The 132,307-nt window shown below is 41.6% G+C and overlaps 5 protein-coding genes across 5 annotated transcripts; 1 reads left to right on the top strand and 4 right to left on the bottom strand.

The window, feature by feature from the left end:
- Positions 1-9,373: 9,373 nt before the first annotated feature.
- IRF2 (interferon regulatory factor 2) lies at positions 9,374-32,124 on the bottom strand (the record flags this gene model as incomplete). The annotated part of the gene is made up of 8 exons (XM_079534507.1): positions 32,020-32,124; positions 26,221-26,320; positions 25,429-25,605; positions 22,912-22,958; positions 19,248-19,359; positions 15,238-15,402; positions 10,926-10,972; positions 9,374-9,685 (listed from the first exon to the last, which is right to left on the bottom strand). The coding sequence occupies exons 1-8, from the start codon at positions 32,104-32,106 to the stop codon at positions 9,374-9,376; spliced, it is 1,047 nt and encodes a 348-aa protein (XP_079390633.1). The 5' UTR covers positions 32,107-32,124.
- Positions 32,125-61,236: 29,112 nt separating this feature from the next.
- Positions 61,237-67,036, bottom strand: CASP3 (caspase 3; the record flags this gene model as incomplete). Its single annotated transcript, XM_079534743.1, has 6 exons — positions 61,237-61,463; positions 62,639-62,756; positions 63,197-63,372; positions 65,214-65,342; positions 65,809-65,933; positions 66,963-67,036. The coding sequence occupies 6 exons, from the start codon at positions 67,034-67,036 to the stop codon at positions 61,237-61,239; spliced, it is 849 nt and encodes a 282-aa protein (XP_079390869.1).
- A 7,547-nt stretch (positions 67,037-74,583) lies between these two features.
- On the top strand, positions 74,584-85,386 carry PRIMPOL (primase and DNA directed polymerase; the record flags this gene model as incomplete). The annotated part of the gene is made up of 12 exons (XM_079534341.1): positions 74,584-74,763; positions 75,763-75,854; positions 76,775-76,916; positions 78,147-78,294; positions 80,243-80,533; positions 82,153-82,315; positions 83,381-83,475; positions 84,049-84,135; positions 84,209-84,317; positions 84,628-84,710; positions 84,794-84,840; positions 85,096-85,386. 12 exons carry the CDS (start codon positions 74,584-74,586, stop codon positions 85,384-85,386), a joined length of 1,728 nt encoding a protein of 575 aa, XP_079390467.1.
- A 705-nt stretch (positions 85,387-86,091) lies between these two features.
- On the bottom strand, positions 86,092-96,055 carry CENPU (centromere protein U; the record flags this gene model as incomplete). Its single annotated transcript, XM_079534552.1, has 11 exons — positions 86,092-86,229; positions 86,955-87,111; positions 88,040-88,101; positions 89,351-89,398; positions 90,338-90,416; positions 90,792-90,909; positions 91,940-92,012; positions 93,109-93,196; positions 94,036-94,141; positions 94,996-95,113; positions 96,005-96,055. 11 exons carry the CDS (start codon positions 96,053-96,055, stop codon positions 86,092-86,094), a joined length of 1,038 nt encoding a protein of 345 aa, XP_079390678.1.
- A 2,941-nt stretch (positions 96,056-98,996) lies between these two features.
- On the bottom strand, positions 98,997-123,244 carry ACSL1 (acyl-CoA synthetase long chain family member 1; the record flags this gene model as incomplete). The annotated part of the gene is made up of 20 exons (XM_079534322.1): positions 98,997-99,137; positions 99,325-99,396; positions 99,472-99,573; positions 100,196-100,339; positions 100,862-100,978; positions 102,639-102,727; positions 103,433-103,505; positions 104,594-104,689; positions 105,560-105,694; positions 107,266-107,400; positions 109,088-109,165; positions 110,432-110,505; positions 111,248-111,299; positions 111,474-111,506; positions 113,015-113,193; positions 113,349-113,448; positions 116,364-116,465; positions 117,754-117,818; positions 118,237-118,351; positions 123,047-123,244. The coding sequence occupies 20 exons, from the start codon at positions 123,242-123,244 to the stop codon at positions 98,997-98,999; spliced, it is 2,100 nt and encodes a 699-aa protein (XP_079390448.1).
- Between the last annotated feature and the right edge of the window lie 9,063 nt (positions 123,245-132,307).

Below are 132,307 nucleotides of genomic sequence, written 5' to 3'. Positions count from 1 at the left end.
GCACACTGAGGGGAAAAAGAAGCCTTTAATTCTTTCTTTTTCTTTTTCCTTTTTTTCCCTTTCTTTCTTTATTCCTCCATTTCTTTCTCTCTTTCTTTCATCCTTTCTTTCCTTTTATCTTTCTTCTTAATTCCATTCTTCCTTTCTTTCCTTTTTTCTTCCTTTTCATCTTTCTTTCCCTTTCCTCCTTCATGTTGGGTTGCTTTCTTCCTCATTTCCCTCTTATTTCCCTCTTCTTCTTCCTGTTGTTTTTTTTTATATAACTTCTATTTCTGACCTTTAATGCAGACACAGAAAAACAGTCAAAGTGCTACACCTCCTTCTACCAGAAGATACGTGTGACTCGTCATGCTGATCATGGCAGGCATACAAAGGTGTACCTTTTTGCATGTAACACTTCATTAACATCCCAAAAACTGATGCAAAAGCATTGCTGTTGGGCTAAATTTCAGTCCAGAAAGAGGCTGAGATTTCCCCATGCATGGAAAGACACCAACAAAATGCTCATAGACTGTTGGCGGGTTAGCAGCTGGAAATAAGGAGCCGAAACATTCCCCTCCAGACCACAGGATGGGAACAGCTCCCTGTAAGATTAGCATGCTCACTCTACTTCACTAAAGCCATCTTTTTCAGTCACAATTTCACTTCTCCTCCCAGTTTTGTGATGATACGGTCCCAAAAAGCAGTTCCCGTTTCCTTTCTCCTTTGCCCCCCACTAGATGGGGCCTGTGTCAGGTCTCAGCCTGGTTTCTGGACAAGCAGACGAGCCAAGGGCTTACATTGCCTAAGCCCATGGCCACTTCCATCCAAGCTGCAAAGAAGGGACAGAAGTGCTTCTATGGAGAGAGAAGGAAAGAGAAACAGCCAATGTTACCTTCAGTTTGCTGTGCAGGAGCTCAGGGCCAACTTAGCAACTACAGGGACAGCCTGTGTGCATGCCCATGTGTGCATAGGCACACCTGTGTGTCACAGGCAGGCAGTGCTGCAGCAGCCCACAAGTCTGCACGCCGAGCTTCAGCTCAGCACCAGCTGCTTTCTGAGCAGGGAAAAGCAGGTGCTGAGCAAAGCCAACTCCTCCTGTCACCTCCCCCGCCCAGCGGCACGCCTGCAAAACCAAATCCTTTCTGTGCACCTGCTTCCTCTTTGAAAGAAGGTAGTGCTCTTCAACAAAAACCAGCCAGAAGGGTGAAGAGCTTTATAAAACATATGAGCTCTAACACATATTTCCTCCCTGCACACGATGGGCTTTTTTGTCAGTGTGGTCAGAAATACAGATGCAGCAGGCTTTTGCATGTGCTGCCTGTTTGATGGTGCCTGGTGGGTTCCCCTGAATTGTGCTCCCCCAGGAAAGCAGCTGTCTCCATCTAGCACTCTCATAACCTACAGAACCAATGTTTGTAGGCATCAGCTGGCCTCCTACAGGTTCTGGCCTGTTCTGTGTGCTAAGTGAGTGCAGCTGAGGACTTTCACTTGGTAAGGGTTTGCAGAGCGTGGCTGAGGTTTAAGGTGTGCACAAACCACACACGTGGCTCTGGGGAATGTGAGCACAATGGCACGTTATCACTTTCACAGCCTTCATATCTGAAGATCTCTGAGCACTTGCTTGATCATTCAATGATCAGGGAGTTGCTCTGGGGAAGGTGAAGAGAAGCATTTTTCCACACAATGTGCGCCTGGATGGCAAAACTCATTGCCGTGGGATATCCTGGTGACTAAAAGCATGAACTGGGCCAAGAGAGAATTAAGAGAAACACACAAGCTTCATCCATAACGACACTTGAAACCAGTCGAGATACAACCTCCAGCTCACAAATTCTCAAAACTGTTGGTCACTAATTGCTCAGAATATTTCCCAAGGAAACAGTTTCCCCTAATCTTGCTCTGTTTCTGACAATCTTTTCCCAAATGCCTGTTCAGGCCATTGCAGGATACAGGATACTGGTCCGGCCAGGCCACTGGTCTGACGCACATCCCTGTTGTGAAAACCACCGGTCCCTGCATGGCTCTAATAATTAATCAGCTGGAAACAGCCCAAAACCAAAGAACAATACCACGGCACTGAGCACATATTTAGTCAGGGGAAACAGGGAGAGAACAGGTTCTGCTCCTGGAGAAGGCCCTGGAGAGACCTCATCGCAACCTTTCAGTGCTTGAAGGGAGCTTACAAGCAGGAGGGAGACAGACATTTTAGGCAGTCTGATAGCGATAGAGCAAGAGGGAATGGTTTAAGGCTACCACAGGAGAGATTTAGGTTAGATGTTCGGAGGAAATTCTTTACTCAGAGGGCAGTGAGGCTCTTGCACTGCTGCGCAGAGCTGTGGGTGCCCCACCCCTGGAGGTGCCAAGGTTGGATGGGCCCTGGGCAGCCTGAGCTGGCGGGGGGCACCCAGCCCACAGCAGGGGTTGGGGCTGAGGGGGCTTTAAGATCCCTTCCAACCCAAGCCATTCTGTGACTCTGTGATACACCTGTACAGAAATAGCCAGCAGAGTTAAGTGACAAGGCTGGGAGCACAGTGCCCATGAAGGCCCAGCCAGGCTGACGGCCAGAGGCACTCCTAACAGGCAGCTCTTCACCCAGTCACCCAGAAGAGCTGGTCTCTCCCAAAGGATGCCAGATGCAAGCAGCAAGCTGGGCTCTCCATGGCTAGGCAGCCCATGCCCCCTCATTGCATGGCACCAGGACAAAGTCCCCTGTTGACACCACGCTGCTGTTGGACAGACGGACAGCACATCCAGCAGCAAGGCCAGTTTCCTGGTGAGGCGCTGAGGGTGTTTTTGCCACTGAGGGAAGTCGGTGCACATCCTGTTGGCTTTACCTGGAGTGACCCATTTGGAAGGTTGTTTTGGCACAGCACATGTTTACATGCGTGGATGGTGAGAGGGGCAGTGGCCCCGGACATGGGATGGGAAGGCATCGAGCATCAGAACCCTGCTGCAGCCTGCAACTGTGTATACAGGGAGATGCTATTCACTTAATTAAAGCCTTGACATACAGACACCAGCACTCTGGATGCTTCTTCAGCTAATTCTCCTCACAGCTTTTTTTTTCCCTTTCATCAAGGCTGTACTGCATTACCCCAAATTAGCATCTACTACAGACTGTCGGAGCAGGCCAACAAGATGGGGCAGTTGGTTCCAGCTTGACGTCAGTGATGCCTGCTTCTGACATCCTTATTCAGAGGGAAGCTTCACAGGTTTAAGCAATCTTGTATCAGCTTTACTTATGGCCATCCCTTACATTTTCCCTACTAATTTTGCTTCATCAACCCAAACAAACACTCATAAAATCTCTGTGTAGTACCAAGAAACTTGCATTTCCACACAGACGTCACTAGAGACATAGCAATGCTCTCCTCAAACTAACTGAATCATGGCATCACAAGGCCTTCCAGCAAAATAGGCATTATCTCATTTTCCTCCAGCAAACTTTGGCAAAAGCGAAAGGCAGCTGCAAGAAGTGAGTGCCCTTCCGCACAGAAGGATGGGCCATGCTGCAGGCAATGGGGCATAAAGCAGGCCAGCAAAGCAGCTCAGTGGTCAGTTTTGTTGATGTCCTTCCTGTGCTTGTGCTTTGGGACACCAAGATGCAAACACCACAGCTTCCTGCCAGCTCCAATGGTGCTGCTCTGTGGGTTTGAGGCTGGGCAGAGCAGCCAAGCAGGGAGAATGGCTCAATTTACTGCTAGAGTAAACAGATTTTAACTTCTCTGAGCTCTCCAGGGCTCGCACCAGAGAGTACTGCAGCAGTATTATTTGTATGTCAATATTTTCTTGCCCTCAAGAGAAAGGTACTCAGGAAAGCAGCCTGCCTGCTGCACCCAACAGGCTGCCAGCAGTGGGTTGGTTAGGCTGGGTTTTTTATTCCTCTGGGGGAAGAAAAATTTACAAATTTGCCTGAGAGTAAAAATACTAACGAAAACTGAAGCTTGACAGCACTGAATGCAAGACATAACATCTTTAAATGGGCACATGCAAAAGCCTGTGCCACAGCAAACGTGCTCAGCACCCAGTCAGCTTCCTGCTGCTGGTCTGAGAGCAGGAATGGTAAGGAGTCAATAACATAGCACCTTACAGTCTGAATCTGATGTGTTAAAGGTGATGATCTCCAAACAGCCTGAAAACATAATATACAGGAGCACAAAGTTTTCAGAACCTGGCTGTATTTTAAAGGGTGCAATCAGCCAGGAAACCATACATCAGAGAAAAACATGGAAAAGAACCCAAACCTAACAGCTATCTTCCAGAGAAGAGTTGTGGCACTGAGGTCTGAGAGATGTAGTCATGAGGAAATGCTATTCAAATAGACAGAACAGTTGCTACCTTATAAAAAGCAGAGCCCTCGACTCCTTCTGCAGCCCCAGCTGTAGCCAGGGACTCCCAAGGGACAGAGGGAGGGACGAGGACAGCCAGGTGAGATGCACAACCAGAAGCCACATTCACTGCCACACACTGAGCAGAAAACTAGGGCCTGGCCCTGGACAGACTGAGCTGACTCTGCTATCATTATTTTTGGGACTGGAATACTTTTGTGCACAAGAACCTTGTCATACTCCATAGGGAAGGCAGCAGTGGCAGCTCCAGACACCTGCAGGAATCTGGGTTAACACTGTATGATTCATAAACACACCTGGATAAATTTAGGCTTGGGCCTATCATTTCATTTTTTTCATTCCATTGTTTCAGTTGAGTTTCAGGAAGGATCATCCTGCCTTCACAAGAGTCTTCAAGCAGCTCCCTCTCTTCAAAACTGCAAAAAAACAAGCCCAGGTGAGGGATATTCACAGTAGCTGAGGCCAAAGGCTCCTATAAAAGGGGGATGAGTCTCCTTGTGCTGAATTCACAAATGCAGGAGCAGTCTCTGCTCTCTCTCTCCTTTTTCTTAAATGCCACCACTCCTCTTTCCCAGATTCAGAGCAGTCCTCTCTGTGATAGCAGTACCTCACACATACAGGACTTCAGCCTTCAGCAACAAGGACTTGGTTTCCTAAGGATCCAAGACTCGTGGTGTCACACTGTGAACGTGACCATGTCAGCCTATGCCTTTCAAATACGTGTTGCTTTGAAACCACGGGGCACTGCAGCAGAGCCTCTATCCATGGGGATGCTCAAAATTTGACCCAACAAAATTCCACGCCACCTGACCTGACTTTGCAGTTAGCTCTATTTAGACTGGGCAGTGGGCCAGGTGACCTCCAGAGGGCCCATCCAACCTGAATTACTCTGCAATTCTGCAATTACTGTCAATCAGCTCTGAGAGAAGGAGTGGTATCGTGTAGAGCTTCTAGCTCCTACAGGCCTGAGACAGAAGACTGCTTTCCTAGGTCCATGCTGAAGAGGTTGCTGTGTAATTAACCTTTCACTAGAGACTAGAAAGTTCATAAAGAGTCCAGACAGGGAGGAGAAGGGTGTACACCTGCCCTAACAAACTGCAATGTCTTCAGAGCGAGCAACAAGCACACTGCTGCCTCCCAGCCACAGTGGATGTGGATCACCATGCAGTGAGGGATCAGTGCTATAGCTACGTTCAGCAACTCCCATGTGTGGACATCTCTTGAAGGAGCTTCAAACACCTAAGCCCTGGGAAGAGGGAGAATTTAGCAAATATGCATGCCCTTCCCAGGCACACATCTATCTCCTTTTGCACAGCTGCTCAAGCAGGGTGGGGGCTGCTATTTTTGGTGCTTAGCTGTCTTTCTTGCTTCTGAGAAGAACTGGAATTGCCTGCCTTTCTCCTTCAACTAGTCCTACTTTTCAGATGGCTGAAGAGCAGCAAAGCTTTCTCCTTGCAAGTGAGAGTTTACGTTGGAAACAAACATTTGTCTATCTATAAAAACTCTGGCAGCCCTCCAGGCAACAGCTCTTGCTTACCCAAGCTCACAGTGGAGCTTGTTGAAGCCAGACTCTCAGCCATGCAGGACATGCTGAAAGGCAGAAATTCAGGGACTTTGCAAGCAGAAGCTATTGCTGAAAGACATAAAGCCTTTGAGACACTTTGTCTCAAGTGTGCCAAGTGTGAGGGGTAGGGAGCTTAAAACACAGCTAGAAATGATAGGCTACTGCAGCTTTCAGTACATAATGCATAGGGCACTGCCATCTCCTGGAAGCCTGCAGTGATGTGCCAGCATGTAACGTAGCCAATCTGACCCCAGAGAGAGCAGGCCATCACTGGTGTAAACAGAAGCCCTGTTTTTAGAAAAGCAAAAGCCCAGAGTCAGCTCTGTTTACTTTAGATGTTTTCCCGTCCTCACACCACTGCATCTCTGGGCTTTCAGCTGTAATTCTAGCACTAAGCCCAGGCTGAGCCAGAAGCAGGAGAACCTCTCCATCAACAGACTAAATACTCCTGAGAGGAGAATGAGAGCACCAGCACCGAGTTTACATTACAAGATGCTTTCCAGCCCTGCTCTGGGCTGTTTCTTTCCCTGTGCCCTTACGCAGACTCAATCTCAGTCCAGGCACCGTAGCCCTTCCTTTCCCACAGTACGCCTTCCCCAGAAGAGAACTCAAGCCATCAGTCCTCCATTGAGCCTGGCAGCTCCTTCCCAGCCACAGGAAAACTGCAGCTCTTGGCTTGTCATTGTATGCAGCCGTAACCCAAAGGTTAATTTTGAACGAAGCACCCAATTCTTCCTTCCCCACAATAAAAATTCATCAGATGAGGGTTCTTCCAGCCCTAAGTTATTCCTGACAGCCCCTTTCCAGCCACTCTACACCTGCAGCTCCCAGCCCCAACCACAGCCATGCCCTGGGGGTGGGCCACCGGTCTGGTCCAGAGAAGTTGAAGCAAAGAGTTTTGTGCAGCCTATAGAAGAGAAACTCAGAGGGAGTTGATCAGTCTCCTGGTGCCTAAAAATTAGTTCCAGAGAAGATGGAGGTACTCTCTGCAAAATGATTCATGGTGTCAGGACAAGAGGCAGTGGGCCCAAGCTGCTTCAGGGGCAACTCTGGTATAAAGAATGTTATGTTCTGTGAAAACTACAAAGCGCTGAAGATTGCTGGGTGAAGAAGAGTTTGGTCTCCCCTACTAGAAAGGCTTGGTTTGACATGGTTTTGGATAACCTAGTCCAAGATTCTGCTTTCAACAGGTCAGACCCAATGTGCCCTAGTTCATTTCCACCCTAGTTCTTCTGAGACCCTGTGAAGTCACTGCCTAACAGGATCTCACCATCTTAAAAGGGGCTGGGAGATGCTACAGAACAACCCCCAACCGAAGCTCTAGCCCTCTCTTCCCAGACCCCTGGTTTGGTAAGACAAAATTGCAAGTTTCATGCAGACTAGTGATGAAATTTAAAATTGTAGTATCAGGTTAAGAACATAGGAATATCCTACTAGCCAGAACCTGAGCCTTTTAAATAGCCAGTTCATACATCTTCCTTTGATACAGCCAATTTTGTGTCCATTACTGCTCATCAGACAAATATACACAATAATCTATATGTACTCAACAGTTGAGATAACCACACTTCAAGAACACTTTGTGTGAAGCTTACAGTGCTTCACAGGATCAATGGCATGGCTTGTCCACCACCACCATGCAAACCTGCAAGCTGCTACACACGCTCCATTAGATACAGATTGAGGAAAAATTTAGATTAGATGTCAGTGGGAAGTTTTTCACAGAGAGTGGTGACGTGCTGGCACAGACTGCCCAGAAAGGCTGTGTATGTCCCATCCCTGGAGGTGTTTAAGACCAGGTTGGATGGGCCCTGGGCAGCCGGATCTGAGATTCGATCTAGCAGTTGGCAACGCTGTCAGCAGCAGGGGGACTTGGAACTAAATGGTCTTTGAGCTTCCTTCCAACCCAAGCCATCCTATGATTCATCCAAACCAGAGAAATCAGAATTTGCCATCATGGAGCAGATACTGAAAACTTGGAGAATGTTTGCTTCGAGTATTTACTTGACTTCTTATTCATTCCACTAATAAGAAACTACTGTTGAAACAAGTAAACTGAGAGCAAACTAAATAGTTATCTATCAGGAATGGGGCAAGCTCAGCTGAGCCCACACTAGGCTGCAGATGAACATCCCCAAGTTCCCTTCCATGAGATGCCTTCCTCCAAGCTAAACCACGCAATAGCACCAGGAGAGGTTCTGCAGTTCCCAACCTGTGCACGTGAGGCCAAACTTGAGCTGGTCGCCATTAAGCACTAGTTCCTCTTTCCACCTCAAGATGTCTCGAGCAGAGAATTTCCCTCTCTGTCAGATGAGCACTGCAGAAATTGTAAAGGTGGCTCATGCTAATAGTTCACTCTGAGCCGTCATATCCACCTATCAAACACCCATGCCATCTGGGACTTCTGCAAGATTAAAAAAGAGAGACAAACAAGAGGATTATTAAAAATTTAACTATATACCATATTTATTATCAATCCACAGGATAATCTGATTGCTACATGAGCTCATAAAAGCTATTTCACCTTTACAAAATTAAAAAAAAATGTGCCACAAGGATGTAATAACTGCTGATAACCAAGGATTGAATCTTAAAATTATAAATTTGCTGTAGAAAAGATTAAAAAAAATTATATTCACTTTAGAATTTTATTTTGAATAAAATATTCCCCTGTATAAAAAATAAAAAAGCTTGCTCTGGTTAGAATTAGAGTATTCTTTTTTTTAAATCTGGGAATTTGCATAACATCTCTGTAATAGTTTTTTTTTTTTCCCTATTGTACCACGCGGCATTCAAGCATAGCAGATTAGAAAACAAACACGAGAAGAGAAAAGCAGTCTTAAAATGTATGAAATCCACAAGGAAAGTTTTATCTTTCTTTCCTTTCCACTATTCTTTCGAGACACTTTAGCAAGAATAGCCTTGGAAAAGAATACAGGTGGGGAGGGACCTTCAATGTGCCATTAAGTAGAGCAAGGTAATAAAAGGCCTTTTGTAAGTGCTTTCTTAATAAGGTGCAGAAGCAGACTGCAACGTTGCTAGTACTGCACTATGTACAATATTCACAATAGATTTTTTCTTATTTAAAAATATTCCAGCTAGTTCACATTTTCTCTTCCATTCTGAGGCTTTCAGTTCCATCACAGCCTTGACAGCAATAAGCGCAGCAGCACCACTTCCCCTGTGGTCAGTTGGTCCTCTTATGAAACACTGGAACCTGCAAGTGGGCCAAAGTTCTTGTTTTATTTTCCTACGTAGCAACCCTGCAAGTCCACCTTGGGTTCAGATGTACACACTGACGGCTGGAGTCCTGAGTTAAAAACACTCCGGCACTGGAGTCAGACACAGCAATGTTTTATATTGCCAAGGCTTTCTTTACCTTAGATTTGTCTAATGTGCGTCAAGGGATGAACCTCTCCTAGAGAAACGTAAAATACAAAACCAAACAAAACAAAGCTAAAAAACACACTGTCAAAGCTTAGCAGCTCTTGACTCTTGACTGGGTGATGTCTGACGTCTTCTTGATGACGCTAGCCCGTGTCTCGCGGTCTGGCCGGCTGCTGCTAGTGGAGGCTGTGGACATTACTTGTGGCAGAGGGATGTCTGGGAAAGGTGGCCAGGAGCTGTTGTAAGGCAGCGGGCAGCTTTCTTCTTTGATGGTGACCTGGAGGTCAGGCTTGTTGGCTACAAAAGTAGCCATGCTGGGAAGCATATGAGAAGTGTTCCGCATTCCCAGATTGCTGAGATATTGTTTGCCTTCGATGTTTTTCTTCTGCCAATGAAGTCGTCCCTATGAAGGGGAAGGAAGAAGAAGGAAAGACTGCATGAGTGAACGCACTTTGCAAACGGCTCCCAGCAGTAAGATAAAGACAGAAATATGCACAAATTGCACAGGAGTTACCCCATCTCTAAAAGCCTGAGTCACCAGCAACTGGCTTTGAATATCTTTGCTTTCTGTCAGTTCTCCCTTTTAAGTCCTGTGTCTTAATCCTGGTGGCTCTCCAGTGCTCAAGACACTCTGCCCATTCTTCTCATGGAAAACAAAGACCTTATACACAGTATGCCATCGGCAAAATTGGACACAGGTGACCTAAAACTCAAGAGCTTCAAATGGAAGTCTCCTCCATTACTGGGGTGGGCTGGCACAGAGACTCAAAAGCACTGTCATCAGAGGTAAGGCTGCAAGGAAAGCCCCTTGGCAGCACGTCCACCCATCACAGGGATGAAGTCTGATAAGGAAAACATGAGCATCCTGTCCTTTCATCATCACACATGCTGCAGTGGCACTGCAAAGGAAGGTCCCCACTGGGTTTGGGGAGATGGGGAACCCCCACCTCAGCCACCACTGGTGCAGCAGTTGGGGCATTTCCACACTTTTCTCTCTTCCTTGTAACACAAATTCTCACAGGTAGCTTGTTTTCCACCTGCTCATGGAAGTAGGAACAGTCCTCTGGTACACAGCAGAGGAATGACACTATTATAACCACACAGACAGAAGGTAGCTCTTGCTGTGTGCTAACTCAGTCTTGCCTGCTTTTGACCTCACACACCACAAACATTGAAGTTGTATTTCCATCACACGTGTAAGCGTTTCCTCCAATTGTATGAGTTCACATGCCATTTAAGGAAAACAAAGCAAGTGTGCATCAGCTGAGATAAAATACTCACTACCCAGCAATGTCAATGCAGCGTACACATGCACGCGTGCGCAAGACAAGGTTCAATAGTTTGCTCCATACTGACAAACCAGCTGACACTGCTGATGGCTCTGCAGAGTATTTCCTCATGAAAATCAATTTCCTTGTAGCTTCAACAGATGAGGAAGAATGAACTTGCAGAGATATCTGTTCTGCTTGAAAATCATCCCAATATTTGTCTCCCCTGGAGCTTCCTACTTTTTCTTTCTCCCCCAGCTATTAAGCATGAATGCTCCACTAGCACACAGTTGCAAACGAAGAAGTGGAAGGAATACCTCAGGTCGCTGTTTTGAAGTCTTGCTCCAAAGCATTAAAAATCCAGGAAACACTTACCTCTGCATTTTCTTCATCGCTTGGAACACTGTCGGTCGTTTCACTTTCTGTCAAATAAAACAGAAGCAAAAATGAAACCCAAGTAATTTTATCTGCAGTAACAAAATCCAGCTCAAGAGGCATGATCCACTTCATACAAGTACAAGCAAACAGAGCCAAGCCAAACAAGCAGAAAAGAATAGTAAACCACAAACCCCCTCTAAAGTAATCTAAAGGCCAGACAACACAGCATCATTGAACTATGGAGTAAATTCATATGGTTATCACAGTTAATATGGATACACTCTGGAATAGACTGCAACAGAGGTGGAAGAAGCAGGTCAATGTTATTGCTCACACTTCTGGGCAGAGAGAGACTCCTGCCGGTGGGGAATGCCTCCTCTTCCCCTTTTTGGCTCTTGGTAGCTTGAGCCCAGTTATGAGCAAAGTCCTGTGCAAATCCTTATTTTTATCTCCCTGCAAATCATCAACAACACCACCCAAGAGGAGATAAGTGCGGTTCTGTTTCATAAACTGTTATCTCAGTTTGCCACCTCAAGACTTCATTATCAGTTCTTGCACTTTATTACTGCTGTTACACTTTGCTCTTGTTTCAGTTTTGCCCTGCCTCCCACTTTATTCCTCATCCTTCTGCCCAACACTCCAGCACAGAGAAGTGGGCAGCCCCAGCACCTCCCACTTCCAAACAGAGCACAGAGACACACATACACCAGCTGCCACTCCTCTGCACGGGGGGGGGGGGGGGGGGGGGGGGGGGGGGAGCGCGGGGGGGGGACAGGACCGCAGCTCCAGCCAGATGACCACCCACCTGCAGCTCAGCCCTTGCTTGCAGAAGAGCCCCACTGTATTTTCAAGCCCTCTAGGTGGCCCTGCTAGAGCAGGGGTAGGATCACATGATCTCCCTGTATGTCTCCAGACAGACTGGCAACTCCCTGCTCTTCCCCAGAAGCTCAGCTAAGGACCAGGTTTAGGCTAAGGGCCATTACCTCATGGGCTCAGTTGTTCTTTCAGACGCAAGGATCTAAACTGCACTCAAAGTCCTTCTGAAATAAGTAAGCAGGCAGCTCAGCTGCTAAACTCCGTTAACTTCCACAGCTGGCATCTTGCCTACTCCAGAGTCCCAGCCACAACATGCAGCAAGGCAGAGGATCTAACTGTGAAGCCCTATGAAGTTAACACTCTGCAGGGCTCCTCATTCACTGGCACAGGTATAGAGAGATGTGACAACATGACAAAGTTGGCTAATTAAGCCAGACTAGGAGGGAGGGAAAGAGGAAGGAGAGGCAGAAAGTAATCTATACGAAAGGAGAAATGGTCCCAGAGACAGTCAATAGGAGGAATTCACACAGAGACAAGAAACACATATTCCTTGACACGAAGAAGCATGTGGCAACAGAAAATAGTGATGTAGATAAAAAGGAATCCATCCTTGATGTCTATACATAACAAGATGCTGAGCAAGAGAGAGCACTATAGTTAGGAAAAGCCATGGAAGCCATTCTGGTATGGAAAGTTAAAGAGGTCATTTGAATCAGGAAGGTTATTTGAATCAGTGTCAAGATGAGGTTGACAAGAACAGCCTTGGTACTAAAAAAAAATGGATTTCATAGACGTCAATGGAAATATGAGGAAACTCATAAGGGCCAGAAATATCATTTGCCTGTGTAACCTCAGAAAGGAACTGGAGGTGTTTTTGAAATAAAGCAGATTTATGTAGGACAGCTGATACCTACTACTTTTTTTGTTGTTATTTCAGAAGAGCTAAACTATGTGCTCCTGCGCAGCTGTTATGGCCATCCTCTTTCCTGCCACTCAGTGGTAGCATCTGACAGAATAGGCAACTGCACTCAGCGGAGCCACAAGGGCAGGTTTAGGGCTCCACATCTATATGGTTTTGTGTGTAACAAGATAAAGCTAGAAACATCACGAGAATGACCCATAAATGTCATTCTCGTGATGTCAAGCCCTGTGGTGAAAAAAGTTCAATTTTTTTCTCATACCCAGTTGGACCAAGTTCTGTTGCTTCAATTTCTGCCTTATACTTATGCACCACCATGAAAGAGCCTCACTCAACCTTCTCTATAGCACTCCAGATTGAACAAGTCCTGTCCCTCAGCATCTCCTCACAGAGAATGAGTGCTTCAACCCCTCATCACCTTGGCAGCCTTTTCCTACATTTGCTTCTGTTTGTGTCTTTCTTCGACCAGGGACTCAAAACTGGACCCAGTACACTAGAAGCAGTGTGACTTAGCATTGAGTAGAGGGAGATGATCACTTGCCTAGATCTGCTAGCCATAATCCTGCAGGCTGTGGCTTTCTCTGCAGCCAGGGCACTTTGCTGGCTCATGTCATAGAATCACAGAATCACAAGGTTGGAAAGGACCCACAGGATCATCTAGTCCAACTGTTCTCCCATCACCCTTACTACCACAAGCTACTAAATCATATCTTGTAGCTCCTCATCCAGACACCTCCTGAACACTGCCAGGGACGGTGACTCCACCACCTCCCTGGGCAACCCATTCCAGTGCCTGACCCCTCTCACCACCATCCTCTTTCTGCAGAGCTACTCCGGATCCCACTCGCCGAAGACTGAATCACTGCAAAGGGCTCTTTCTTCCCAGGCACGGGACTTTGCATCTGTCCTTGCTGAACTGGTTGAAATTGGTGATCCCAAAGGTCTTTTCCAACCTAGATGATTTTATGATTTTGCTGACATTGTAAGATTCCTGTTGGCCCATTCCTGCTGCTTCTCTAGGTCTCTCTGGATGGTGGCCCTGCCTTCAGGCTTATTGATGGTGTCCTCTATTTGGTGTCTACTTTAAATTTTGCAAGCATGCACTCTGCCACCTCTTCTGCTCACTGATGAAGGTATTAAAAAGGACTGGTGACTTCTGTCTGCATTCCAAGAGCTTAGATCCTTTAGCTGAGATTAAAAAAAAAGCATCATTTTTGCTTTTGCACAGCCAGGAACAGTTTTGCAAGAAACATTTGGAACAAGGACAAATGTTTCAAAGGACCTGTCTCCCACTACTAGTAAATTAAAGCACCCCTCCCTATGCTTCGCAAAGCCCTTTTAAATGCTCTGACCATTACAGACTAAACACATGGGGAAGCATGACCATATATCACCATTTGAGACTATTGTTGGAGGCTATTCAACAGAATATCATAATATTCACCCAGACCCAAAGATAAAAAAATCCTACATACATATTTTATAAAAATGCATCTGGAAGTAATTCAGCTTAATGAGTCAAAGGCAAAACCATGTATAAAATAATAAATTGCAGTGGGAACAATTAATTCTCAAGTTTGCCTAAAAAGATGACATTTCTGTTTTTGCCTCTGTCTCCTGAAGCTTGCAAGTTAGCAACACATTAAAAAAGGAAGGACAAGTTGGATATGAAACTTCTACTTTCAAACGTGGTTTTGCCCTGTTTCCTACAAAAATAAGGCTTGTATGACTGCAGGAACTCTATGATGTGCCCATGTGTACATTTGTTTGTTCTCCCCTAACAGCTTCTGAACATATTGTCAGCCTTGGATAAGGGATAAATAAGGGCCAAGACTCTTAACTTCCTACCAATTTCATGAAAATAAGGAGCCCGATAACAAGAAACCATTAGCACCCTGACTCAGGGGAAAGCTTGTTGTCTCTCCCTTTTTTAGGTATCAGAGAATCCAGATGAGAGACAGACGTTGGAAACCAGACTTCCACAGACCCCTTCTTATCAGTCACTACATGGCTGCTCTGGTCTGCAGACTATTTGTAACAAGACATATCCACGCCCTCCGCGGGCCTTCAGATTCACATTTGCACTACATATCATTAATGCAGCCTTTAGCACTCTGTATCCACTATGGTAAGCACCATGGAAACATACAGCAGAGATTACGACCTTTTATCTTTAAAAGATCAGGCTGCCAGGGGGGCATAATATATTTGCAGCGTATCACTTGTACCACTGAAAATGTCCCTCTAATAAAAGATGAAAAGGCCTCTCTACATTACATCCAAAAAGGTTCTTTTTCCATTAGTCACAGGCTAAAAACTGCAGCTTATATTTCCATCCTCAGCTCCGCTGAGCTGTTTCCCAACGTAAAATTAATATACAGGACCATGAGTTTTTGAGTTAAAAATACAGAAGCCAGCAGAACAGACATTACTGAATCTGTATCTGTGCCAGCTGCCCTTAAAGAGCCTGCTATTCTCCAGAAACCCCTGCCTCTGGGCCTGGCACTCCCTAGCAAGTTCAGTGTCTTCTGAGCATTTCTTAAAAAGATCATAAAGAAACATGAGGATGCTTACCTGCATAGGACGAGACAGGGGAGATCTGTAGGGGGTACAACTGGCTCATGCTGAGAGGCTGTTCATCACTTTCTGTTGTCACCTCTACCACCTGGCAAACATCTGGAGGATTGGCAACTATCACCTGCTCCTCGCTGCTGCCATCAAGGTGCGGCTGTCCTACAACTTGGAGTTAGAACAAAAAAATCCATTACTCATAATATGTCAACTCTGCTGAACCTCTAAGAGCATGCTCCAAGGACAAGCTTGGTATATGACTGAGCTGGAATCTTTAACACAGTCTCAGCACCTTCTTCCACATCCACCACCTGCTTTCAATGGGACTTCTACAGGAAAACTGTGTGATTTATTCAATTTCCCCCATCTTCAAAGAAATTTCTTTTCCACTTGTGACAACTGAGAATGCCTAACTCTTTCCTGGCTCTCACTCAAAATGCCCATGAGCCCACCCCAAAACACAAGCTAACCTGATGCTTTCCTAGGGAACACCAAAGCCACAATCTTTCCTCACCAGGACATACAGACCATGGCAATCTCTCTTAATCTGGGAAAGCATCCTCACCTAGCAAACTGGCAACATCCCATTGCATCTGGATGCTTTCACATTCATTATGCACCATGAGAGCAAATAAGCCAGAACTAGTACACAAAAAAACTGGCCTCACAGTCATGTAAAATTTGTGAAAAGCCAATTAATAAATGACATGTGCAAAAAAATATTTCTTCAATTAGAGGCTTATTCTCACTGATACTTGCAATGTCAGAGATGGCATGCAGAAAATCATAGCTGAACCTGTACTCTGTAATCCCTGTGGTCCATGACTGACAGCTACTGTCTAGTTAGTTATTGGCATGTTTTTCCTATCCCTCCCCCCCAGGAAAGTAATATTTAATTCTAAAGTAACATTTTTATTTCTACAAAGTAAAGGTACCATGGATGCTTTGCAAGCACCCCAAAGCACTCTGCAACACTAGCTGTGCTACAGAACACCCTTCTGAAATGGAGGAATAAACTTAGAAGTCACTCAGCAAAGAAGTACAGAGGTAAAAGCCAAAATCTCAGTTCTCTGGAGCTGCTAGAGACAATTCCCCATCTTGTACAACTCCCCTTTTGGTCCCAACAATAGGAACACATGACAAGTGCATTAATCTGGCACTGAGCAAAAAGCCACTAGCCAGATCAGAACAGCCAGCAGATGAGAAGCCACCTCAGGGAATGGCTAACCTGAATCCACAGCTGTCTGAGAGAAAGGGAAAGAATATCCATACCCTTTCACTGCACCATAACGCATCAAAAGGAACAATTTTTCATGCAGGCAAATTCCTACCAGTTTCAATAACAGTTTGGGAAGATTTTATGCCAGAGGAACTGGTCCAGATTTATTTGCATGCTGTGAACTGCTGTTAGTCTGAAACACACTATCCAGCAATAAATGCCTATTTTAAGTTTTAGGCAGCAGGATATGACCTTTCAGGCACCAGCACCCCATTCCACTTGGCAACATCATTCCAGAAGTGGCCAAAACTGAACGTTTCAAGGAACAGTCACAGTTAATTCACCAAGCTTATGGTACTGAATTATTAGAAATTCAGACAGCTTTTTTTTTTTTTCCCCGCTTTTTTTTTTTTTTTTTTTTTTTTTAACCAGAATCCACGATGAAGAAAAATGTAGTAAATGAAGCACAGCACATCTTGAAATTCTTCAGTTAAGTGACCTAAGCACTCTGATTATTAATTTATAAAGGACAGATGTGTCTTTTCTTGGATGAACTCAAATAAATATGCATGAATGCACAATCCACTCCTGTCTTCTATCTTTTGGGCACAACATTTTCAAAAAGAAAAATGACAGGGTTTTCTCCCAGGGAAAAGCTTAGTGAAGTGCCAGCCAACTACTACAAACTCCCTGAACCTGGTTATGCAGTCTGTGAGACAATTCCAACATACAAAAGATGATATACATATCAGATAGCCTTTTTTGGTTTTTTTTTTTTTCAGTTGGATTACTACAATTATTACCATTTGGTTCCTGATATTTTGTTTTGAAAACATCTGCTTTACATTGGGGTACTGGGGGTCAGGAGCACACACACACAGAGTTAATTTTTATCCACAAGAAGCCAGTATTGTGCAACCTTTTCAGGATAAGAGCAGGCCATCTGCAGTGCTTTATCTTTCTCCTCAATACCTGGAGAATTCTTACCCACCCCAAGAGATAAGTTTAGTGCAGCAAAACATACTGCTTATTTGGGCAATATGCCACTGCTCTCCTTTGAGCTGCACGTACATCAGAAACAGTGCAGGTGCTGTTTGTCTTTTCTCCCCTCCAGCTGACTTCTGTCCTTTCTGCAGAATATATCTATTTTACCCTTTCTCCCCTGTTTATATTAAATACTGGCTTGGAGTACTAAATAAGGACTTCTCTCTTCAGTTTGGATAAGCAGCACACTTGCCCAGCCTTTAATTAAACAATGTTGGATCACAGTTATCCACCCAAACCTTGCTGTCATACCCCTGGAAATGGATACAGGGCCTATCCACAAGAGCAAAGGGAAAAAACAAACGGCTAACTGGAGATCTCTCTTGTGAGCTCAAAGGAAAATGAAAGCCCTTCAGGGGCCATTCAGTTCTGCTCCTCTCTTGGTTTCTATGTTAGACCTTTCAGAAATTCTTATATCCCCCTATGGGTCCTGTTCTGTGTCCTGTTATGTAAATCACTGAGATCTTCCAAGATGCAACATGGATTCATCTCCTACTAAAATCGAACAGGAGTTCGGGATACACTGCACTATAGAAAAATGAGCTGTTCCAGTAAAATGACTCTCTTGTATGTTTGTGGATTTGGGGAACACCAGGTACATTGCAAAGGCTGCTGTTAATTGATCTCTGTTTAACTTGAAGGTTTTACAACAAAAAACTGAAGTGTAGGAAGCTTCCTCCTTGGGGCTGCATATCAGCCTTGCTGTATTTCAGATCTGGATTTGAGTCAGTCAGTATATATAGTTTGTTTTAGTGTAAGACCTTCAAGTTATAAAGCTCTCTGTAACAGTATGAACAAATTCATGTCCTAAAACTCTTACAAAGAAAGAACTGATTAAATATCCTGTCATGAAAAGAAAAAAAAAAAACAAACTCATGAACTGCTCAACCATGGAAGTGTTTGTGGGAATGACTTAACACACAGCCCTGTGATGTAAAAAAATGGCAGAATAGTCAGTGTGTGCAATTACTGCCATCTTCACAAAATGAAGATCAACATATTTTTCAAGCACTTTTTTCTTGTATGTAGAACTCCACAGAAAATAGTATATGGGTCACATTTCTAGGAGCCCTCACTGCAGTGACAACCTCAGCCCCAAAAGAGCTGTCAAAACCAGCCCAGTTATTCTATCAAGGGCCAATCATACACATTCTGAGATGACATCTAATTCCTAAGTACCTGTTTCTAAACACAGACTTCACTGATCTTTTTCTTAGCTCTCTAACGTTAAGAATTAACCCAATGTTAAAAACAAACAAACAAGTTCTTCTATTTCATCTTTTTGTTTAAACTCACAAACAAAATGCAATCCTGTATAAAACTGTTTTTTTAAGGAAAGGGAAATCATCTCCCAGCTTCAGTATAACCTGCCATGGACACTGAGTAGCATCTCCTTACAGCAGAGAGCTACACCGTGCAGAAAGCTGATGTCAAGGAAAGCCACCTGAAAAAGTTCCTCTGTGCTTTGCTCTCAGAGAAACAGGCATGCTGCAGTAGCACTGCTCAGCATCACTGCAGAGTGGTGGGGCAGACCTGCAGGCAGGACCTTGTGCAGCTTAGGTTAACAAAAAATACATAGACACAATTATACCTGGGTTCTTCTCTGACGTGCACAGTGCTGCAGAAAGGTGAGTTTGAAGCAGTCAAGAGTTTTCTTTTTTTTTTCTTTTTCTGGCATTACCTATTTCATGTATTTGTCTTTTAATTCACCTGTATGCTTAGCATATATGAAAAGCACAGGAGTACTTACCTACAATGTTCACTGTACTGTCAACTTCATTTTTTATACTGGAGGACAGGAAATAGTCAGAAGTAACATCATTTAGCCCATTAATCCCAAAAGATGATTCAACTGGCTCTTGCTAGAATGAAAACAGTACAGTTGGGTCAGGTTTGATTTATTTTAGGAGCCTGGACTAAGTTCATCTCATTGTTCAGAGATGGTAATGAATCAGATTGCTTCTGCTTGCTCCATTCCCACTGTTCTCTGTTAGACAAAGTATCGGAACAAATAATTTGGTTCTGTGAGAAGCAGCCAGAGTTTACTTCCAAATTGTCAGCTTGGAAACTCCAGCTATTTTTCAATTTCAGATTTAGAGTGAGTCTTCTGGGAGCAAGAAATTAGTGTGCTATTTATTACAGGAGATCGACACTTAGAACAAACAAGGAAGAAACATTGCTTTCAAATGTATTCTATTTCATTTTCATCTTCATTCTCTTCCAAACATGCTCTATCTCTCAGCACTCTCTGAAAGGAAGCTCTAGCTTCAGTTTAACAATTACTAAATTCTAGCCTTAATTTTTCTCTGCAGCTGATCAAAGTGTGTACATCAAAAAGTGTTTACAGCCATTTAGATCACATCATAAACATTACTATAGGGCAACAGCACTGGGAAAACACCACCTGCTCTATATATACTGAGCTGCCCACAAGATGCATACTCTGTAGGTCTGGTACATTCAAAAGGGAATCAAAAAATCTCCCTTCAGACTAGACAACAAAAAAATGTTAATTCCACAAACTCAGGATTTCTTACAAAAGCTATCAACACTTCCAAAGAACTAACTACATGCCCAGCCTTCTTCCTGGTATTGGCACCATACAAGGTTATCAGATAGAAAGTCTAAAGCCTTCAGTTCTCATTCTGGGTGGGCAGTGCTGCCACTGAAACCTAAGTTCTGCATCAATGCTGCACTGATGGCACCTGCAGAGAGGTGCTGGTTTGATCTGTTGCCTTGGAATGCTCATATTCACTGCTCCAAAACAGTAAGTGCAGGGCAAAGGCGAACCTCAGGACTCCTGGTGCTAGCCATCCACAGCACTAACTTTATGAAAGTTTATCGTGGGGACTGGGCACAGGCTGACATGCAGTTTTTAGATGCCATGTGCAGTGACTGGGACCCACTCGTTAAGAGACGTCCTTTGGACACACATCTGTGCTTTCCCAGCCCTCCAGCAAGGCCAGAGTGCAGTCACACAGCCTGTTCCCAGGCCCCTTTTTGCACATCAGAGGAGCGTAAGACAGCTACAGTGCTAATGGCACAAGGTCTTTGATGAATCCCACTGGTGGTGTCAAAGATCCAGTAAGCAGGAAAAGATAAAATTAGCTGCTATTGATCCATCCAGGCTCACTGACTGCAGACAGATGAGGACTCTGCACTGCAGCCACAGTGCTGTGCAATGCCCCAGCAAACACAACAGCCCCCATGGGAATGATGCTTGCACCATAACTTGCTCAGCTTTGCAGCTTACAGCAGAGTTTATTTAGCTGTCCTTTTCAGTAGCAGAAACAAATGCATATCCTAAAACCTAGGTGATGGGGCCAGGTCCACAAAGGGATGAGAATATCAGCACAGTTGGTGTTACACCATTTTCAGTGTGTGAATGTCTGGAGGAAACTGAGCTGAAAGGATGGCAAAAGTGTCACTTAGACTTAAAAATGATCAAAAAAAAAAAAAAAAAAAAAAATCAGCGGACAGCTGCATACATAGTCAAAATTATGCATCTACCATAAGGTAGAGATTACGTCACACAGGCAGTTCAACCTTTACCTCTGTTTCAAAGGAAAGAGCCTATTCATGTCTCCTTGGACTACTCAGCTACTTCTGGCCTCTTTTCCATTTGCTCAAGAGCCGAGTGACCAGGTGATGCATCTGCAAGGTAGGAGATGTGCCCCCCCCTAACTAGGTGCAGGCTCTCAACATCCCCAGGAGGGTCAAGGAAGAGAAGAGTCCTGGCTGAGCATCCTGCTCAAGCTCACCAGTCAGGCACGGGCAGGAATCAAGGCTTCACCAGCGGTATCTGGCAGTGCTCTTCCCTCATGTCAGCAGTCACCTTAGGTGACTTGCTAGGAAGTAGGAACTTGGGCACCCCCAGAATCTGGCAGAAGTGACATGGAGGAGCTCCATGTGAGGCTCTCTTACACTGAAGTCCCTTTTCTCGGACCCTTAGCTTCTCCCTCTCTCGGTGTTATCCCACAGAGGTCAACAGGCCGGTCATGGAGCAGCTACCTACCCATTTTCACTAAGCAGAGGTTTTCAAGGTAAGTGCAAGGCTTTTAACAAAAACCATGCAGCTCAGAATTCACATCACCTAGCAAAGAAATGTAAGCAGTTTTTTGTGTTCAAAAATGCGCATTTGCATTAACTCACCTGCTGTACATAATAATATCCCAGACATCACTGTGATACCCTCAGCAACTAGTATTTGTGAGATTCATTTGAATGAAGAGGGAAAGATTGTGCAGGTAACTCTGCAGTTTTTCAGGTATTTAATATTTGGACTAAAATAAAAGTACTGAACAAAGGGCACAGCAAAGTGCTGCAGCCAGCTTTGGAAGGCATCACGTGCTGCCCAGCTCTGACCAAAGGAGTTTACTGGATCCCTGGGAATCAGTCACATGATAACAATCTCACATGGCTACATAGTCCATATATAATGGTTAAAAATTGGTAGCTCATAGACAATTTGAAATCACAGACAATTTATAAAGCAGTATTCTGTCATGCAGTTATACAAGTCACCATCACCAGAAGAAATTTTTGCCTTTCAAATCCAATTTTAATAAAGAAATTTTCCCAGCCCTCAGTATCCATCTCTCTGCTTCATCGAGACATGAAAGCCACAGTCCTTAACAAGCAAGTAGCAGAGCACTGAGCTGTTGTCCTGTTACAGACATTGCTGTATGCTACCATGGGCTATGCTTTCAATGCTCAAATCCCCAGTTTCAGTGAAAGAACAAAGACTTCTGTGAAGCCAGAAAGCCTGGAAACTTTGCAATTTGTTTTATGAAAGCACTGATGTTGGACCAAATCCTGCTAGTATATTACACTGACCACCTCAGAGGGGCATCAGCGTAACTGCAGATGATAGGAAATACCATGTTTTGCAGGGAAAGTAAATGTGAGTTTGGGTCCATGTTCTCAACAAGAAAAGTCCCATGCTGGCTGATGAGCTTCACAACTTTCTTCTGTCTTACAAAGCACGAGCAGAACACAAGGCTCTGACAGACTTCTCCCCCTTTCCTGAACAAAAATGAATTTCCAATGCCTTCTGCACAAAAAAAACCTAATTGCTTCAAAAGGTACTTCTATTGTTCTCAAGCATTGCTTCCATAATTACTGTATTTCTCCTTACACAGACAAATGGCAAACATATTGCCAAAGCTGCCAGTTTTCCATCCTCCAGGCATTGCAACACACAAGGGCTGTGTCAACTGATGACGTCAGCCGTGGCTCTTCACATTTTAAAAGAAAACAAAGCTACACCAAAGTAACTGCAGCTACTTAACCAAACCAAAACCATGGGAGATTTGCAAATATCCACCATAAGATGCCACTGGGACTACTTAAAAAAAACAATGGCAATAGACTATTTTCACAGGCTTTCAAACTACCAAACAGCTACTTCTTACCTTAATTTGTTTGAACTTGTCATCCTTCTCAGACTTCGTTTTTTTTCCTGCAAGAACAAAAGGAAGATTTCTTAAAGCCCTCCATAACATCAATCGTCCTCCACAGCTTCTACATTCACTAAGAAAGTGAAGGCAAATGTGATCAAAATAGCAGCACCTCCTAGCAAAAGAACTCCTTTAGCTTAGTTTCAAACCCATTTTAAACATTGGGCAGTCAAAATTCACCTCGAGCACAGGGTTTCGAGTTCCATTTTTGAAGGACCACAAAAAGCAATCTCAGTCAAAAAAAGCAAGGTGAAAAATATGAAAGAGTGACAAAGAACCAGGGACTGTTAGATGAGGAGGAAAATTCTCAAAGAAAAAGAATCCAAATACATATCTTGTCACACGTGAGACATCCTCACTGTACATAGTAACAAGAAAAGGGAGATTGTTCTTTTATTTAATGTGTGAAAAGAGATCACAGGAAATTTCAACACACATTTTTGTAAATAGTTGCAACATAGGGAGGGGAATATAGATTATAATTTATGTCAAAGTGATTTATGCACTCATGTTGGATTGGAGAATTCAGAAGAAAACCTAGAGTGTACGGCCCTCACCAAATCTCCTGTGCCTTGTAAGACCTCAGCATTGCTGCCCCTGCTCCGTCTTGAGGAGACCCTAACGTGGAAGCTCAGAGTTGCTGATGAAAGCTCTGCTCTACCCGCTCTTTGCACAGACGTGTCCCAGGAATTCCTCCCATCTCTACTACAAGATAGGGCTTAGAATTAAAAATGTTTGCAGACAAATTCTTTTGCCCTCACTCATACATAAATTTAGCTGCACGTCATGTAGAAAGGACAAATGAGAAGATATACAGGGGCCAAAAGATGTCAGTTATATAGTAGCTGGATTTGCTGTGGAATCTTCTTCTGCTATGACACAGAGCTCCAGAATCTCTGTTTTCATTCTGAACTGTTCTGGTTCTTAAAGCTGTGAGAGGAATCTGGCACAATGGGTCAGATTATGGTTCATGAATATATGCCTGCATGTACAAAACACAGCACAGATGAGAGATAGGAAACAGTTTCAAAGCAAATATTCTACTTTTTCCAGATTGATCTTCTTTTCATACTATGATTCTGCCCCCAAAATGCCCAAGTTATTCATTTCCATTCACATCTTAAAATTAAGATGAGCTTTATATACCACAATTTTAAAAAACAGCAAATTGAGCTATACCAAACTTGATTTTAGAGGAACATCATGCAGAGGTACAACATTTGGACGCTAGGTTATCTTTTCAACTAATACATCTAGGCACTAGAAGATATCAGAGGAATGAGGAAGCCCATTTTCTACTCCATAAGCCCATAACAAAGCTAAAAAAATGCTTGCATTTCTGTTCAACAAGAAACCAAATATTCCTTAGACTGACCTGGAGTTTAGGCCCTCTCCTGGCATGTAGGAGACCCACCACCTAAACTAAATCCAGGGAATTTAAACAGTTTCCTACTTCACCACTACCATGCTGTGCAGGAAAAGAGCACAGCCTTCCTCCTGCTTTTTTCATTGCCTAGGTTACCTACCGAAAAAAGTGCCTGTATGGTTTAATAAAGTGTTTCCCCAAGATGCCAAACTTGTGAGTTTGCTCCTTGTATAGAAAACCCAGATGCTGAGTTTGTACTCCCAGTTCCAAGTGGCAGCTGAGTTTAGTTCCTATGTCCCACAAAAACAGATTTTTAGTGCAGGCCACAGCTACACTTAAGAACATACTCTCCCTACTCAGATGAAAAGAGTGCGAGTTTATTTCTATCCTTGCTTGCAAAAAGATAGCAAAATGTCTGCTACCATATTCTGAATGAGCTTTACTGTATGAAATGTATCAATCTCTAATATGCCCCAGTCACTCTCCTGGAATGAAGCAGGCCCATTTATCTCATGAGAGATAGGAAACAAGCAGATATGGCTTTGTGCTGCTTTCATTCAGTAGGACACCTCACACAGACTGATTTTGAAACCAGTGCCACAGATATTAAATACATAGGGGTGCTCCTTTGTGGTATTCTCAGCTTCCTCAACCCATATTTTAGTTCAGCACTGATATTAACACCTCCTGCAGGAAAGATTATTCCTGATTCAAGCTAGGGGCATTCATAACTCTGCAAATCTTCAGCTGTTTATGCTGTATCACTGCCTCAAATGAAACTTCAGCCATTTGGCAGCAGTTACTTGGCAGCCCCAAAATTCAAACAAGCATGGTACCTGCAATTAGCATCTGAATACAGCTCTGTTGGCTTTAACAGAACTATCACCATTCTAGAAGCCCAGTACCCTATCTCGTTGATCTAGCAGCTTGTTCCCTTAATTGAATACAGCCCATTTTTCACAGAGACGTTCCTAAATTCCAGGGAACAGCTGGATGAAAAAGTCTGACTTTACAGCAGGAGAAGTAAAACTGGCACACTATGCAGGCCCCGTGGTAACAATGCAGCCAACACCACCAACTTCACACTCACAAGCTCTCTCCTCTACCTTTTTTGGAAGGTCTTTCAGATAACGGCAGCATCCGGTACACCCTGAAGGCATTGTTTCCTTTCTTTATACTTTTGTCCTTCACTTCTTCTATATCAGGCAGAGAGTTCATAGCACACCGGAAGTTTGCCTTCCATGTCTTTGGGTCGGGTTTATCTACTCCTGACTGGTATTTTCCTAAGCAAGAGAAGAGAGTTAAGCATACATGATGCGTAACTGAAAACCTAAGATAAACTAGTAACAGCATAGGTGAACTTCAAGGTATTGGCCTTTGGTTGTTAAGACAAGCATTCGAACAACAGGTGAGGTTGCAAGAGAAAGTGAATGTTGTGATCTGATTTTCATGCATGTTTCCAGAACACGATTAACAGCTTCTGCCCAAGAAAGACCTAGAGCACTGCAGATCAGATGTAACTTTACAACAACATGGAAAAGCTTGCGCAGCATTTACCTTTATTAAGTCTGGCTCAAATCCATAGAAGCATATAAAAAGCACAAGGGACCAAGTCTACAAAGTGCTGAGCATGCTCTACTCCAAATGATTTTGAACCCTATCTTGTTAACATTTAAATCAATTAAGTTTTACTGTGCTTCTCAATGCAAATGAGTTACAGCCAATCAATAAAGCTGGAGATTACTGCAGACCTTGAAAAAAGCATTTAACCTCCCACATATCTGGAAACTTCAATTCACTGTCTGTGTTAGTAAAAACAAAGACATGAAAGAAGGAAAATATAGATTTAAAAGGAAAACCAAGTGAAAATCTGTCCTGCAAAAAGAGAGTTCCAATACCTGTGTGAATTGCCCAGTTTCTAAATAAGGGAGCATCTTTTTCAACATCCCACCCATGTCTTGCAGCATGCATCCAGGGAATCTGAAAAATCTTCTTCTCCTGGAAGGGAAAACAAACAGGAAATGCCAATGTTGATCGACTTGATGGATTTTCTGATGATTTTAAGTCACTTATTTTAAAATGCAGTTCCAGCATCTGCGAGTGTTTTGCTTTCTTCTAACACAGTGCTGCTGTCACTGGGCTCAATAGGAAAACATCCTCTGGCGTCAGTGAAAGCAGAATACAGTCCATACAGTCCCAAGTACACAAGATACTCAGATGCCCCTTCACAGACTCTGAGGCTGGCAGCTTTCCAAGCTGACACATGGATAAAACATGCAATGCTAAACATTTCTAAACATTCAAACGAAGGCTAGTTTTGGCAGCACTGACACTCTCATGATTAGAAAAATCAGATATAAAAATAAACAACCATAAGAACCATAAGAGATAATTCAAGGGATTTAGAATTCAGTGAGAAAAACACTAACACGATGAAAGAAAAGGACATTTAAAATGTACCGGCCAGGCAAACAGGGCATATATCAAAACAAGACATCTCTGCAGTGGGGACAGAAAAAAAAAGAAAATTGGAACACCCATGTGCAGGGATGGGTTTAAAGGCAGTTCAACTTTTTAGTTTAGAAAATTTGATCAAAGAGAAGCAGATTTAAAGCAATCAAAAGAAGGCTTGTTTGTCCTTTGTTTACAAAGCACAGAGTTAAACCAGGGCATGCCTTATATAGTGGAAGTTTATACTGACTCACAAAGAGAACAGAAAAAACTCATGGAAGACAGTACTAAGTCACTACTAAGGATGACAGATCTGAAGAAAAACCTGTGGGAGAATGTACTCTGGTGGCTGTTAAGGATAGCGAATTTGGATGCAGCTCCAACTCTGGAAGCTCAACAGCTTTCAGCACTTGAACAGCACAGGAACAGAAACAATTAAATCCCTCCTGACATGTTTCAAATACTCTTTCCATTAGCATTTAGGCCCATGCCATCATCACAGATAGGACACTGGGCCAGATGGATGATTTCATGGGCCAGATGTGCTTTCGTGTCATATAACACAGCATAAGAACACTTCATGCTCATTTCTGCAAAGCCATGCAAAAAGTTTATGTTCCACAAACAAAATCCTCCTCTTGAAGAAGATGCACCTTAACCTGGCTTCAAACACCGACATATTGCACTTAAGTGCAACCTCTGCAGGTTTAAATTCCCTTCACAACCAGTGAAGAGAAAGGCATTTTCAGGGAACAATTTACCTCAACTCACCAACTCAATTACACCCCAAAAATGCCTATTTCCCTTCATTAACTGCAAACAACTGTAGACAGGCAGCCCTCGTTTAAGCAACTGCACTGTGTAAGGTCAGGGAGAAGAATCCTTTGCCCTTCCCCTAGCAATAGCACTTCCTCCTTGTCTGTCTAGTTAATATTTCACTAATGTCAAAGTTAAGTCTACTTGTCTTCCTTTTTCTATGATCTTTGCTTTCTTGAGCATGCATTTTTTTGACAACTTTCACCTCTTCTTTTTTTTTTTAATCCTTTCATTTATATTCACTTGTTCAGAATTGCATTTTTCTCTCTTGCTTCTCTTAAATCTTTTCCTTAATTTAGTAAATACAGATTTAACATGATCTCTGTTCTCCTTCAAATTCTCATAAACCCACTCATTGTTAGGAAATACTCCTTCTCTGAAAGAGTGGTCAGGCACTGGAATGGGCTGCCCAGGGAGGTGGTGGATTCACCAATCCTGAAGGTCTTCAAGGGACTTTTAGATATTGTGTTGAGAGATATGGTGTAGTGAGAACTATTGGTGATAGGTGGATGGTTGGACTGGATGATCTTGTAGGTCTTTTCCAACCTTGGTGATTCTATAATCCTTTTCATGCATTCTTGTTATTTACTTCATATGTCCTTTGCCATCTTACTCTTTCCCTTGTATATAGTTAAATCACCCTACAGAGGTGCTCCTCTCTCTCCCAAGTAGAAGAGGTATAATGGAAGCTTCAATCCCACTGTCCTGCAGTCCACACCACTACTGTATTCACTGGAGGTAGAATAAGTTCTATTGTCTTATCTGTCCTAAAGATGACAATCAGTATGGGGAAGGAAAAAAAAAAAAAAAAGAAGTCCATTAACAACAAAAAGAAAAATTACCAACAAGAATTGTAAGAAATGACCAGTCTAAAAAGTCATCTCACATTTGGTGATGGGAAGAAGTTTGAATGATGCTACACAGTGCTACAGAGGTTATACCAGTGACTTCATATGCTGCTTGAAAATTCCAAAACTTATTTAGGAACTTGCATACTGAACAAGACTATAGATGTAGCACCATGTCACTGTCAACAGTACTTGCTGCTTCAAAGGAAGGTGCAAAGACTTTCCCAATAGCAGTCTAAGTGCTCATTACAGAAAATCCTTCCTAATACCATGTCTTGAAGCACAAGGACTTACAAGAAATTGTAGTATCAATAGAAAATATATATATAATCTACCTGTATCATCACTTCAAAATATACTTAATTTTATGTCCAGAAACATTTTCTCATCAACTATGTAAATATCTAACCTTCTCTGAAATCCCTCAATACTGCTGATTGTAACAATCTCAAGTGGCTAAAAGTTCCACAGAATAAATGGTTGCTCTGTTCTAGTTTACCTAGATTCTCCCTATTTAAATACTATTTTTTCATTTCACTCATTATCAAACATTTTCTCATATCCTTCTTCATTCCTTCTTCATTAATAATGACTAATATGAAAGGGTCATCACTGCTTTTTCTTAGACTTGGAAAATAAAGTACTATTTTGCACAGCACTTCATCACCAGGCATTTCTATAGGAGGCCTGTGTTTGTGCATAAAATTAGGCTCATCAGAGTCAAAAGCACAACCCACAAAACTGCTGCTGCATAACTGCTACCACTATCCAATGGGGATATCAAAAGGGAAAGAGGTATCACGTTCTTAGAAATAAGCAGGAAGAGGAAAATAGTACTGAAAACTTGAAACTCTAACTGCAGAATGCTCCAAGCAGGTGAATGAGCATGAGATCAGACTAGTTAAGAAGTCATTAGGCAAATTTTAAATAGTGACCTCTGTTTGGATGGTAATACTCCAAGCAACCATCAAAGCAACGGGTTGCTTTCCAGCTCCTGTTACAGCTACTTTGCATGTTTCCACTCTAATTTCCTTTTCCAGACCCATGAGGGATGCTGACCTCACATTATCCTCCTCCTCACATCACCTCTGCCCTCTGCTGAACTATGTAACTTCTCTCATGCCTTCCAGTTTTGTCTCCCTGGGATGGTAAAGAAATTCCCTTCCTCCCTTCTGCTGTTTAGCAGGAAAATGTTTTCACTGAGGAGGAAGATAAGTATTTATTATTTAAGCCCTTTAGAGGAGGGAGTGTAATCTGGAGGGAAAAAAAAACAACATCAACAATGCAGTGCAGAGCAAAGCAGGAGGTGTAGTGTGACTGACTGAGAGTAGGGAAAGGAAAGTCGTACATCGGCTGTTACCTGACTTATCACTGTTAACTGAAAGGCTTAATTGCTCTTAATTCCCCAAGAAAAGACAGCCAATGACAAACTTAGATTGATACTCACTTCTTCAATATTTAAATCTTATTTCCTTAAAACTTGTGCACACATACACATGTCATTCTCTTGCTAATCTGCCCCATCTTCTTTTCTTTAATGAGAACCATACTTTCCCAACCTTTAATTAAAATACACAAATTCTGAAATCCTACAATTTCCAAAGTCAATTCTGTGCATACATAACATGCTTCAATAGATACGACATTTTATCAAAGATTCCATGAATAGCTTTGTTTATGGTCAGGATTTACAGTAAAAATCTAAGTATTTTTGGATTAATGATTCATTGTGGAATTAATTTCTAAGCATTTTTAAACAGAAACACTCAGAAGTGCTATTAGCTTGTTGATCTGGGTAAAGAACTGGCTGTGTGGCTGTGCCCAGAGAGTAGTGGTGAATGGAGATCAATCCAGCTGGCAACTAGCCAGGAGCAGTGTTCCCCAGGAGTCGCTACTGGGACCTGTCTTGTTCAGTATCCTCAGAAATGCTTCTCCAAAAGAGTGGACAGGTGCTGGAGCGGGCTGCCCAGGGAGGTGGTGGAATCACCGTCCCCAGAGGTGTTCAAGAAATGGTTACATGTTGTACTATGGGACGCAGATTGGAGGAGAAATATTGGTGGTAGGCGGACAGCTGGACTGGATCATCTTGGAGGTCTTTTCCAACCTCAGTGATTCCATGATTCAATGAAAAGCAGCTCAAGATGATGCCAGATGTGAATGTAGAAGTGGAGAATCACAATCTAATAAAGGTCAGTGCAGGCCATTTAGCCACTAATCCCTTAGTACAGGAGCAGTGTTTTCATACTGCAAAGCAAGTGCATGTTGGAGGCAATGCAACAAGTACATTCCCAGAGTACAGAGAAAGGTTACATGAACATAACCTACAGACAACAGCACTAAGATGCTAAAATCTGAAATACTTTTCCTGCAGCTAAGCACAGATAAATGATTATAAATGACAGAAACATTCAAGAAAGGACAGCAGAGATGGACTATCAGTAGGAAAGACCTGACAGAAGTAGAGACAGTAAAGGAGAAGAATTCTGAATGTGGTATTTAAATTATGAAGACAACAGTAAAATCTGTTCTCTTCCTCCTCTTCAACTATGACCCCATAATGCAAGAATAAGGACCTACTCAAATGCACAGGGCAGCTAACTTGGGAATGGATAAATAAATATTTATTTACCCAGCCACAGCATATGACAGTAACTAATGCAGGTGTTCCTGAGAAACAAAATTTGCAAACTGAAATTGACAGGACTGTTGTTAATTGTGTAGTTACAAGTATTTTTAACTTCGTAAACTGAAATAAAAAAATATCAGTCTTAGCTGTCATTCTCCAGTCTTAAAACTGAACATCTGAGTGCCACAACAACTACAATGGAGAGAATACTAGACTAACTGGACTAGAGCCTTAAACAGGATGGCAGCTCCCATATTTCTGCACCTACTTTACAGCATTTCCACTGTATTCATTTTGATAATAAAGTGGTTTTTGTTGCTAAAACTGCGCAATTCCTTTCAGCATGGTGAATAACTCTTCTGCATTGCATAATTCCGGGTTTATTACAGCTCAAAGTCTCAAATACACTGTTTTACTGAATCAATTAAAAAAATGCAACTGGATTCTAATGTGCTTACAAAATTTCTAGCGCTCTCACTATGAATTCTGGATAAGGAATAGTAAGTTGGGTCTGGTATAGGAAAAATTACCTGATTTTTTTTCTCAGATTCACTGCTTTAAGAAGTATCAGAGATTTCATACAAGTCTGAAAGAGATCATCACTTCAACTCAGAGGTTAATGCAGAACATAACATTACATCTCAGATGAGCATTTTGTTCAAAATCCCTCTGACACTATTTGGTAAGCAATTTGTTCCAGCTAAAAAACTTAACAGAATCTACATTTTTTTTTTCCACCAACAAAGGGTCAGAGGAGGAAAATGCTTATAAACAAGTCACAAATCTAACAGGCAAATGCAAAGAGCTTCAGATCTGGAACGTAAGGCCAGAAGAACAGGTTCAGCAGGAAGCATTCAGCGTTGCCCCTTTCAAGACTAAGAACACGAATTTACACTGCTATGAAGGACCTCATTCACACACACGTGCAGGCGTGCTTGCACAAACACACCCCTTACCTTATTTAGCCATTTCAGCCCTGGTATTGTGTTAGAATTTATTTGTTCTTCCAGCCACGGGCGCATCCGCATTCTTTCGACAGGCATTGTTACCTGCGCTGGAAGGAGCTGAAGGGAACAAGGGACAATGTTACTTGTTTTCCTGGCAGCACTCAGCACAAAATACACACAGACCTACTTATTAGCAATTTGCAGGCACTTAACAATCATAACACTGGCTTGGGATCTGCGTAGGAGACTCCCATAAGAGCAACTGAGATGATAAGACTTTCTCCACAGCAGAAAGTGATACATCTACATTAGTAAACCCGTCACCTAAAGACACATGCCAATGGCAACAGCTCTTCAAATGACACAGGCAGGATACCACAAAGAAAATCAGTTGTCCTCCTGCAGAGATCTCTTCCATTGGCCTATGCTGCATTTGCTGAATACACTTTTTGTCAGCAAGAGAAAACAACAAAACCAGCAAACAAAGCCACACAGGAAACATCTCTGCACTAGCCATAATTATATATCTACTAACTAGAGTGTTTTCAAATGGCTGCTTCTGTTGCACAGACTTGATTAAGACAGCAAAAGCTGTATTTTTCATCACAGTACTTCATTACACGGCTTGGCTCTGGTTGTGCACAACGACCCCTTCCCTCCAGATTTATCTGATTGACTCAGCCACTGATTTTTTCTTAAACTACGTTTCAATAGTGCTTAGCTAGGAAGGGAGCACTCTGCAGCCCCCTCCAGGGGGGGACATACCAGGACACGTTATGTTACTCAGCTAAGGCTCCAACCGTCTTCTTTGTCTCTCTCTCTCACACACACACAAGCACACGTGACCCTGATGCACTTCCCCATTTAGAATGGTGAATTATTGACAGAAGAGTCCAAAGTCTTGAAGCTAGGACAAATAATTTTAAAAACATGAACCTATCTCAAAGTGCCAAGCAGCACTAGATGCAGATTAAAGCACTGCATAAAACTTCTGCTAACCAGCCTGCAATCAATCATTTCCACATTCAAGTACTTGCATTTGGGCTGCTTCTTCTCTCCCCCACTACACCAGGCTCAGCTCCTTCCTCTCTCCTTTGTTCTTCACAACTGCATTCTCTGCATCATTCTTAACTTCTCTGCTCTGCTATTCTTGTCACCTTTGATCTTTAAAAAAAAAAAAAAAAAAAAAAAAGAGAAAAACAAAAAGACTAGGCAACACATCTGAAAGCACACAGCAATGACACAAATGTAAATGTGTTTGTTCTTTTTTCCTATGGGATTACGGGCAACAGACAGACTAACAATCAGGCAGCACCAAGCCCACACCCAGTACAAGAGGAAGAAAAATGTTCAAAGTTTCCTCTCATTGCTCTGAGGACATGTATTTCCTGAAACTAACAAGGAATTAAAACCTGAGCGCAACAATAAGGCGCTGATATGTTTCCAGGGACCAAAAAGGTCTAAAATAGCTTAGAAAATGCTTGCCATTGCTCAGCTCACTTTCAAGTTCACTTTACATATAAGAAAGCAGACAACCCTGGAGCCCAACAATGGTGGAATGCTCCTGCAAAGCCCCAGTCTGTGCAGGAGCAAAGTTCTTTTCTGAGTGACAGTGACACAGAAACACAGAATCATTAAGGTTGCAAAATACCACTAAGATCATCTAGCCCAACTGTCAGTGTAGCTAAAATGCACTATTCCCTCTTTAAATATGCAAGAAGTGCAAGCACTTTTTCACAAAGCAGATGCAACCAGGCCCCAGAAACCCTTCTAGTACCAACTATCCTGTGTGGAACACTCAGTGCCACTTCTCACCTATCAGGCTAGGGTCAGAGTTGAAAAATGCAAATGACCGCGCTGAAGTGCAAGTGCATTTCTATTTAGCTATCAAGGAAGAAGTATGCAGATGTGACCAGCATCTTATAAGCTTTTCTTCTTAGGACTTTTCAAATATATATACACTCCGAGACAAGTCAAGGAAACACTACATATCACTTCAGATTTCAATTTGTAAGTGCGTGCACAGGATACATCCTGTGTTGCAGCTAACAAGCCTCTAAGACAAATGTCAAGCCTATCTGAATGAAGTAGTTACACAAAAAGCAAGGAAGCAACCTCTAAGGTAGCAGCAGCAAATTCCATTTCGGGGTGAAAAAAATAAAAGCTGCCTTTGTGAAAAAGTGATGCTTTTCAGGAGGGAAGAAACTGCTGACACCACTGCTACAAGGAAGGAGGCCTTGCTCAGAGACAAGGTAGAGACATTTATCTCACCCCTCTCACGTCCCCAGGGACCCTACCAGCTGTTCCCTGCAGATGCTCATCTCCTTCCCAGTGCCTGGAGCCCTCTGGAACCAGCACATAATCCACAGCCAGTAGCACACACCTTCACATCCATCACCTGCACCTTTTCAAATTCCTCAGCGCTAAGCAGAAGAGCAGTTTGGCTTGTGAGAAGGGAGGAGAGGCTTCCAAGATCTGTTTATCTGAAAGTAAAACCAAAGCCAGCTAAAAATAACCAGTGGTGATGTCCAGCTGGAGGGAGTTGTTGGCATTTTCTGGGGAGCTGTATTTCACAGAAGGGCAAACGCAGCATGTGTGCATTCATCAAAACATACCCTGTGCTCTTCAATGACCACAAGCTGAAGAAAATAAAGCCTGACGTTTTCAGAACGCACTCCCAGACCCTTCTGCCTTGGGACAGCACGGACCATAATGATGTTAAAATGCAGTGGTTTTTTGGCAGCCGTACGTCAACAACATCTCTGCAATGAAAATAACCAGTCAGCTCTATCTAGCAATTGTCTGTATGAAATGAAGGTGCCTCATCTTCCCTCTAGGGCTGTCATACATGTGCTTTGCTTGTATAGTAAGACTACGATTCCACAACGCCTCAAAAAGTAACCTCTGTATTTCACCACTGCCTTCCAGGATGTGTGACACAGTTTAGAGGCAGGCTTAGCTGGTGCACCTGGGAGTCTCATGACAATGGCTCCTTTCTGCACTATTTTTGTTGTTGCCTTCACTGTCAGCTTGAAATCCAACCCTCCACGAGTGGTGGCACAATCACCTTCTGCCGTCAATTGTTGCTCGAGTTTTTAAAGATCTCTACAATTCCCTTAAACAGACAGCAAAAGCACGCTGAGTTTCACTAGCCATCACTAAACATAGTCATCTTCGCTCTACATTAGAGTATGTTAATTATGAAGCAAATACAAAGCCAGAAATGAGGGTGAGCCATACAAAACCACAGGGAACATCAAGGCCTCTCACTCCCACTTCTCTCTGGTGTTTACCCATAAGAAAGGAAAAAGTGAAACAATGAATCCTTTTAAGGAGAATGAAACATTAACATTTAGAGTGTGAAGCAGGCCTGCAACACCAGGAGTGCCTGTGCACCTACAGCTCACTGCCCATCAACCTTCACAGTGCACTTCCCCTTCAGACTTACACTCCTGAAGTCACAGCTACATGTAGGTGCACGTATTTTGTGCTCTGAGACTGCCTTCAGCTCCATCTCAATCTCATCATGAGCCAAGATTTTTCTCACCCAGATGGTTTTGTGAACACGATGAGGAAAATACTAGGGTTGCAAGAACACCTCTTTCTGTAAGGTTTGTTCAATCGGCTGAAGCTCAACCAATGCTCCCATCCAGCAGAGAGGGAAGTGCACTCCAGCATGAGAGCATCTGGAGAGGACAGGTGACATCCCCAGAATCCAAAACTGCTAATGAGGACACTGTGCTTTCAGACCACAGCTTCAAATTTGAGCTGTACTGACCTCTAGCACCTCTCTAGGGAGGGCTCGGGAAAATACTCAGCATTTCCAGAGAACCATGCTGAAGTCAAGCTTTCTGGCATGACACTGAGAATAATTTCTGTCTGTTTTTTCTTCTGGTTTATAATTGTCCTGTGGTGGGGGGAAGGGAGAAATAAAAGCCAAGAAACACAATCAACTGCTAATGCAGATGGGACCCTGGAAAACATTTTTCTATCCTACAAGAAAAGGAGAACTCATTTAGACAGGAAAGTAGGCCTGCCTACTGGGAATTCACTTTGTCAACATTTGACATTCTTAACAAGAAAGCACATCAACAAGAACCACAATTTGTAACTATACATCTTAGAAACATATTAAGCTTGATAGCTCTGTTAATATACTTTCCCTTTTCTTGCAGCATTTTCATCAACGACATCTTTCTTAAAGAGAGCCACAGTCAGGGGCTGTTGACTTAGCTGTGGGAGCTGGAACATACTGACTGACATTATTTCAGAACAGCCATTACCCTTCACTCAGTGACGTAAGCCTGTGGAGAATAATAATAGTACAGTAGCACTTTACAACAGCACTATAGCACTAATATTGCAGTAGTATAATAATAGTAGTTTGACCACTTTTGAAGGTTTGTGCTAGTTCTGCAGACAGGTCTGACTTCTTTTTGCAATTAGATACTATGAAAACACAATGGAACCTCCTCTCTGATAAGCTATAAATTGTCTGAATCCCACAGATCCAACAAGAGAGATCCAACACAGAGAGTGTTATGACAGAAAGAGTTATGGAAGAAAGACAGGGCAAGTTGCTGCAGTCTGGACAGCACAACCCACCTACAAACACAGAAACCTGGAGGAGGCCAGCCAGCAACACAGCTTCTACTACAACACATCGCACTGGAAAATTTCTACATGGGAATTGTAACCAGGGTCAAGCATACAAGCCAACCTCTCAAGAAAGACAGCTGAAGGAAAAGAGACACAACAGTGTACAAAACCGAAGCACAGGTGTAAGTGCTCTTATGAGCAGTGATACAAAGAGCATTGAGCAAGTAGCTGTCACTACAGCTTCCTCAAGACATAATGTTCTATTGAATTTCAGCTCCATACTTCTTCCTAAGATGTGTTTTCCCAACATTCTTTATGCAAGACTCTTTAGAAGGAAACCTATAGCACTTGTTTGTTTTTGAAAAGATATTTGTAAAGTATTTGTTATTCTCAAGAGATATTTCCCTTTTAAGAAATATTAGAAAAGCTATAAATGACAGTTGGGTTACATTCTATCTATCCTCACAGCTTGAAATATTTTCACTGGCAACGCTCTACAAACATCTCGTAGCCCTTCCTACTATATGCTAAGACACACAAGTAATTTCCTTGATACTAGATAACAAGGAAATGACACTACTGACATATAGAAAGCATAACCTTTGAGAATGAAGAGCTCCTCAGGAGAATTATGGTAGTTGTAGAAAGAAAGTGAAAGCAACAGCAGAGCATGTAGTAAGTCTGAACAGCACAAGATGTTTTATTCCCTTCCGTTTTGCTCTGTCTGACAGCATCTGGATAGCTGAGAAATCACAAAGGTTATCCCCAAACTACAGATTGCTCTGTGCCTACAACAAGTATAGTTTTTGAACTTATCTCTATGGAAGCAAAATAAATATATGAATGAATAAATAAATAAACAAAAACGGAGAAAGCAACCTTTCTTTTCCCATAACACAGTAAAAATCTGGATATGGAAGTACAGTTGTGAGAAGACAAGGTGAGGTAAGGCACTTGAGGTGTATTTGCGACATAGGTCACAGCCTTTCCCCAAAGGTATGAAAAAACACCTGTTCCCTAGAGAACTTGTGCATAGTATTGCATGGGATCTACTTCTCTTTCCTCCGTAAGCAGAGAATTGACAATATTTAAAATAATAATAATAATAATCTGGTATCAGTTTTGCTGATAATCTTTTAAAGCATTCCCTTTGCTTCCTAACTCTGGTGCACATCAGAAAAGCATCAATCACTCTGTGTGACCAAACACATGCTGAAATGAGACCATACACTAATTTTAGGATTCAGGGAACTGGGTTCTGTATTTGTCCACGTGCCAAGACTGTTCAGGGATACAAAGAAACATGATCTTATACTGACGACCAGCACTTAAAAGCAAAATTCTGTCCCTTGGTCACAACTTGGACTCTGCCTTCACACAGCATTTTGTGTGTATGGACTCTGAGCAAACCTAGCTTGGAAGTCACCCTATTCAGAGATATTTCCCTGGGTAAGAAAACCTGTTCATGTGACCTGGCCAGAAGTACTTCAGAAACATAAACAAGATTTAAGCTGAAATACACGTAACTGAATTCAGACATCTGAACTGCGTCGAAATGCATCCTACAAGAGACCTCCACTTGGGTGTATTTCACGTCTTCCAAAAGCACAAAGGAAACCTTACTGCTGATGCTGCCAATGCAGAATTAACATGCCTGCTTACTGACAACCCCAAATTATGCAAATACACGCTATCTTTATTGGAACCTACAGCAAAACACTTAATTAAAGTAACATTAGTAAGTGAGGAAAAGTGTGCATATTCGTTCTCACAGGAGCATGGGTTAAGAGTTCCAAACCCTGAAGCTCTTGGAGTTGTAAAATGGAGATACAAGGCAAGAAAGAACAGGAAACTCTAGAAAAGACTTCCTAGACTCATGAATAAATTCATGATAGACAGCAAAACAGGTACCCTCTCTGGTCTTTTCTTGTCATGCATTAATGGTGTCTCTTTCTTCTGCTCCCTACAAACGCTGACACTACTAAACAGGGACAATGCAAACATTCCAACTCTGCCTTGTGCTCTCTTCCATTTAAAGCCTACTCACTGCTCCACACCCGTTGGCCATAATTCTTGATCCACACTGCTGCAAAACCAGTACTTTTCCTGCTCTTTAGCAATGCTTTGGCGGCAGCAGCAGACAAGGTCTGTGTGAGCATGCTATGTCCTTCCTGAGCGTCACCAAGAAAAACATCTCACAAGAGCCAAGGAAGGTTGTATCTCACTTGCTCAGGTGCCTGCAGGAAGGAGGAGACTCCATCAAGACAGGCTGGAAAGCCAACAAAGAGCAGGCAGGCTGGTAAGGCACAGGTCAACACACTACTGGTACGCATGGCCTGGTCTAGCCTGGCCATTACTAAGGGCAACCAAAGGCAACCACAGAGAAAAATTCACCTGCTTACCACAGGTCCCAAACCACAGGCCACGACAGGATTTGGCTGGAAAGCTGTGGGATGGTGCAAGCAACAGCTACTCAACTTCCAAAGGCCCTGCTCAGCAGGGGCTGTTGGTGCTCACCTCGGGCTGTAGTGTGGTGTGAGTGGATGGAGAAGAGGGGGTTATCTAGCATTCCCCTCTTGTGCTACTGCTGCTGGCAAGGAAGATACAGACAGGTGGAAGGAAAAAAAAAGTCTTCTGTCCTCAAGGGCTGGAGGGTGGAAAAGCTCCCCACCATTCCTTACAGAAGAAAAAGAAATGGAATGAAAGAAATACCTCAAACACGTACTGAAATCAGCATTATACACTGCAAGACAAACAAGCCCAGGAAAATGTACAATGGGAACTCATACTGTATAGAGTGTATTTCATCAGCCCTATAGCATTTCTGTTCCACCCAAAGGGTGTTAACATGTCCTGGCTGGGATTCAGACATTACACATCAAAACAGACTCCTTCCTTTGGTTTCCATGCAAGGCTTATTTTCCCTCAGCAGCAAAGACATGAGTTGTTGAACTTTTGTAGTGATCTCAGGCATTGTTAAAGGTAGCCCTTGGATTTGCAGACTAGAACTGCACCAAAGAAAAGCAAAGATATCTTAACACAACAGAACCAGGCGTCTGACTTGTGCTTCTGCACTGAGCTGCTATGAAACAATGCTTCAGCTTCTCAGCACCTACAACAAGGTTTCCATTTTACTGGCTCTTATGCTGAATACAAACACAACTTAAGATATGAATATGTGCTGCTGAGCCCATCCACTTCTTTGGCAACACAGTGACTTCCATCAGCGGGGAACTTGGTCCAGGCTTCTAACAAATAGATTTTTAAAGATCATCCCTGCAGTATCTGTGCCACCAAGATCATCTATTATTCGTACACCCACAAATGTCCCCAAGTCTGGTGAGCATGCAAAGCCACTGCTTCACTTTAAAGGAATACTTTGTTTCCTTCTTTTCTTTCTTTTGTTTCCCAGGTCTCACCCTGACTCAGGATGGAGATGCCAACTTCAGACATGGTCAGGATGACAGCACGTCCACACAAACGGTAGCCAATGGCATGTGATTACATACAATTCTCCAGAAGTCTGAAATACAGCCACAAATTCTACCTGATTTATTTACTCCTTAAGCTTTGTTTTATGCCTGGTGATTGCTCAAGATTTGCTTGCAGCACCTGGGATATGTCAGGATTTTTTCCCCAAAAGCTGCCAGAAGACCAAGTGGTCATTTTTTCAGTAGTAGATCAGTCCTTCACTCAGACAAGTTTAGAAAGGGCTTGTTTACAACAGGAAAAATCACAGGCGTGGTTGTCAGGCAACAATTAATTCCTTGCATCGGGGAGCAGTTATCCCCAAATAAATCAATTCTAATCTGGAATTAACTGCTCACACACGAATTCACTCTCGAACACCCACATATAATAGCTGATGCGGCTCTGCTGCAGCCAAGCCCTGCACATTCTTCAATCTGTCAGGAAAACTCAGCATTTGACAGCTGATTCATAAGGAATTTTCCAGGCTGATGAAAATATAAGGCTGTTAAGGCTCAAACAATTATCAAGAATCGCTTCTTTTATCATACTAATGCAGCTCAGCAGCATTTTTTGAAGTCCCTCCCTGTCTCTGTTAGACTCAGTGCCCTGTGAGTAGGCTTACAGGAAACATCCCTAAAACATCTGCGGGGCGCACATTTCCTACACTGGTCTTTATGAAAGCAACACCAAATCATACATGCAAGTACCTAAAAGATGGGGATTATACACTGTAAACATCTTTTTCAAGGCCTGCAGTCTTCCTCCCCTGTCCTGTCGCTCCTCTGACTAAATAACACAGTCAGGGCTTTATAGGACACCACAAGTAAGAAAAGCAGCCGTTGTAAACCAGAAGTCCTTAATCTCAGTGTTCCCACACTGGTAGCTTGTGAGGATCGGGCAAGTCTCCAGAAAAGATGGTTATGTTTTAAAGGCGCTCAGAGAGGCAGAAAAATTATTTCAGACAGGCTAACGCCAAGAAATGCGATCAAGGAAGAGGTTTCACATTTACTGGCCATGACCTGAACCTGATGTAATCCACCTTGCTCAGATTTGACTCGTTTCCCACATCTAGCCTTGTTTGTGTAACATACTGTTCTGCAACACACAGCAAAAACTATTTGCACACTACACTAAAGTACGATTTAATATTTGCTTAAAGCTTTCGCTTTATTGTCTGGGCAAAGGCAGCCTCTACCACTAAAGTTAATAGCTAACTCACACCTTCTTGCTACCCAGACTTCTAATTGCCAGCACAGCATCCAGAACTGAGAGAAGTCAGAAACCATTCCTGCCAAACTTCTCACCGAGCACCAAAGCCAGCCCTCTTGTGAAAGCAGTTTATCCCTCGCTTCCAACAGCAGGGATGACTCCCAAACTTCTGGCTAAGAGGGTTCAATTATTAAAGAGAAATATATGCTATTTTGAATCAGTAAAACACACTTCTGCCACTTACTTAGCACTCTTGCTTTAAGGACAGACCACAGAAGGCACAGACTTAGGGGCAGGGATACTCTGAATCATCCGCACAGCAAGCTGGAAACATGTCTGTCACATGCACTTATTTATGCTTACAAAAATAGCACCGTGAAAGAAGCAGATGTGTGAGCACAAAAAATAACTTAAATTGAGTTAGTTATTCTAGAGATACTGGCAGACACTGGTGAATTTAAGAGAGAAACGTCCCTCTCTTGTATGCAAACTTTAAAGGTCTCCATTTCAAGAGTACTAAATAATAAAGGCTTAGTAAAGACACGTGCTGAAACAGTATGTTGTAATCCTACTTGGTACAGAAATGCTACTCTTTCTACCACCATGGCACATACAGGAACTTCTTTACTCATTCATGTTGAGATATGAATGGTTAAAGGGATTGCTTACAAAATATGTTCTTCCTCTAACATTTGTGTCAATCACAGACTAACAGCAATGAGACAGCCCCAATTCCTGATCTGCAGCTATTTCTATCTTGGAGGCTTCCTAAAATACTGCAGAGCTAGAGTGAGACCACTGAATTCATCTTCATTGCTATTCTGAGCCAGATGAACAACATTAAGCTAAACAAAGCCAGTATTCAGCAGCTTCCCTCACGAATCCCAAATCTCCAGAACAGGTTTGGGATCCAAAGAACTAAGTCCTGATACACCCGAACGTAACGCTCACCAAGTGTGTGAGAATTCAATCTCTGCAGTTGAAGTCCTTCATTTTGCACTCATACAGCTACTCAATACCCCATCAACACTTTGTTCAATACAGTCCCTGAATATGGGTCTCTACACATGAGAAGGATGCACATTCAAGTTTCTCAGGCATCCCAATGCCAGTATTACTACAATGTTTCCAAACATTACTTCCCCACAAGAACAGGGCCACACTGAGCACTGCAGGGTTATCACAGGGAGAACTAGATAGGAAAAGCATTAACTGGAAAACCAGTGGGAAAAGCTCTTACTTCTTATCCTTTAGTTAAGTTCAGTTAAAAGAGTGTTGTCCTGTAGAAGTCAAATTTACTAACAGATGAAGTAAATAACAACGCAGAATTTAATTTTATGAAGTCCAGCTCTCATGGTTCCTCGCTCTGTGTTTATTCTTTCATTTTTGCCAACTTGGAAATGAAAACCAGTGGAGTCAGTTTCACTTTTGTTTATATTTGGTTTCAATTTTATGCTCAAGTTTTGCTTTCACGTTTTTAACATCACAGCATGTGGATTTCAAATCCTGCAGGAAAGATTTCAGCAGCTTTAAAGTATTTCCCCTTTTTTCAACTGTGGAATTATTTTTTCTTTAGATAAGTTTCGTAAGACGCTGTTACAAATTTGGAATGCTTTTGGCAAGAGAATTGACTTATTTCGCTTTTAAAAACTGATATGCCACGCTGAATTTAATTCAATAGTTCTGTACTTTCCACTTGTTTTATCTTTCAATTAAATTAAAGCACATCTGCACAACTCAACAAAACAGATTAAGAGCAGCAGTGCACCAAGGGGACAGAAAGCCCATATCATGCACCAAACACATGTTCTACATACACATCAAATGCATATACTGACCTAAACTTGATCCTACCTCCTCTTATGGACCAATTAAGGCATTATCTTGCTTAGGCAATGCTGTAAGAGCTTCACCTGTAATGCCGTCAAGCCACGTCCAACAACAACAGAAACACCACAGCACAGACTTTGCCTTCTGTGCAATCACTGAGCCCCTCAACTCACAGATATCCCTGCATACACACCAGAAAGCACAACTTTCTTACAAGCTGTAAGCAAACCCCCCTTTTGTGCTGTACCCGTGCTAAGCATGTTGCTCTTTAAAAACTGCTGAAAACGATTCTATAGAAATGGTTAGACAACATCCACTGCAACAAATGTCAACGTGCTTTTGCCACAGCTTAGCTCCATTCTAACACCTTGATATGTTGCAAACATGTCCAGCAGTAACTGCAAAAGTGAGTTAAGTGTTTTACAGCCTATCATTAAGACATGTGTGCTGCACAATGCATTCATCATGCCATATACAGAAAGGGTAATTGTATATGTTAGCTATAAATATGGAGGCATTAAACTCTTAACTATCAACACGCTAAATTTATAACAGTTATAATCAATACTAGTTTTTCCTACTGTCTATTTTAATCTTAACACAAGAGCTCACACCTTGTCAGTGCAAGGAAGAACCTTCATAATGTTCACAATTAATGATTCAGTGTATCTGAAAATGAGAAGGAAGTTCTTTAACTACACTGAATATTTTTTCCCATAAAGTTATTCTTACATGCGGAATATGAAATGAAATAAATCTGTTTTTCTCACTCATTTTGGTTTGCTGATATTTTTGTTTTCCTTTCAAAGTTGTGATCTCAAAAAACAAAACATCTGACACTAACCACAGTTTATAGCAGCACAAGCTATAATAAAACTTCTGTAAACACTACCTTATGGCTTATATCCTCAATATAACAATTACTGAAGGCCTTTGAAGAACTGAGTTCTAAAAGGTCAATCTTTAACAAATCACAGAGATAAGTAAGAGTTCCACAAAACAAGTAAGGTTGTGATTAGTTCTCCTTCTGTTATCTACAAACAGATTCCTGCACTGGAAGTCCACAAATGGAGATTCTAATCCTTGAAACCCCCAAAGAATTTTGCTGGAACACCACTCCTATGCAGCATTAGGTGCATGCATGATGCCTTTAGCCTGCGTCCGGTTAACAAGTCCAGGTGTAACTAGCATAGACTGAACAGGGGCATCTTGGAAACATATGTTCTTTTTTCTGAAGTTCCCCAAAAAGCTAAGGCACAAGATTCATGCTGCAGAGGTCAGTGCACATTCTTGCTTCTCTTGCTAACCTACAAACGGATCACTTCCTAGGCTTATGCTTATCCTCATGGAGAAAATCTCTACCTGCAGTTAGTTCTCAGAAAGAATTCTTGATCAGTACCTGCTGTAGGTTGTGGATATTCAGTGCTCCAAGTTTGACTAAGCTGCACGGCAAGTTTCTCTCCCACAGGCTGCCTCATCGCTTGTGAACCTGCTTGAACTCCTGGCACCCACAGCACGCTGGGGCAGGGAGCACCGCATTTATGGGCTGCCCCACAAACACCTCCTCCTGTACTGAGTGCCTCTCGATTGTTTCCTGTGGGCTGCGCTTACCTGCTCCCCGCTGCCTGTTCATTCTTCTCATTGCACTGATGATTTCAAGGAACATTCCCATATCCTGCTCAGCCATCTCCTGGCCAAGGCGAGGCACCCAGACTTTCACAAAAGCTGTTCTATCCACCTGATTGTCCTCAATGCCTTTCTCTGCAGCTCTGCTGGTTTCACTGCACCCTTTCTGAGATGGGGAAACAGAAATTGTTAATGCTGCTCAGGAGAGGGAAGCAATAGGGGTTTATGGTAGCATGATGATGCTTACTTTTCCATGTTTTACTCCTTCCTTATAATTCCAAACCTGCCTTCTGCTTCCTGAGCCACTGCAGGGCACAGAGCTTATTTTTTCACAGGATTACCTACATCCTATGATCTTTTCCCTAGTAAAAACAGTCAGTTCAAGCTTTCCTTTTGTGTATAAAGTTAAGATTACACAGCCTTCCATATGCATTACATTTCATTGGTATGTACTGAATTTTATTTGCAGCCTTACAGCTGGGCTTTCAACATAACAAGATCCTTCTGCAGGCTTTGCAGTTCGGCCTTTGGAGTTTGACTACAGGGAGGAACGGGTGAATCCAACAAGCAAACTTGCTGCACCACCACCCAGCCCCTCCTGCACCCGCTGATCGGCAGGGACAACCAGCACCCTCCTTCCATCCAGCAGGGCTGGCCATGGCCATGCCCAGAGCAACCTGATCCCATGCTGAGCCCAGCCCTGCTCGGGGAAGGGCAGTATCAAGGAGACCGCAACAACAGCTCAACAACACCTTTACAAACCCCACAAGACTGGTGACGCACAAGGTCTCCTCAACAAAAGCCAGGCCTATTCTTTGTCAAGATATCACATTTATACCTCCCGTTCACTAATCCCATTCACTAACTACTGGCAAACAAACTCAGAACCAACTGCCCTACAGTTCCCCGTCTCCGCAGAAAACTTGAACAACTGACAAGAAATTTGTCACCTTCTATTCCTGGAACACCAAGGCCAGCTCTAAGCAACAAGTGACACACATTGGGGAATGCAGGAGCAATTTCACATTTTAAGTATCACCTCCTCCACCTCATCCTTCATTTCCAGCAATTTGTTCTGATACCTCCTTATACAGTCACATTACTTGCGAGCAAACCCCAAACACGCTTACTCCTTAAAAAAAGTAAAAAGCCTCCAACAAAAGAATCTCCCAAAACTCTTCCTAGTGCACATGACTCAAAGACCTTGTTTCAGTCTTCTGTTGCAACTTTATCTTCCTCGAGCACTCCTTCTGCACATGGATCATTTATCAGCACGCTTCCTGCTTTTGATGCACTTCAAAGAGGATTTATTGTTTGTTTTCATGCTTCTAGCAACTTGTTCCGTGACTCTGTTTGGCCTACCTTATTATGTTTAACACAGATTTTACATTCTTTTCCATCCTTCTCACTGAGCACAAGACTTTAACTTGCTGAAAGATGTCTTTTTACTTCTGCTTTCCGGCTTCTTCAGCTCTTTCTGTATTTCTGGCAGATGCCATGCAACTGCTTTGAGCCTTTGTTACACTGCCTTTGAAGAATTACATGCCACCTGCAAGCATTTTACACTTTTGACTGCCTCTCGCCCTTGTACTCATGAAATTTTTTCTTCTTTCATGAAGATTTACTATGGAGAATTAACACCACCAAAGTAGCCCCTGGCTTTACTGCTCCTGCAACAACGGTTCTCTGCTCCACCTCAATGTATGACAGCCAGTCAACACCTTGAACCACGCGGCCTTAATCTATCCTCTTCCTATTTAGGCCTGGAGCACCAATTCACAAGATCCTGTGCAACTTCCTGTCACAGGCGGTCCTTAACAACCAGCACCCACTTCATGCACATAGAAACTACCCCACACTCCCTAGGCCAGCTGTAGTCTCTGTCACTACAGTATCTGAGCTTCCACCGTTTCTGATACTCCAAGTACTGTATCATGGAGATGTATTAACAGCACTTTTAATGCTACAAGGATGGCCCCCTCCAGTGAGAGGTTATCTCATGGCAAACTGCATTCTTCACCTACAGCCTGTCATTCTTCACCTACAGGCTTTCCCCACAGTTTTGGTTTAAAACTTTTATTTTTATACACGCATATTACACATACGTAAATGTATACTTCAGCTTAAGGCACAAGGGATTTATTTAGATAAATCCATTTTTCTAATGCAGACTCATCCTATTCCAAATATATTTCCAGTTCCTCTTGAATCTTAGCAGCCTTTTTCTGCATCATTCTCTCTAACGCATTACGTCTGCTTTTCTGACACCACGCACAATTGCAGGCCTCGGTAAAGTGGAGATTTGGGCCCTTAGCCCCCTATCTAACAGCATTATTTTACTTCTCAAACCTCCCTGCTACCCCTTTCTATGTAGTATGGTCTCTGACTAGCAGCCTTTCCCAAGAGACTGGCTTGCCATATTCTGACAGAGATATCACCAAGATACACGCGTCAACATGATCCCGAACACCTCTGTCTCCTAGATGCAATGCCCAGCTCCCCTCCACAAGGTTACCTGGCTGTGCTTGCAACTAGCCAAACACATGGCACAGGTCTCAGTGCAGCAACACCATGCCAAAGGGCTCACTGCACACTCATGCTAACCACACTGAGTTTTGTCAGCAAGAAGGAGCCACAGCATGCTGGAGGCACATGGAGCAATCCCTCTGAGAGACGCTACCAGTATGGGACAACGAAGCCTCAGAAGGGACCAGTGGCACGGAAAGGTTGTGATTCAGACAGAAACCATCTGCCTCACAGACCACTCGTGCTAGTTTTATAATTGTGTCACCATTTCCGCACCAGGGTGAATTCAAATTTTGTTGCTACTTGCAACTCTCTTTTTTTGGTACTATCAAAGGATACTACATGCAAATCTAATAAGATTTAGTAACTGTAATTTTAAACGTTAAATATTTCATCTCAAACAGAGGTTTTGCTTTACAAGAGTTCCTGCGTTTCAGAGATCGCTGTCCAGAAGACCTGAGCGCAGTATGACAGTTGTATAGCATCTAGGAGCAACGTTCTGAGTGCTGAAAATGAAATCGATACAATCCCTTTACGGGAGCTCAGCGTATAAACACCGCAGCCTGCAACGCACTGCCGCGTTCGGTGCTTCCTCAGTGGGAGTTACGGAGTCGAACGCCGCTGGGACCCGGGCTGGGAGAGGCAGTCCTTCAGCCCCGCAGCCCGGATCCCGGCCGTTCACACGGCACCGCAATCCGGCCCTCCTCACTGCACGCAAACAAAACTCCGGCTCCTAACTTTTTTCTTCGGGGAAGATGTCCGGCTCTCGGCCCTTCGCTCGTTGCCGTCCTCCCAGCAGGGCACAAGAGCCGAGCGGGTGCAAAACGACGGAGCCCCGTATAAACAAAAGGCCGCTACTCCCATCGGATCGGACGGGGAGCGCCGTTAGGTGCTGCCGATACCGGCCCGCAGCTCATTCCGACCACGTACTAAAAGGACGAGCGCCCGCTTCCCGCAGCCCCGTTTTCTCTCTGGATATTTACAGGCCATCTGATCACCGGGGAACGGCCCCGGGTCCCGCGGCCTCTCGGCCCGGACCACAGCCTCGGCGACCCCAGCCGAGCCCGTGAGCTCCGCTCAGGCCCGGCGGCGGCGAGGCGGCTCACGCCTGACCCCGCCGCCCGCCCGCCCGCCCGCCCGGAGATCCCGGGGAGCGGACGGCGGCTCGGCCCGAGTGGAGGCCGCCGTGGCGGTTGCGCCGCCCGCCGCTGGGCGTCACCGCGGCGGAGGGTGGGGGGGGGGGGAGGCGCGGCCGCCGCTTGTGTAACGGCCGGGAGGGGCCGGGCAGCGCCCCCCGCCGCGGGCCTTCCCGCAGCCCCTCGGCCCGCACCGGCCGGGCCGCGCCCACGCCGCCGTTCGCGGCAACAAGTGTTGGGCCGAGGGCGCCGCGCGGCCGCGGGGATCCGAGCGCGGCCCGCAAGGCGCCGAGCGCCCCGCCCGGGCCCGCGGCCTCCTCCGGCGGCGGGGCCGCGCTCGGTGCTCCCGTGCCCGCTCCTTTGTCCCCGCAGCGAGACGCGCCCGCGCGCCGGCAGCCCGGCGGCCTCCGTGTTGCTGCGCTCCGCTCGCGGGCCCGGGCTCTGCCCGCAGCACCGGCGGGACGCGCGCACCTCAGCCGCACCTCGCCGCGGCGATCTCAGGGGAGAAACAAAACAAAACAAACAAAAAAACCAAATACGACGAAAAATAAATAAATAACGCTATCGGCGCTTTTTACCTTTCCAGCGCGTCTTCGCGGCACTTATATAATTCCTCAAGGTTACCGCCGTTGCCAGGGGACGCGAAATGGAAATGAAAACAGGCGCTGAATAATCGCGGGAGCAAAACTAAAAGTTACTCCCTCCGCCTCGGCTGCGAAAGGTCCAGATCGAAAGCAAAACAAGGAGAGGAAGCGGCGAGCCGCCGGCGCTTGGAAATCCCCCCGCCTCCCGCCGGGCCGGGCGGCCGCGCAGCGGCGGGGGCAGGGCTGCGGAGCCCGTCATCGCGCGGCTCGGCCCCGGCCCGCCCGCAGCCCGCCCGGCAGCGCCGGCCCCGGGGGCGGCCGCGGGGCCTGTGCGGAGCGCCGCCGTCCTGCGGAGGCCGGGCACCGCGCGCCTACGGGCGGCCGCCGCTCGCCTCGGGGCGTTCGGAGCCGCGGGCCGGCCGCCGTGCGGGGAGAGCCGTGCGTGCCTCCGAATGGCTCCGCTCCGCGTAGAGCGCCGCTCCACGGCCCTCCGCCCAGGGAGGAGTGTTGGCCCCCGCGCTTCCCTTTGCCGCAGCGGGGGCAGTCCCGGGCCGGGTGCTCAGAAGCCGGCGTCGCTTCAGCTCTTGGTTTGAGGCAGGTTCTGCGAACCGCCTTTGCTCTGTGGAGACTGAAGGCGGCTCGCGGAATTGATCTCGCCCCGCTGCGTGCTGCAAATGTCCGAGGGGAGGCTGTGTGCATCATCCCGGCTTTGTCCAGAGATTGTCGAGGGAAAGGACTTGAGCACGGTGGGAGATAAGGAATTACTAATTGCAAAAGGTCATACATAAATACGGAGAGTGGCATCCACACCTATTGTGCATACATGCATGTCTATACATTCCCTATACATTCTTGCACATTCATGTTCACGTGAGCAAGCTGTATCCACAAAGCCAAACCAGCTAACTGGAAACTCAGGCTGAATTTTTATGGACTTGAGGTCCACATAGGAAACTGGTGGCACACAGCCAGCAGTGCTGACCCCAGGCAGGATGGAGGCAGTCCTACACCAGGTGTGACCAATGTGAGAATCCACCCGGCTGCTGCTCAGTCATCATCACACTGGGGAGAGTCACCTGGGTGCCCTGCAAGTGTCACAAAGCTGGTGGGGAGCTACAGAACAGGGCACAACCGGGAGCCCCTCCGCCTCTCAAAACAGCAGCAAAGACAACTGAAAACATAGAGCGCCTTTGGTACCTAAGTGACTGCACAGTTTGGGGTCTTTTAGGCTGTAGAGACGGTAGTGGAGAGGAGCAGGGACAGATTGCTCCCTTTCTTTTCTAATGTAAGAACTAGAGAGCATCAAACGAAACTAGCAGGTGGCGGGTTAAAAGCGGATAGGAGGAGGAGGCTCTCTGCAGTTAATTGAACAGTGGTATTTCCTGCTTTAAGGCTCTAAGAGGTCACAGGGCATCAAAAAGCACCCCAGCATGCTCACAGAAGGAAAAAACACAAGGTGCTATTAAATGTAAAGACTCTGCATCAAGCTGCCCCCTAAGCAAGAGATTTCTAAAGGCTGTAAGCTCTTTTGTGGCTGCAACACTATCCATAGATCTTTGCATCTCCATCTCAGCTGAATGTGTTTTCTTAACATGTTTTGTTTCAAGCACTTAGTTGTAGGTGTTGCAAAGGGCCCAACCAAGAATGCCCTCAGTCCGCCCAGCGCTGCTCGGACAGCTCACTCTGCAGATGGAAAGGCCGGCCAGGCTGGTTTTGCAGTGCTCTGTGGCTGCTAGCATTTTCAGTGCACACTCTTAAAATTTGTTTGCTGAATGAGTGAGCTATGAAAGTCCATAGTTGATGTATCAGCAGATGCCACGGGAAGAATGCTTACAATCACACTAATTTAATCTCACATTTAGAGGACAACATATTCACACAGTGGGCAGGCTGTGAATGACACTCATGGCTTTTGGTCACAGAAAACACAGTTGCCTTCCTGGAGGAACAATAACCAGTAGAATTTTCAGCTCTCTCTTTCCATTTGTTCCCACTGCCTTCCTCTGATCTCCACGGGGCTCGCTCAAAGGCATTAAGAAAGACATTCCTCTCCATGTCTTCTGCAATTAGAAGTTCACAGGATGTACTAGAAGTTAAATCTTCTGCTATGATACTTTCACAATGTTGAAAGGTAATGGGAGTGCTTTTTGACACGGAGCTTCCAACGATGACTTCATTCTACCCAAAAGCAGAGCTCTCGCTTTCCTGACTTTGCTGTTTCAGACCTGGCAACGTTCAAATCAGAAGATTTAACCACAGAACATCAAATATTCAGAGCGTTTTCTCTCTAGAATTGCCAAAGTTTGCAGCTTGCGCTATTCATCATCTTCCACAGGGAATCAGTTGATTCCATTAGCACCCTGCCCGCCATTCGCAGAAGATTAACTGTTCTGGCCTGGCCTTGATTTCTATGAGAAGGAAAAAAAATCCTTGAAAATGGGAATCCATGAAGTTCTGGAGGGTAAATAAGCCATCCAGCTTATTTTTGAAGTTTAATAATATTTAGGGAACTGCTCAGTACCACATGCCAGCAGCACCACCCCGATGGTATTCACAGCATTCAGAGTGGTTTATTAAGGCATTTCAGTGCAAACTCACCCGTGTGAGACCGCTGCTCTCAGCTGGGTGCCATTGGCCAGCAGCTCTGCCCCTGAGAGCCTGAAAAGGGTGTCTCTGTTACAGAGTGCTCCTCAGCTCTGGTGTTATTTCAGCTGCGCTGATCTGATTGCTAAGAATGTAGATGGTAGGAGCGCTGCTTTGTTGCTGTTGGTAATAATGACATAAAACCATTCCAGGATGGAAAAAAATCTTGTTGCTATTTTAGTATTGTGAAAGGATGTTTCAGGGTGACTTCAGAGCAGGAATGTCTGAATTATCTAAAGAAAGTGCTCTGAGCAAGATATTTTTAATCAACACTGTAAACAAAGTCCTCTCCAGCCAGCAGTGAGTGCAGTTTGCAAAAATGTGCCAAAAAAATGAGCCAAAAAAAAAAAAAAAAAAAAAAACAACCAACCAAAAAAAAAAAAAAACAACCAAAAAAATACAATGTGAGAATAAAGCTTTTCTTTTGCAGCACAAAGCCTCTCACACTTTCTGTAAAGGTAGGTGCCCTCATTAATTAAGCTGCTGCTTTACCCAGCTGCTAGGGGATTCGCTCAGAGAGAACCCAGGGGCAGAATAATAACCCACAGCAGGAATGACAGAAGCACAGCATGGCTGAGGTGGGCAGGGCCCTCTGGCCCCTCTGCCCCAATCCTGCTCAGGGAGGGACACCCAGTGCAGGGGCCCAGGCCTCTCAGGGGGCTCTCCCAGTAGGAAGCTCCATGCCAGGGGTGGTGAGCAGAGGGGCATGGGGAGTAAACCAGCTGTGGCACCTTCCCAGGGCATCATCTGGGTAGATGTGCCAACATGGACTAACCAATGCCCCACCTCTCATCACTGCTTCCATATTCCTGCTCATCTCTACTGGGCAGCAGAGCATCAGCACAGGCTGTCACCCCACCAGCCCCTACCCCAGCAGTACAGAGAGAAGATTTTGAAGTTGTCTCAGAGCATTTCTGGCTCAGGCTTCCTCCTGATGGCAAACCAGGCTGTGCTCTGTGCCCACACATCTGTGGGGCTAGGCACAGACAGCCTGAGACTTTCCTATTTGGCACGATCCCTGTCTTACCCTGCAGCACAGACTGGGTGATGGCTGAATGCAATCTTGGAAAAAAAGAAGCCAACTGTAAAGAAGCAAAATATAAATGTTTAATTTTAGGCTCTTCTACCTTAAGTAAAAGTGGTCGCTGCAAGATACAGAGCCATTTCCAAGACATAGAAACATAGAATCACAGAATGGCTTGGGCTAGAAGGGACCTTAAAACCCCTCTCAACCCCTGCTATGGGCTGGGTGCCCCCCAACAGCTCAGGCTGCCCAGGGCCCATCCAACCTTGGGCATCTCCAGGGATGGGGCATCCAAAGGTCTGGCTGCACTGCGTAAGCCTCACTGCCCTCTGAATAAAGAATTTCCTCTTAATGTCTAGCCTCAGTCTTCCCTCTTGTAATTTAAAGCCTTGCCCTTGCCCTATCACTATCAGAATATGTACAAAGTCACTCCCCCTCCTGCTTGTAAGCTCCCTTCAAGTACTGGAAGGCCACAAAGTCAGAACCACCTTTGAGGCTTTGGCTGTTTTGGCTTTTCTAATCAGTGTTTAATGATTAACAGACGAGTAAGTGCTGTATAAGGAGTGCTGCCTGCTTTGGAGCTGCCCAGGCTGACCTCCAGAGCTTCAGGACATCTTCAGCACACCCAGCTTCCCATTCTTCCTAGGCACAAACGGATCCACCTTCTGTGTGTGCTGAAATAGCTGAAGTCAAGCTCATCTACTGCACCTCTGTTGCCAGCCTGCAGAGTCCAGTAAGTTCATCTTCTGAACAGCGGCAGCTGGCTCTGTGAGCTGTTTCTGGAGCGCAGCTCGGCAGTGACTCATCTCTCCTGGAGCCCATCTTGCTGCACTTCTCCCTCAGCAAGTCATTTCTGTCACTCTGACCGTTGCCCCTCTCTCGAGTTTGCTCAGCCAACACAGCCCAGGAGAGGCTCTCAAGGCAGGGTGCCAGTGCTGGGCTGATAACCAGCAGTGGCAGCATCGACTTGCAGTCCTCTGTTCCCAGAATTGGCCTCCTGCTGGGGTCCCGCTGGGTTGGGCTCGTGGGGAAGCATTGCAGCAAAGCAGCTGGAGGTACTGAATCCTCGTGTGCCAGTCCCCAGCAGGGTTGCTCTGTATCTGTAACAGAAACAGGTCAAGGGAGGGGAGGGAGGGAAGAGAAAACCTATTGGCTATTAATAGCAAATATGAGTAGCAGCTTTATTTTGAATGCTGTATTTAATCAGTGATGTACAGAAGGCTCACAATGCTCTTCACCTGCTGACTTGCCACGTACAGATCAGAGAGAGGCCGACAGATTAAACAAACTTTGCAAAGCAGGGGAGTTTTAAACAGGCAGAGCTGAACATCCGAACTGAGAAACAACCTGGGGATATTGCTCAGACAGCCTCAGCACCAGCCTGCGTGCAGGGAATTCAGCCTCTCCCCAGCCCCAACTGCCACCATTGGATTTCCTCAATGCTCTTGTTTCACTCTTTGTCTTTATATCTGTGTGGATGGCAAGTCCCCTGAGATAGCAATTGTCACGTTCAGTGTCGCAGTGCCTGATATGAATGTGTCCTGCCATTGGAGGGACCTGCACTCTTGTGCAGCACTGTGAGAGGTAACATTGCTCCATGCAGTGGTTCTCCAGTAGAGTGTTATGTTTGCCTTTGTGTTTGCAGTACCTCCAAGAAGTAAAAAGCAACAACAAGAAGGTCATCCAGAGCTAGGAGGCAGCAGGGCAGGCTCGCTTTCTTGGCTCTGTAGGTCACAGCTGGCCCCAGGAGCCCAGCTAGACATCACTAATGCTTTAAGTCAGGGGGAGGAATCAGAAATAAATAAACAAAGCTCAGATGCTCGTGGTAATTATTTGCATACTTGCACCTTGCTTTAAAGCATTCCATGCGGGGTGGCAAATCCTCCTTTTAATGAAAGGAGCACTCCGCAGGTATGCATGCTATTGAGCTGCTAAGTAGCAGCAGCCGCCCCAAGGGAAGGTTCAGCAGACAGATAGCTGCAGCAAAGGCAGGCAGCTGCCAGGTGGAAGAAGAGCTCCTCCTTTCCCATGCAGGTAGTTTTATGGGAACGCTGAGTCACCTGCTCCCTGTATAAAGGAGCTGGAGAAATGGTAATTACATATAATTTCCTCGCGTTTCTTTTGCTCTCACTCCATCATTTCACTTTTGGAGTGAATTTGGCTGTTGAATCAGGAGTTTTCTTGCTTGAAAATATTATAGCCTTGTACCTTGGGCTAATAAGTAACAGCCTGATAAGGTGGTGATGGTAATAGTTCTCAATCAGCTTCAAAGCAGGGGTAATCCATCATTCCTTGGCGAGCGAACATTTAGTGCACATAAAATAGCTGTAAATACTTAGTGGAATTCTGGCAAATAACATTTACACAAAGCTATTAGCTCTGTGGGTGAGGTTCCTGCAGGTTTCTCCTCTCTCCAGTCAGGTATTTGAGATGTTTGTGACGCTCTGCCTGACCTCTCCCTGCCTGCAGCGCTCTGTGGGTTTAGCCTGGTGTTCTATCAGCTGTGCCAGCACCCCTCACCCTCAGGAATCCAGGACTGCTCAAAGCCATGCCATGTTTAGCTCCACCGTTTTCAGCATCACATCACCACCTCTCCAAGCTGCTCCAAAAGCATGTCCTTAATGCTCCAAAAGTGGCCTGGAAATGGGTGCAGCTGTGTTGGCATGGGCCTGCAGTCAGTGCTTTGTATGGTAGCCAAACAAGCAGTCCTCCATCTTAGAAAGGAGGGAAATGGTGAACTCCTCTGCAGCCACGTTATCTTCCAAGTGACACTGATGAGGATGCAGTTGAAGTCCAGAGGAAAGCCAAGGAGTGAACTAAACATGTGGCTCTCCACACTTTGTACATGTAACCTCAGTGCTGAATGCCCAAAATGGATGGCTCACTGGGACTGTTACCAGCCTGCATTCCCAAAGCAAGGAGGCACAGGGAATGCCCCATCACTGCCCTCAGCAGCTCCATGCTCGTCTCCAGCCCTGTGGGCAGGAGCATGCAGAACCTGGGGCAGGCTGCACTTGGGGCTCACCCCTCACCATGTGTGGCACGAAAGGAACATAAACAGGAAGCACGAAGCCACAGGAAGTTCGACTACAGAAGTTTCGCTGTTCATAGAAGCATTATTTTTAATACTTCTATCGCTGTGCCTCGTGTCAGGAAAGAGTGTTTGATTTCTCCCCCTGCTCAGAACTTGAGGTGGTGAAATGTTCCCTCCAGGTTATGGATTGTTCCCCAGCCTGATTCTCTCCACGTTACAGCACGGTGGCGCCGAGCTGTGACTGCTTACACCCTTACACTGTGGGTGCTGGGATTAGATGATCAGTTTCCACTAAGTTCTCCAGCTATCTGCTTTCTAATTTCTCCTTCTCTTGTCTTGGCACACCTCACCTCCAGGATTTCCTCATCCACAGACACAAAATCAGCTCCATCCCCTGCCCCACTGACAGGTGGGCCACTGTCTGCTCTAGACACAATTATCCCATCAAACTAAAAGCCAGACAATCTCCCTTTATTAGCAAAATCTTCACGTTGATAAAATACTATTTCTGCCTCCATTACCCACCTCTTGCACTTCCTTCCCTGCTCTTTTTCCCACCCTTTCCCCTCCGCTCCATCACGCACCACCAGCTGAACACAGATCAGCACTGGTGGTTTACCTGGAGGTTTTACCGCTGTTATCCAGGGCATTCTCCTGGTTTGAGGGTTTTGCTTCCTGAACACTTGCAGTGACCGTCCTCCCTCCTTATTAATTCTCTGCTCTCTACCCCCTTCCCCCATGTCCCACACCCCTCTTTTGTAAGCCACACTACTTCCTCCTTCTCTTTCCCTGGGAACATTTTCTGAGCGTTTTTCAGCCACTTCCCTTTTTCAGGCTCAACATGCAGCCATAGACAAACGAGCACACAGCATCCTGGTCACACACGGGAGTAACCCCTGCCTCCAACCGCCTGCATTTTAATCTCATCAACAACTGCACCAACTATTTATAATCAGCTCTCTGATTACATTCCTAAGGTCAACATCCAGCTCAAAGGACTTGGAGTGGCCAAAGCACTGCTGCAGGTTCTCTCATCCCCGGGGGCTCGCAGAACATGCTCATTCCTATGTGTCACCTCCCTCCTGGTGGCCCACTCACCACTCCCCTGGCTCACACCAGTGTGGCTCTATGAGGTGCTGACAAAGGCAGTTCAGCCCCCTGCGCTGGCATGCTGAGCAGATGAAGCCCACGTTCTGGTCTGCACACCTTAAACCCCAGTAAGACCTCCACCAAGCCAATTGCTGACAAAGCAAGGTGGTATCTCCTTTTAGCCAGCTTTCTTGCATGGTGCCATGCAGAAGAGGTGCGGACTGCAGGAAGCTGCTTTCAGCTGAATGGGATAAAAGGGAAGGCAAAACATTCTCACTTTAGCACCAGAAATTGAAAGGGAGAGAAAGAGGAAACGCCTGTGTCTGTTACAAAGGATCTTATAGAAAGAAATTTCTCTGTAAGGTAGCTGTCAACATTTAGTTTTACTTACATTCTTGTACAGAAGAGTGCTGGCTGTTTCCACTGCTCTTCTTAAAGGTGTTATGGTTAACTAAACAGAACCCATACATTCTTAATGAGCATGAATTACCACACTGGTACCCTTCATTCACAGGTCCACCATTGCATCAGATCCTCTCAGTCCACCCAGCTAATATCACCATTTTATGCACGTGAGGGAGAACTAGCAACTTCATCCTCCTTTAGAGGGAAGGAGACAACTCAGAACAGGATGACCCATTTCCATATACAATTTGAGTCCAGAAGGACATGATTATATCATCTAGGTTGGTCTTCTCACACCGCATGCTACTGAATTTCACTGAATGAGTCCATATGAAGCTCACCATGTTCAGCAGACATATCACCATCACTGGTCCCAGTGAGTCTTCCCAGCTTTGGTGCAGCAGTGGTGATCTACTGAGCTCAATTCCAAGCCTTGCCTCCAAACGTTAAACAAAATACTTTAGAAAATGAATGCTGTGCATCTTTCTTTTGAGGCACTTTAACTATGTGACCAACAACTTCATGACAGAACACAGCGGTAGCAAGAAATCAAACATGATTTGACCAGAAATGCTAGGCCCCACTACAAAATTAGATCTTTAAGATTTATGGCTTACAAAGCCATTAACAGCTGCGAAAGAGTTGCTCCATTCAGGGCTGTTTCAATTTTGTTATTTTGTTTTTGAGTTGTTTGTTCATGGGAGTTTGGGAGATTATTGTTCTATCTACGGTGACACCCCGTGGTGGTGAAGAGTAGTTATCCATGAACCCTTTATCTCACAAAAACAGAGACTCTGCTGTGACTGCCCTGCTGCTTATCCTCACTAACAGGAGGAGATACACCACTGAGAGGAAGTTTCCCATCATAACAAGCATAATTCCTTTCAGGAAATAAGGAGAAAAGTTTCCTATTGTGATGCAATTTATCTCTTACTACCTATATTGTTAATATGTCTAAAAGTGACTCTGTAAGCAGAAAACTAGAACAGGTAACATTCCATTTGGAAATACAAATTGTATATAAAAATACATCTGTCACAGAAAAGATTACAGGGCGCATCCAGATGAAGTGCCACAAGAGGGCCACAGGCTGCATCTTGGAGGCTCAGGATGGGAGCTGGGAATGCTCTGGGGGCTCTTCTTGGGTAGGTAATACAGCATGGTACAAAACATGATACTGCCCAGGAAGGTCATTTCATCCTTGGAGGCTTTCAGGATTTGGCTAAAGGAAACTGCTGCTGGGTGCTGCAGCGCTGGCAATGGGGCTGCTTTGAGTGGGACGCTGGAAATGCCCTCCAGAGGCTCCCTCCAAACACCACTTCTACAAATGAGCCAGCAGCTACTGAGAAGACAGCCTTATCAGGTCCCTAAGGCGCCTGGTACTGCTCCAAAAGACACCTACAAGACAGAGACACATATATGGCCATAGCTGAAACTGACATTTTGAGTATCAAGGGTGTGAGTCCTGTTCTACGCAGAGCACAAGGGCAGACTCTTTAGAAGGACTTACTGGCATCAGTGTTTAACTCACCTATTTTTATTTTTCTTTTAATAAAGGTAGATTTGAAAATATACACTCCCAATGGTTGATGCAGGAAAGGCCAAAGTAACTGCACTGAATATAAGGTTTTGCTTTGCCAGAACAGAGTTCTTGACCTGCTATAATAAACCAAGCACAACAAATTGCCTATCCAGTTTCAACCTGGGTCTTGATTCTCTTTGATCTTCCATTGCATAGCAAATGCATTTAAAAACAAACAAACACTGAATATTTCAGTTTTCCTGGTTGAATTTTTTCCTCCCCAGTTTTTCTAGAGAAAACAAATATCATTTCACCTCTCCTGTGTCATCTTTGTTAGTTTCCTCACAGATTTATGGCAGGTTTGTGGTTCTGGTTGGCTTTTCAAATCAGCTAAAAACTAAGGTCAGCCTTCTTAAAAGCCTTTTCAGATACTATTTACACCAATGATCTAGGTAGCTGTGAGAATACCTCTGTTTAGTTGAAAACACAAGCACTTGTTTTCCAAGGTCAGCTTAAGAACTGCAACATTTGGTATAAATGCCTGCTCCAGAAGAAGATTCCAGTGAAGAGCTTCCAGAAAACAAAGGAACAAAAACCACAACAAAACGACAATTGCCTCACTTTTATTTCAGAAGTTTGTTGGACAGCATGTCTTCCAAATTACTCTTTCCCCAAGCCCTACATCTGTATCCTCCTCAATAGCCTACACCTGTGGTAGCTGAGCTCCTACTTAGTTTCTTTCCATTTTAAAAATACCAGAAAAGTGATAGAATCATATTTTTCTTTAAAGAAACAAAAACCAAAGTGAGACCATTGTCTGTAATAACTGCTCATTAAGTCATGCTAAGTCTTGTAAGGCAGGATTAAATAACAGTTCTGATATGCAACAGAATCTTCATTAACACAATGCTTCTGTTTCTCATAAGGGATTCTGAAGCATCTGCTGGTAAGTCTTGGTTCTAATATTATAGAGCTGGAAAACACAGGGTTGAGGTTTACCCAGCATTTCACTACACTGTAGCAGAGCCAAGCCCAGAGCCTGTATATCCCAGCTCCAGCTTGCAAAAGTTGAGTAGAATTCTGTAACACCCTCAGGACCTGGAGATGCAGGAACTCCTGCAGTCAGAACAGCTACTTTGGAAGAGTGGTGTACAATTAATGAATATACAGATGTTATGGTATAGCAGCTTCCGGTGTTAAAGCAGCAAAGGGATTTTTTTTTTTTTTTTTTTTTTGAGAAAAAGGGATGTAATTGATCAGATCCTAAACAAATAATACATATAGAAAAGCATTATACAGTTTAGGTGACAATATTTAATTAAAAAAATCCAAACGCCTCTGGAAGAAGACATCAATTCGCTAACATCATTTATGCTACACCATACAAAGAATTTTAAGTCTTGTTTTGCAAGCCCCAATGCCTTCCTCTGTTCATCAAAAGACTGTCACAAGCTGAACCATCACCAAAAGCATATATGCTTTACAATTTTCTAAAAGCCAATTCCACTCAAAACTAAGAGACTTATATTTACTGTTCATTAACATAAATTCTTTTAAAAGACATGTGTAATTAACCCAATCGATAGCAGACAAGGAAATTCCACTGGTACCACCATATTTAGGCTTCCACAAAGATCAGACGTGGTATATCTGCAGAAAGCAGAACCACTCCAATTTAAGGGTCAGAAAGAGGAGAGCTGGCTTTTCAGAATGCAGATTTTCTCTTGCACTGAATCTTGTGGCCTCAAATGTGCCCCAAGAGTATTAAAGCTCTCCCTAGGAGCTGCAAAAGAAAGGCATTTGGGAAGACTGGTCCCTTAGTTACTCAGCTTCAAGGCTAAACATACAAATTTACTTAGAAACAGATACTGTGTTGATAAAATTACCTCATCTAATGTTCCATATAAAAAATTATAAAATAATCAAGACAAAAATGAACTTATTTCTAAAGATGCCTCCTAAGCACATGTAAAAAATGAAACAACCATTTTTCACAGTTTACATCTTAGTAATACAAGAAGTTTAGGCTATTAGGCTACCTTATAACCTAAGCTTTAAAAACTTGATTTTTATTTTTTTTTTAAGAAGAAATGTGTAATGACACTACCATCACATTACTACAATTGCAAACAGATCCCATTCTGAATCTTCTTCCTACTGGTAAAGATATGAAACCAAAACATTTACAAGACCCGTTTCTTTTCTCTGCTCCTTCTGCAAAGTGAAATGTAGCACCAAGTAGGCCTTGTAAGTGATGTGACTTCTCTTCAGTCTCCTCCTCATAATTTTTCCAAATTCTTATTGTGTTCAAGTTTTCCTGTGTTTCACCTACCAGGTTTGCATTTCTAACTTAGCCATCCCATGGGTTTCTTCTAATAATGGACATAAGCAACTCTCAGATAGTTCATTGTGCCATATGTGGCAGTCAACAGTAATTCAGACTTAAAAAGTGGTATTCTGTACTGACAGTGTATAAATTACAGATAAAAACCTGAAGTGAAAAATTGCAAAGTGCAATTATTTTTTTTTTAGCAAGGAAAGTAAAATTCTTTGGTAAGCATAGACACAATGCAAGGAATCTGTTTCTTTGCATTGAAATCCTGTCGAGTGGAGCAGGATTCATACTCTGCCACTCTGCGATTTACACGAGTTAAAATCTGCATGAGTTCAAGTTTCCTGGCATGTTCCCTCAGCATTCTACACAGAGACTGAATAAACCAGGAGCCTTCAGCTGCGTTCCTCCAGGAGTAATAGCCTGTGGAAGACAAAGAGATCAAGCTGATCAGATACAGCAGCAGGATAGGATAGCAGTTACAGAATGACACAACATACCCAAGAGCAGAGAAGGTCTTAAAATAAACAAATAAAACCCCCAATCAACACAGTTGAGATTTGATAGTCCCTTCAAATTTCAACCTAAAAGATTTTTCTAGCCATCTATTTTTTTCTAATGTGAGAAAATTTTAAATAGGTAGAAAAAAAATAAAATAAATAAATAATAATAAAAAAAATATCAAGAGACAGGAGAATTATTGCATGGGAACTGCTGAATCACAGCCTGAACCTCTGATTGATCACCTGAGGTGAGCAGTACGTCAGCCACAGGAGCACAGGTGAATTCCACCTGCCAGAAGGGGTGGAGCATGGCTGCACCTCTCCTAGACCCATCTAAGAGCTGACTACCAGTGGGGAAGGATTTCTTTCTGGACATCCTTCCTTTAGAGTTTTCCAGTGAGGCCAGGACAAGGGTAAGCTTTTTTTTTTGGGTGTGCGTGTGTAATTAGCCAAACTCTCTTGTATATTTCTTAATTATAACATCTGCATAATCATTGATTATACAATTGTCTTCTGCTCTTACACATTAATTATTTATTACTTCATTACAGAATACATGTATGCGGGAGCAGTGATAGCACAATGAGAGCTGAAATACAAAACAGATTTCACTGTCACTATCTTCAAGTCCAAAAGCATGAATTGAAGACTGACTAGACCTTGCTTCTGAAAACTGATAACATAATGGGCATATTAAGGGTCCTGTCACCACTAATTCACTTAGGCTGCAATGAAATAGAGCTGACAACCAAGTAATACTTAGATGTTTATCACCATTTCTGTACGCATAAATACACACACATACAAATATAGATAGATGTTCAATTGCTCTATTCTTTCAGAATTAATGTATTTTCTCCTGTTGCAAATTATTTGCACAACTCAGATTAAATCAACCTGCAGCAGATTAACATTTGAAAAAGACCTATAATGAGCTTTTTTCTGGGAATTGAGAATAGCAAGTGCTTCAAAGAAAATCAGAAGCTTCAGATTAATCAGTCACTGAGTGGAGAACACTGCAAACTGCCCGTATCAGTACAAGCAGATACATAGATACAATTTCAGCAACAAAGATTTTCTTTGCAAGTTTCTCACCTGGAGCAGTAGAATATGCATACAGGAAGTCTGCTTCTACAGGTATTTTTTGACACACTGTTTCATCTGGTCCACTGTCTGCTTCAATACCAGAATCTAATTCTGTCCCTCTACAGGCCTACTTGTTGGAAAGAAAAAACGGACAACAAAAAATAAACGAGAAAAAGGCAATGATCATAATGGTAAGAATACTGTAATATCTTCAGCTTTGAAGATGATTAGGATAGTAAGACTCATAAGAAAAATAACTAGCATTTATTTATATTAATTACTGTTTGGTTAGAATGGATATTCATATGAAAGTACATTCAGAAGCTCACTGAGATATTGGCTAGCATTCAGAAAAACTTTGCATCACCTTAACTCATTCAAATTAAGGTGATTTCAGCTATTACAAATACTAAGAGGGCAGACCATTCCAATATTAGGGAATCTTATCCTAGAAGTAAATCCCTATAAGGCTATTTTAGGAATAACTACTTTGTACTTATAACTTGTGGGAAACAATTTTTTGAAGTATTCTTATGAACTGATGATCACTGTTCAGTTGTAGCTCACCTGAATGAAAAAGAGTTTGGGTTTCCCCGCTAGACTTCTGCACTTGTCACCTCTGAAAAGGCTCGTTAGTACTTTCAGTTCAAGAGGGCCATCTGTACCATAGAAGAGTCCTTCATCGCCATGGCTTAGCAACACACAAACAAAACTGCTTCGTTTGCTGTGATCTTCTTCAGAAACTTGAAAGAAAAAGAGAATCAACTTACTGCACTCCCCAAGAAGCTTTGAACGTTGTGCAACAGAACTCATTAAGAACAACTGTTTGCAGACCTAGAAACCTCAAACACTTCACTCCTAATGAAAGGAGCCAGTGTACTTCACTTCATAAGGTCAGACATAGAAAACCCTAAACTTAGGGCCAATCCTATGCCTTGTAGAATGTGACCACGTGGAAAAAATGGCTATGAACATTGTGAATGGACAAAGTGAGTTGGGAGTAATGATTCAGCACACTATCTCAGATTCCGAATGATGCACCTCACTTATATGGTAATGGTCAATAGGATCAGGCTGATGGGAAGTTCTGAGTTTTGAGAAAGGACAGGGAAGTCTTGTTTCTCCTGACAGTTCAACACTGGGTTACATGGCAACTGCAATATGAAAACTGTTGCTGCTAGATGGACCTAGCTACTAATGTTACACCTTTCCCTTTCCTCTTGCCTTCTAGAAGCAAGGTCTAGCAAGATTTTTCAGGCTTCTGAGTTTTGTACTTAAAGACCTTTAAGCAAGACATAAAGCTTTTCATCCTGTGGTATGTAAAGATATAGAAAATATGTTCTACTATGTTTTCTGTTGCCTGAAACCATGGGGATTGTTCTTGATGACCAAAATGATTCTTTTAAGCGTACAAAAAGATACAAACAAGGTTTAAAAGAAGGGATCCAAAAGGAGTTTCGAATGGAAGTTTCAAGAAAATGCAAGAGTTCATAGACAGAAGCTGTAAACTTCTGTTTTACAGTTTGCTGAATACTGGATTTCTATTCTGGAAAAACTGAACTATTTTTATTTTTCTCAAGCAATGCATGCTCAGGCACTTCTATAATCTATGGACAGGCACTGTGTCTGTAATAGTCAAGAAAAGCTAGTTTTGGGGAATCTCTAGTTAGGCCAGAGTTTACACCATCCATGTGGAGGCCTTATGTATACCACAGGAAAGACAGAAGCCTGAAATCAGAGAATGTGACCTTCCACTTTTAGCTACTGTCAACAGACAAGCTGCAAGTTAACGTTGTCTAAGAGTCTTCTCTGGTACAAACATTAACTGGCACTAAATAGCCAAATCCACGCTAGCAAACATATGCATTGAAAAAACAGGATTGCTGCAGACTAATTTACTGTTGGGAATACTCTCTGGAACATTTTCACTGCTGAACTGTGACCTGAAACAGTCTGAGAGTGTGCCGCAGTTGTGCCAGAGAACCTTCTGACAGTTTACCAGAGTAGACAATTTCAGGGCAAAAGAACACTTCAAGGCACCATTTAATTTACTACTCTAGATGTATTAAGTCCAAACAAAACAAGATCAGCACAAACAGTGGTATAAAGGGTTTCACTTGTAAAAGAGCTGCTTTGCATCACAAGCCAAACAAAACATGAGTTATTTCTCTAAAAGAGTAATTCAGTCCACATAGAGAACTACAGTAGTTCTGATCCCCTGATAAGGACACCTCTTGGACCACACTGCCCACACTACCCTTCTACCCAATTAAGCAGGTTTCTTTCCAGCTCACAGTTTCTGTGATTCAAAGGTCAGAAAATAAATCTTCCTGCATTTAAATTTCAGCCTGTTTTTCCAGCCCTCTTTAGAAGATAAGAAAGGATTCTGAGACAACGGTCATGGCACAAAAGAGGGAGAGACAGCAATGATGAATTAACATAGGAACTACAACATATATGTTCTCTTTAGCAATAAGGAGTTGTGAAGTACTTTGTAAAAGAACCACAGAAGAAGAGATTTAAGTACTAGAAGTGATTTAGAAACAGTAGACTTAGCACACATTCTGATCATACCTGAACTTACCATTTTTCAATAGCTTAAAAATATCTCTGCTTGACAGATCATTGTTAAGCTTGACTTTATATCCCAGCTTCATGAAAACTTCTCTGACACTTGCAGCATCTGCATCTGTGCCTGAACGAGATGACAGTCCTAGACATAAAAGACAGGTATTATTTTGATATGATATAAATGGCACACTCTGAGCCAAATTATTTTCTTTCTTATATCTGCAACAGTCTAGAATATTATTCCATTACTCCAGATCCACTCTGAGAAAAAAACATCATACTATTCATGCACACTCCATCCCCCGTACCTATTTCACGTATTTATCTATTACTTACACCTATCTGTCTATATTGAGAAAATTACCTTATTTATGTTACAGAAGTCATGACTAAAAGGCATGGCAGATTTGCACACTGCCCATCAGCTTTTCCTCACCACTATTCCCCCTGTGCATATTTAGAAGAATACCCTGGAATGAATCCAATCCACTCAAACCACTTAATTTTTCAATACAATCAAAACTGGACTGCATATTTAATTCTGAAGAATAACACATCAAATTTATCTGAAATACAGGAAAAAAAAAAGTAATAATTGAAAGCAGTACCAGTATCTCGGTGGAAGTTCTTGTTGTTTATTATAACACATACTCCCATCTCTGGATAATCCATTCTGTAACTGTCATCAGGCAGAATTCCAGAGTCCACAGACTTGCTAGCAGGTAAGTTCATTCTGTACACAAATCAGACAAGCTTCAAGTATTAATTTCTGTTCTCTCTTCTCTGATTTCTTAGTATCTAAATAAGCAAATGGCTATTTAAGAAAACAAGTGAAAGTGGTACTTGATTCATGGAAGTGATGCCTGTAAAATCAGTAGACAGATCCAACGTGAGACTATTGAAAAACGCATTCGCCCAGAGGTTGGAGTAACCCATGAAACTGCTTTGTATGGTTGTGCTCCCAAATAATATGATTGATTCAAGTTCCATTAAATCTATGCATACACAAATAAACAGATAAATAAAAGCAACCTGTATTTGTTGTAATCTTCTGTGCAATTTGTAGCAAGCTGAAAACTCAAAGCATGAAGAACAAACTCTCTAAAGTGAGAACACATTGTTTTGAATTGAAAACACATTGAGTTTTACAAATAAAAAGTGAGTAATGGTGCTAAATTGACTCTTTCTCGAAGCACTAGAATGAATGACTTCAGAAGGAAATTATCTTCCCAGAGAAGATGTAATCTGATCATAGCACTACACCGATGTAATCACAATGTCACCAAGAAAAATAAGACTGCTCATCTTCCTTCCCACTGCTGTAAATCCCCCTTATGCCAGTCCTTCTGCACAAGTAGGTCTACAGAAGGGCAGTTTAAGAGACTGAACTGGCTGCTGCAAGTTCCAGCAAGATCTAGAAGCAGTTCAAGGAAAGGTGTGAACATTTAGCCAGGGTTAAGACAGAGAAATTTCTTTTCAAGAACAGTTAATGACTTGGTAACTGCTAACCCATATCTAACTGCACCTTAAGTATCCTGCTTTTTATTTCCTTGTTCGTACATATAGCCTGTTTTGTCAGAGATGGTATAGTTTCAAACCCAGCACAACTTTAATATGTTGGTTTTTTTTATGATTAGCATAATTTACCATATTTGAAAACTTAATTTTTAATAGCATCTTTTCTACAGCTCTTGTCTTCAGTTACAGCACAAGATTCCTCAACACTTACATTGAGAACTTAAGCCCAAAGTATCTCACTTACCCTTTGGAACCAGGGAAAGATTTTGCATCTGACAGATCTTCCCCTAAGTGTGGTCCATCTTTTATGTCAGTCATTATGGCTCTTGATTACCAGCTTGAAAACACAAGCAAACAGAAACATATGACAATTTTCATGCAGCATAATACCTTCAAGAAGACCTTCCACAGAACCATAGAGGTTGGAAAAGACCACTAAGATAATCCAGTCCAACCATTAACTCATCATTTTGTTAGTTTTTCTTAAACCTCTGCACAGAGAATTACTTTGTTTGTTTTTGTTTTCTAAGATTATGGAGAAAACAAGAAAGTTCAAAGGCAATAGTCACATAGAATGACTTCAGCCTAAGGATATTAGTAATAGTAGGCAACTACAAGCATTTCTCAGTAACCTCTACATATCTTGTACTGTAAAGAAGAACAGTAAATATTTTTCTGAATTACTGCATTGCAAAACAACTGTGGAAGAAAAAGTGTAGATCTCATGAAAAGCAGGACAGACAAAGAAATTTAAAGTAATCTCTAAAATATTAAAAATATCCCTAAATGCTTTACTGACATTTTAACACTATGGATATTGTGCCATATTTGGATCATTCCTTGTCACGACAATGGAGAAAACCAAATTTAATTCTCATCAGTGTAAGTGAAACCAACTGCAACTTAAATTACGTAAAAAATGCAACAACACAACTTTAAATAGTTGATGGAATGAGTTCTGCACTGTGGACTGCTACTTAATTCAGTGCATAGGGAAAAAAAGTGTTGAATGATACCAAGGCAGAAATCAATTTAAAAGCAATGATTCTTCCTTCCAGTTGATAGTTTGATTTGGAAGGACCCTTAAAGCCTCCCCAACCTCAATCCCTGCTGGGGGCTGGGTGCTCCCCGCCAGCTCAGGCTGCCCAGGGCCCATCCAGCCTTGGGCACCTCCATGGATGGAGCACCCACAGCTCTGGGCAGCAGTGCCAGCACCTCACCACCCTCTAAATGAAAACAAACAAACAAACAAACAAACAAAAAAACCAAACAACTTCTTTCCATTGCCTGATGTAAATCTACCCTCTTAGTTTAATGCCATCACCACAAGTTATCTTTAACTTGGGATTCAGAAAAGGACTAAGTTAAATCACTGCATGGGACAAAGTAATAATGACTCCGAAGTGGATAAATGCTTAGACCTCAAGAAAAAGGCAAGGCATGAGAAGGCAAGAATTTTAACAGAACTTGCTGAGTGACCTATGGTGAACTGGGATCTATAAGTAACCAGGCCAATTAGAAATACTATTAAGTATATGTTGAAATTAGGGCAAAGGTTCTTAATGTGAGGCTCACAACTAAATTTGCCATCCTGTACAATCATTTTACTGTCTGCTATCTTCTTTCTTATATTCCAAATAATACCCCGTGAATATCCTTGGGACCACACATTTTCTGTGGCAGCAACTACCAATACATGAGAAGCGCTATTCTGGGTATGTATGAGCTTTTCTCTTTCCTTGTTTCCTATGAGACATTTACTCACTATTTTAGTATCTCCAAAAGATCCTCAAGGTTATTCTGAATACTGTTTCTCTGTATCTCGAAGCACTGACGTAATTAAGAAATACGGTTCATAAGATGATTCCAGACTTGAGAACTATATCATAATACGTAGATCTCCTGAAAACCAAATTACAGAAGCAGCAAAAAAGCTGTTATTTCAGAAATAAAGTTTATAAAATGCATTATCACTTTATATTTTAGAAATGTACTTCAAATATCACGAGGTGGGAACTCAATGATAATGCTGAAATTACCAGCCAAACACCATGATCTGGATTCACTCTGCCTAACTACAAAGTTTAATTTCTTAGAAGTTCCCTATGTGGAAAAAAAAAAAGACACATGCTTGCAAAGGGTAACACAAGTACAGAACTCTCTGCTTTTCAGTTGCAGTGAACTGTAGAGTTTGTGGCTGCTGGGAACTGGCAAGAACAGCTGCCATTGAGAAGAATGCCCAATGTCCCCCTGCTCCAGCCCAGGTATTTCTGCAATTCTCCAGCACTGTGAAGGTCTGCAGTACCAGCACTTAAGGGCTGGGCCCAGGTAGTGTAAACTAGCAAATATATGACCAGCTGAGATGTGGTCACACCTTGTCCATAGCATGAGCCGACCTGGGCTACCAAGGACTACTTTCAGAAAGATTCAGCCAAAGTATGGGGACAGCTATTGACTCCTTGGCTTACAGGGTGAATTTGGGATTGTTACAGAGGACAAGTGGATTACCAGGCTGCTCTGGATTCACTTCAGACTGCTCCAAACAAACCCCTGCATCCCATTAGGGACTGGTTTCAGTAAGCAGCAACAGGAATAACCCCGGCAAATGGCTGCAGACTTCAACAGACAACTTTAAGACTTAGCACAGTCTGCAACAACTGAATGCTTCACTACCACAGATATCAACACTTGCCACAAATGGTAAGAATAAAAAAGGATATTCAACAACTAAGTAACCTTAAGTTAAGGCATCTCCTTGACTTTTTTGTTGCCCTGATTAACAACTGCTGCTGTTAATGAATTACAGTTATTTGCTCCACAACACAATTTGCAGTACCATACTACAAAAGTATGTCTTACTGTAACACATGCAAGCTTACGTTCTAACCGACAGTTTCAATTGTTTAATCAAGCATTAAAATCTACTGCATTCAGCTGCAGCTCGAGTGGAGCTTGTCAAAGTATCTTTAAAGAAGCTGGAGACATTATGCAGAAAAGCCTGGTATTCTACATTAGCCATTTAAAATATGTACACTTCATCTGCAGAATCTGTAACTCACCTTTAACATTTGTGAGTTTCTGAATGCCTTAGTGCACCGTCACTTGCACTTCTCTAAAAAGCAAGAGACATCCACAAAGAGAGACCTGTTTCCTTACTAGGCACGCAAATCCATGCTTTCTGCTCTAAAGCACCCGTCAGGGTGACAGCAATGCTCCCTGCAGGATGATGCTGATTCAAATGGACTAGGAATTACCTCATCCTAGTCGAGGTAATGCAATGATGTCATATTCTGTCAAGCAGAACTCACGTTTCCCTGTGAAGAATGATCTCATGCTAAAAGGGACAGGGAAAGAAATCAGGACAACACTTCAAAAAAAATTAATAGAGAACTTCTTCTGCCCCTTGATACTCCTGAAAGCTTGGGTAAAAAGAGCTTTGAATCACAGGCAAATATAAAAAAGCAAGCAGCAAGCAACTGCCTTTTAAAAAATCTTGCAGAGTATGTTCTGCAGATTTCAGGAAGCCTATTTTTACAACCTGTTTTACAATATCTTTGTTTCAAGCCACACAAACTAAGCAAACAAACCGTGAGATGGAGGTACAGGGCATAAAGGTAATCCTACAGTGATCTCGAGCAGTACGATGTGGCAAGAGCAGTGCTTGAAAGAAGCACAGAGCTCAGCAAGCTATGAGGAAATAACCAGCATCTCCTGGACAGCAACAAAACCAAAAGCATATTTTGCTCTAAATGCAGTTGTTTCAATGCTCTTATTGTGAGAGGGAGATGATAAAATTTATGTATTTAGTTTGTGCCAGCTTGGATTGACTTACTGTCCCCAGATCTTCGTATATATCACTGCTGCCACATAAACAGCACCAAATTTGGCCAGAGAGGTAGTGGATGCCCCATCCCTGGAGACAGCCGAGGTCAGGCTGGGGGGCTGCGAGCACCTGATGGAGCTGTAGGCGTCCCTGTTCAGTGCAGGGAGTGGGACCAGGTGGCCTTTAGGGGTCCCTTAAGCGATTCTACGATTCTCTTCTCTTCAAGGCACTATTTGCTTGAACGTCGAACCGCACAAGCCGCCCAGCAATGAGAATAGCCAAGCTTCCGAGAGAGGAAGGGAAACCGCTATCTGACCCGCCTCCAGCTGCCCTCACAGCCGGGCAGCCAGCTCAGCTCCTGCCCGCCAGCTGCTACAAAGCACCCTTTGTCACAACCAAAGCGCGTGTCCGAAACAGAAACCGCAATCGTACAACCGTCCTACCGGCGACAAAAGGGCACACTTCGCCGCGCGTCACTGCAAACGCACAGTTATGTGACTGCTAAAGACCGAAAGCTGGTATGTGATGTCCGCATATATACACGCGGCAACGCTACCGCAGCCGCGCTCCCTGCGGCTGCAGGGCCGCCATGGCGGAACGCTGGTTGGAAACAAAGAGCAGCCCACGCCGCCGCGCCCCTGCCCGCCTCAACCCGCACCGCCGCCGCGGGGCCGCGTCGCGCAGCTCCCGCCACACCCTCCGGTCAGCCGGCTCTATTCCGCCGCGCCTCCTCACCTCCTCCAGCGCTGCCCGCTCCGCCGCGCCGTCGCCGAGGGGCCGGAGGGCCGGCAGCAGGCAGCCCCGCCCCGCGATCCCGGCCCCGCCTCCCAACGGCCGCCGTTCGAACGCCGGCGGCGGCAGCGCGCGGGACGCGGAGAGGCGGGAGGCGGCCGGGCCGAGTCCCCGTGCTTCATAGCGGTAACGCTGCGGTAATGCTCGGTGCGAGCGAGTAGCAGGCAGCCGTGCGGCGTGCCCCGCCGGGACGTGAGGTGGGCCTGAGCCGCCGGCTCGGGCGTGCTGCGGGCGAAGTTTGGGCTCTGCGCTGTAAGTACGTGCCGGCCGTGTGCCGACCTGCGCCGAGCGGCCTCGCGCTCTGCTTCGCTTCTGTCTGCTGGAAGGAATTGCGTTTCTCTGGAATGCCCCATCCCTGCAGGTGTTCGAGGCTGGGTTGGATGGGGCCCAGCGCAGCCTGGTCTAGCACTCAGTCTAGCAGTTAGCAAGCCTGTCTGTGGCACAGGGGTTGGAACTGGATGATCCTTGAGGTCTCCTTTAACTCAAGCCATTTTATGATTCTATGTGATGTTCCTTGTTACTGCTGAGGAAAGATGAGCTGCATTAATTAGCGTGCCACAGGTCAGCTCAGCATCAAGACAATCAAGCTGTTCTTCACACATTAAGAAATTTATCACTAGGGAGAAAGCTATCGAGTAGATTCCTCTAAGACTGAATGAACTTGGTGTTGAGTGATACGAGCTACAGAGCTACACAGAGCTACATGGCTTGAGTCATGTAGGCCAGGAAGCCAATGTAAACAAAAGGCATTATTTTTAACAGTGGCTGATTTGCATGTCTGAACTTCATTTCCCAGCAGGTGTGGAGGGTGTTTTGTCCATAAGCATAATGCTTTTGAGTATGAGTTTTACTTAACAAAAACAGTGGTTACACGTGACAAAATTATGCATATCCTTCCTTTTTCGCAAGGAGAAAATTACCATATCTGAAATGGCAAGTTCACTTGTTTAAACACACCACCACAAGGCTAAGGTATAAATAGTTAACAAATCTAATGTTCTCATCAATTAATGAAGCAGTCTTTCATCAAAGGAGGAAAATGAAATAGCACATCCATTAAGTCATCTCCCAACAGATACATTTTCTCAGCATCTTCTTGCTATCATTCTGCTGAATCAAAACCATCACACACATTGCTAAGATGATTTCTTTCTTGAATTAAAAATAATCCTTCCTACTACTTCTGGGACAGAAGCAACCAAAAGAGACCAGGAATTTCCTGATAAACCCAGAAGTCTGGCTGGTCTGTAGGTACAAATGTACACGCTGGGAAAAACATGACATGTTGGACTGCTGAGAAGCTAAGAGTTGTTTGGACTGAAGTAACAGCAATAGATGTCAGAGCCATCAGCCTCTGCCCAGGTTCAGATATCACCCCAGCAGCTGTTTCTGGCAGGGAGCATACTAATCTAAACAGGAAGCTGAAAAGGAGCACAAAATTAAGGGGATTGAGCTTTTTCCCCTCTTCTTTTGAATGGTCACCTAATGGGAAGTTTCTGATCCAGGGGAATGTCTGTTGTGCTTTGACACCCACTTCGCTTACATTTACAGCAGGGCTATCAGCAAAGTGAAACCAAAGATTTACTTCTCAGAAATGCTGACTGCTGTTAGAATTTCTCTTTTTGTTTCCAAAGAAGAAACTAATAGCCTTAAAAGGAAAGGAGTAGAGGAAATTAGTATGACAGCAGACTGATAGCATCTGTAGACACGTATGAGGTCAAACGTGAAATTAGTACTCTTATTTAGAGTGGACTAAGCTATCAAAACCCAGGTAACCAGGAAACTTCACTATGGAAAACTTGGAAGGGGGATTCAGAAGACCTAACATTCGGGCTTTGAGGCCCATGAGGATATTTAGATGTGTAAACTCACATTGGGGGGATGCGTCTTGTTAAAGGTTTGAATGCTTATAAGTATACCTAGTTTCATTTTTTATTTTCTATTGCGGCTGGCATGTAGTTATCAGATCTAAGGACTGGATAGTGGTTGAGCCAGGAAGAACAGAAAATATACTTCCAGGATTTTTTTGTGGGCTTTCTTTTTCTATTTTACTACTTCCTCTTCCTGCTTGTAAAGTAGCAGCAGATACGGTTGCTTTAAACTCAAAAAAGGTAGCAGTTAGACTTCAAGAATAAAGAAGGAATCACTTACCCCCTTTCCGAGGACCAGGACTCACCAAACACTCCCAAGGAGATGACCTCCAAGTAGAGATGCTTCCCTTGTGGCTGCCAGCCCTTAAATGAAGTTAGGGAGGGGTGGAGCCAGGGTCTGCCCCCTGCCAGTCACACAAGTGAATTGCTTCCAGCTGTGCTCCCTGGGCTGGCTACACCCCCTCACCAGCTGCTCAGTCACTGGTTCAGGCCATGACCAAACAGTTCCCATATACTGCTGTTTCACATTTTCCTAGCTATGCTCTTACCCATTTGCAGGAGTGCTGAGGGGCATTGGATTTTCAAGAAAAATAGTTAATATAATTTAAAAATAATTACACATGTGTTATGTTAATGTACTTATTTTGCTTTACTACTTTACTTAGTAGCATTTGGATTACTTTATATGACTATGAGTTTAAAGGTTGCGTGATTATGGCATCACATGCTGTTTCTTGACAACAGATAGGATTGCTATTTTAAATCTGCAAGAAAGGATATAGAGTGTGAGGTTGTAAAGCAGATAAAAATAGTAACTGATAGCAAGGGTTGGCAGCAAGTAATGGAGCACTTAATTTGGAAAATATTTCAAATTTTTTTACTTTGAGAATAAAGAAGCTTAGAGCTAGAGTCACTCAAATCTCTTTATCAGGAACCAAAGTGATGTTTTTCCCACAAAAATCAATTTTATAATTTATTTATCTGAGTGTGAAGCAGAAGTAATAGTTTTTTTCACTCCTTACTACTGTTGTTTTAGCTGCTTTAAACCGCTCTGTATATATTTTCAGGAGGAATATATTAACACCATTCTGTAAGCAAAAGTGAAGCTTCCTAGGCCTTCCCTTACTACATCTGTTGTGTTGATCTTTGATGATATTAATAGGAAAATAAATCATTTTCCAAAACTGTATGAAAGTATTTAATGTTGAAAGCAGACTCGTAGGCAAGGTTAGGTGTTGATTCAGAGTATTGTCTATTCCTAGTCATTAAATAAAGTATGCTCTACAAGAGAAAAAATCAAAAGCAGTGATGAGTACCAAAGAAGTTAGAAGTGAATCACAAAAATTGATAATGATCTGTTTGTAATTGCTTTAGGACAAATGAAGAGAAAATGGGAAGAAAGAGTAAAGAAAGTTGAAGAACTAGCGTCTTACTATGAAAGAAACCCTATTCCTACAGTTTATAAACCAAGACTGTCCAAACCTTTTCAGCCATCCCGTGTTTGGAAAATATTTTGTCGGCAGGCTGAAGCTTTCAGATTTGTGAAAACCTGCAAGGAGGTAAATCGTTAGTGAATATCTCTGCTCTTTGGTGCTTCCAAGGTTGAACTTGACTGAAAAACTTGGTGAACAAAATCTTCATCACATTGCAAGATCCCCTTTTTTGCAGACCTGATATATTGTTATTTTAATTTTTTTGGAGATAGCTCTAAGAAGTACTACTTGGAACATAAGAATTGATACCTGGATTTAACCTCTAATAGGAACAATAGCTTTTGGTAATCTTGTAGTGATCGTATCTTCTCTCTGAAGAGAAGGAAGCTTTCAGGTTTGGCAGAAGAATGGGAAGGAAGTGAGAGTTGCGTAGGAAAAGAAGCAAAACTGAGGAAGAAAAAGGGAACGACAAGAGTCAGAGACAAAAAGACAAACATTACAACTCTCTACTACCATCAGGGCAACAAGATCAGATGCTGTGAAGTAATGATCCAAATAAATATATTACGCAAAATGTATCTTTTCCAGTTCTCTGCATTTAATACTTTTGAAATTGCTGCTTCTAAAGAAAGATAATGCAATGTATCATTTTCCTCTACTGCATTACGTGTTCAAGTAATCCTGATTGTCTCGCTTTCCTGAATGTACTTTGACTGTATCAGCTGTGGTGATGTTTTGGTTTTGGCTTCAGATTTCCATTTTTGGATCTAAATGACATAGAGTCTAAAGCCATATGCTGCCATCATGTCAGTGATGTCCTGTCAGGACACTGGCCTTCCTCCAATTACAGGCAGTTGCACTTCCTTGATCAGGAAAAAAGGACTTACAGAATTTATATTGATGCACAGCAAAGAAAAGCTTCTTGTTTTCACTCATGTAAATAAAATTAGGATGACGTTAATTAAAAACAGATGCTACTTCTGTTGAAAAAGGATAAGTGATCTATACTTAGAATTTCTTTGTATTCACTACCTTTTGACCAAAAAATGGATGTTGAATAGGAACTTCTGATGCCTTCTGATTATTTTTTTTAATAAATAAATAATTCTGTTTATGTTTTAAAAGGATGTTCATGTATTTGCCTTGGAAAAGAACACACAAAATGGACAGAGGTTTTACCTTGTGACTACATATAAAGAGCTCTGGCATTATTACACGTAAGTATTTGAAAAAAGTACTCTATACTTTACTGGTGAAGTGTCACAGAACTGTAATGGGACGACTAAGGTTTGACCTTGGTCATAGGAATAATCTTAATAGTGACAAATCTATCTATTCTACAGTGGTTTTCAATTTTCCTTTGAGTTGAAGTCGGCCATTATTTCCTGTGAATTAAGGATTCCACTCACTGAAGTTAAAACAATAGATTTGACTGTCAGCTTTCTGTAGGGATCTTGTCAATAAGGGACACAAACATCTCTCAATGATTAGTCCTATTTCAACTTGAATTGGTATTAGTATTAGTATAAACATCCAATTACTAACTGTCTTGCTTTTGCATGATGTAGTTTCAGATATGGAATTGGATCATGTGCTGAACATTCTTTTGTAATTTTTGTTTTACATTAAAATACCTGGTTTTAAAGCAAAAGACAACTAAGAGTCAATGTTTGTATGAACTGTAGACTTGAGGGTTTTTTCCTCAATTTAAAAACAAGATTTGATTTTTCTTAATATTTAATTTAGTTGAAAGAAAAGATCTATGTAACCTCCCCTTTTTTGTGCTTAAAACATATGAATGATAAGGTTTTTTTCCTGTAGTTCCCATCATTCCTTAAATTCTCAGCACCATTTCTGCTGATAGCACATACTGTAAGACCTGGGGGGATGTGAATAGGAAAGGAAATACTTTCCAAACTTAAACTCATTCTAGACCAGGCAAATATCAGTAAACTTTCTGAAGTTAGTTACATTTGTTTTCAAAGTGTTAAAGAGCCAGTACTGGTTTGAATATGAGTGGTTGACCAAAAAATAAAAGAATGTTTAGGACTTGCGGGATTCATGCTTGCATTTGATGAGTATAAACATCTATAATGTTTATCATGAGAGGTTGTGATTTGTTTTTGTTTTTCCTTAGCAAAGGTTATAAAACAAGTCTTATGCATTGCTACGAAGTAATTCCTGAAAAAGATGCTTGCAAGCTTTATTTTGATTTGGAGTTCTACAAAGCAGCAAATCCTGGTGCCGATGGCAAGGATATGGTTGCAAAGCTAATTGAGGTAAACTGGAACACAGTCATGCTGTAGACTAATGGGAGTTTGGTTTTGGTTTAATATAAAATCAAAGTATTTAGCATTTCATCTTGATTGTTCTGTAGTAAGGTGAAGAATTAGAAAGTTAGTGGGTACTTTTAATGAAGCGAAAAGTAGATTTTAATTACAGCTCAGGTTGCCTGCTTCGTGCTAGAGCATGATGGCTGTCAGAACACTTGTATTCGCTGTAGGTTTACTGTTATGAATTTGCTTGCAGATTGTTTTATGTGCTCTGGCACTTCAAAGCTGTAAAAGTGGATGAGTGTTTTAGTTATTCTTCAGAATAGCATCAATAAAAGTTCCGTTTGAATATTCTTCAGATCATTCCCTATGCTAACGGGTGCAGTCACATCAAAGCTCAGACGAAATCCTCCTGCTTTTAGGCACCTTCATTGTAGTTGATTTAGATAACGATGTAGAGAAAATCAGGTGACTGCACTCATCAGTTTTGATGCCTAAAGTTAAATATGTTTGCTAACTGCCAATTCTATTAAATATTGCAAATTTTTGTTCTATTGCAAATTTGGAAAATGAGACCCAGAGCAACTGCAAAATGAGAAATAAAGCAGGCTCTTAGAATGTCTTATGTTCCATCGTAACACAACATCTCTTTGTCAGCGACTGTTTATTTGTAAGACTTCTGATGCTTATGTGTCTCTAGCTAGAATGGAAAGAAAGATGATTGAGGCCATTCCTTTGTAAATAACCTATAGATGACATAGAATCTGGAAGGCTGTACTCCATTGTAGATAAGTTCTGAAATCTAGAGATTTGTAGGGTTAGGAAGAGATCTTTGGATTTGCTGGGACATGAGATGCTATAAAGTTAAGCTTCCAGACCTGTCAATTCTGAATCCCAGTCCTAAAAATGTTTAGATTGTAGTGGGTGTGCATAGCTGTGGGTGTGAACTGTTTTGGGGGCGGCAGGGGGGGAATGAGGATAGAGGCACTACATTAGATTTTGACCTGAAAAACCGCTCAACTTATCGCTGCTAGTGATTTGCTCAATTAAAAAGGTACAATATGTACCAAACATGGAGTCCTATTTTTGTATATTGAGTTAATTAATTGTACTCACAAAACGAGAGAAAAAGACAGGTAAAAAAACCACCAGAATCTGCATTTGTGTTAGATTTCACAGACTCTGCTTTAAAAATCCTAGAGAAAACAGCCAAACTGATGTCCATATAATTTTCAGCTTGTCAGCCAGAAATTAAAAGAACTGTATGACGTTAACTGCTCAGCCAGAGATGTCTTGAATTTAGATTCCAGTACTGATGAAAAATTTAGTCGGCACTTAATATTCCTACCCTGCAAGACTGTATTTAAGGATAACATTCATGTTGGTAAGTGTGTTCTTTTCCCCTACACGCTAGAAATAAACAGTAAGGTTTTGCCTCTTTACAGTGCCATCTCACATTCAAATATTTATTTTTATTAATTTGTATGTGGAAACAAACATCATCTCAGAAAAAAGACTATTGCTATTTAAGTGCCATTATTCCTCAACTCATCTTTTACTTGCTTTTTCTATAATTATCATTTGTTTTTGTAAAATCATAACTTGTGTTTCTGTTTACTTATAAAACTACTGGCAGGACTGTTATTTGGCTTGAAAATTATTTTACAATAATTAGTTAATTTTCAGATTAATGAAAGGATAATACAATGAAAGTTAAGGCTGCTGGCAGTAAATATAACTGGTTTGGGCTCCGCACAGCATCAGAAAGCCAAGGCAAAGATGGCTTCAAGCCACTGGTGCATATAAACATGGTTCAGAGAAAGCTGAAAGCAATTGTAATTGATGGAAGTTGGGATTTCCTGGGATAGAGCAATTCCAACACACAAAAAAATTTGCCACGTCAGGATTGTCTCAGAACCATTTTTAATTCTTAGGAGCACTGGAATCCGTGTCACTAAAACTTTGAGGAGTAGCTCACTTGGCAAAGTAAGCAGACTGTTGAATTTACTAGCAACTTGCTTAGGATATTGGCTGCCATTCCCAAATGTGACCCAGAACAGTTACTTCTTACGTGACGCCATAGCAACAGCAACAAACACAAAGGAGCTGGATAGGATCACTGCAGTGTTTATTTCAAAAGTATGGTCTTTAATTCCTGCACCACTAGAAAATTCTTATGTAATACATGGATGACAAATAATTTGGTATGACAGAAATTTTAGCCTGTGATCCCAATAACTAAATTGTGTTAGTCAGTTCTTTCAGTAGAAGCTTAAACTATTTATTCTAGCTCATTAGCTAAGAGTTTTGTCTCTCGACTGTTAAGTGAACTTGACGTTTACTTTCAGATTAAAATGTATAGAGAATTATATATGCTCTTGTTAACAAGGCCTTTGCCTTTTCAACAAATGTTGAAGTCATGGTATGAATGCATTTTATAATTGCAGTCTGTCAGTTAAAGTCACGCGTGTTACCAGTAATACTGCAATCCAGACTTTTCATTAATGCATTTTAGTAACCTACTTGATAAACCCATCTGAAAACTAACTTCATACGTGGTGCAAAATGCTCTGTGGTAGGAAATAGCTAGGAATGCAGTTTCATAAAATAACTTCACATAAACTACATAAAAAAATATGTATTCTTTAATGTGACAGGAAGATTCCGGTCTAATGCTTAACTTAAAAGAGCTAATATATTTTTAAGACATGTTCAGATGTTTTTAAATTTATCATAGTTTGTTGTTCTGGAAAATGAATGACCTCATCTTCAATAATACCATTTCTCAAGCATTTTGTTAGGAGTCACGCACAGAAGGATGTCTTAAAAATGCGGCCTTGGCCGGCAGCATGAAATAACTGCAACAGTGCAGGTGTTGTGATGGGTAGGGGAAAATATTTGAAAGTTACAAAAGACAGTTGTTTCATTTTTGCTCTTTTATCCGAGACTGAATTTGGTTCAGAATCTTGGCTTGGAAAACTGCACTGACAGCCTATGCATTTGTTTCATTATTTTTCTTTATTTCTAATGAGGTGGTTGCCAATGCAATTTGTTTCTCTTTCTCTGCAGTAATATTGCAAAGGGAAAGCTAGCAGCCATATGACACATTTAATGCACACACAAAACTGCTTATTTTCTCGTGTTTAAAAAAAAAAAAGAAAATTGGTATAAGTTTTTGCCAAGCATTGGTTCCTTATTCACTAGCCACGACTTGCAAAATCCAGGAGATGAAAAAAAAACCAAACAGCTGCACCCACTGTTTTGAAAATGTTTGCACAAGAGTGATTAAGATTTTCTTGACTCATACAGTTGTGTTTTGTTTTGTTTATAAGGTAACTTTGTGAAAACCATTTTGCAGCCTGCCATAATGTTAATGGAGAGTAATGTCACTGCTCCCATTGCAGAAGGAGGAACAGGATATATTTTCCAGTGTTCTGCACCAACAGCTGAGTTAGATGGTTCTCTTACAAACTTCACTGCAGTCAAAGATGCCTCCAAAGGCTGGCCAGCCATTGCTGACCAAAGAAAAGAAACAGAAACATCATACCATGGAGAAAACTCTGAATTTTCTTTTCTAATAGTAAATAACAAAGAAGGAGACAAGCAACTTTTTGTGGATCTAGGTACGTATAAGAAGTGCTTTTAAACCTGCTTAGGATGCAGCAACAGTTAAGCAATCAGACCTTTAATCTTTGATAACAGAATTGTTAAGATTGTTCTTGTTTTTTTCTTTACGTTCAGAATTTAAACCAAATACTATCCATGCTCAAACAACAATCACAAGCTCCAAAGGAATCACAGATTCTTGGCTTTGGAACTTTTAATATTTACTATATTTAACTACTTTGTTCAACAGTTTGAAGAAATACTCGCTATGTGGCTCTAATGGATTTTGTTCCAAAGGACTTACTGCTCCTATTTGATTGAAAGGGGACATATTGTTATCGTTTCAGTTGAATTAGAAACTGCCTAATTATAGAGCAAGCATTAAGGGTGTGGTCTTTTGTTTTGTTATACACACATGAATTGAGGTGTCTTCCTCTGTTTGGAATGACAGCTATTAGATTTTGATGACAGAATAATAGAAATTAGGGTTGGACACTTCATGCCCCATCTGTTCTTTGCTTATACAGGGCATTAAAATGTTAATAATCTTTAGGAGCACAACACCCATAGTCAAACTGAAGTTGGAAATTGCCTCCACCCTTATAATCTGGAGTGTTTACCCTGAGTGAAATGAAAATAGCTTTGCACACTTTTGTGCAGTGATTTATGTGTCTGAAGAATTATCATGTTTTTTCTTAGACTTCACTGAAGAACCCCTCTGACTTCAAATTCTTCTAATGAAATACACAGGATCATTTCTATTGCTAGCCTTTAGTACATCTTGAGTACATCTGATCTGTTGAAACATAATCCCAAAATTGGTATTTTGTTATGCTTCTTTATTACTGATTCAGGATCACTTTATACATCTACTAACTAAAATTCCTTCGAGATATTAGTTAGAGAATGGAAATTAAAGGAAAGCAGACTGTTTAGTCTGTCAATCCACCTTTTAAGGATTTGATGTTAGTCCCCAAAATTAACTATCTTTAATATTTATGCCACCATCTTACCACAAAACTGGAAAGCTAACCCAGACTACCTGGAGTACTGAGTTACAGCACAAGGCTGCAACGATAGAAAGGCATGTGACATTGCAGAGTTTTTAGTTCCTTTTCCTTCATGCAAATTAAATGCAATCCACAACTAAAGCCCCCACCTCTCTGATAAAGCTTGAGACAGATTAGGTGATGTTTACCTTTTTAATTGTGTTTGGTTTTGAGATTGCAATTACATTTTCTTGATACGCACTTCAGACAAGTCGTGTCTGCAGAACACAGGAAGTCTGCTAAGCATGATGTCATATCTGATTAAAATAACTGTAGCTTTGTATTCTCAGTGGTATTTCACAAAACTATTGTGAAATCATGTTTTATGTTGAAGAGAAACCTTCAGCAATGATAACGTCAAAATGATGCTGATGTGAAAATGCTGAGTGTCTTACATATGATTTAAGAATTTATGTTTGCATAATCTTAATTGGCCACATTTCTTCTGTGAGAAGTGAGCTGAAACCACTCAGTTTTCAACCATTCCTTAAACCCTCCGTTGGGCCTCAGAAAAATTGTTCTATTTACAAATATACAGTAAATCCTAGCAAGCACTGTTATTTTATGAAGTACTTGTTTTCCTGTAGGAGTTTACACAAGGAACAGAAATTTCCGGATGTATAAGTCATCAAAAGCAGGAAAAAACGTGATTCTGACAATAGCAGAGGATAACAAGTTTGTCCCTAACTGTGAAGAGAACATTTCTTTGGAGGAAGCATATTTTCTTTCCTCTTTGGTCTGCAACGTTAGGTAATGGTTTAATTCCAGTGGAATTTTAAATATTTTAAAATACAATTTCAGTGATTTTTCTCCTACAGCACTTATGAGCAAGTGCTATGAACAAGCAGGTAATCCATGAACACTGTTACACTGCTGTTTTTCCTGGAATTCCCTGGCTTTGAAGAAAAAAATCTTTGAAGATTCAGATTCTTCAAATGGACTCAGTTTCCATTTTTAACCTACATTCAAGTGTCCAAAGTATGTTAACAAATTAAAAGATTTTTGTACATGCTTACTTGCACACCAGATTTCCCCTTTGTTACAGATACTTCCTTAGATTGGTTGCTACCTCACATAATAATCTAAACTGTTTGTTTCTAACTGACCCTCAGGTGTGTTTTGCCCTACAGTGACTTGTAGCTTAAGATGATCCCAGTAAAATACTGTTACTGAAAGAGGGTTAAATGGTATCTCTGTATATAATTTAATGAAAACAAGTTTTTGTTGCTTCCATTTTCTTAAGTGTTCATTTTCCTGAACTGATGCCAGTAGCCCAATAGCACAAACCATAAATTGTATTTATATCACAGAATCAGCTGAATGTCATAAATATGGGTGAGAAGTTCTGCTACATTGAATTTAGCCTTCTGTAATCAGCTGGCTCATAATTAACAATATGGAAGGGCAGTTCAGTGCTGACAGAACGGAAAGAAAAATAAAGCTGAAACTTTTCGAAATGCTCGAATATTACACCTAGAGCAAATATTTCTGTGAATGTGTACCATTAGTCTCTAAATGGCTGGCTCCTGGGATTTCTGCCAGGCAAGTTTGGCTTTTTTGAAGGAGTAAACCCTGCCCTCTGCTGAGCAATCAGAGGCAAGCGTCCAAAAGTGCTGCAGGGACAGTAAGAGGCATTATAGGGGGGTAAAAGAATGGAAGGGGCCTCTGGAGGCCTTGTGGGCCAACCCCTCCGCTCAGGCAGGGTACCCAGAGCTGGTTGCCCTGGGCTGTTCTCTTATGCTGTGCTGTGTTATATCATAGTGTGCTATGCTGCAAGAATCATACATTTTCCTTTGCGTTCTCTCTTTCGTTCAGATCCAAAGATGACACAAGAATTCTATCTAGCTTTCTAGAAGAGGAAATAAAGATGTCTGCTTTTTTAAGAAGTAAAACCACCAGAAGCACCAGAGGTACTGCAAGCCTTTCCTGCTCTATAGAGAAGGGGCACAAAAACAAATATACATTTAAGTTAGATGTGCTGTGACTTACACACCTGATAGCTTGTATGAGAGCTCTTCCTCAGCTAGATTTCTGCAGAAGGCAGAGTAGGGATGATCTGTACCACCTCCAGCACTCTGCAGTGCTCGGATGCCACTTACCTTCCCTCTTCGTCCCCAAGCAGTCACGATCTGCTCCAGTTCTCCATCTCTTGCTGATGGTGGGTGGGGAGAGGTCTCTACTTCCCATTCCATGCCAAGCACCAGCTTGCTGCCACTGCACATGTGGTTGCAGTGCTGGATACTCAGAATAGCACAGTGAGAGCACGAGTTGAGAGGGCTCTTTTCTCCAACCCTTTTGCCCCACAACGCCTCACTAAAAATCAGAAGAAAGCTCTACAGGAAATGATCACTGGATTTACCCCTGCTTTTATGTAAGGAAGGGGTGGGATTTGTGCCTCTGATCTATCTAGCATGTAACAGTACATTACCACTATGTTATAATTACAGAAGCATTATGCATGTGGCTTTTTTTTTTTTAAACAGAGTCCATGGAAGGCTATCAGGATTCACCATATCCAGAGATTGATTGTTTTGTTCGTTCTTTGATTAATAAAGACGGGGTGCAAGGAGGTAACGACTGTGCCATTATTTCCAGATGAATATTCAGCAGCACTATTTTTTAAAAAGTAATTTTCTTTTTCAGGGATAAGGCAATGGAATTATTTCTCAGGGGAAGAAATACTCGTTTATGATATTTCTGGTTACCGTTGGTGTGAAAATATTGGAAGAGCCCACAGAAGTAACAACATCATGTATGATCTTTAACTATTCAATTTTCACTTCAGATCAGCTCTATTACATATTTTTCTGCTCAGCTGCAATTCTATGAAAATATTTAAATTCTCATCACCTGTTAAAATTTCTGCCTTCTTACTCTGTCAGGATACAGTTCTCCTCTTAAATTTACTTTGTGATGTAAGAGCCACATGTCAGTGTGAAATCATTATCAGTAGTTTGTGGACAAACAAAACCTGTTCCTTCAGTGTCAGAGTTTCAAAGCTGTGTATATTTATTTCCTTTACATAATGTTAGTAAAAACCAAAATTATTATTTCATTTGTAGGATTCTGGTAGATCTAAAAAAGGAAGTCTGGTATCAGAAGTGCCACGATCCGGTCTGCAGGGAAAAAAACTTCAAATCACAAAGTATGTATTTTGTTTGCCAGGCCATTGTATTTAACACTCTTTGGAATCTTAATTTTAATTAAACACCTTATCTTTGATTTTAGGTCTTCCACTGCCACCCAGGATATGTTTGTCTTCCCTTTTCATAGAGGTATGTGTTTTGTCTTATCAACATGCTAAAAGCTAAGCCTTCTGTAGCAAAAAACCTATATACAATACACTATTTCTAGTTTGCTGAAAACTAACACTTTCCTATTGGTATTAAAACAGGCTTCCATGGGGTAGTGTGGCTATAAATTAACTTGTTGGAAACTTGTTGGCCAGCTTTCTGTAGCATTCATTATATGTAACAGTTGCACGAGTTCAGATAGAAATATGGAGTAAAGAATGTTCTTGTTTCTGAAAGGAGGAAGATCATAAGGTAACAGATGAACATGAGAACACAGAAGAAAAAGTAACATCACATTCCAACCCAGCAGATTTGTCAGACAGCCCAGCCTCTGGAGAAGACAACACATCTCAAGACACTCAGTGGGACAGTGCAAGTGATGATGCCTATTTGGTAGAAAGCGCTGAAGATGTGGAGCTAGCAGAAGCAACAGATGATAGTCTGGGTTACAACACAGAAGAAATTCCTGATGAAGTTCTTTTGGAATTGTCGTGGAAACAAGACACTTGTAACAAAGAAGACAGCTAACCATGGACTTAGCTAGCAAACAAGTAGCAACAAAGCTTGCTTTAATACAGCGTGGGTATCACATGCCTTCAGTGAAAGATAATGTGATGTAGTACAAAAGCACTTTTCTAGAGCTGTTAGACAATAAAGCTAGTAACTGCTAAAAACAAGCAACCCTGAGAACACATTAAACGGGTGTAAAGAGATCACAGGGGCTGAAGAAGACTGGGCTGGAAACTCCTCATGAAGGCTGCTTCAAGACATTTAGCACTTAGAAATTGTAAGGCAGTAAGCCTTCAGTTTTCTTAGCCGTTTGTTCAACTTCTACCAATAAGCCAAATAGTAAATTTCTTCACTTCCAGACATGGAAGAAAACTACTTTTTTCTGATACAGATTTAATAAAGAGATTTGTCTGTCACTGGTTCATCCAAAGTCAGTGCATTCCCTCTTTAAGGTACATATTATTTAAGATCACATCACTTAAATAACCAAGGATTAAAAAAAACAAGTGTTGTTGACAGAGTACAGGAAGCTTTACTATATTAACTGGAATTGTTATTTCATTCTGAATTAAGTTCTTAGGCAAGCTATTCTACCATAGAAAGATACTATCTGATGAAGTCGCTGACTTCTTTTAAACACCAAAGACCAACAACAATTCGCCAAGCAAAGCACAGTCCATTACAATAACGATCAATTATTGTCAAAAAGCCTATTAAAAGAGCTTAATGTTCCTTGGATAACTTCCCTCTCTGTACCTCCAGGGCATATTCCAGTTTCCTATTAATATTCTGAAAGTGTCTTTCTGCTTGTAGAATTGTCCGTGACTCCACCAGAAGAGCAGGTAGGCTGGAAGTTCCGTACTGTTGTGAAGGAAGAAGTTACAGGGCAATGTTTGGTGTTTTTTTTCTCCCCAAGAATTAAAAGTCACATACCTATCTGTATTTATTTTTCCTCTATCTGAAATAGTGCAATATAACTTCTAAAAGCAAAAAATAGCCGAGCTAGACAGTCTTCTAAAAGAGCAGGTTTCCTGCTCTTTTATATACAGCAGGCACCTAGCACTGTCCACAGATTAGCACACCGGGTCACGAGGACAGCCACAGTAAGAGGGGACAGAAATCTAAGACTAATGAGAAGTTAATCTGGTCACAAAAGACAAGTGCTGTTTTTACCAACCATTAACCACATTATAGAACATGTATGTCAGTACCAGAGCCTTCCCTAACATTGAACGAGCAAAAATCCAGTTACCTGTTTCTCACTCAATATTTCTATAGTTTCTATTAAAAAAATGCTAGACCTGAGGATAACAGTTATGTTTACGTGCTCTTTAATTTTTGGACATAGAAACGGGGGGATCAATTTTCTCTCAAATATGTCAGTTTCTAAACACGAGAGAAAAAAAGAGCGAGATGCTGATAAAGCAATGACTCGCAAGTTGGTTCCACAGAAGTGTTTTTATCAGAATACTGCTATTTAATGTAAGTCAAATGTAAGTAGAAATGCATGTCTGTCCAGAAGAAAAAGCCTCCAGAAGGGAGGCTGATCCAGAACAGTTCAAAAACACGCAGAAATATGTACTCACTGCCACTTTCTTTCTTGGGTTTTCTTCTCTGTAATACAAGTAGTCGTGCTGTAGTTCCTTTAAATCAGCAAGGAATTGAACTACTTGCCTCAAGGAAGATTTCCTCTCCTCCACCTCATCATATTCTTTTCGTAGTTTTATCAGTTGTGGTTCAGTTCTGAAAAAGATCATGCTTTGATCACTATATCTGAATATTTATGACATGAGGAATTGTGAATGCATTTCCTCTGCAAAAGAATTAAGGAAAAAGTTGATCCAAAATATGAAGCATAGGTTAGAATAACATACTATTTAAACAGAAAAATAGGTGGATTACTTCAATTGGAGTACAGGTCCAAATCCACAAGAACAAAAAAACCCTTCACCTTTTAAGTTCTCACATTTTTCCACACTTTACCATCAAGTCTGACAACACAGCGAATCTCTTAAGCACTTCTGTGCCTCTGATGTTGCTTAAATATGCAACCTGCTTCTGCAGACACCAGCTTGCAGGCTGAGGTGTTCTGGGCCTATGCTGAAGCATACTCAGGAGCTATAAACTAGATACTCCTCTGCCTAAGAAAGCTGAAGGACTCAATCTATTAAACGATGTTTGAAGCATGATCAGCACTCCAGCAACAGAACACCCAACAGCCATTTTCATTTCAGTGTTGCCTCAGAAAGGCTTTCTTAAAATGATCAAATGATTAAAACACAACAAATAAGAAATGTGAAGACGGCTTTCAACCCACGAGAGGGGCTAGAGACATCAAATTCTCGTACTATCAAAACAAATTCTGCACTGTCTTCGCTTCATGACTTACTATTCCAATTGTAACAGGGTTTTCTTAGAAACATACTGTCTGAAGTACCACCCCTGCAACTACAGTAACATAAGGGAACACTGCAAGAATTACTCTATCTAGCAGTCTGAAACACGGAAGGGTTACCCAAAGCTTCTGTAAAAACACAAAGCAGTACAGAACAGAATCAGTTTCACCAAAATAAAATGTAAAAGTTGCTTTTACTTCAGATTTAAAAAAACAAACAACAAACTAGCCTCCTCCAGCTTTTCAGGCTGCTATTGTGCGTTATCAGGAACGTACCTACTTAGCTTTTCTCTGACTTGCATCAGTTGCTGCCTTTTCTTGTTGATGTCTGCCACCACCTGTAACAAATGAGGAAACACTTTGAACTTCAGACTTCACAGGCAAACAACTCAAACACTGAAGGCTTCTTTTTCTTTGAGACTCCAGTGCATGTGATTCAGTATGGCTGCTGGAACTAAGAAATTAAGCATAACAAAGCTTTCTTTAATAGATGCTTTTAAAAATTCTCTAAAAATTTACATTTTTTGAGCTGTAAGCCTGAATTTAAACAAATGTATAAAGCTCAAAATAAGAAAACAAAACAACTGTGAATGCTGGATGCATACTAAAATTTTTGTTTTTACAGAGTAGTTTACTGTATGAGCTCAAATTGCTTTTCATTCTTAACACATTAATTGCTACCTGTCAGAATATAATCTCTTTTTGTTAAAAGCTATTTAGCCATCAAAAAGTTTGCTGAAGAGGTTAATCGGTGCACACTGCTTGCAGCTGTTAAGTAGGCTAAGTTGCTTAATCATTAAATAGAAAGAGATATTCAGGAAAGAGAACAAATTTCAATCTTCTGTTTGGTCCAATTGCCCTTTCACACTTAGAATTACAAGGTCCAAAGGCAGAAAGTTCTACAGACACTTCTCATGTGAGAGACCAACTGTAGCTATAATATATCACTAGAAGATAGGGCCTAACTTGCTCTTAAGTCTCCCTGCTGTGGGGGCATTCATCTCTATCCTGATGAAACCACTCCACAGTTCTCTGCTCCTACGCTGGTTTCTCCACCTGTCTGTATTTCTTGTTTTGCATTTCAAGTGCAAACAGAGGAACTGCCTTCTCTGAACAAAAATCTTGCACGCACTAAGAGAACGTATCTCCCTTAGACTTCTGTTATTTAAACAATCCAGTGCTATTCCCATAGGGTTTTGCTGCTTTCTTCTGAATTTTGCATTAATTTATGTTTCTGGAAGGTGAGTTTCCAATATTTAATTGGTTCTCCAGAGGGTTCACCAGTGCTTGCTAAAAATAAGTGAGCATTTAAGAAACACGGAGTAGTTCACATGCATGAAAACCATGCATGTCCTAATGTACGTCTGCAGTCCAACAGTACATGCATGCAGTTTGCATTCTACCATGCTACTTCAGTCCCTTCCTCCAAATGTTCTAGGGTTCTTCATGCTGCATTTGTGCTCTTGTTTCTGTAGTACAGTACATTTTTTTTGTCAAGTATTTCTTCCACCCTACTGTCTGAATTTTCAACATCACATGTGCATGCTGTAATTTCAGTGATAGCATGTATTTCAGACATGTAATTACCTTAGCATTTTTTTTCTTTATATTCTTTAATTCCTGGACTTCTATTATCTGTGGAAGAAGAGAACATTGGTGATGAATCTGGATTTCATCTCTATACTCCTAAAAACATTGTAAGAATTACTTTGCAATCACACCAAGAAACTATTCACTAAAACACTGTTCCAAAAGAATATGACAGGTATCTCAGTTGTTTATCAACTCTTCCCCCATGCCAAAGGAAGACCGTTGCACACCATTAATCACCTTGCACCAATTAGCATTACTCCACTGTGTAACACTGCCTATGCTATTTTTTCTATTACTTTACAGGAAATGTATTAATCTAGTCATTTTAAACCTGCTTCTTCCAGTGAATCACTTAGAACTATGATTGTAGTACTCATACATTTTACTCACCACAACAAAGTTTGACTTCATTTTACTAGCTATAATTAGTGAGATTAATTGTTAGTCTTCCAAGCTAGTAGTTTGGTGGGATTTTTTTGATAGATATATTCACACTACACTCAAAAACAGTGGTTTTCATTAAGTTGTTAAAGGCTTTAGCCAGGCTGCTACACACAGGAGTAACTACGACAGGGCCTGTGAGCTTTTAAAGCATTTTCCACAACTGTCAAATTTCCTCAGTCAAATTGTACAGCTCTCCAGTTTTACTGCACAATGTTTTAACTATGGCACTAACTTCAAGATTATTAGATGCTTCCCTATTCTCAAAAACTGGCAGTTTTGCAAGGTGTTTCCATGATAGCAATACTGTCTAAACGCAATTCTTATCAAGGTCAGCACAGAGGCAACAAGTCATAACATACAAGTAACCATGCTTTCATTTAATTCAACCTGATGAGAGAGAAAACGTAAAGTATCAAGAAGTAAGCTTTTAAGGGACAACGTAAAGCCATTGGCATTTTCACTACAATGAAAATACATATTGCAGTGTAGCACACAGCTCTATAACCATAACCACTTTCTTCCTTACTGTGTACTTACAAGATCAGTGACTTGGTCCTCAAAAGCTGAACAGAAGGCACTGATAGCTTTTCTGCACGCCTTGGATTCTATGCTTTGTCTGGAGAAGTCAGAGGGATAAAACACAACTCATTTGTTTTAGTGAAGGAGAAATCCAGATATATTCTTGTGAATACAAGTACAACCCAATGTTAAACAGCTAGTAGCACAAGCAGCTGCAAATCATTCACGTGCTAGCAATAACTTAATTTCTACACTGGAGAACATCAACTGAGATGTGCTGTCCTTATATTTGGAAAAACTCCAAATTCCCAGGATCACATGCAAAAAAGCGTCAGAGAAACCTAACAATCATTAAAACAATACCAGAATGTAATTAATGTTGCATTACTTAAGGGTTAGTCCACTAGCAGAAAAGCACATTATTTATTTATACTCCTTTGAGCATTCAGTCAAATGAAAGCAGAATGTTTACCTATAGTTTGCTGCTATCTTTTCAAATTCAGCCAGAACAACATCCAGTTCTGTGATATCTCTGGATGATCTTTTCAGCCCGTTGGGACACCAAAGTGGTACAGAAGATGGGCTGTTAACTGAAACAGCACAATAAAGACAAGCATTATACAATTCAGGTACACGCTCTGAATAACAGAAGTTATTGTACCCAGCATTAATAAGAATTAAGAACATTTAAATATAAAAATTTTATAAGGAAAATATTAATTAATTCCATGTTTCAGGCTGAGCAATTATGATAATTTTGGGAAACCATAAAATTATCAGATAACACAAAGATTTGAATGATCAATCATATGATCTTATTACTTATTCTTCATCATTTCAAGAAAGTCCATTAATTGCACCAACTGATAAACTACACAGTGCCAAAAACACTGCCGGCTGCAAAGAACTATCAGCCTGAGTTTGGGGAGCCTGCATTACTCAAAGAATCATGAATTGCTATATCATATTTGAATCAATTTTCTATTGATATAGCTACTTCTGAAACATGGAAGGTATAACGATATCTTCTTTTAAACTTTGAAATAACAATACTAATGACTTCTATAAAAAAAAATTTAAGTTTCTTCATGCACATCTAAATGTAAATCTAGCTTCCTTGGAACTATAATCCATTACATTCAAGTACAAGATGCCCCTGGGAAAGTTTCTCCCTACCAAAAAATGCCACACTCTTGCAGCTCCCTGTCTCATGGGTCTTTACATTATGTCTTTGCTGTAAATCTGGGGAAACCAGTGTGCTCCAGGCACCAAGACCAAGAGATCCACTGGGGCACATTACATCTCCATACCCAGGGACCCAAGTTTCTCTCAAAAGGAAACTAAGTACATGCAAAGAGTAAAGCAAACCACCTCTGCTCTATCCCTCCAGCGAGGAATAGACAAGTCCAGAGATGCAAACCACAGAAATCAGAACTGTGTGGCACACCAGCTCCTCAACTTATCCATTGCTAAAGAGTGTTCAGACCCAGATTAAAACTGGAACCTCCCAGAAAAGCGAGCATGCTGCTACATACCAGAAATCAAAACCATTGAGTCAGGGAGAAGTATTGATCTTGAATGAGGAAAAGCTATACAAAAGTTTTGAAAGGTCTGCTTTACCAGAAGAACCTGGTGTGCTCTTCTTTGAAGGTCCCTTCTTTTTCACCTCAGATCGAGTAGTACTTGGAGCGTTCTGCAATATACAGAAGCAGATTAACTATTAAGAACCTAGGTGTGCTTGTCTAAAATTCTGAAAGATAGTAATTAAGCAGAATGCAGGGAAGTATTTCAGCATCTCATGATAGAAATGTTGGTATCATTTACTTAGGTCTGTTTCACCAGATTCACAGCGCAGTGATTATGCAGCTACCTGGCTGCACAAAGCAGGTACACAACAGGTACTGGCAGGAAGAACGCTGCAAGCAGCTTAAGGCCCCTCCCTCAGTTCAGCACAGGCACCAACCTGCGCCGACCAACAGACACCAGTTCTCTGATCAACAGCTCCTTCTCACCTTTTCACCTACATCTGTCCCAATTATTTTCTGATCCTGAATGCTTTTCTGTAACCCAACAGCCATCCTACAGCAGTTCTTCATACATGCAACTTACTGATGAAAGTCTAACTCTATGTCCTGAATTTTACAACGCGTACCTCAATAATCAAAATTAATTTCAGTACATGAAAAGCTTTTACACAAACCACTCCACAGCTTCTTCTACCATAGGTCCACTTCCTCAAGTCTGTGGGAAGGTAGGTACCTTCCATAGCCCCCAGAAGCTAAGCTGGCCAAAAGTATTTTGCACTAATTCAGGTCTGAGCATAGAAAAACATTCATTCAAAATCAATTGGCTTTAATCTAATTCTAATACGTTTTCAAAATTCATTTTATCAGCAAAAAATTCAATTCTCCCACGTGTGCTCTTCAGTACCAAACAAGAATAAGTAATTTATACATTATGTAGCACGGCACTTGAAAAAATATATTCTAGATATAATTAAACTCATTTGAAAAATTCAAAAAGTGAAAGTCACATATTCCCAAATGAGCAATAAAATGGACTACAGGACCCTGGCTTTTACATCCCCCACTGATGTGAGCAGTGCAGGTTTAAGAAGTTCACCTAACACTTGGCCATCCCACAAGAATGAGTAGGTTTACTTATTTGGTACGCAACTAAGTATTAAAAAAAGCAAAGGAAAGGTCTTCCTTCCCTGCCATTACCCAGTGCAGGCATGACACAAAGCTAAACTCAAACTGACCGATACACTCGCACATCTTTCTCCCTACCAGATTCTCCTTACGGGGCTCATGTACAGAACCACTCTGGTTGAACTTGTGAACGCCGCCCTCAGGCATCTTCAAGTGCATCTTTTCACTAGAATAAAAGAAAAATACCCACATGTAAACCAACCACACACCGAGGAAGAGTAGTTATTTTCCAGATACAATCAACAAAATCTTCGGGGAACATTTTGTACTGCTGTGTGCAGTTTGACTGCTTTAAATAAATTACACTAAAAGGTTCCAATGGCATATACAGGGGGCAGAATCCTGATTCCTCTACAGAAAAGCTCACAAAAGTTTTGAAATCATTTCTAATCAACCACAGGAATAGCCATCGTGTTTTCAGGAGAAACTTTGAACCAGTGAGAAAGCTATTACTTAGTATGTTTTAGAAGGAATGAAGAAGTCCTTTTGGGACTGGAGGGCTGAGGGGGAAATAAAAGAGCAATGCGTACCCTCACAAGTACTGTCTGGGTAATTCCTTCAAATCACACCTTCACTGAACTAAGGCTGGCACCAAACCAGCATTAACAGACAAGAACGGTATTAAAACTCATATTAAAAGGTACTCTAAGTTATTTTTCTTGTTGCATATAGTTTAACAGATTTTTACTTGTTAACCTGTTGTTACCATTTTGCCACTTCTCAAACTTTGACACCAAGATTTAATGGACAAGTTACCTCACGAAGGCATTCTTTTCTTTAAAAAAAAAATCCAGTAACTATTTAAGTCAATGCACTGCCAGTAGAAAGCAGGCTAATTTATTTACCTTCCTTGCTTTTCTTACTCTCTTTTTTTTTTTTCTTCCCATCTGGGAGATTTTAAGCACGTCTAACAAGCAGTTAGAGAAACCAGACAAATAGAAAGTTTTCTCCGTTTAATCTAAAAAAAGAAAAATTAAATGCTGGCAATTAATTTTTCCACCAGACCTTCTTTCCGCATTTGTCCTTTGTGGAGCTGGAACATGACTAGACGATTCATTTTCTGACTGCTCCTCTCCATAAGCATCTAAAGCAGTACTGTGCAAAGGCTGATCTGCAAAGAACAGAAAACAAGCTGTATAAAATTGTTCCTATCTGTTGAGACAAATACAGGTATATTAGCACTGTCTATCATTCAGCATTTAGAATTTCTGATGTTTGCTCACTCTAGCTATACTTGTTAAAAGCACATTTGGAGGTTAGGAAAGGTATGTGTAATCAAAAGTTTCAGTGTCTATACTCATATCTGCTGTTGGTAGGGCCTGGAAAACAAGGCCTACAAGGAGTGGCTGAAGGAACCGGTGCTGCTTAGTCTGGAGGAAAGGAGGCTGAGAGGATCTCATTGCTCTGCAGAAAGACAGCATTAGTATCTTTTTCTCAGGAGACAAGTCACAGGATGTGAGGCAATGGCCTCAAGTTGCACTGGGCAGCTTCATATTGGAAGTCAGGAATGGTTTCTTCATGGAAGGAGTGGTCAGGCACTGGAAGGGGCTGCTCAGGGAGCTGGTGGAGTTGCTATCCCCTCTAGTTGCTATCTAGAGGGATTTACAAGACAAGCGGATGTGGTACCCAGGGACACAGCTTGGCAGTGGACTAAGACTTAATGATCTTGAAGCTCTTTTCCAACCTAAATGTTGCTAGAACTTTATTTCTCTACAAACTGAAAGTGAAGGTGCATGAAAGCTCAGCAAATACATATGTACACGCAGTACAGAGTAGACAAAGGTTTAGAGTTTTATTTGAAGTCTTTCTTTGCTATATCTTGTATCAGTCTTTAATATATTTATCTGACTACTTTCTCTGAATTCTTCCCTCCTCCCCCCATCCCCTAGACAAAGAAGCACTGTTTCTTATGTAAACACTGAGATATTTAGCTGATGAAAATCAGACATTCAAGTTCATACTAACCAAATGAATCACAAAGCTCCTCAAGTTGGTTTACACCTGCAACCTTTGATATCCTTGAGACATCAGGATCCTCAGGGAGAAGAAATTTCCGGCGAGGATGAGAACTGCCTTTGTGCTCCTGGTAGGGTACAAAATTAACAGCTGTCATCCCACTGACTGAATGTATGACAGACTAAATAAGACAAAGAATTTCAAGATTTTTTTATTAGAAATTAATTTAACATGGACTGCATTGACTACTAGCCTACAAAATAAAACATTTGGAGCATACTTTTTTCCCCTTTTGTTATGCTCTTTCCCTAGGGGAAGCAACAGTATAACATCAGCATATACTGCTGGGTTAGGTTAGACATTAGGCAGAAATTCTTTACTCAGAGGGCAGTGAGGCACTGGCACTGCTACCCAGAGCTGTGGATGTCCCATCCCTGGAGATGCTCGCAGTTGGATGAGCCCCGGGCAGCCTGAGCTGGTGGGGGGCACCCAGCCCATGTCAGGGGTTAGGAGGGCTTTAAGGTCCCCTCCAAATGATGCCATTCTATGGCACACTACTATGACTTGTATGTAGCACATAGTTTATCTTATTTTATAAAGCCAAGCACACACACCTAGTAATCTTAGAGCTGTCTGATACTAACTTTCTATGACCTGTAGCCTTTTCCTTTTCAGGCATTAAAGCATCTCCTTCCGTCTCTATATTCACACAACATTCCTGGTTTGTCCAACTGAATGCTTTTTAATTTAAAAATAAAGAGTTCTAGTGCAGCTTCGTATAGAGGTTAGAATTAGTTCGTAAGTTAAGTATTCCACAGAATAACTCAAACAGAAAGGGAAGGGCATCAATTCATTAGGTGTCTGTAACCATTCCGTTCACCTGCAAACACGGGGTGAAGTTTTCTCAGACGTTTGTGCATAAGGAGAGGAACTGACAGGAAGCACTGCTCAGCAGGAACCAACGACACAAGTGCACAGTAAAGCAACATAGGATTAAGTTCAGAGTGGAGAATTTTACCTTGAATTCATCTTCAGTACGATTTCTCTTCGTTCTTTTCTTAGAAGACATCTTACTAAACCGCTAAACATACAGTCGAATACAGAGCTACCGAAGAACAGCCCTGAATACAGATGCGCTTTCCTCGTCTTAAAACGAGCAGCCAGAGGCCTCGCTTCACCTCACAGCGCCCAACGGCCGCGCCGCTGCGATTCAAAGCAGCCGCGAGCACCGCCGGAAGCGGAAGCGCGAGCGGCTGAGGCGTCCCGCCCCGCCCCGCCCCGGGAAGTTGCAGCGAGGGGATTGGCGGGAGGCGAGCCCTGCCCGCCCTCTGTGCCGCCCGTTGCCCCTGTTTCCGCGGTAATTTAGAGCTGCCTTTCAACACGTCGTCACACCGGAGCGGCAAATCCCGTGTTGTTCGGTGCTGGCTGGACGCTCATCGTTACCCAGTCACAGTCCTCCGGCAATGTTCTCTCTCGTCCTGTTTCTGCTGTTAACATTTTCTGGAAGAATCCCTCTTTATTAACTCCTCCCCTCTCCCCCCCGAGCACCCCCTGTTACTGGCTGCCTTCAATCCGCACAAATCAGCTCCCTGCAGTGGCACACAGCCCCGCTGATGCCCTCCTGCATCCATACACTTTCAGCCTGAACTCATAGTATCACATTAGTATTAGTAGGAAATCTCTATACTCAGAATTCGTTGGGTATAGCAACAAAGCTCCATTTGGTAGACCATAAGCCTTAGGCAACAAGCAATAGTACGGACGATAGTGCTGCTTGGCTCCCACAGAAACCTCTCTCTTACAGGGTGAGAAAAATAAACCATAGACTCAGCTCCTTAAGCTATTTTCGTCATGAGATATGGTAAAACTACACTGTCTGTCCAAGCAACAGGCACATATTTGAACACAGTACAGAATTTGTTGCAAAAAGGCACTTTAGAGTTCCTTCAGTGAGGGAAGAATTCATAAAGAACATACAGATGGTTATGGACAGTAGCATAGGAACAGCTATAAACAATCTTGGTGACACCTCACCTACCATGGTTTGCATGATTTGCCCATTAACTCTTTCCAATTGTTCCCCAGATTAAAGCTAGATATACAGTATATGCACGGTGAAAGTGGAGATAAATACACACAAGGGAACAATGATACCAACCACCCAAAAGTAGTATAAGATTGGTAAAGCTACAGATTTCACTTAAATTACAGTGCTAAGTGCATCATGTCTCAAAGACTATACTGATGGCAAAAAAAAAATATATTTAAGGAATACTGATGGGGCAAGTTGCAAAATGATATTTTTCTTATGGACATTGGTCAAGAACTTGCACATAAATACCAGATCAAAGCAGATTTAAGCAGATTTACCTTCCAAACAAAGCATCTACAGACAGCGTTTATCTTGTACTATGTTAAGTACAGTTGTAGTAACAAAGTTTTACAGCTCATCAGAATTTCTGAGTTGCACCTCAGCTTGTCAGTCAGCAGCATATCCACTTGATTAAAGAAACACTTCATTGAGTTGAAATGCAGAAGTATTTATTTTGGTTTCCTTCATTGGTTTTGAAAATTGTTTTGGTTTTATAAAACATAGAAATAGCCAACACTAAGCAAACATTTGAATTCCAATGTAACAAACTACTGCTCTAACAGTTGACTTGGATTCGTGTACCTTAACTGCACACAGGTATGAAATTATGCTACAGAGTAGTGCATTACAATCACACAAATCTTAGTGCAAACCTTGTTGTGCTTGTATCTTACATATATCCATGTTTTCAAAAAACAGTAATGAGTTCTAATGCAAAACCAACTCTGTTAAGGGTAGCAAAAGACTTACGTTGTTATAAGGCTTATTTCTGCTGATTTCTGAAACAAAGGGTAAATAGTTCTGTAGTTTATCTGGGAATTTGTTTCTTATCCCTGAACAAATACCCATTCAGTGCCAACATTGTTCATTGGCACATCTGAATACTTCCAATTACTGCAAAGCATCAGGCAAAAAACATTCTACCTGACCTATTTTGCTATTCCATGAAGAATACTCAGTGGCTCATACACAAAGCACAGAAAATGGAGGTTATGTCAGAAGCTGTTCTGCTTAGAGGACCTGGCACTTTTTCAAAACACATTTTAAATCCACATTCATTCATGGGGAAATAAGTGACTAGTACAGGTGGAATACTTACCTGACTGTCAGCATAGCCCAGCCTCTTAGATCACTTTTATTTCTAGATCTCTAGTGTTCTTGCCAGAGTTAGAATCTGCCCACTAACTGGACAGGCACTACTCTGAAATTGTGTTAATGCAGCAAAGGCTGCACTTGCTGAATTAACTGTATCTACACGTCTAGTGCAGAGTCACCAAATGCAAGCTTAGCCTGAACCTGTATTAATCAGTCTCCTTAGTACGGAGTCCTGACTTCTACCTTACAAAAGTAAGCCTCAGAACTGGCTGTAGATATAGAAGGGAAGAAACCCTTGCCTCACCCCAGTTAACGTTAGGACCAATTAAGATGCAATATCAGCTATATAACTGTAAGGTTGTATATTGGTGGGTTCTCTCTCCCCTCCCCCCAACAGACTAAGTAATCCTCCTGAGGCAGCAATATACATAGAGGCATTTTCAAACCTGCCAAATTCTTTTTTGAACTGAGAACTGCAAGGTACACTGCAGACAGCAAACATGCTGGCAATAAGAAAATCTTCGCTCCTTGTTTAAGGAGAGTCCCATTTTTGGCCAATGAAGTCTTAAATAACTTATATATAGTTACCATTTATAGTTAAGGCTCTTTTTGGAAATTGTAGGTCACCATAAAAACAGTATGCAACACAACTTGACAGTAAGGCAGTGTTCCATTTCTTCAATGTTCCTATGGCAAGTACCCATCCCATTTTTGTACAAGTTTATGATTGCACAGTTTCCTTCCCTATAATCACTGTAGTCAAATTACAGATATGACGACCAATAGTAGACATCAGATGTGTGCCACTTTACTCAATCCACTGTTACATTTTGGTATTAGCATAGAGTTCATCTATCTGTGACTGGAAATATTTCCGTAGTTCTGGTCTCTTTGCCTTCAGCGTTGGTGTCAGCAGGCCATTTTCAATAGAAAACATTTCTGTGTGCATGATAATGTCTTTAACCTGGAAAACAAACAGCTAGTAACCAAGCTACATTCTTTGGAATACACAAGACCTTTAATACAGTCACCATAAAAAAGCATATTACTTTAAAATATTTCCAAATGCAAATTAAAACCAGTTCTTAGTCTGACTATATTGTTACAGATTGTTTAAAGAATTAGATGCTCAAGTCTAATCAGCATCTTACCTGTTCGAATGACTTCAAACCAGATTCTTTGCCAACTCTCACCATGTCTTCTAGGATGTGCTTTTTGACATCCTGTGGATACAAGAATACATTGTACAGCTCAAGAAAGTTGATGCTGAATAGCTAGCTGTTTACTTATTTACTCACCTTGTTTTTGCATAACTTTTCATATGAGCCTTCAATTCCTTTTTTCTTGGCCCACTTGCACAAAGTCTCAGGATCAGGTACCACAACAGCTATTAAGAAGGCCTATAAAGAAATTTAAGTGCCTTTTTTTTTTTTTCCTGTTTTGTTTATTCATTTCAAACAAAGCGACACTGGTTCCTAAATGCTTCTTACTGGTTTTCTGCCTGGTTTTGGGTGGCAGTTTTAACAATGAAACTTTTTTCTTAGAAGTTTCCACATACACTGTTGGCAGGTTATATATAGTGCTTAGTAATCAATTAAATTAATCCATTTCTACTACCTGGTCTGAAACTAGATCCAGAAGCATATTCTGTAACGGGTGGAATCCAAAGTGAATTGAGAGCTGAAGTGTGCAACACTAAACAGAGACACTAGGACAGGCTGCCCAGAGAAGCTGTGGATGCCCAAACACTAGAAGTGTTCAAAGTGAGGTTGGATGGGGCTTTGGGCAGTCTGGTCTAGTAGGAGATGTCCCTGACCATAACAAAGGGAAAGGTGGCCTATATCATCTTGAAAGGTTCCTTCCAACTCAAACCATTCTGTGATCCTACTGGAAGTGTAAAGACTAATCTCAAAGTCAGGGGTAGGGAGGAAGGAAGAAAGGAAAAAAGAAAGGAAAACCCTTTTCTACCATCTCTCTCTTGCATTTAATTTCTTTTTTTAAAATTACCAGAAGAATGCCTACCTGCAAACTCTCTCCATAGACAAACACTTGAGCAAGTGCTTCACTTCTCAGATACACATTTTCTATCTTCTCTGGAGCTATGTACTCTCCCTGGGCTAGTTTAAATATGTGTTTTTTCCGGTCAATGATCTTCAATGTACCATTCTGTTGACAAAAATGATTTCCACTCAGAAAAGGCACTTCAAGTGATAACCAGTCTACACAGTGCATCAGAGCAGATCACATAATGCCAGAATTCAAGTATATGAACAAGAGTTTGCCTCTACTTATTTCTATTTCAGAAATAAGTGCCTTTTATTAAGCTTTCAAGAAAGGATCAGAAACAATACTACTGAGGCTTTGTCTTAACATGACCTTAAATGCTGTGCATGATTCAAGACAGTTTATTGACAGAAGCTATTATCAGACACCACAGGAGAGCACTGTCAAACTAAGGTTAAAACAAGCTCTGCACCCATCTAACCTGAACTAGAAACAGTCTCAGGTTCACACTATTTTTATTATATTTAGCCCCAGATATACAGATTTGTTTCATACGTAACAATTCTCCTCATAAGGTTATGTATTTGTTTTTTAATTCACTGTATTAATACATATATATTTTAAAATTGTTAGGTTATTGCTAATAGCCACAGAAATACCTTACAGCTATATACATTAACTTACTGGCAGCCATTTCCCAATATCTCCTGTATGAAGCCAACCATCTTTGTCCAGAGCTTCTGCTGTTTTTTCAGGATCTTTCAAATAGCCAAGGAATACATTTGGCCCTTTCACACACACCTGAAAGACAGCCATTTGTATTATATATTACTACGAAGGAAAATATCATCAGTTTTTGTAAGGAATGCTCTCTGACAGTTCTCAGCAACCACCACTGCAGTAATGAAATATTAATTGAACTGTTTTGTTTTTTTTTTTATTGTAGGGGCTTTTTTTGTGCAGGGGCAGGCACAGATTGAGACATTTTCCATTGATATGAAGTATAATAAAAAGCTCTTGCAAGTAGAAAGCTTTAAAAGTAATCCAAGGGTATACCTGGGTGTAGGGAATTCTAATGATTAAAACATGCCTATGAAGTTATGAGAAGTGCCAACATGATATTATGTTATTATTGTTAATAGTTATCAGGACTTTAGAATAACCCTGGAAGAGTTAGAGAATCCAGTTCTAAATCAATATTTATTACTAATTTGGCCTTAATAGTGACAGACAAATACTAGGTCAACTATTACTCTAGGGAATTAGTACAGTTGTAAAACAGGCAAGGAACTGACTAATGCCCATTAATTCTCAGATTAGAGGAAGTTACTAATATAGTTCAGAAACTAAATAAACTCATCCCAAACATTTTTAGTGCTTACCCTGGCATAAAATAGCATACTGGCAAACTGAACTACTGTACAAGTGAACAGAAGATATCATCAGTTTGAGGGAGGACAAAGCATTAGTGGGGGCCCTCAGAACCTTGCAGGGACTGTACCAAACTCACAACCAAACTTAAGTTTTAAAAACTAAGTCACTTTTGCTATAAGAACAGAGATTACCTGGAAAAATATGTCCTCTACATATTCTAGAGAATTGAAAAGCTGCTTTATCGAGCTTTATGACTCCTTCAATCTTAGCTAGCAGTAGGTAATGGCTTCTCCCAGTAGCGACAGCAAATCATTTATCTGTATCCTTCTAACTGGCACTAAGACCTCATCTGTATATATGCATGCCTAATTCTACTTACAAGTTTTTGTTGAATGTGGATAACTGACTAAAGTGAAGAGAAGGGCTGACAGGGCTAAGAATATTGAAAGCTTATTCTCAGAAAGAAGGACTAGAAGTGCTGAATCCAGCTGATGATAGTAGCTAAAGAACAAATTAGGAAGATCTATTTTAGGCAAAGCAAATTTACAGCTATGAATTACCGTGCTGTGCAACAAACTATACCACTTCTGTTAAATCCAAAGAAGTTTGCACCGGGGAAATTTGAATAAAAATAAGATACTTAATTCTAGGAGACTACCATATTTGAGTCTAAGCTCACTCCTAATTCAGCAAAATTTAATAGTGAGTAGAAGAAAAACATCAAAATATATATATTTTTTTACTACGAAAACACACAGTTGTTAGAGAAACTGAGTATACTTTTAAAGCATATTTAAGATGCAAAAAAAAAAAAAAAAAACCTGCTGAAGAGAACTAGCAATTAGGTCATACACACAACTGGAAAGAATCTGAATGCTGTTCTCCATTTGCCAAAAGATAGCCTTCTACCAACAAACAAAAGATAACCCTTAAGCATTTCTGGGAATTAAAATCCAACGATTCATTTCTACTCAAGCAAATAATGCACAATCCTTTTGTTTGTCTTGGTTATTTGTGATGCAAATCAGTTATTTGCTCAGGCAATTTTCCCTTTTCCAAGAAATCTTGACATTTTGAAGTTACTCACCTCACCCTCTCCTTTGGCAGCCAAGTAATTCATCTCTTGCACATCAACAAGCTTTATGATATTACATGCCATTGGTGCTCCAACATGACCTATTTAACAGGAATTCTTTAGAAGCCTGAATGGATTGTTAGTCAGATTCTAGTAGCTATAAGCTGTCTATATACTAAAGTAATACAAGAAACAACAATTTCTGGTAACACATTAAACTATTACTGTACTGGTGTTGGTGTAATTTGTTGGGTTTAAAATGTTAAATTCTCAGACACTCCCAGAACATTGTAAACTGAACAGTGTAGCCAGGCTCACTATCTTTATAGTATAATCAGACTGTGGACATTTTAAATTAGCAGAACTATTACAGTAACTTTCAAGTATCAGGACTATAACAGTTTGGGAGCTAGAAGTAAAACAGATAACAAATAGAGACTGTTCCAACACTAGAAAGCATCATTTGAATTTCCAGTATTTATGAACAGATTGCTATTCTACAAGACTAGAAGTTAATACTACAATCTCTTCTCTCCTACATCTACTTCAACTCACAAGGGCAAAGTCTTTTGAAAGTTAAAAGAATTACTGAACGTTCCTGGCTATTTAAGAATAATAACTCCATAAGAGCCTTTCAAAGTTGTGTTTTTTTTTTTGTTTTTTTTGTTTTTTTTTTTTTTTTTAATAAACATTACTTGAAAGGTAATCTTACTCTTCACAACAGGTGTGTAATAGATAAAAATCCTGTAATTTGGCTTCTATAGCAATCAGAACTTTAACAGGCAGGTAGACATTAAACACTGTACCTGCTGTCCAGTCACCAGGCATAGATAGTGAGCATCCAGCTGTGCATTCAGTCTGTCCATACCCTTCATAAAACTAGGAAGGAAAACCAACACTTACTCAGAATTCTTACTTTTCAATATAGTTTCTTCATTACAGTAAGATTTTGCTTTCTTCCTAATCCAGATTAAAACTAAGTTTAGAAGACACTGAGGATTATGCTAAAGAATACTGCCATATTAAGAAGCTTTATTTTCAATACACACTTAAGTAATAATATTCCACCCTCAGTTCCAATACTTACTCAGTATTTCACAGTATTTCACATGCCATGTGTGACACCTGCATAGATCAGAACTGAAAGTGACAGAGTGCAACAGGAAGAGACTAAGAACAAAGGCACTAGAAATGACTTCATATTATTTAAGGACAAGTTTGCTCACGAAAGTCAGAAACAGGATCCCTATATCTCATCACAGCTCTGTTGTTACTATATACAAGACGTAAGTCCTTTTCTGTGCACAACACTGCTATACTAGCACACTACTGAAGAAATTCAAGTCACAGAAGCCTCAATTTTTAGTATGTCAATGTTTTCCACCCCTGAAATTTATTTCACATTTATTCCATCCTGTGCCATTGTTAGATTGTCTCTTCAGATTTAACCTCAAAAGAGCACGTATTTGGAAGAGGCTTGGAAGAGAAATTGAGCAATCTAATTCTACCCAATCTCATCCTTAAAGCAACAATACTACATGATGTTGAAGAGATCCTCTACAACAGAATCATAGAATGGCTTAGTTTAGAATGGAGCGTGAAGATCGTCTAGTTCTAACTTCCCTGCCGTGTACAGGGATGGTCCTGTCGTGAATACTTCTGTAAGGACAGCAAGACCCAGAAACTTAATCCAAGAACATTCATTACTGCTTACAGCATCCTATGAATCTTTTTTCCCCCCCTTTAGTTTAGATGTTAATATTTCAGTTACCATAATGACTTTGAGATGAATATAGAAGTCTCAGAGGCATGAGAATCTTTAGAAGACAATATGTACTTGTACAGCTTCCAAGAATACCAGAAAGCTATTTACCCATATAGTCAGATCACTAGAAGTGCTCTTACATTAGGTCTTTAATCAGGCACTTAAAAGCATTATTGTATTTGATTAAGGCTAGGAAACTCACCTGACAGCCAAGAGCTGTTCTCAGGAAGGTCAGTACACTTGCAGATACAGGTGCTGCTCCTGTGACCATTAGCCGTACTTTTCCTCCCAAACTTGCCTACAACAGATACAAGATACTGCAGACACCAAAAGCATTTTAGAGATATTTCCAGAGGTTTTTTTTGTTTTGTTTTTTACATTCCACCCCCAGCTGCTATCCACCTAGAAGTGCCACCCACAAATGTTAGAGACTAAAATTTAGAAATGTTTCCATTTCTTTAATGGCATCTCAAGTACATAACATACACAGAGGCTATGCTGTAACGTCACAGACTCAGCCAGAAGCTGATATAAATTATGGCCCTGCAGTGAGGGTTTTTACTTTTAGCCTGCCTTGTATTAGTTTCTCATGCATTCGAAGTGCTATAAAAGCAGCCACAGGAGGGTGTTGTACAACCAGAGTTCAGGCCATTGCAAGAGAGCACCAGATACAATACCAGGCATACTTACTAGTGACCTACAGCGTGAAAATAGTAGGGTCTACATATAGTACTAACATTCAGCATTCCTCCTTCAAAGGAGGGTGTTCACTCTTCAAGAAGGAAGCACCAGACTCTTAGAGTAACTATGCAGTTACTCTGCATAACCTAATGCAGTTATCTGATGCAGTAAGAGCAAGAAGAATGAGAACAAGAGTTCAATTTTACTCTGAGAAGCCAGATAGTCTTCAATGAGAGAGGGAAAGCCATATCACATCACACTATAACCATCCATATCAAATTCAGCAATTGCAAAGTGATACCTACAAACTACAAAGTAGATACAATGATGCTTCAGACTCCAGTATTAAGAGCACATCATACTGCTGTTCTGTATGAAAGCAGGCACATTTGGAGTTCTTTTCAAGATAAAAAAAAATGAAGACATCGATGCAACAGTAAAAAAGGTTCAATATCCATAATATAGAGACCTAGACTTCCAAGTATACCTGTATTTTTCGGAAGATAACTTTATCCCAGAAACTGTTGTTTCTAATTATACCACTTCTAAGTTCTGCTTCTTTCCTCTTGGAAGCAAAATCCAGCATCCACTTCTTCAATGATGTATCTGCCTGTCCAAAAATCTATTTAAAAGATTATATAGCATTAGAGTGCAATAGCCTGATACTTTTCTTCTTATAGTAGCATGCATAAGGACTCAGCCTAAAACAAGCAATTAGACAACTTCCTAGAAAGGATAGATTTTGATATTTGTGACTTGGCCTTTTTCTTTTGTGTTCATTTAAATTGGTGCTGAATTCTCTTCCCAGCCAACTGTGCACAACATTCTCAAGAACAAGTTAATCCATTGAAAAAATATTTTAATAGATCAGCAAGCAAAAACATCAGTTTTTATTCTAGCTTGGTTGAAATGCCAGTTAAGCATAATCCCTATTATGTTCTAAAGTACATACACAACTCACTAAAACCTGGAATTTTCTAACAGGCAAACCTTTTTCAGAAATGCCTAATACCAATTTGTTGTGTATACATAAGTTCTCTTTTTAGATCTTTTTAAAGACTCCTTCTGGTTGTTTCCAGAAAGCTACAGAGCAGAGTTAACACCAGACCAATATTAGCATATTCACTTAATAGACAGACCCAGAAGCCCTTCAGAATTATGAGGCTTCCCACGTTGATTTTTCACTTGCTAACTCTCCAGGCTACTACAGGGCTGTGAGAGGTTGAAAATGTGCCAAAGAAGAATGAAACTATCATAATACCAAGGACAACAAGCAAGAGAACACAGTAAAAGGAGAAGGGAGACCCAAGCCTTATCCCTGTTTCTAGAATTCCAATACAGAACACTGGAACAGAATGAGGGACAGAGTTCTAAGCACTACCTGCAAATGGTCTTGGGATTTCCTCCCCTTACAAAGGGATCAGAGTTGTGCTATTTGTTCTTGGGGCTAAACAGAGGTGTTGCATTACTTGCTGTTCTTCTAGTCTCATGAAAAAGACAGCTGACATGTCTGCCATTTATTTGACAACCACAGACTACTTGTATACTTCAGCTCCTCTGCCTACCCTGAGATATCCTGATACCCTGAGATATCAACTATTTGTATATAAAAAGGATCATTAAAAATTTTCCATACAAAGGGCCAAGAAAGACCCTACTTCTGAATACCCATTGCAGAAGATGGGAAGATTGAGAAGGCAAGTAGCAAGCATAGGAGAGAATGGGTCTATTGACACACCATCTCTCCAGCACTAGACTGGCTGGTTTGTAGTTCTCCCCGCTAGAAATTGCTGGCTGCTATGTAGGAAACTTGTACGTGTCCATGCAAACATAGCAGACACCTGACCTTGATTTGCAAATTCCCTTCCATGAGTCAGCTACTAGAAATGCAGCATGCAGATGCTAAGCCTTAAGTTCACAGTGTAGACTGGACTTCAGCTTGCTTAAAGCAAAACAGTGAGCCCTTAATAAAGCTGGAGAGAACGAAGTCTCCTAGTCATACTTTTCTATGCCAGTGCTGGCTGCCTGAAAATGCTTTAATACATTCAGCACTACTCCCTGTACTTTCTGGTCTTTCAGAAAAACACAGTAGTTCAGTGGCATCCCAGAACACAATTACTTCTGCTATGTCAGCACAGACTTCAGAAAGCCCCTCAAAACCCTGAACAGCTCTAGACTCAGCTTTAAACTTACCTTGTCAAACATCCTGTTCAACAATCGTGGTACTACTGGAAATACAGTTGGCTGTAGTGTTTTTAGGTCATCCATAAGTAGTCTGATATCCCCTTGAAAGAATCCTATCCGACCTCCATGGCACAAAACTACACACTGTTAGAGAAAAGTAAGATGTCTGAAAAATGTGTAATATGTATGACGCACCCTGACTATACATGTACTACTTTTAAACGTGGAGTGGACTGTGCAGGATCCACTGATGTGGACAAGTCTTGCAGCATTCTCTATTAAATGAGACTGGAAAGATAAATTGCAAGACATCTGTTGCACACGGACCAAAGACTTGGAGACAGAAACAAATACTGCACAAGAGCCCCTAGCCGAAAAAGCAGTTGGCCAAATAAGTTAGTGCCAGGAACTCAGAGGCAGCAGAAGATTCAAAGCATTATTCAACAAGCTTATTCAAAAAAATATACTAGAACTTACTGCCTTTATTTGTACTACAAAATCCTGCATTAAAGTCAGATTCCTGCAGTGTGCTGCTTGTGAAATATTCTCTTGCACTCTAGTTTTCCTTCCTGTTTCACAACAAGGATGTGAACAGTTTGTCATTAGGTGATCAAGATTACATTTGTTGAAAAACGTAAGCAGAGCCACTGCTTATTTCAGCATCTTTTTAGACTTGCACCCATGGAGGCAGACTTAATCCTGTAGTGTTCTATGCTGTCTGATAGACTAGAAGCTCCACCTGTTGCGCTTATCCACAGGATCCACCCCTTCCCAGACCTCGTTTAAGGGCTGGCAGTAGAGGCTAGGCTGTCTTGCTGGAAATCCATGCCTGCTTGAGGCCTTCTAAAGGTAAGCAGCTTTTTTCTTTTGTTTCTGCATCCACAGCTGCTGTACTTGGGCTTATCCTCACTTGCTGCAGCCTGGGACTCTGCTACTCTGCCACCATTGCTGAGTTTTCCATAACTTTGATTAAGTTACATCTATTCCCAGTCTTCACAAAAATGTACTTATATAGATCAAAGCCTTTGAGTAGAAAGCTCGGGGAAATCGTGGAAAGATTTCCATTCCTATTCATCTTCTCACACTTGCATGGAGGCTGTTTACTTCCCAGTTTATGAAAGGGAATAATCAGCTTCAAAATTCATGTTTGCTATTTCATCTAAGGGAGCTAGGTTAATTGAACTTGAAGTAGAACTATACTGTTTATGATTAAACATCAGTGCCTCTATTGCACAACATATTTAAGGAACCTTATTCCAGTTGGATATTGCTTAGTAATTATCTTTCAACCTATGACTAAAGTTGCCAGCATTGAGACAGCCTTGAATCCCCTCATCCCCAGAAGTGAAACTCTAGGTTTAGCCATACAGGCAAGAATAACTATTCAAGAAAATGTTGGCTTCCAATGCCATTTAGTGACAAATTCTATTTTCATTTCCCGGAAGAAAACTCAACTGAAACAAAATGGCTCTCTTCTCATTCAAGTTTATTGGAAGCAATAGTAATTCTAGACAAAACTAATTGTAAGTTGGTTAAGAGAGCAGACCACCACATTACACACAATTAATATTTATATAACTTTCGCAGATTAAATTCTAGTGCTGCATGATTATATTAGGGGGAACTTAGGCAGTAAGCATATGGAGGACTTGTCTCCTGTTCCAGTAAACCAGTTTCTCTCTAACACTAGCTCTAAAATTAACTTTTGAGATGTTTTTCAAACTTCACCTCAAGTTTTCACATGTGTAAAATCCAAACCAAGTGCTGTTTATCACAGATCTCTGTAAGAAAACATAAGCTTCTAATAGTCCTGTGAAACAAACATGCCTACCTCAACGATTCTCTCGAACATATGAGCCAAGGGCAGGAATGATATCAGAACATCTTCAGGGGTAGGCATGAATGTTTTCTGAAAGTGAAAGTATTAAGCAAAATAGAATTATTTTTGTTAAGCTAAACAATGAAGCCAGGCACTTGAACTCTAGAGCACAGCCCTCACTACAGTTTGGTTAAAATAGAGCTTTGCTGTCTCTCATTCATTAAAGAGAGTATATGTACTAGAAGTCATTGCTGCAATTGTGTTACATCTCCATACAATAACTGCTCAGATTATCACAATATACACATGATTATGAACAGAAACATGTTCTGAGAGAAGCTCCGAAAAGTTCCATTATACACACCGCAGGGGATCGTATGGAGATTAAAGTGGTTTGTCCTTGGGGATAAAAAACACGTTCACTGTAGGGCACAAAGTTCATTTGTCCAGTTTATAAGCCATAAGTCTAATATCAGGAGTACCTCACATGATCTAAACATGAGACCAGTTGCTTAATTTAGAATTAATTCTATAAGCAGTGTACACAAAGTAGATATGCCAGAACTTCTGCATGAGAGATCTGCTTTTCCCCACATGCTCCTGGCCTACAACATCCTAAGTAGAGGACTTTGCCACTCGGGGGGGTCTAAATACAGTCCTCTGCCCATAGTTTCCCCATGAAGACAACAGCATGTAACAACATGCCAGAAACTACAGCTGAAGACACCAGCCCACTTTTAACTAAGCAAAATGGGCTCTGGCAGTAGTGCAGTTACACTATTCTAGACTTTTTCTATACTGATAAAATAAACGTTCAAGAGAACAGTCCAAGAGCTACCCTATGGCCCAACTTCTGCCACATCTACACACTAGAAGCAAAGTTGCAAGTTCTCCAGCTGTGCTGGACCAATAGTTACTAACACAGTATCAGCTCAGTGGGGTTGGGGAAGGGATGAACATCCCCCCAAAAAACTAGCAGACCTGCATTAATTCAAGAGCAATACTCAGTTGCTATTCCTGGTCCACAAGAAGTTACATGCATAAGAAACCAAGGAGGAGCTTACTGAAGAAAAAACTAAGATCCATGCAACAAAATCTATTAAAGTCTTATAGATTTAGAGAAGTCAAGAACACCCGCTAGGTTTAACATGAATTACATTATGCAGCTTCTCACACACCCTATGAAGTAAAAGAAAGAGGCCTTAGGTAATCATTGACTTCTGAACAAGCATAGACTAAGTGTTGACAAGTCACATTTTTCAATTCAATCTTACTACATTATGACTGAAGCTTTTGAAATTTTAGCGTTGCTCCCCTCCAAGCAAACAAACCCATAATGTTAGCTTTGCAGTTTACCTCTGTAGTTTTCAGAAAAGCTGAAGAATTGCTGATTATGTTTTTATGAGTGATCATAGCTCCCTTGGGGTTTCCTAAAGAAAAAACACATCAGTATGTAACAGTGAATTTGTCGGATCCTTTAAGTTACCAAGCAGAGGTAAAATCAAGCTAATAGCATTTCAATCAGTTCCATCCTGGGCATTAAAGAAAAGACAGAGCTAACTAATGTGTTAGTAAGAGAACTATTACCAACTGAAGTATTAAGTTCACATGTAAGTACTCAATTTAATAAGGAGAGCAAATCCTCTAGAAACAGATAAGTTTCTTAGATCAGCTTTTCAAAATTTCTGTGGAGGCAGCTATTAAGATCTCAAACAATTCTGCTCTTAAATCTGCTACAGAAGTGTAACTAATACCATTGTATTCTTCCTTTTCACTCCCTACCGGTGTTGGATATTGTCATATGCTTCACATTTGTGAGTTATCTAAACATCTGGCTTTCCATTTCAGTTCTTCACTGGGGGGGGGGGGGGAGCACAATGCACATAAGCTACATAATTCATGCTACTACAAAAACACAATTAAGTCAGAGTCTAACAGTAATACAGCTTCAGTACCTATTTCCAAACCCAGAAGTGTTAGATTCCTGTCTGACAATATTGCAACTCTGTACCGATCATCAGGAAAAACTGAAGGAAGCCTTATAATAAAATATCCCCAGCTGCTACTTGCCCAAAAAATAAAAGGTTGCAGCAGCAGCAGAGGAAAGTCTTGGAAAACAAAGTAGGAGGGCTCCCTGAGCTGATCAATCATGCAGAGTGTAATTAGGTATACCTGTTGTTCCACTGGTGAAACAGATGACTGCTAGATCTTCTGGCTTTGGAGGCTATGAGAATTAAGAAAGTATTACTATGGTTAAGATTGCTGGAAAAAAGGAGACTTGCATAAAATTTTGAAATACACATTGAAATGGAGTTACTTTTGAGCTACAGGAGACAGCATTACACAGACCAAACTAGCAGTCACCCTAACTTCAGATTCAATTTTTAAATTAACTTACCATAGGTTTTTGTCTGTGTGCTTTTCCCAGTTCCTACAGTATGGAAAGAAGGGAGACACAAGTCATGAGCTTTAAATTTACAAGACCAGATTTGGTAACTTACATTACTAACTACCACAACATTCTATCATTAGACTGCCTGTTAAGGCTTTTTTTTTTTTTTTTTTTTTTTTTAAAAAAAAACTTACAGAAGCAGAACAAAGGTTGTAAAGGATATAGGAGAGTTAGTGTTCTACAAATACAACAATAACTAGAATTCATAGAATTCACCCTACCCCCTTCTAGCTAGTAAGCCAGCAGCCATTAATGAAAGAAGCTCAAGGCTGAGCAGTGCAATGACAAAATCCAACACCTCATGCAGAAGATGTGTGTCACTGAACAAGTGAAGCAGTATTCACCTCAGTAAGCACCTTGCAGGTTTCATCACTGCTTGTGATGAGAAAGACTGAGGTTTCCCCAGAAAGGGGAATTGATGAGTTACAGTCCTTTTACACTAATATTTAAGGGCTTAAGTAAATTTCAAGTTGACCTCTTGTTAAATACAGTTTTGCCCTCAGTGCGCAAATGCATTAACTTGGCGACTGCCTTTACATTCTAAATCCACAAGAGTATTATTATGCATTCCTTTATTAGCCCTAGCCTTCCTTGTGCATGGGTAATTTTTAGATTCCTAAATTACTCACATGCATCAAAGTTTAAGGAAAAAAGAGCATCTGGAAACAGTTGAACTGTAAGCTTGCCTTTTTGAAACAGTGCCATTATAAAAAAAAAAAAAAAACTGCCACTACAACATAGCTGTCTACTCAAAACAGCATCTGCATTTCAAGCACCACCGACAGCTCAATACTTCCCTACAGTCTGAGTGAGCCCCATTATTTACTTTTGATACACAACTGAGATTTCTACACATTTTTATACCCATTACTACATTAACCCCAACCATCAAGTGTTCTTAAAACAGCATGGAAAAGATCTTAGCATGTTAGTTGGAAGTAGTTACCTAAGCATCTAGATTAAGTATTTACTGCTAGGTTTTTTCTGTAGCTAGATGATTCAGTGGGAAGTATCCTCCTATACTAAAACTGGAGCTACCATTCTCCTGCTTGAGGAAACATTTACATTCTCCCTACTGGAGACGATGCCTTTTTTCTCCACTACATTACAAGAGCCTACACAAATTCTTTGAAATTAGTACTTCTGGAGTATTAGTCATAGCATACAGTTAAGTCTTAACCACAGAATCACACGGAATTGCAGAGGTTGGAAGGGACCTCTAGAGATCATCAAGTTCCGCCACCTATGCATGCAAGGCTTTATGTTCAGATCTGAGTTACACGTGGACATATTCTTCCATCATCTTGCATATATGCTTTGACTCTTTGAGTACTGTGAAATAACACTAGTAGGTTATTTTCCTTATAACTGTCTCTTGCTTGAAATTAAGTCTATGTACTCTGCTCAGTCCTGATATCTGTTCAGCAGACACTCTTATTCTTTCACAAGTAAATGGGAGATTGAAGCAGTAGATTGAGCACGCTTACCTCTATTTCTCTCATGCTGAAGATTTCTACCCCACACTTCTTGCCACGTTCCACAAGATCTGTGCCAAAAGGCTCCATGATCACAATGGTGCTGAGGATTGGAGTTTCCCCCTTTTCTACAGCAGTTAGCAGAAGTTTAGCCTTTTCAGGTGTGTCGCAGAAAACCAGTGATAAGTCAGCTGATGAAGGAGAACAACATTATCAACATGACAAGTTCAGACTAGCTCCATACTACAGAAGTCCATAATGGAAGAGACCTCTGAAGGCAACTACAGATCTGTTCTGAGTCAGCTCCAGCATACGTTCACTTGCTGAGCTATTAGAAATGCCCTACCTTTGTTCACAATGTAAGTAATCGCTTCAGTTCCCAGTGTATCATAGAGTGGCACCACCACCATGGAGTACGTATAGCAACTCTGTTCAATGATAACCCACTGCAAAAAAAAAAAAAAAAAAAAAAAGAAAAGATGTAAGTCGCTGTGTTTACCTAGACTTTTAAGAAAGACACAGTGGCATTATGATAATTATGCTGTTAGGAAAAAGTTCATTTGGACAAGCTCCCACTAAAAAAACTCAACTGACCTTAAGAACAATTTTAAGCAGTCTTAAAAGAACAGTTAACACATTAATTCTTTAATTTACCTACTAACAGCTGGAAAGTGATTAGGAATACTATACTGTTTCCTATCTTCAGGTTCTCAAGGAGGCCACTGAAGTCTTCAAAACTTTATGTTATCATTTATGAATCAATAAAGGACTTCTAAGTTCCTACACACATAGTATGTTCTCATCTGTACATTACCTGCATCTCATTTGAGGACCAGAAATGCAATATATTACAGATAACACAATATCTGATAAAATTAGTACAATTTCAGCTAACTTACTGGTATGTCTTATATCTGCATTAAAGATTAATTAGGCACATCTACACCAGCCATAATGGGGTCTATTGAACATTTTTCTTCCTAGACAGCATCTATCTGCCCCATCCCTAGGGATATTCAAGGCTTTCAGCCTTGATCTGACGGGGTGCAACCCCATCTTCCACAGCTGGGGCATGGATATTTAAGGTTCCTTCCAACCTAAGCCATTATATGGTTCTATCATAGATGTTGATTTTGTAATAGATGTAACCAGAGGGGGCAGCTGTACAGCAGTTTCAATTTTAGTAGATATGTCTACTACAGTAACAGACTTTTGAAGCCACACACACTTAAAGCTTCCCATTATAGCCTCCAACCATTTGTGCATACTGTGACTGTCAAGACAACAACCAACATCCTATTTTCTGGACCATCATGACATCTTGCTTCCTTTTTAGCTCCTGAAGTTAAAACCATACTTAAATAGAACTATTAAACCTCAACACTTCAGCTCTCTCTCAAACCCTAAGCAGATAGTACAGAACAGAGACAACAGGCTAGAAGTTTCAATTTCTTTCCTGATAGGGATGTGATCTTCTCTTAAGGGAAACTGCACGTTTAACTGCACTGTCTTCTCAATCTGTAACACTATTTCCTTGCTTGCAGAAAAGATTCTGTTGTCCAGTTACTCAAAATGAAAGTAGATTTTAATAATCCAGATTTATTTTTCTAGTGATATTTCAGGAGGTAACACGCTAGGATTTCAACTCCCAGCTCCAGGGGATTTTCCCAGCAGTCATTCCTGGAACTGAAAAGTATGAATCACTGACAAAAATCTTTACGTAACCTGGACTACTGATTCTATTTGGAACGTCACAACACTTGTTCAGTAGTTTTCAGTAGGGAAAGTCCCAGATTTAAAACTGTTGCTTTCAACAGTTCTTTCCAGCTCACTTCTGATCCAACTCAAAGTCTGACAGAGCAGTGCAACTCAAGTACATTTGGCTTTCATGATATTTAAGCAGACCACACCATCATGCTCTCCTTCAGAAAGTCCACTGACCAAACAACCCGAGAACTTATCTTTCAGATCAAAAGTCGTAGCCGTGGAAAAGTAGTAGTTTCTCCTTGCACCTAAAGTCTAGTGTGACACTAACATCTGGCTCTCCTCCACACTTTTTTCCTAAAAGAAAAACTTCCACTTAATGCTATAAGCTATAAGACTCCTAGTTGGAGACAACCCAGTTGTTTATCACTGAAGAAAGCCTGTAGCTATTAGAACCAGTATTCCAGCAGGAAAATGCATGCAAAGTACCAGATTTAAGATCCAGAAAAAGCATTTATTTGTACAAGGCTACAGGTTTGGTTTTTTGTAGTGGGAGTTAAGAGAAGAAGTTGAGAGGAAGGTCCGACATCACTTGTCATCATGGATTTTGTTTGTTCTGGGGGGTTTTGCTTTAAGTGCCAGAAGGGATGGCTTAGTGACAAACTGAAAAAAAAGTGAGAAGGGATCTAAAGTGGTGTATAACTGTTTGAATGGCAACATTATAGGTGGCCCTAAGTAACTTAATCCAGTTGCTGGTATTCATTGAAAAGAGTCAACATTTTAGAGAAAATTTATCAACCATCCTCCCATCTCGATACAGGTTTGGTTTAAGTGGCCTACCACAGCAAGTACCAGCTCACTATTAATCACAAACACAGGTTACAGTAATGCTGCCTTACCAGTTCAATCAGTAAGTTTTAAGAATCAACAAACATTTATCAGTTCATACTATTTTTAATAACAGCAATCTAGAATCACTGCCAGATTACTATGATAGATATTAATAAATCAATCTAAACATCCCCTTAGTTGTCTCAGGCTTGTGAGATTTGTCTTTGCTAAATGATCTTTAGTTATACTACATCTAGTCTGTCTCCTTGAGTTTCAAAGAGTTCTCTATTTTTGCCTTTCTTAGTTTTCTAATCCAAAATCTTGATGTTCAGGACCTCCTCCACAGAAAACAAAGATGAAGATGACAGAACTTTGCACAAACATTTCATCATTAAAGGACTAAACACCTTGTGACTTCCAACCTCTTTCAGTTACTTAGTACTCCAATGCCATTTTAAGAGAAAGCAAATTGTGATCAACATTAAATCAAATAAGTGCTGTACTGACTTCCTATTAAACATCTTCTCTATCAACTGAGGGGAGCAGTAGAGAGTTAAGTTCATTTGGATTTCCTAATGATTTCTGGTCTTCTGCATACAACTCCAAGTCCATAAAAGAATATAACTAACAATTGTGTCAGTTATCCATTTCAATTCTTAGTTAAAGGTGCTACATCTATGGGTCTACAATAACGGCTCAGCCTTTAGCCCCACCTCCAAGAGCACCCTTAGTACAGAAGCTCAGTACACTGCCAATAATTAATAGACTAAAATGGTGGGCCATTTCAAATAACAGCTAGATCACTAACAGAAACACTGTCAATTACCTCAGGTCTGTTTTGTGCAAAGACGCCTATGTAATGGCTGCGAGATGGTTTGAAGCCTCGGTGAAGTAATGCAGAGCCCACATACTCTGCTCTGTCTGAAACCTGAGGGGAAAATGAAGAGAAGCCAAATGAAAAGTTGAGACAAGCTCCAACGATACCCATAAACTATTTTTGCCTTAAGTCTAACAAGAAGGACAATAACTGATGTGAAGTAGACAGTGGCTTTCTAGAGTATTTTAGATGTTCTCTAATTTTGGGGAAACCAAAGATTGAAGTAACGTTACTATAAACTGAACACAGACCCTACACTTACATCCAATATGAAGCAGAAGAGATGCTTAATCCAGCTGGACTTTCATTTGTTAAGTAAAAAGTTTTGATTCCATACTCATATATGCAGGAAAGGCTAGAAATGCAATAATGCAGCTTTATACTGCTGTCTGCAACAACACCAAACAAGCTATCTTTCTGCTTCATTCTTCAGAAAAACACTGAACTCAATTGCCTACAAGAACATCATTTTACCCTTCAGGAAGCAAGAAAATAAAAAGGCAAAATCCAGTTAAATCTATAAACAAAGTTTTTGGGAAGGCAGTTCTCTAATTCCTCCTTCCACACAGCATATTACCTGAATCCACATTAGTCACTTGCCTCAACCAGAAGTGCTTTGCTGATCAGGTTGCACCAAAGAGATGCCCAGCAAAAGTCACCAGGAAGTCACCTCTGCTATCTACTAAAGGTCTTTAAGTGATCCTAGGGTCTTCAAGTGACCCTAGCAGTATGCACTACATAAAGCTTATGCAAATTTTAAAGACATCAGCTTACTAAGTCAGAAACAGCCTGAAAGTGCAGAGTTGTTCAAGTTTAGAGCGAAGATATATTTTTAAAGACATTTTTAGCGATGACAAAGCAGCAGTGTGCTTATAGGTAGAAGTACATTTATTAACACTCTATAATGTGTTCTTCAGCACTACAGAGACAGGCAGCCAGGAAGCACAAGCAACATTTGTAAGTAGGGCGCTTTCTACTGTAAAACTAGTACCAGTCTGCATCCCTGAACACCATTTTAAAGCCACAACCCTTTAGAGGCAGCATCCAAATTCTAAGCAATTCAGCAGCAAGACACTAAGCTGCAAAGGTAAGACAAAAACATTCAGGAATAAAGCACTGAATAAATTAAGTGCAGGAGGTGGTGTGCTTCCCCTCATATTTATTTTTGAGGCTATTCTTTTAAGATACTCTATTAGGAACTAAAAATCTTTCCACAATGTTTTGATACCAATTTAAGAACACCCATACATAATTAAGACTTTATATTGCAACTGCATGTTGCACCAATAGCCCCAGCAAAGAAAAGCAGTTCTAGAACTAAGTGAAAAAGACTACTTACCTGTTTATAGGAGATCCACTCATATGGCTGGTTTGGTTTTCTAACCCCTAGACATGGACCATTATCTAAAAACAGCAATTAAAAAAGTTACACAAAATGCAATCCCTGCCTTTGTCTTGCCACTACACTAATTACACATTCACCAGCATTAAGCTGACATCCTGTGAATTCTTTGCAAATACCTTCTGAAGACAGTGTTTTTTTGTTTTTTTTTAATTATTATTATTATTTTTATTTTTGGAGGTTGAGAACAAGCAGAGAAGGAAGCCAGAGAAGGATACATTGGTAACAAGGCTTTATTCAAGCACCCCTGTTTTTCAGAAGGTCATAATTGGATTTGCCTTCTAGATAGCTCACACTCTATGTATTCATCTCGCTACTAGGTAGACATCACTCTCCCCTCTCCAATCTCAACTGCATTTCAAGAGCTCGGACCTTTAGCTCTTAACATTGCTGATAAAATGCATTTTGAATTCAACTTACTGGATACATGTAGCCCCCTTTGGAACATATCATAGACTGTTCTCACATCATCATAGTAGCAAGTTATCAACTCATCACCGTTGAGAAGAGAGGACCTTCGAGCATTCTCTTCACCCTATGAAAACCAAAGAGAAAAGTTAGATTCTCCAGTACAGATTAACATGACGTTCTGAAGGAAATAGAAACTTCTCATCCATTTAAAAAATTCTGTTATGAGCCCTAGTAAACTCTTCAAGAGAGAGATCTACAAGGCTTCCCTGGACATCACTGAGATACATTAGATTTCTCCCTACATTACCGCAAACGTGTCGGGCAAAAAAAAATTATCTTCATCTACATAAGAGCACAAAACAAGTTTAAGTACCACAAAACGCCTTTTGACACTGCTTTCTCTTGACAGGACTTTTCTTTAGGGATATTTTACTCTAATCTCAATTGGAACATTCTAGCTATGTTACCACTGAGATCCTAATCTCCAACTAGTAGTTTTCCAATTACTATTAGAAACCAACCATGCTCCAATTGAGCTTTCAAAATCTAAATATTTTAGGCACAACCAGCGTGACTTCAAAATGAGTGGTCTCATAAGTAAAATACTTTGTACCAGATAAAAACTGAGTCCAGAAAAAGTTGTTTCCTGACCTAACTACAGGCATTTATGATAATACCACTATTTTTCAACAGATGAGCACTTGCACATACTGTCAATTGTAGTAAAAAAAAAACTGAATAATTTCAACATAGTCCATTTGATAGTGGCAGATTAAATAAGCTCATTTTATACCAATTGCAGTTATGCAAGTACTAAGCAGACCAGCTCAGAGGACAGACAAGCAGATTCTTAAAAGGAAGTACAGTTGGTTAAACAGTTTCAAGTACACATCACTAAAAATCCTCTTTATAAGTGGTTGCTGTGAAAGAGTCAGGAGTTGATTAAGAGGTCTTGGACTACCTAAATCTATGCTTGTGTTGTGATATCATGGATGATGTCAAAAGGCTAGTCATGTGCAGTCATTGACACTTCTAGGCTAAAGATTTATTTTTTGTTTTCAAAGTACTCTACAAGAGAGAGCAAGTAGAAAGACATGCTTTATCTGCAGGGACATAGGTTTGTGTGTCATATCACACACATACCTGGAAAGGAGCAAGCATAGTAGCAGTTCACCAGAGACAAAAACATTTTAAACACAAAAACAAGTCTAACTTGTTTTAGAAAAGCTATGTGTAATGCAGTTCTTGCCACTCCTTTGACTGTAAGCAGAAACATACAGTGAACGTGGCCCAGAACAAATTAATGACTGGCTTACCTCTAAACACTCATACATCAGAAATTCAAGAGCACACTTGCCCTCACACCAGTGCCTACTCTGTAGGAAATGAACCAATCACTTACACACATCTCTGTCCAGAAAAAAAAAAAATATGCATGACTGCTTGTTTTATTTCAAATGTTACACAGACCATGGATAACCAAGGTCAGCTTCTATATTTCCCAGTTTCAACACCTCTTCTGTTAGCCAGAGGAAGATCATGACACAAAGTTCATAATCACAGTCTCACTGTAGATGTCACTGCATCTATGGTGTAATGCATTAGCATCACATTTGAGGCTCTACAATTCACATATCAGCCAAAATACCACACCCTAAGCCATTCTGCAGCAACAGACAAGAAGTGTTTTCTTCTAATCAGAGCCAGTACTGTTTAGCTCATACATCCTATTACTTAGAACTACAAAAGCAGTTTTCACAGGGCCTTTATCAAACAGCACACTGCTTGAATTCAGGACTGACTGCACTGTTCTTTTAAAAAGGAATATTAGAGAAATTATAACAGACTACTATTGAAACAAACCATCAGTTCCAAATTTTACCAAAAAAGGGAAGTACAACCAACATAAGGTCCTGCTTACTTGATTCCTCCTCCCAAAGGAAAGTGAAATTAATTCTAAGGTTGTTGGAAATCCAGTTTCCACTGGAGAATGCAGTTTCTCATGAGACAACAAGAGTGTGAGAGTTTAATGATATTCTTCAGTAGATAGATATAGGTGTATTTCACTGCATTTTTGAAGATTACTTAGAATACAGCTCATGCTGCCAGCTTCAAGTCAGTTATTAAGCAATATTATAGCATTGGTCTAGTTTTGGTCTAGGGATTCCTATCCAGAATATTTGTGCAACTATTAGGCAAGGGTTTGCTCACAGCAAGCTTTTCTAAGAAGCACCTCTGCCTGAGCACAGGTCCTAAAAAAAAAAAAAAAAAAAAAAAAAATTGCAAAATTACTCAATCTTGCCTTCCCTTCTACAGATGACAGGTTCAAGTGAATCCTGAGAAACTTTTACTTATCTCTGAAGAGGTTCTTCTCAAAAAAAGATCAAGTTGGGAGCTTTGAAAGCAGGTTTTATGTCAGTGAAGTGGAATTGTATCAAGTATACTTCAAGGACTGCACTCCATGTATTTTAATGGACATTAGTCAAGAAGAAAGCAGATACTTTCAGTAACTCTGTACTCATTCAACTGAGCATACAACCACTGTGCTGGCTCAGGGTCAATTAGAACAGGTTACTGGATGCTGACCTACTAAATCAAAGCTTTTCAGAAGCTGGAAGTGACCTGGAACAGCAATAAATAGGATGCTTTTAGCTTCTTAGGAGAGCGAGAAGTTTTATCATCAGAACATATAGAAACACTGTACCAGTCACTGACTTCACTTAACCTCATTAGAAATGAAGAAAATAATGTACATAAGAATTATAATTCAAAAATTTTAACCAGTAACGAAGAGGTAGATTTGATATCAAGAATTAGAAGAGAATAGTGTTTGCCCCATTTTTTGAAGCACATAGCTCACTCTGCAGATCTTTCAGCACATTTTCTGATTAAGCAACACAATGTTAAGGGATATTTTGAAAGCAGTGTTTTGTATTGTCACTTCCACAGGAAAAAAATTGCATCTTCATGTACTCTATTCTCTTATAAATGTATTAAGTGAAATTTTAAACAATCAGTGAGAAAGTGAATCCTAAGCACTGCATTACATTCAGTATTTATAACAGCTAAACTCACATCAAAATGCATTCTCATGTGATTAGTTTGGTACAGCATACAGCATTATATTGTAAAGGATTTTATCTGAACTGTCAAACTAAACAAGACAGATTTTGGTTACATCGACATACTGAAGTTTGGGCTCTTTATCCCCAAAACATGCTAACACCTTCAGCTGTTTTCCATTTAATGCTATGAGTCTTTTTATTGATGCATTTTTCGGAAGTAATGCTGCTCTACCTACCTTGCTCTGATCAGAGAAAATGTTAATTAGCACAATATAGATAAAATTGTGAATTAATTATTTTAATGAGGTCACACAGTAAAGAACAACAATTTTTATCATAGATTTTAGCAACGACTAGCAATTTTGCTTGAAGAGGTAGAGGTAGCGAGCTGCTCCTGCAGGCTAGTCTCAAGCATAAATATTTGTCTGTGGTTTTAGAGTCAGCTTAGAGCCGCTGTTCCACTATCTTCCTAAAACGCTAAGCTCCCAGTCTGCTACCTACGTGATCTCCACTGAGTGGTAAGGCATTCCGCAGCCAGAGAGCTTTCACTACTAGTTTACTGCAGCCACTAAAACACGCTGTTCCATAAGGCTATTCCCCATAATGTTTGAATGGCTGCTATCCGGATTAGGAAGAGTCATCAGAAGTGAGTTCTAGTTTCTGGATCCTTACATACATGTGCTCCTCAAAGAGCTTTTTGTAGCGATCTCATCAGATCATGTTTTTGCCTCCCCCTTTGTGCAATTCTAACAGCAGATCATTACTTACTATGTTTTCACTATAGTGATGAGAGCTGTGCATTAGCTTACCACTATACCATATGGAAAAAAGGTTAAGAAATAAACAGCTACTAAATAAGCTTCTGGATGGAGGGATCAGCGAATGCTAAATTCCAGTATCAAACACCAGAGAGAAAGAAATGCCTATTTTGGGGCTATGACAGGAGTCTGTTTTGCTAAAACCCATGAAAGCTTACATAGCATAAAATTTAAACTGCTGCCACATTTGTTTACATCACTTTACAATCATAGCTACTCTCCAGCTTAAAAAGAAGTCACGTAAACTACCTCTGACACAGAATCTGCTGTAATGGGACACCTTGGTTGCAAGCATATACAAGAAAACTCCACAGCTGGTGTTTCTGAAGAATGCAAGAAATGCAAACAACCTGTCATCCTTGTATTCCTACATAAGGTAAGCATTTCACTTGAAGATCTCAACATCCAACACTATCTCCCTCCTTTCAAAAAAGGAAAAACCACACAGGGAAATTGATACAACAGCTGCACACAAAACTAACCACATAATCAATTGCCTATACGTGCTTCTGACCAACAATCAGGCTGTTTCAATATCAGATTTGAACACTAAACACCACCTAACTGCAACACTGCGCCTCTGAAATCAGAATACAAAGCTAAGCTAGCGTACCTAGAGATTATTACATGATTGCTTTAATTCCAGCTTACTCTACGGCTGGGATGTCTTGGCAGGACTCATACCTTTCCACAGATCATTTCAGGACAGTTAGTACCCTCTTGATGCTTGTAATCTAATATAAAGTCTCATCTGACAGCTATTATAAGCTAGATATTGTAACAGAAGAGTATTAGTCCAGTCAGTATACCCCAGCATACATAATCTGACCCCAACATTTAATGTAATAGGTCATCACATCAACACACACTTTAGTGAGAACAACGCCATGTCAGTTTTAACATTCATGAGTTTCTCCCACATCAGATGACACTTACCTCTACTTCCACAGACTGCATTGCTAAGTCACACGGTGGCTTCAGTGCTTTTGGTCTTGTTGCGTACCAGTAGGTTGTGAGGGCTGCAAAAGCACCAAAACCCACCAGGGTATTTGTGGGAAGGGTGCGCACATACTGCCTGACATCCACAAGTTCAGGAATCCGCATATGCCTAAACAAGTCGTGTGCTTGCATCATAGCTCAGAGCAGTTGTCCCAATGCTGGAACCTGTTGACACGAGAAAAGTTGCACAGATTTGAGGTTGTTTTGATACACTGCTGTAGCAGAGCAACATATGCTTAGTCCTACTAGTTTCTCCCTGTCAAAATGATTTTTATCTGCCACTAAGTAGTCAATACCTTTAGAATTCTGTAACGGAGTTACGTAAACAAGCAATTTTTGGTTCAGAAATATCAGGTGAGACTGACAGAAGGCAATTTGAGTTTTAAGATTATTTAAAAGATACCACATGTTAACAAAATATTTGCTTTTTTTTTTTTATTTTTTTGAAGGGCAGCATTTCACAAATGGTAAATATTTACCATACTGGCTGAGTATGCTGTGCTACAAGGCTGCTTTTAGAGTAAGCGTCAAACAGGACTCCAGGGAGGGAGGCAGGGCTGCTAGCTTTCCTGCACCAGCCAACAGAGTGCACCCTAACCCTGCAGTAGGGGGAGAAGGATCCTCTATCTCTGAAGTTCTGTCAAATAACCTCTCCTTTTCCAGTCTCCCTTCGGTCACACACAGAAAACTCTGCAAAGAGCTCATGGAAGGCATCTCCCTATGGCTGCACTGTGCTGGCCAGCTTCCCATTTCTCTCAGCGTCACACCAGCAGTTTATCATTGGCCACAAAGCAGAACAAAGCTGTATGCAAAAAGCAGCAGCATCAACAAGCACAGGAAGCACGTTTTGCTCGTCACGTCCATACAGAGAGCTGAAGAGAGGCAACTCCCAGCCCATGCCTGACATGGATATTCCGCAGCAAGAACCAGCAATGGAAAAAAGCACTGCTGCCAGCTCAGTTGGTGCCCTCCTCCATAGCCAAGGTCTCCAGGGACGTCTGTCACATGCCACCACCAGCTCCTGCCCACTAGGTTAGAGGTGAGCAGCGGGCAGACGACAACCCACACCAGTGGCTGCCATCACCTGCTACACCAGGACAGAGCAGACAGCAGAGTTGCCTTGTCCTGTATCCAACTTGCTTCTTCAAGAAGAGAGATGCTTTTGTTTGGTTCGTTTTGGCTGAGCAAAGAGCCCACAGAACATCAAATGTGCTTGAATAGTTCAGGAGTGCTGTGAAATGATACGTTGCTGCAGGGCGAGAATGCAGGAGGCCAGAATTAAAAGCATATTCCTTTTTCTAACCAACTATAACAGGTCAAGATTTCTCATTTCTATAGAAAAAAATCTCAAATTTATAATCAACTATCAAAAAACTATGAAGTTTTCATTGCTGTCATCAGTTAGTCAACTAGGCAACAGAGGAGGAGTCATCTTGTCCATAAAGGCTAACCAGTATTTGGACTCAGATTTGCTACAGGCAGCAAAAAAGAAGCTATAAAACAGTCCAAAGGGCCCACAGTTTCACAACATTAGCAGGACACTCTGAAATCAGGTCATGGATAGGAGCAATGTTAAGATGGGATCAATGCCATCTCTGGGCAGGTCCCAGATCCAGCACTCCCAGGCTAGCAGTCATTGCCCTCCTCTCCTCCTCACCTTTGTGTCTGACTGCACTACGAGGCACACTGCATAACACTAGAGAAGTTACCTTTCCATCATCTGCTCTGTGGCACACAGCCTTTGGGTACAGCCCACTGCAACACAGCAAGCTGTAGTAATGGAAGGTAAAGAAGAACAGTATATTGAAAAAAATCCCTCCATCTTCCCTTAGCATAGAGAAAGTAATCGATTACTGACTCAATAATTAGGATTACTGCACCACAGCTTTTTATGCATGAGATCACTCAAATATTTGCATCACAGATACAGAACTTCTCTCTGAAGTGTGAAATACACATAGATGAAAAATAAGAGAAGACATTCCAACGTGGAAAGGCTTAGCCTGCAAATTAATATTGGATATCCTATTAGACATCATGCTATCAAATCAAAAAAATAGGGCTATAGTGGAAAGGCTAAGAGCAAGCTTCACTCTTTCCTCCTCAAGCCTCACTACAAACACCTCTGTCTTAAAAACTGATACTTGCTTCCCCCGTGCATTAGTCATGTGTCCTGAATATATATATTGCATAACTCAGGGATGCAGCATAGTCTGAGAATTATTCTTTCCAAAGGCTGTTGCATCATTATAGCTACCAGGAATAGAAGTGAACATGCTCATTTCATTCACATAGAAGTCCCAATGCAGCCAAGAAGCTGGCATGAGTTAGGACTGAAGAAAGAAAAAGCATCACTACTTTCAATTTCCATGATCAGTTGTTTGCAGAGCAATTTACAGCATACAATATTCTGGAGCAGCTATATCAGAATCCCAGTTACGTAATGTATTTTACTGCTTATGTTTATCTCAAAGGAAACTATTACACCTGCTTCATCAGCACAAAAAGACAAGATTAGGAAGTTTTCAGCCAGACTAAGCAATTCCTAGCTTTAATGCTACTTGCTAGGTTACACCAACTCTTGTTTTCTGTATTTGATGCAAAGTCAGATGCAAGAGGGAGAATACACTCCAAACAAATGCAACTGAATACACCCCTCAAAAAAGACATCAGGTTTCAATGCCCTTCTTTGTAACTACTGGGCTCATGTCCCAATCACATCCAACATCTGAGGTCTTCCCCATGACCAGAAGAAGCAGCTTAAAGCCATTATATCTACATACAAGTGTTATTTTCAGTGAAGTATGATCTGGCTTTCAATCCTTCTTGAAAAGAAAGGGCCCAGCTATGTTTGATTATTCAAGACAAGCAAAAGAGGCTAGCAACACTATATAATCCAGTATGTTACTTCTACCCTCCAGCACTAGTCTACAAGACACTCTTCCAATTATGAAGCACACCCATGGCTGGGTGCTCCTAATTGTCACCTATGGATCTCCACATTTCTGAACTTCATGCCTTCCTTCCATGTTTCACCTCAACCATTTGAAGACTAACAGAATGAACAGTAAGCTATTAACTTCAGCTGCAAAATCAGCATAGGTCATCCTCTTAGAGAAAAGCACTTTGAACTTTTTGGCTGTGGGACACCTAACACGGAGGCAGAGTTGTATACACAAGGTCAACAAGATATATTGACAAACAGCGTTCTTTACTACAAATGCAAATACTGCATTTGCCTCTTATCCAGATAGGGTCTGGACTACAGATAATGGACTGTGAACCCAGGCCCTGATGGAAGACGGTCCATAGTGATTGCATCACAGCTGGAAGTGTGACAAAGAAGTAAAGACAGGATGAGAAGTACCAGCCCATGATCCTCAAGTTGCTACATGCAGCAGAAAAGATGGAATAGAAGGGACAACATCACAATTTTTCCTCGATGCAACCAGTAGAGCTTGGCTAGTTTGGTTTTAGTTAGGAGACAATACCAGATACATGAAAGTGGTTTTAATAACAGGGAGGATTAACCATGTCAGAGGTAATTACCTGTCACCTCCAGCAATAGCAGCTCCCCAAACACAGCCCTGAAAGCATCCCTCCAAACAGATCCTATGATTCAGCTGGAGTTCTGCACAGCTCAGACAAAGCGAGCTCTCTGTGCATATGCACAGCCCACAGTACCCCAGGCCCATTCTTTACAGTGGAGCCAGTATCTCAAGGCAACAACCCAAGTTGGCAGCTCTCGGCCGTTCTTTGCTGCTCCTACTCACGGCACACAATGGGCTATTTACAGAGGGCAGCAGCCTGCCTATTGTCCATCCATAGCCAGACATCGTTCGAGTGCAACGGAAGAACAGGAGAGCAGCCGTCAGCTTCTTTAGTGACAAGAAAACAACCCCAAGAGCCAATGGCCTCCTCCCCTCTACCCTAGCACTGAGAGCACACCAGCACTGGGGTGGCCTGCAACAAAGGCAAGCTTTCCACACAGTAGAAAAGAAGCAGCCACACTGTTTTTAGAGCCCCTTGCAGACAGAAAGGCAGTTTAATCATAGAACGGCCCAGGTTAAAGCGGACCTCAAAGATCACCTAGTTTCAGCCCTCTGCTGTGGGCAGGGTTGCCAACCACCAGACCAGGCTGCCCAGAGCCACATCCAGCCTGGCCTTGAATACCCCTGGATGGGGCACCCACAACCTCCTTGGGCAACCTGTTCTAGTGTGTCACTGCCCTCTGTGTGAAAAACTTCCTCCTCATATCTAACCTAAATCTCTCAGTTTAAAACCTTTCCCCCTTGTCCTATCACTATCAACCCATGCTGTTCCCCCTCCTGCTTTTACACTCTCTTCAAGGCCACAATGAGGTTTCCCCAGAGCCTTCTCTCCTCCAAGCTAAACAAGCCCAGTTCCCTTTCTTCATAGGAAAAGTACTCCAGAAATTTGTAGTTTCTTACCATTATCAGTATGGCCTAAAGATATTTTACAATGAAATTCTGAAATAGGTGATCAGCCTCCCATATATCTTTGAGTTATCCTCAAAGCTACTGAGTATTATCTTGCTTTTCTTACTGCTAAAGGTTACACCACAGAGATCCCAACATATCTGTAGCACTGAAGTTCTTCACTACACATCCTTCAGGAGATCAAGTGTTGAATCATGTTCTAACTTCTTTACAGAGTACAAGAGGGCGCAACAAATAGCTTTGGCAACCGACAAAAGAAATCTGCTCATCTGAATAGATGCATAATCCTAATCTCATGGTACAATGTGTAATCATCCTAAATTTGATTTCGTTCAATTGGCCCCAGATGTTCCTACAACCTTCTTGGTCAGAGACCAAGCTGGCCACAGACTCATCTGGTGGTGCAGTCACACCAGGAGATGGTCTAGCAAGAAGGCCTTTCATAGGTTAGTACTGATGACAGCTCTCAGCTAGATTGGCTTTTGTCTTGAAGACCAGACAGCCGTTAGTTCCTAGAAGAAAGCAGCACAGCCGGGGAAAGCAAGAACAGTTGCAATATTACATCTTAAGCATGCAACTCTAAATACTGCCTGCAAGTGCTCCCAGGATTCTCTCCCCACCCTGCAGTCAAGGCAGTACATTGACTAAGGTCTTACAGCTACCTGTGTCAGAGCCCAGCTGTAACCAGCAGGGAAACCACAAGCACCCTCAAGACACAGGAAAGGAGCATAGGTAATTAACACCTAAAGGGAATTTCTCAGTTGAAGTCTCCTTTAACAAAAATACTACAGTAAGAGGTCTCCTGCGGTGCTGCATCTCAACATGTGACTTAACATGCAACTCTGTCCTCAGCCACAAAGGACTTTCCTAAACACAAATATTACTGAACTGTAGCAAGATTCCACTAACTATTCTACCGTCCTTCTCCCTCCCCACTTTCCCAATTAAAAACACCTAGATCACATCTTACCCAGAATCACACCAATGACCCAACCAGACTACAGAGCTATAACCCCCAATTTAAAGCAGTTAGTTATCAGATTTGCTTTTCTGCGACAGCGAAGAGGAAAGAACCAAGAAGTTAGTGAGGTAACCATCCCTCGCACACAGAGGAAGCAGCAGGTCCCTAATATTCACACCCCACATTTCCTCCCACCCAACTCACAACCTGCCCACACCCCCTGGTCTGGCAAACACCAGGCATCTCACAGTGCTTTAGGTTGGCACTGCTGGCTCAGGCTGATACAAGGCAGATGACTGCAAGGAAGCAGCCTGCAAGTTGGTTTCAGCCCTGTGCTTGCTCACAGGACCTGCTCACTTACTTAATAAGCTGTAACTGAAGGAATGAAGACTCCTGCTGCAACCTAGAAGCATTACATGTGACACTGATGTGTGAAGGCTCTGTCCCCCACTGGGTAAAGTTACAGCCCTGTCCTCAGGCACTTGGCTACAATCCTCTTGTAATAAAATGGAACAACACCTGGATTCCCACCCTTTAGTGCTGTCCAACAGGAAACCTGAGTGCAGGGCAGTAAGGTCACTAAAGTTCAAGTGCAGAAGCCAAGTGGATTCCCATCACCTGGTTCAGCGTCTGGCACAGTTTGCATCAGCAGCACTCAGTATCACCATGTCTCAAGGAAATTAGTACTTTACCAAAACTTGAGACAGTGACCAACTTAAGTGTTTCCTCTGATCTGCACTTACAGCCTCAGAGCAGGTCACTGAGCAATCTTACAATTTTCCCACCTTCAGTGATTGCAAAAGAGGCTTACAAATATATTTTGATGCCTGAATTACTCTCCCTGTTAGATGTGCATCTCTGAAATTCAAGCTCACAAGTGTATCACAGCACTCTGTGTTCACTTCTCTCAATCTAAACACAGTTCAGATGAAAACTGCACTGCAGAGGCAATTGCTCTGAACTGGCAGCTTTCTGGGGGCATTAATAGCTCACTTGCACCAACTTATTCCTGCTACTTGTCCCAGGAGCATTACCATTGAAAAAGCCCTGTGTGCACCTCAAGCGCTCACGTGAGACTTCGCAAGAAAGGTTTTTATCCACCCGTCTGCCACCTGACATCCATAGCAAAGGGCAACGTGGACCAGGCACACTTAAGCCATGCTGCATCACACCAGATAATGTTTACATTCAGAGAAAGTTTAAAAATAAACAGAAGTGGTTACACTGAGGCCAGGCATATCAGTAAGTACTTACTAGAAGCAGTTTGTTCAGAGTGACTTCCCAATGCTAGCACTATAAGAAAGCTATGAAAAACCAAGCAGCCCCTTTATACCGGATAAGGCACTCCTTTCTGCAAATCAGTCCTGCTCTTGGAAAAAAAAAAAATATTCCACCTCACTCATCTATTAATGCAGCCCAAGTGCAGAGGACAAGCTGTCAAAACAAGGCACATGCAGTCTCAAGCTGAAAAAAGCTTAAGAGGTCTGGCTTTAAGAACTTTAATTCATATAAAAAGCCAGAAGTCCTTTTCTGCAGCTTAACACAGGGCTTCCTACATTTTCACAGGAAGCTTTAAGAAAGTCCAGCAACAAAAAAAAGCTTTTTTCCCCTTCAGATTTTTATAAAACCATATTAACTGTTTTCAGTGTTGGACAGAGTATCAGTACTACTAAGAATCAGATCTAACAGAAATTAGTATCTTGCTATCACATTTTTAACTCCACAGATAAGTAACTCCTAACTTGGAAGGCAGCAAGGGACTGCAGCAGCCTTTGTGTTCTCATGTATCCTTGTTTCATGAGTCAGGATCTGCAGAAATGCAAGCCCCCAGTCTGCAGGCAGGGTTCAGACTGCCATCTGCAAAGGTCAGTACTATACAGCACTGCTTCCTTCAGTCATGCATCATAGTAAACTCCCACACAAAGCCATTTTCCAGTGGTCAAACCATCTCCCTTCCTATTTATGAGGATTTCTGAGGCGTTACCACTGTTTATACAAAAGGTAAGAAATTGTGCGTTTTCACTTGTAATTTAGCGCAGTAAGGAAATAGAACACAGCTGCCAGCTCCACATCAGACTATCAGAACTCCAATTTATCTCACTATGTACACCCTTCACTGTGTTTCCCAGAGAGAATCCGTCCTTCTGTTGTGTATTCGAAAAATTTGATGCCTTACTTGAGTCTACCCATCCCCACTCATCTGCATTACAAATATCTGTACAAAACAAAAACCAGAACAAGCACTATTGCATTCCTTCACTCACCTCAGTTAAAACATCTTCTTGGAGGAGTTAATGCCTCCTCGCTGGAAATCAATGCACCCAAATCTGAAAATATAACTCACCTTCATCTCCTCCAAAAATTCAATGCATAATTAATTTGCAGTAGAGTGATCAGGTAGGAGAGTCAGCCATAGAGTCTTTTCTCAAAGAAACAGGAGAGTTACTAACCCAGATAACTATTTCTAAAAGCATTCCTTCCTTCCATTTGAATAACTACTTTTGTCCAGTGATACCAACCTTGCACTTGACCTTGAAGCAAAAGGCTACTCAAGGGCTTGCTTCAAGAACTAATGACCTACTTCCAACCTCATGCTGGCCAGTTTGTGGCTGTGAATGCACCAACCAAGTTTAGAAGCTGCCTTTTGAATTCAGTATCATCACTGCAGCCCTCAGAATAGGCTAAGGCCACGTGCTCAAGACCTTGAATTGGGTACACAAGCTACTTGTAACTACAAGCTTTAGACCCTGCCCACCCCACTCAGCTAGTATTTTGCTTTTATTATTCCAATACAAAAAAGGCTAAATATTGGTGGGGCTCAAAGAATCAGTCAGCGACAGTATAATTCCATGAGGAGCTCTGTATTTAGTTCTCTGCATTATTAGTACTGATATTACTGATAAAAGAAAAGAGATTTTTTTTCCTCTAAGTGCAATGCCTTCTTGCACTCGAAGCTTCTTTGAGCCAAGAAATCTGACCTGAATCTCTTGATCTGAGAAACTTCAGGTCTCAAGTCCAAGGGCACGTTCCAAAGTGCGGAGGTGAACACAAATGCTCCCAGGCCAGCTGAGGAGACGGCCCTGTTCCCTGTAAAGCAATGTGGTAAAAATAAGCTGCTACCACCACATGGTTTAACTCTTGCCTGGGCACAAGCACTGCACCATGAGGCTCCAGCAGCAGTTACTTTCAACATCACTGTTTTCTCTCACAGCTCTGACCACCTTATCTCTGACACCAGCCCAATGGAGACCAGCACTCAGCTGGGTCACTAGGTCCACAAACGCTTTGCTAACACCCCAGACGGCTCACACACGTGCCCTTTAGAAATACAGAAGGCTGCAAGTGTCGCCAGTCCTGTTCAACAGGAATAAGAAATGTACACACCTCGGAACAAAAGCACCGTTCAACTCGGTTAAACCCCCGTAGCGCTGTATTCCTACCTCACAGGGAAAGGAGGCCTGCAAAGACAAACTCACTCAGCCTTCCATTTTAAGGCAGGTTGCCTCACGCCACATTATCACACGCACTCGAGTGTTTAGAAAGGAAAAAAAAAAACAAAACATTATTTCAAGAGCAAGCCTGCAAGCACGGCCTCCTGGAGACGGGCGAGGGGAGGGCCGGCGGCTGAGCGCAGGGCACGGCGCTCCCGGCATGGGCTGAGAGCCGCGTCCCGCCGGCCCGCGCCGCGCCGGCTCTCAGGCTGCCTCCGCGGGGACACCGATCGCGCCGCCGCCAGCCGGGCGGCAAGCAGCCCTGCCGACACCCCCCGGCCGGGTG

This window comes from Tetrao urogallus (genome assembly GCF_951394365.1).
Source record: "Tetrao urogallus genome assembly, chromosome: 4".
NCBI lineage: Eukaryota > Metazoa > Chordata > Aves > Galliformes > Phasianidae > Tetrao > Tetrao urogallus.
The sequence above is the reverse complement of the archived record's forward strand: the minus strand, read 5'-3'. Positions and strand labels throughout refer to the sequence as shown.